Source organism: Theobroma cacao, chromosome 5 (assembly GCF_053813885.1).
Source record: "Theobroma cacao isolate CCN51 chromosome 5, ASM5381388v1, whole genome shotgun sequence".
In the NCBI taxonomy this organism is placed as follows: domain Eukaryota; kingdom Viridiplantae; phylum Streptophyta; class Magnoliopsida; order Malvales; family Malvaceae; genus Theobroma; species Theobroma cacao.
Window position 1 is genome coordinate 37300252 of NC_142643.1, and position 121896 is coordinate 37422147.

The window sequence follows — 121896 nt, forward strand, 5'->3', positions numbered from 1 at the left end:
TTTAAAATTAATTTTTTAATTTTTCTTTTTTTCCTTTTTTTGACCCCTTAAATTTTGTAAAAAATAAAAAAATAGACAAGATTATAAAAAAAGTGCATGTAGCATACAATTAGAGAATCCTACAAGTGGTATTTTTTTGGTACTAATCTCCAAAGAGAAACTTCTGTGAAAATATGGCACATTTTATCTTGATTTGAAAAATAAATAATTTATTTATTTTTAAATTTTATGTAAAATAATACAATGTGACTGATGTTTAATGAATGTATACCTTTATCTTTTAAAAGATTTTTGATACATATAAAATATTATTATATTTTGAATTATACAATAGAATTTTCATTTTATGAAATGTTCATATTATTCATTAACGACGATAATGAGTATCTAGTATAAGATATTTTACATTATTCGATTTAATTAAGTATGATTAAAATATCTTATAATCAGAGGTTGAATAATGAAACTACTAATCACCATAGGTTTGGATAATGATTTTGACGTATCCACTATCTGTATTCAATTATAAATAATAATTTTTAATATTAAATTATAATTATGTATATTAATTTATATTTATAAATTTTTTATAATTAATATAATACTCACTAAAATTCATTAATTGTTGTAATTATAATTCTAAACTTTGATTTTATTTGTATGAATTAAGGTTAACTTATTAATTTATTTTTTATTAATAATATACATAAAAATTAATTTTAAATTTATTGTAATTAAGTATTTAACGAATTTAAGTATTTAAGAAATAGTATTTAGGATATCTAAAAAAAAAAGAATAGTATTTAGGATAGTGAGAGATGAGTTCAGACAATAACTTTAAATTTTAATAAAATATTTATAAAATTTAGATATTCAATCAAATAATAGAATTTGACATAAGATATTTAAAAAATAGCAAGTATCTTACACATTAACATTCATATGTTTCGACCATTTACAAATAAAAGAAACAAAATACTAAATTAATTATATTAACCTCTAAAGTGCTAATTAAAAAAAAAAAAAAAACAATACGTAGTAATAGTACTATCGATGCATTGCGTTTACCTATATATAAAAAAACAAAGGCATTTCGAAGGTTCACATTAAATTTTTAGAAGTCGTAATAATGGCAAAGCCACTGGGGTGATAAGGTAATTGAACCTCAGATCTACGCCAGACGCTCCACTCGCTGCTTCAATTCACGCGCCCTCTCATTTCGTCTTCGTGACAGGAGCAAAGAGAGCCAGAAAGGTAGTGTAGAGAGAAAAACGAAAAAAGAAAATATTTAAAACCCAAAAGAAAATTTCCCAATCCAAACTAGGGTTAGGGTTATCCCTAATCCGTATAACGGTTCTCACGCTTGATTATTCCAACTGGTATATCAAAGATGGGCGCTAATCCCTCACCAACAGACTCAACCACCGATCTCGATGAGCAGATCTCGCAGCTCATGCAGTGTAAGCCGCTTTCGGAGCAGCAGGTACCTGTTCTTTTCTCACGATCTGTTTGTTTTCCAAGAAAGCACGGAAATATTTTAGGAATTAGCTCAGTAGTGTGTGTATATATATATATATTATTTGTGAATGATCGATTAGGCTCTGTTTCGATGCGAAATGAATATCAAAATGATTTTGAATTAAATTTATTTTAATTTTTATTTTTGCAATATTTAGTAATAATTCTGATTCTTTTTAAATTTTTAATTAGAGTTACTACAGTTAATGAATAAATAAAAAGTGCATTTCCTTGTTCATTTCGAAGCCAACAAAAAAAAAAAATCAATTTTTCGATATATTCGATGTAGGTAATTTTGAAAGAACTCGGGATGTTTGCAAAAAAAAAAATGTTGTGTGTTTAAACTGCTCTTACTGCCAGATTTCTTGTTTTATTTGAATTATGTCATTCTCAGTTTGATCAATGGAAGTCCTTTTCTTTTTCCCATCTTGGGCGAATATAATTGTTAGTAACTGTATTAGCTTTCGTGTTGCCTTCTTTAGGTCAGAGCATTATGCGACAAGGCAAAGGAAATATTAATGGAAGAAAGCAATGTCCAGGTTTACCATTTTATTTTTGCTCGCCTTAGTCTCTAATTCCAGTCGAAATCTTTGTTTTCCAGGATCTATATGTCTTTATTTACTGATGTATTTTGGAGATGCTGAGATTTCTCATCCTTGATATGGCAAAATATTGATTTTCTTTTTAATTTTTGTATCACAGCCTGTGAAAAGCCCTGTGACAATTTGTGGTGATATTCATGGGCAGTTTCATGATCTTGCAGAACTTTTTCGAATTGGAGGGAAGGTACTTTTTCTGACTGTGACCTTATTTTGGTATTCAGTTCTTCTGTTTCAGCTGAGGGAATTTGTAAATAATTAGTTGAGACCTCAATGCTTTTGAAGATTGGAGCTCTACGAAGGTTTCTTGATTGAGCGAATGTCAGTGTAATGATGATATCTTTAATTTAGGGTTAATGTCACATTTAGTCCTTGTACTGTAAGAAAATATTTAATGGGATACCTTGTACTAAGTTCAATATGATACTTGAGCTTTAGTTATGTGAATCAATTTACCCTAACATTTAACATTGTTTTCAAAATCTATTTGTGTGACTAATCAACTAAATTGTGACACATGGCAGGAAAAATGTGACGTCACCCAATGAGATCATCTTAAGTTGCATGCGTGGATAACTTTGTGTCCTAATTTTTTTAAATGAAAATTTTTAAAAATAAATTATTATTTTTTTAAAAATAAAAAATTGAAAATCTTTTCAACAAAATTTCTTTTTCTTTTCTTTCCTTCTATCTTCTCACTCTCTCGATTGCCCATCTTAATGGCTGAATCCGGCATCAGTAGGCTGGAATCAGCTTGAAACAGGTTGATCCGCTTTAAACATGTGGTGGATCTGGTCTGTTTTCATGCCTTTTTTGGCCTATTGATGCCAGATTCGGCCTTGGCTGGCCAGATTTGGTCATTTATTGGTTGGATCTGGCTTTTAGGTGGGGGGATTGGGAGAGAGAGGAGGAAGGAGAAGAGAGAGAAGGAAAGAAAAAAAAAAAGAGAAAGATTTTTTTAAACAAATAAATGTTCTTTTTTTTTTATTTTTCAAAAAAATAAGAACGTCTCTTTTTAAATTTTTAAATTTTCAATATTTCAAAAAATAAATTAAGTTGTAGAATTTTGATTTTTTAATTTTTCAAACAATAATTTAAATTTTTGAGAAAAAAGAAAGGAAAATTTTTTGGAAGTTTTGTTTTCATTTTTTTAAAATAAATTTTCTTTTTTCTTTTTTTCTCTTATTATATTTTTCAGAAAATAAAATGTATTTTATAAATTTTCTATTTTTTATTTTTCAAAGTATAAAACTATATTTTTAAATTTTTATTTTTAAAATAAACAATTAAATTTTTTAACAAATGGGAGTATGGCATGTGTCTTTCCTAATTATTGACCTAAAAAGTGAATTGGCATTTTTTGACCAAATGGTGCATTTTGGTTGGTCCACTGACACGTCATCTAATTTTCTTAACGGCTTTAGACGTTGGCACTGTGATAAACGGAATGAAAGTTTGGATACCACATTGAACATTTCTTTATATAGATATCATATTAGACTTTTAGGTAAACTATAGGGGCTAAATATGACATTATCCCTTTAATATATCTTCTTTGGAATGTGTTAACTACGTGTAAGCTTTTTCGCTCTGGCACTTTATGCTTTAGAGTTTTGTTTTGATAACAATTTTCTATTTAATATTTACCTCTTATAACTAGATAGTGTCCTTATAAATGTCATTCTGGTAATCTTAGGATGTGTTACAACTTATATATGCTTGCTTTTCCTCATCTATTATACAGTTTTGCTTTGTTTTTCCTGTGCTTAAGATCAGGCTTTCCCTTGAGCTTATGCCTTACAGTTGTTTTTTTTCTTAACTGACAGTGTCCGGATACAAATTACTTGTTTATGGGAGATTATGTGGATCGTGGGTACTATTCTGTTGAAACTGTTACGGTATGTACATGATAAATCATAAAAAGCCTTTGTCTACCCTTTTTCATGAAATTATGTTTTCAGTTTCTTCTAAAATATGGTCTAGAGGCAGAAACAGCACACATTGTAAAGAAATTTGGGCAAGACTTTTAAGGGTTTTGGCTGTTAGCTGAGTGAAATTTGGCCAGATGCTCCCATCACCACCAGAAGACAAACACCTGACTTGGTTTGATATCAGTGGCCCTTAACACTTTGACTTTGAGATGCCTTGGCCTTTTGGAAGATTTCTTTTGTTGTTGGGCGAATAATACTGGTTAAAGAGATGGTGAGCTCATTAGATTTTCCTTTGGAATGGAGTTTTGGGTTTAGATTTACTGCATTTGCTCTTATCCGTCACTTTTGGTTCCCTATCTAGTGGAAGCACTTTAAATTCAGATGTAATTCAGGAGGGAAATGATGGGAAACTTATTACTAGTGGTTTTTTCACTACTTTCCACTTTAAGGAGAGTATACTCCGTGCTAGATTTATGCTAGATATTTTTAAAACTCTGGAGTCAAATGGTGTTGCCTGCTGTTACTTTTTCTGTTCATAAAGATGCATATTATTATGTTCATAGAAAGTTTTGCATTAGCTAGCATAATCTTTGTAAATTGAGATCAGCAACTTTACAGATCGATAGTAAAACTTAAACCATTTATGCATTCCATTTGGATGATACTGATTTTTTGCTCTTTCAGCTATTGGTGGCTTTAAAAGTCCGTTATCCACAGCGGATTACCATTCTCAGAGGAAATCATGAAAGCCGCCAGGTATGAAGTTTGCATCTTCTTCCTGGCCTTCCCACACATGTGAAAGTTTGACATGATATGATGTTATATTTTGCATATCTGAGTCTTAATTCAGAGTTTGTCCAACTATAATAGTGAATGTCAAGCTAATTCTTGATTCATTCCCTTTCTTTTTGGCAGATCACTCAGGTTTACGGGTTTTATGATGAATGTCTGCGAAAGTGAGTTCTATGCACAATCTTCATTTCAAAGGCTGTAGTATTATGAGCCATAGATGTACTAGCTTTCACATTACTATATGCTATTCTTTATCTTTTCAATGATATTTTTTAAACTACTCTTTATCAAGTTAAGAAAATAAAGATGTATTGCATTTGCTTCGATTGATATGATATATAAAACTAGTAGATTTGAGTTTCTGGAGATATGCCCTTCAGATAAATTGCAGTCATGTGGAGACAATATATTTGCTTCTTCCTCTTGCAAATCCATGATAATATTTTTTTCTGGTGATTTACATACAGGTATGGCAGTGCTAATGTTTGGAAGATCTTTACAGACCTTTTTGACTATTTTCCATTAACTGCTTTGGTGAGTAGAACCAATATATGGTGCATGCTAGGAAAGAAAGAACTAAGGACATATATATCAGCCCTTTTGTTTTTTTGATATTTGACATTTATGTTTTACTGGGCTTGTATTTCATTTGGCTTTGTGTGTCGACATTGTTGTCGTTCTCCTTGCAGTTTAGTGTTGTGGTGCTATTATTATACTATAATATTAGTGTAAAATATTTATTCCTATTTCAGTTTTGGAGTTTGAAGAACTGTCATTTTGGTTGGGCAAGAAAAGTTGGGATTTAGAGCTTGCTATATATATTCTCATTGTTAAAGCATATCAAGATCATTCTAAGCAGAAAGTAGAAGTCTCTTAGTTTCTACTTTAAAAATTGGCATTTATTTTTTTCCAGAATGTCATGGAAGCGATTGGCTGTATCTTGTATTTATGTTTAAGGTAGACTGAATGCGCTGCTAAAAGAACATACAAATATGGTTTTCACTGCAGAAGAAGATAAATTATTTAATAATTATTGCAAAAATCAAAATTACCAACTTTATTACTATGTTGTTTTAGTCCTGCCTAAAAATATACACAGCCCTTGTAATTTTCGCGTGTTAACTTTATACCTGCTAGATTGAAGTGAGAATGATGGTAGTCAAAATGGTTTTGTTGTCTCCATTCACTGATGTATTGATGTTTTCTTCTTTTTAGGTGGAGTCGGAAATATTTTGTCTGCATGGAGGACTGTCCCCTTCGATTGAAACTCTGGATAACATAAGAAATTTTGATCGTGTTCAAGAGGTTCCTCATGAAGGGCCCATGTGTGATTTATTATGGTCTGACCCAGATGATAGATGTGGTTGGGGTATCTCACCGCGTGGTGCTGGATATACTTTTGGCCAGGTAACATATGTCCAAAGTGACCAATTTTTGACACTTTAGTGTTGCCTTGGCTTTTATTTCAGTTTTTTAATAACAAATGTGCATTCTTCTCTTCAGGATATATCTGAACAATTCAATCACACAAACAGCTTAAAATTGATTGCTAGAGCTCATCAACTGGTTATGGATGGATTTAACTGGGCTCATGTAATCATGATTCTCAAAACTTAAATTATTATTATTCTTGCTTGTATGTCCAGTCTAAAGCGCTTCGGGTTTTGAATTCAAAATTATTGTTTTGGAACAGGAACAAAAGGTGGTTACTATATTTAGTGCTCCTAATTATTGTTATCGTTGTGGAAACATGGCTTCTATCTTGGAAGTTGATGATTGCCAGAGTCACACATTCATCCAGGTCTGTCTCTCTCTTCTCCCCCCCTTGTCCTCTTTCTTTCCCACCCTACTCTTTTCCTTTTCCTATCCATGTATGCACATTTGTACACAAGTAATGTAAAAGAGCAATAGCTAAATTTTGAAATCGGATGCTTGGATGCTTTTCTGTGCATTTGTAAAGTTGTTAAGTTCATCTTGCTGCAGTTTGAGCCGGCTCCAAGGAGAGGAGAGCCAGATGTCACTCGTAGAACGCCAGATTACTTCCTCTGAAGCAGCTGTGTCATAACTGATTCAAGTTACTCTACTTTTCTACCTCTCCTCCATCATCTTACATAGTCAGGTAGTTGCCAATCCTTTGCAGAAGTCTGTTGCATCTACTACCTGCGAGTTCTTACATGGCATGTTTTTTTGGTGATGGTGGGCACCAAAAGCATGTATACTAGGCTAGGAAGGTGGCCTTTAATCTATCATACACTTGGATATTCTGTCAGAGAGATTGCATAGCTGATGAAAGACTGACACTATCAGAATGTATTAATTATGTAGTTTTTTGTTTTTTTTTTTGTGTTTGTTTTGTTTTTTGGCTCATTCTATATTTTTAGCGTCTGTACTGGAGACGGAAAAGTTCAAATATTTAGTTGGTGTTTTGACCTTTCCCTTTACCAACCCAAATGAGGCTAGGCTAGTTAATGGCTATTCTGTTCTATTGTCTTATACCTAAGCTGGATTAAATTTTGAATTATGGGTCTGGTATTTTTCTCCTCTTTTGAATTATTGTTGGATGCTGCGCTTTATCTTGTGTCTGTATGTACATCAGAAGACCGTCCCCACAAGGTTTGGAGGTAGTAAATCATTCATATTTATCTCAGAATAGGCAGCGAAGCTACCTGGGTAGAAATGAGTTGGATTTCATCTTCAGATTATTCCATCGCCATGAAGCTATTGTTTTTGGGGTGAAAGATTTCTCTCTAAAATACAAAAATGGCAACGGGCTTTAGTTATAGTGGAGCATCCTATAAGCGAGTTCAAATACCAAAAATATAGCCTGCGTTGAGTTCGGGGCATGAAGTTTCCTACTTGACCAGACCTCATTCATACAAATATTCTATTCACTATAATATACATTGCTTTATGGTGTCAATTTTATCACACTTTGAGGTTGGCTTCTTGTGTCATTTCCAAGCAAGTGACATGTTCAGGGATTGCCCTAGGCAATTTGACAAGAGGAAGCAAAGCCCCAATTGTATATCAATAGGAAGATTTTATTCATTTTTTAAGCCTGCAGAGATGCTTAGGATAATTTAATATTACACATATCCATCCGCTGTCATTCCGATTTGATGAAGGATCACTACATGGTACGTTATATATGTAATTGCAGATGATCTTTCATTTCATTAACATATAAAAAAATGGACAATTCAGTCACTAAACAAAAATGTGAATTACAAACTAGCAGCATGCCCCCCTAAAACGTGCTAATAATGTAGTACCAAGGACAAGCATCACAACCTCAGGTAAGAGAAGAGAGATGGAACAAGATCTACCACGGACCATGCTAGCCCTGCGTATTGAAGGAATCTAATACCTGTGTCGACATCAAATAAATCTTGGCGAGAGAAAAATAACATCTTTTGGACGTAACTTGATTGCTTAATCTCACTGGACTTCTTCTCAATAGCTGAACCATTAAGCATTGGGATGTAGCTGGTTGATTTTATAGGGATACCCAATGTATTTGATACTACAGGAAGGATCCATTTTGCAAGAGCCTTGCTACAGAACTTGACAATAAGGATTGTTGGTATCCCAACAAGCATTCTTCCCAAAAACGCAGGGATTGTGAGTTGCGAAGTAAATATTCGTGGAACTGCTTCATGGTGGAACTGGTGGTACGTCTGCTGGATCCCAGCAACCTGGTTTAACATTTTCACTTTAGGTTATATGGATGAATGTGAAAGCATAATATTTTTTTTCACTTAAGGGGGAAATCTATAGATTTTATTAGGTAATGCGTATGAAAATAACATAAAAATTTTGTTTCTATGTTAAACAAGTCATATTATCTCAACAAATGATGTTCGCTTATCAAGTAACATGCACGTCTTTGCAGTGCTACGAATATTTTGAATTCCTACAAGTACAAGGCTCAAAGCAAAGGCCTAAGGCATGATGCTAGTAGTAAAGCACTTAACCTGTTTCATCTGCTGGATGGGTGCCTCACTGCCTATGCAATGGCAGAACTGAACCCAATACCACTCAGATGAAGCTGATCTCGCTCAGTCACTTGATCTAAAGGTATCGCACTAGGTTGAATAGGAAGCATTTCATTGCATAAACAGATGGTATATCCATAACCACATTCTATACCAATAGTAAGGGCACAAAATTTACCCCCCAGTAAATTTTCAAATCATGAAGTGATTCACTATTATAATGGTATCAAACAATATGCACAATGTTGGGCAAGCACCAACCACGTCACTTTAATAACTTCTTAGATACTTTTCCTCTATTCCAATGCATTTGCTCAATCTTTTCTGTGTTGGTGTATATGTAGAAATCTATATATTCATACTAATAATATTTGTCAAAATGCAGAACCCTAGCTTAGAATTACTCTTGATGCATCTTCTAAATGATCAAACAGCTTCAGAAATTTTCTTTGACACAACCAGCATTTACATGATATCTTACTGCAGTCAGGAGTGCAATAAAATAGTGACGTTCCAATTTGCCATCTAACTAGGCTTTTTGAAGGAAACAAAGGGAAATTCTCTTCTGTGTGTTAAATCATGCAAATCCTAAGTTCCCAAACGAACTTGAGAAGCCAAAAGCTAATCTTTATTGTACTAATAGATAAAGTCTAATATGGTAATCCCATAACCTCTTATATACCTTAAAACTGCCCCTATAACATTAAATATTTACCTCTGAATATCTCTATTCCTAACCATAGATGCCAGGGTATCAGTTGTTTGTCAAGCATGAAGTTCCTATATGCATAACAGTACAGACCACTTTTGACTTTTTCAAGGCACAAGCAACTGTGGCTATCTTACTAAAACAAGATATTATAGTTTTTTCCCAGAGACATGCACATATTTCATATTTTCTTCAATGAAAACAATGCATCTCACAGTTTTATTTTCTTGTTTCAAGAGCCTATGATCTTAACTTTTTGCATTCAATAATGTTAATAGATTTTAAAGACAGTAATTAGTCAAAGATGCATTGCCAACAAGAATTCAGGTTATAACAGAAAATAGCTTAGAATAATTTCAATGCTATATGGTTGATCGATTACTTACAATTCCGAATGCAACACCGTTGAAGGCAGTGTGGTACTCAAAACTTGGAGTTGGAAGCTCGGGAGTGGGATAAGCAAAAAGTAAGAGGAAGCTCAGTGCAGCCCAAAAGGATGTAACTGCAACAGGAAAAGTAAGCATAAAAAATATAGAAAGTATATCTTACATTTCAACATTCAAATATTCAACTAGAACCAGGAATATATATTATGTTTCAAGCATTAGAATACCAATCATACTTTGTGAGATAAAAAGCCACCGCTCATATTAATCAACAGAACCAAGGGCATGGAAACAGAAGACTGACTTAACTATTCCTAAAAGCCCCATCTTTACAGGAATTACAAACACGCCTAAGTTATGGCACACAGCTTGTCTCCTTTATTTACAGAGATTTCAGTCTTCCAAATCGAGTCCTGATGCCTACCAGGCCAAATTCTACAGTTGGTTTGGACCCCTATTCATCTAAGTGGGTAGGTAACAATTCAACCTGCTCAAACAGACTCTTTTTGCATATGAAAGCACTAAATATGCTGACTGTAAGTTTACTTACCGTTTTGTCCTGAGACAATAAAACCATCCACATATTCATGGACTGTTAGCCAAAACGCAAGAATCACCAATCCAACAGCAAGTCCACCAATGATATCAATCAAGCTATGCATGCCAAGATAAATCCTTCCTAGCAACGAAATAAAATTTGGTTGAACATTTGCAGTAAGGAAAAGTTAGAACTCTATCAAGAACTTTCTAATAAAATTAAACTTACCAACTCCAATGAGGCCCACAAGCAAGCCAGCAAAGGCAACTGCAGCAAGTTCCACACAAGCATCTCTACTCTGTGCGGAGGATAGAACATAGTATAAAAGGTATCTGGATGCAAAGGCATAGCAACTCAGTAATGATTTCAATTCTCAACCAAATACAAACTGATGAATTGACAAGTAAATATAGAAGATTTCTTTATTCATTATAAAGGGTTGGCAATCCATCAGATCCAAGGCTTTTCTTTTAGTTTTTCCTTTCTTTTCCTGTCCTATCAACACATGAGAATTGCTTTGAGCTTGATAACAATGTATATACTTTATTCCTGTGATTCTTTAGGCATAGGACTTCCAAGGTTTCTTGACCAATATTGAAGGGTTAATGAGCAAGTCACACTCACACCTTGTTGATATCCTTGAAGCACTTTTGACCACAATTTAATAGTTGTCTCAATAACACTATTTCTCAAAAGAGCCATTTATGAGAACAAAGTACTGATAAAAGGTGAACCGTATCAGCTAGAACAGAAGCACGTAAAAAAGTTAATGTAAATAGGAAACTTCAATACCCTGATAAGCATACTGTGTTGAGAGTATGAGAAGAAGGCAATCCATATTCCAGCGCATTATCTTCTTCATCTTTTGTGGCCGTTATCCTTCTAACAGGTGGGCAACTGGGTCTAGGAGCTGACACCACATCCTAGAAACAATACAGACCACCAAGCAAAAACCAAACAAAGTATCAACTTTATGGATTCATTCAATACATTATACAAAAAAAGAAGATAAAAATATGTAAGGAGGAGAAAAGAAAAACCTTTATGCAGTTGCCCATATAATCACAGAAAGCCATCAACAATGTCATCTGCCTAGCCAATTTTCCATGCCCACTCTAAAAAACATCATCCAAGAAAAATACCCAATATGAACAATTACATATCAGAAGTAAACACAAAGAGAGAGAGAGAGAGAGAGAGAGAGAGAGAGAGAGAGAGAGAGAAACATACCCAGAAAAGCAAAGGAAGGAAAGCAGTGTAAAAAGGCACAGAAACTATAGAGGACAACACAGAAAAGAGACCATCCCAGAGTTTATGCTGATGTTTCTGTCAAAAAAAGAAACCCACAAGACCAAAGACAATTAGAATCACCCAGAAAAGCTTAAAAGCCAACAAAGAAACAAAAAAAAAATGACAATCTGGTATAGTTTCTTTTGGTCCAAACCTGGATCTTGAGGATGATAGAAGTGCCTGTTACAACACGGTGAGCCACCCGAGGTTGTAGCAAAGATCTAATCTTTTTGGTTACATTGAAATATGTAGATATAACAATCCAAGAAAAAATTCCACATAAAGCCACCCCTTGCCACGCTGCTATGCTCTCCATTTAATCTCTCCTCCTCTTTCCTTTCCCTTCCTTTCCCTCCTCCAAATGGGGGATCAGAAGAAGAAACAAAAGAAAACAGAAAACAAAGATTCCTATTTCCACAGTCTGTAACTTTCAAACTACTATTAAAAAGACTTGGACTTGGGGAGGAAACTTAGGAGGCAATTGGCTAAATTTTGTTGTTTTCAATGTCCGTCACACGCTCAAAAAAGAAAATTACTGTAACCAAATTACTATTTGGTGTTCATTTTTTTTTTCTTTTTTAAAAATTGACATATTTTCCTTTTGGGTTCATGGCTTAGTTGGACTCTGACTGGCAGAGAGAAAGGTCAGCAACAACACGGAGTAGAACATTCTAATGAAAAAAATATAAAGAAGGGAAATTGAGACCATACATTGGAGCTTCGCATTAAAGTGGTGCTGCCACCTTTTAGGTTCCCATTTAATGCCGGCACAGCCACTCCCATGTGCTTTGTTTCCAAAGGTAGTCATGTGTTTGCTTGTGTGAGTTAGTAATGATATGTGGATTTTGATTAATACTTTTTTTCACCTCTTTCTTAAGGACTAATGTAATTATAAATGTTTTAATATTGAAGCTTATTATAATAAGAGTCCTAATCTTGCATTTCACATTGGTTTTTTTTTTTAAAGATTTGCATTTCATATTGTTGAGATACTTTTTTTCTTTTTCCTTTGTGAGGGGAAAAAGTAACGGGATGATGCATCACATGGAATTAGTGGGAATTGCCAATTACTCTATTTATTTATGGAATTTTTTAAATTTTATAAATTTAGATCTTAGATGATATTTGGTATAGGAATGTGCATTCATATTTCTTATAATGTGTCTAATTAAATTATATTATAGTATTTGTTTTGAAATAAACCAATGCGGTGTAATATTGTAATGCAATTAATATAATATAAGATTACAATACAATTAACATATTACAATGCGATCATATTACAGTTCATGAATGTAATGAGACTGCATTGAAAAACTAATGTAATCTCATTTTATAACTTATTCTGTAATATTATCAAACTTGATTTGATATTTTTGTCCATATTCAATCAATAAAATTTTACAACTTAATTTTTATCACTTTAAAAAATTTTAAAAAATTAAAAATATTTTTAAATTTTTGAAAAATATCTATAAATTTTCAAAAATATAAAAATAATTTTTTAATTTTTAGGAATTCTAAAAAAATAAAAACTAAAAATATTTTTTAATCATTAAAAAATACTAGAAAGATAAAAAATAGAAATAATTTTTATTTTTAAGAAATATAGAAGATTGAAAGTGCATAAACTAAAATATATTTAGAATTTTTGAAAAAATAGAAGATATTCTTTTTTATGCTCATAAATTTTTTAAATTATAAAAATTATTTCCTCTTTGTAATTTTCAACAAAATTTTAAAAATAAAAAATTATTTCTTTTTTACTTTCAATTTTTTTTTCAAAAAATCTCTTTTTGTTTTTTATTTTTTGATTTTTTCTAAAAAGAAATATTTCTTTGTATAATGTTTTAGAAATATTTCAAAATAATAATAACAATAACAATATATCTCAAAATTTTCAAAATTGCTAACAAATAAAAAATTATTTCATATAAAAATTTACAATAAAAAAATAAAAATATACTAAATTTACATTTTAATATATAAAAGTAATTTTGAAATTAACATTACATTTTCAATAAAGTGTTTGTAACTCAAACATTGTAATGATATCTTTCTAGCATTTTAATTACACTTTCCCTAATATACCAAATGCTACAATATTATCTTCTCAACAATCATATTTCTTACACTATAATTAATATCTTTTTTTTTTTATCTTATACCATGAGTATTTTTAATCTTTGTTTGAGATTAATATCCTCTCCAAACGATTTTAAGATCGTACTCCTCCACATCTATCTAGTATACACAAGATTTTACCCTTGAAGTACTTTTCAAAGATCTCTACAATGACCAAACCCTAAAGAATAGGATCCTATATGTTATTGTTTGATTACATTCTTTATCTTACAAAAATATTTTCAAATTTATTGCAGTTTTATCAAATGTACTATTATGATTATTTATAGCATTTATCACAGTAGCCAACTAGGTTACAGAGTGTCAACAATTTTACTTTCTTTTTAATTATTTCAATAAATTTGTAGGTTGCTTGACTTGCTTCATTAAAGATTAGACTAACTTTGCGCAAAAAGAAAAAGACTAGCCTAAATTGAAATCTAAATTGCAAAGATATTTGGGTTTTTATTATATTTTTTTCAACTCTTTCTTACGGACTAAAATAATTGTAAATGTTTTAATATTGAAGCTTATCATAATAAGAGTCTTAATTTTGCATTTCATATGGTTGAGATACAGTTTTGTTTTTCTTTGTGAGGGGAAAAAAAATAATGAGATGATGCATCACATGGAATTTGTGGGAAGTGCAACTAACTCTGTTTATTTATGGATTTTTTAAAATTTTATTAATTTAGAGCATAATGCAATGCTAGAAACTTGAAACTTATGCATGTCTACATATGTAGTAATCTTGATTTTTCATGTATAGAAAAGAGAAAGAGAAAAAAAAAAAGACTATGATTTTTTTTAATAGGGTCAAAGATATCTTTATATTTTGTGTAGATCTAATTTTTTTTCTTAAACAATTTTAAGAGTGCGTTATTTCATATCGATTTAGTGCATTATAAATTTTATTCTTAAAATCGAATCTTAAATGATATTATATTCTTGTCAGTTTTATCTTAGGTCAGCACTCAGCAGTATCTTTAGTCTCTGTTTGAGACTAATCCTTTCCGGACGATTTTAGGACCGTACTCCTCCACATCTATTTAGTACACTTAGGATTTTACGCTCAGAATACTTTTTACAAGGATCTTTACAGGGACCAAACCCTAAACGATAAGACTATGTTATTGTTTGACCACTTCTTTATCTAACAACAATATTTTCCTATTGACTAAAGTTTGATTATTGCATAAGGTAGGTTATATTAAATGTACTATTTACGATTATTTATAACATTTATCACGGTAGCTAACTATGTTAGAGAGTGTCAACAATTCTGCCTTCTTTTTAATTATTTCAAATAAATTTTTTGGTTGCTGTATTAAAGATTACCCTAATTTTGTACAAAAAGAAAAAGATTAAATTGCCTATCACGACAAAGGTTATTTATAAAGATTAGTGTGGTTGGTAAGCCAAGAGCATTGTCAAGCTGACTTGGTTGTAAGCTTTGGCCTTAGGTGTTTGATGCACATTTGAGGTCATGTTTCTCATTCGACACAATTGGTTTGGTCTAACTCTGTGTATTTTCGATTCTTTTTTCAAGTTATATTGAGCTCTATTAAGGTTAGACCGACTTTTCACCCTCATATTGGTCATGACGCTTCTATCGCTAAAATGAACTTTTGTGTACTTTTTAGTAGAACAATTGTAATAGGTTGGATTTGAACTCTGTAATTTTACTTTTTTTTAAAGATATTTGTAGCAATTTTTCAGATATATAAGAGAAATGAAAGAAAGAATTTGAATTATAAATTTCAACCTTCTTAAAAATGGAAAATGTTATTCGTTTATAAAAAATTAGTAAATTACTCTTCTTGAAACTTAATTTTTGAAATTTTTTTTAATCAATTTTAAAAAGTAACGTATGTAGTGGTTAGGTCAGCGGTGGCTTGTTTTGATAACAAAGGGGGGATATGGTTTCCATATATTTTAGTTTTACATGTAATTATTTTTTGTTTTAATTTTTTTTAATTTGATTTCTCAAAATATTGTGAAACTTATACTTACTAGTTAAGCCTAACATATCAATTCTAATCCAATATACTAAGCCTATCAAATTAAAAAAAAAAAGAGTTTACTAATCCAAATCTATTAAGTCTTAATATAAATATAAATTTATCATAACAAGTTATATCTCAGTAGTTTAGCCCAATAGCCCGATATACTAATTAACAATTGAAGAAGCAAATAGAAAATCAAAAGAAAGCTTCATCAGGAAACTACTTATTTCATGCAGAACACATTAAGTAAAAAGGTATTTTATTTGAGTTTGAAAAATTATTTTCTTTTTCACTCCTATGCATAGAGAGTGTGAGAGAGACTCATTTCATAATTCCGTTCAGTTATATTTATATATGATACCAATGGCGGAGCCAGGATTTCACGTTTGGGGGGTGAAAAAGCGAAGACAATGTTTATAAATTAACAGTCATACTAGAAATTCAATGTTTGATAATAATATAAAACAACTTAGACAAAAAACGTTCATATGAAAATTATACAAATAAATTCTGAAAATTATTCAAAAGAATCAATCGTAATAATTTACTTAAAAAAATTAACTAGTATAATAATAAATAATTTAATAATGACAATAATATCAATTTCGAGATAAACTTAACAACAAATAAAAATTAACAAATATAGTAACAAAAATCTCAATGGGAAGCAATGCCCTACAAAATATTAAGGACTATCAACAAATAATTCAATGGAGAAGCAATTCTCTAAAATTAATCTAAAAAATTAAATACAAAATAAACAATTCAACCAGGAAGTAATCCTCGAATAAAAATCTTAATTGTTCATAGGAATTTAAGCACAGAAAAAAACACAACTAATTTGTAGAAAAACAATCAAGCAATCTCTAAATAAATAAGTAATAACTAACCTTAAGTGTTTAATCATATTGCTTTCAACAAAAACTAGTTAAGACAGTAAATCTTAAATCAAAATCATCAAGTAGAAATTATTAAATAAAAAATAAAAAATAAAAAACATTAAAAAAAAGTAAATAAACTAATCTTACCAATTATCATGATATAAAAATTGAGTTACTGACTAAAAGTTTTCTATGTAGAGAATGCTGACAAGAAAAAAAGTGTAGAAAAATGAATTTTTTTTTTGTTTCTACAACATTTGGTAAAAAAGAAAAGAGAGCAAGTGGTGGTTGTGAGGTTTTAAAGAGGTGGGGTTTGAAAATAATTCAATTGCAATTGTTTTTTTTTTAGAAAATGCAATTGGTTTTATTTTAATCTTATGAAAATTAGTTGTTAACTAATTGTTATGGGATATTTCACTAAATAAAAAATTATTGTAGGTGTAAAATTATAAAATTTTTACAAAGTAAAAATATGTTAGAAAAATTTTAAAATTTTTGCAGAGGGAAAATTATAAAATTTCTAAAAAGCAAAGGCAAGTTATAAAAATTTAAAAATTATTGGAGGGGCAACATTATAAAATTTTTAAAAATAAAAAAATAAAAAATTTAAAAATTGTAGGGGATGGGCCCCCCCACTACCTCCCCTTCCTCTCCATCTCTGTATGATATCATAATTATTGTTAATGTGATTTTTTTTTTGTTTAATGTCTTGTAGATTTTATTTAATTTTTAAAAGAGCGAGAATTAGATGATTTATAAAGTTCTTATTAACTATTAAGTGTCTCTTTCTTATGATTAACCTCCTTAAAAATACTCTAGCTTCACCCTGATTAATTACTAATGTACATAAATGTTACTATTTTAGTTATTTAACCGTTGAAAAATAATGAATCTCCCACTTTGTTACGTGATTATATCCATGTGATAAGAATTTGAACAGAAAATAGAATTTCTTTTACAAAACACTGGTTTGTTATAATTTTTTATTTTCACGAAAACATGATTAGGTAATAGAACAATTGATTTGGATGATGAGGTAGAATGTTAGATGGGAGGTTGTATTATTTTTTAACTATTGAGTAATAAAAATAATAAATATAAAAATTAATTATTAATTGTCTAAAAGTTGAGTAAATAAAACAGAAAATTTTAAATTAAATGATAAAAAATTGATTTACTGTAAAAGAAATTGAAAGTTCTTTTGTGCCAGCCATTCAATATTGACCAGCTGCTCGGGTCTAAACCAGAGGGGAAGGAAAGAAAGCATTGACCATCCAGGCCTGTTGTTTGATGTCATATGCAATGGGCTTCAATGACAACTGCTCGGGTCTCAATCAGAGGGGAAGGAAAGAAAACATTGACCATCCAAGCCTGTTGTTTCATGTCATATGCAGTGGGCTTCAATGACAATTATGGAAGATTTTTCCATCTAAAACTTAGTTTATGTAATCTTGATTTTTGACAATTTGGCTTTTATAAATATTATTTTCAATCAATTCAAAATTTTGGATTCTGATAATCATTGAATAAAAAACTACATTAGAACATTTGATCAAATTTATTTAATTGATAATTGATAATATGTTTGATCCCATAATAAAATTAAAACCGAATGAATATTGATAAAACATTTAGTTGAATCAAATCCACATTAAATCGATTTTAAGTAATTATTTTATTATTTAATCTTTTAAAAATTCTTTACAAGTGGTGAAATTTAAACTTGTAACAACTTATTTATTCATTAACAATCTTATCATCAAATGTTTTTGTTAAGTATTTACTGCATTTAATATCAAAAGCAACTATAAGATCATCTTTGAATTGGATGGGACTGGTTGGTTGAACCAGTCCTGTTCCATTATTAAACACATTGCTGGTAAAGGGTCACATGCTATTATATTTGCATAAAGCCAGATTTTTTTTTTTTGAAAAGCACATGAAGCCAGACTTGTCAATTTATCAGTTTGAATATGATAGAATCTGGCAGTATCTCTATGAGGAGTGCTACGTAAAGAAGAAGGATTAACAATTTCTTATTTTTCTAGAAAAATCCTATTTTTTTAGATTGAAATATTCTAAAGAAAACTAAGTTGCTTCAACCTTTAAAATTGGACCCTCGTATTAGTTACAAATACAATCATTCCGTTTTAATATTTATTGTTTTTTTGGATTTTTTAAAAGCAAAATGTTAAAGTTGAATATGGATATAGAAGTGAATAAATAATAATACTTTTGAAGCATATAAAGTTAAACAAAAAAGTTTTTTTTAAGATTTACTTTTGTATAGAATAATTATGTTAAAATTTATGTTTATTTTTTTTATCATTTGCATATTTTTAATCAATTTTACTACATACCATTTTCTTTCACTATATAATAATATGTTAAATGAAAAGGACCAATAATAAAAAAGCAATTAAGAAAAACAGAGAATGCATAAGTATTTATTTATGTTTCACTAATTAACAATTTATTGAATAAAAGGAAAAAATATCACATCTTGCGACAATGTGCGAGCAGGATTGCTTGTACGTACTAAAAGCAAATGTTTTTTGGGCCTGAGGGGTGATAAAAGAATAATCAGTGTACTGTTTTTTGGTTCAATTTTACTAGCTAATGACGATTAAGCATGCATTGCAATTGTTTGCAGCATCACCATGAGTCAATTCCAAAAAATTAATTATTAAATCAGATTCTAAAGTGGCCCTTGCGCAAGTGGGCAATGAACAGCCGTGAACGTGAAATTATTGGAGCATTTTCAATGAGATCCATTCACTTGTATTGACAATTGGAGTTGTTAGTTTTATTTATATTCTTAGAGAGGTGTCAACTCCCTAGCAGATTCCTAGCCAAATTTGGAGTGGTAACTTGTTTGCTACGGATGCTGCTTCTTTGTGCTTTTTTCCAGCTGTAGGGTGATGGATGAGTCTGGCCATATGCTGAATTTTTCTGGTGTCTCTGTTATGTGCTGCGTAGCTGTTCCTCTTCTTGTTGATCTGTCTTTGGGTGAATATCTTGTAAGGTTAGTGTTTGTTGTTGTATAATGCTGTGTATGGTCATGTTTGGGCTCTGATTTGAACTGAGCTTCAGACGAGTGTGTTTGTAAGGGGATGTCTGATTCGGTGTACGTATGGCGGGTTTAAGGTGTGTAAGCACTTTGACACTAAACCATATTGGCTATAAGTGCTCTACTGCATTTTCTGATCCTGTTGTGATCAGGTTTTTATCCCATAAAATCAGTGATTGAGATAAAAAAAAAAAAGCGAATGTAGCACAGACAAATTGCAATAATAATAATGATAATAACAATAATACCCACGATGATAGCACAGGTATAGGTAATTATTTGATGTTATCTACATCTTTGATAAACCTTTCTCTTTCAGGATATGCCTCCTTAGACCAGGAATATGCACATTTACGATGTAATCCTTCCAATCTACGCTTTTCACATCGCATTCAAATTTCTTCTTCTCCTCTTCCGACATGCTTTTAAACAATCCTTCAAGATTGCTAACATCAAACCTGACAGTTATTATGAATTATATATATTGTTATGATAGAAGCAACAGAACCAACATCGGGATATACAAGTAGAGTACAACAAACACAGCGTAAGAACAAGAACAGAAGCTATTAGAAACAAGATAGCAGCAGCAGATGAGAACAAACCGGTAGCAGAAGCAGCAGAAATGAAAGCTGCTCAGCTGCAACACAACATGGGCATCACTTAAAAAGAACGCTGGACAAACACAAGCATGCATCAGCAGTTAACAGAGCATGAGGAATTAACAGCCAAATAATCGTGTGAACAGTATTTTAGCAGAAACTCAAGCATGGAACGTTGTAATTAACCATAGCCAAGGATTGTGATTTAATTAGATTGATGCACTTTAATCCATAAATTACCGTTAGAAGAAGTTCCTTTCTACAGAGCTTCTTCGTTCAGTGTACAACCTATACACAGCTTGAAGAGTTCTCTCATCACAACCACACAGTGGAAAATATAAACTCATATATTTTCTTCCTTCTCTTCTTGATCTAAGAATATTGTTATATTAATAAATAATATATTTTATTTAAAATTTAAAATATTAATATATATTTTAATAATAAACTTAACTTAAATGGATGAATCAAGCTTGAGTTTTCAAGGATTCAACTTGACTTGGACTGATTTATAAAAGACAATGCCATTATTCTATTTATTGTTTTTTATTTGAGAAAAAACAATTCGAACTCAGTTTTTTTAAGTTGCAGATTATGCATCTACTATTGATACATAGGCTCAGGTGCCATATTTATTGATTTTAATTAAATATGAAATAGGTCAAATTATTGTAAAATTAAGTAAATATGGAACTGCTGGTATTTTGTAACTTTACCAGTAACTATGATAGCTGTACGGCATATAAATGGTCCCCAGATATTCTGCATGTTCCTTAGACTTTATAATTTCTAACAGCTTCGTGTTTGAAACAGTCGTTGCTGAAAATTGATTTAGCAAAGCAACTTCTCTCCAGAGTGGAGAAGAGAAATCTTGTATTGAGTTATAGAACTTCATTTCTGAGACTTGGATCGGTCTGCCATTTGGGTCGATGCATTGAAGTGTTGATAGACTAGTGTTAACAAATCCTCAAAAACTATTGGTTTTGAAATAGAAGAAGCAAGTGGTAGATATTGATGTCTGCTTTCTTGGCCAGTAAAACATGCTTTGTCATTGCTGCCAGGGTTGCATTAACAACTATGTCTGCTGGAACCTGCAATTTCTCAAAGTAAAATGGCAGCAAAGTTGTTTTATCACAATTCAAGTAAATTTCTCTTTGGATAATTGACATTTATTGTTAGTATTTTGATGCTCAGCCAATAATAAAAAATTGATTAACAAGGCACAAGGAGAGACCACAAGCTTTAAGAAAACAGAGCACAAAGAAACAATATAATTTCGACACATTTTAGCAATTTAAGTTAATTTGTATATATCAACACATGAGAGGTTTTATATAATCTTCAAATAGAAAAAAGGATAAAAAAGGAAGAAGAATTAATAGTACTTACTATAGCAACGACACAATTGGGGTTTAGTGGAAAAACAGTTAACTTCCCTTTTCCATAGTACAAAATTACAGGATCAACAAGCCTGAAAATGAGAGATAATATTAATGTGTATTAAAATATCAACATGGTTGAATAGTTTCTTATTAAGTGTTAAATTAACAAGAGATACGTACTTGTTTCCTTCAATCCAACCAGGAAAAGGGTCCTTGTATGTGCTTAAGATTCCACTTGGTCGTAATATGACTACTGGTACTTTTCCTCTCAAGTCGTCAATCAGCATTTCCCCCAAAGCCTTTGTAAACCCATAAGTATTTTACCGTCCATATTCTTTTGCCCTGTTTAATATATTGATTGAAAGGGAAAATCACTAACGTTACTCAATTAGATTGAAAATCCTTGGTTATTCAAGTCAAATCCTCATTTCATTTGAAAGATTTCATAGTTGAGATATATCAGAGAAGAAACTGCAATTCCTTTTTTTTTTTGGTTGAAAAACCTTTTCTTTTTTTGGTTAAATTTTTTTTTATGTGGATGTATATTTATATATATATATATGTGTGTATATAGATACATCTTTGACCTCATCTTCCTAACCAGGGCTAGCAACTAATAAACCAAGCCTAATTAGATTTTTGGAGAAATTGCTTTATGAACACTTACCCCTTTATATGTTCACTTTGCTTTTGATCTCATCTTTGCTCTATGGTGCAATATATATTGCACTTACCCCTTTATATTTCACTCCTTTACATTCCATACAATTATTTGAGAAATTTAATGATGAGCTACTAATTCAAAAGTGAGTCTTTGAATTCCTAGTTAAGCTGTTGGAATTGGACCAATAATTATTGTTAGGTCATGTAGGAAAAATAATTGAGATAAAAGTGTCAGAGACAAAATAATATGTTTTTAGTTAAAATACTAATAAATAAATCTCTAAATTTTTTTTGTTTTATTTAAAATAACCTTCTTTTTTTATTATGTTCAAATAAATTTCATATCTTATGATTTGCACTTAAATAGGTTTGTATATTGATGAAAGATGTCATATGACCTTAACGGTTGTTTGACTCATGGCATCCCTAGCAAATATGGGTGTTGATGTGATTTTCTTTCGACATGGTGAAATTAGCTAAGTGGATTTTTTTTACTTGAGACACATTCCAATAGGCTAATTTCATTATGTCAGAAAAATTACTATATCTATTATAAGTGTAAAAAATGTTAGTTAACAATGAGCCTAATGACCATTAAGGGTGTTGCCATATGATATCTTTTCTCAAGCAGAAAGGTTTATTTAAATAAAAATAATAAAATATGAGCTTATCTGGATATAATAAATGAATGACAGTTTTTCTTAAAAAAAATTGAAAAAATTTAGGAATTTATTTAACATTTTAGCCTAATGTTTTTCATTTTACTACTTCTCAACAAGGACAAAAATGAGATCAAAGATTCGGCTATATATTTTTTTGGGTTTTTTAACAGTAAATTACTTGTTTAATGTTATTGGTTTGGCATCGAAGGTATTCATAGCTTTGGACAGGTCGAGTTGGGTGAAGCCCAATCAACATCTTGAAAAGTCAATGACTTGAACCCAATCAAACCATTTAATTAAGTTAGGTTTATTATTAAAATTGGAATTGTACTCCTGCGATATACACGGATAAAAAAAATATATATCGTAATAGTTCAAATTGGTTATAATTTAATATGAATTTTGTACACATTCAAATATATGATAAAATAATTGATTTAAGAATTTTATGTTAAAAAGTAAAAATTCTAATTTTTTAAATAAAAAAATGAATTTTGTATAAAAATAAAACTTTAGAAATGAAATTATGAATTTGGTCATCCAAATTTCAAACATTGAGAGAAGCACAAACTGATCAGCAGCAACACCTCAAAGAACGGAAAAAAAAATAATGCGAGTTGAAAGACAGGAAAGAAAGATATGAAAGGCAAAAATAGGTTGAAGGAATAGTGTAATATAAAAACAGGAAAGCCATGATGGACAATGATACAGGAGACACCATCTCTCAAGCCAAATAAACAAAAGTCAAAAGCCATTTCAAAGCACAGATTAAATAAGCCGTATAGGGAGATGTGAGCTTATGACAGGTTATTCTTTGAGAGCGGTAAAATTTGTTTATCACTTTTGTATTTTCTTAATCATATTTTTATCTTAATTATTTTCTTTATTTTAATATTTGACCGAATGAATTTAATTAGTCATTTCGAAAAGGCCAAAGACTCACAACAATTCTCTATTCATTATTTTCACAACTCATCACATGGTAGCTTAATAAAATCATAACGTGACTAAATGTGGATCGAGTTTTGGATTTTGTTTATTTGTTATAAATATATTTTAAAATTAATAAAATGATATTACAACATTCTTGGGCCGAACCGAGTTCGGCTTGAACCTAAACAATCATATTCAGGGCCTACGAGTTGGATTAGACTAGTAAGTCTGGCGGGTAGACACCTTTAATTGGCATACTAATAGATTGAATTATTCTTATAATTAAATAAGCAATTTTAAACCCATAGGGAGAAACAGTCATCAACTTTTTATGCCCAACTCTTTAATTTTTTGAGCCACTACATTGTCTTTGAAAATTTTCTTGTAATCCGAAGCCAACTTTATTTCATTCTTCAATAAGGTAGGGAGAAATTCTTTAGAGTTTCCAGACCTGAAAGTTTCCCTTCCCATGATATCCCTTGTGCGTACCTTTTCCTCCATAAATCTTCCCTGTCTTGAATCTCTTTTAACAGAATCTGCAGAAGAAAGGACAAAAAACCTAACTGCCTAAGGAAAAATATAAAACTAATGGCTTTTCTTATTTACTGGTTGACACGGTAATTTGATGTTAGCCACACATCTTATAATATTTAGCATTATTATTTTATATATTGATAATGGAGTCTTAAAACTTTCCAAACAAGATTAAAATGTTTTCACATATTTGTTTAGATATTTTAATTATTTAATTTATTTTTTGAATATAACTTAACAGGGCATGTGACTATCTTTTAACTCCATTTATATAATTTAAAAACTCTTATTGATGGTTTATAAGATGATAATATTTTTTATTTATTAGATTAATATTAGAGTAAATTGCACAAGACATCCATGACTTATGTGCAATATTTTATTTCACTAACGATTTTTAAAAATTAAAAATATTTCATATATATTCATTTATTCTGTCAAACTCCATTAAAAAAAATGAATTTAGAATATTTTTCAAAGTTGCCTTTCAAATTTTTTTTTTTCAGAAGTTGTGATTCAAAATGAAGTATTGCACACAAGTAAGGATGACGGCTGCATTTTGCTCTTAATATATTTTTTTGGTAAACATTTTGCTCTTAATGTTGATAAAACATATTCTATTATTTTATTTGACTTGAAACAGAAGTAAATCTAGATTAAACTATAATCCGGATTTTTTCTTTGAACTTCAAAATTCCCTTATAATTACGCTTATTCCAATCGTGCTTGTTGATATATGCACGAAAAGCTAAAGTTTTTGGCACTTATTAGCAAAATCCATTACGTTGCAAAGTCCTATTGCTTTTATTTCAAGAGCAACATCGTATCTGCAAAACATTTAATTTATCAGAATACGACTCGAGTTGTATCAAATAATTTTTTTTTTTTTTTACTACTGGTTTGGTTGGTGAGACTAAAAAGTTCCTTGGTGAAAGGCACCTTAACCTTTGATCTGCAGAATTAACAATTATTTGGACGTCTTGCTCAATTTCAGTAGCCTAGTCTTCTTACATTCCTAGATTAGAATCGCCAACATTTTCAACCACAGGAACCAACTTATTCCACATGAAAGCTTCGTAATGTTCTCCGTATGCTTCCTTCAGACACTTGAAAAGCTCTATATCCACAATCTGATTAACAAACCAAATTATATGATGATTTCATAAACATAGGAATAACTAATACATTTTTGAACAGTTATTGAAGTGATACTTGAGATTTGAGTAGATGAACGAACATACTTCATTTTTCAACCTTTGTTTTGCAACTTCCTTGTCTTTTGCTCGGATCATGAGATAAATCTTAGCCACACCGGGCATTGTTCTTAAAATCTTCTCTACGAGAACTGCGCATTTGAAACTCATCAATGTCATAGTTGACAATTACCCAAAGAAAGATCATTGAATTCTTTAATCCATATAAATAGGGGAAGTAAGAATGTCCTGAAAAATGTATATGGGATAGTATGTGAATGAAGGAATTAAGTATATACCTTTTCCAAAGAATCCAGTCGCACCAGCGATAAAAAAAAACCTTTCCTTGAAGAAACTTTTCGACTCCAACACCATCATTCTTCACCGCTGGGTCTATGAATATTCCAGCATCAAGAGGTTTTTCCTTAAGTGTAACTTGTTCCAACTCTGACTGGTTTCAAACATACTCCAACTCTGACGTAGAAAGAACAGTGCCTTCGTGAATGGAGTAATAATTGCACATGAATTATTATGCAAAGAATTGCATAATTTGATTCGCCAACTAGCAAGTGTGGAAATAAAAAATTTCGTGTTTGTTAAACTAAAACTACAGCTGGCATAAATTAACTTTATCCTTTATCATTATCAAGGGCGAAACTAGTCAATTTTTATTGAAGAATTAAAGACGAAGAAAAATAAAAATAAAAAATTTTAAAATTAATATATTTAACTTAATTAATAATAAAAAAATTTATAATAAACAATATTTTTATATAACATGTAAATCAAAAGAAATAAGAAAAGAAAGATTTAAAATAGTCTTTTAAAAAAATTGTGCTATATTTCTTGGATTCAAATTTATCAATTATTAACTTTGCACTAAAAAGGTAACAATGTCTTTCTTAATATAAACAATTAAATTATCTATGAAAACCTCATCATCTATTTTGTTCAAGAATCTTGTTTTCATAATTTTTATTATTAAAAAAGCTCTCTCTATAGTTGTTGTAAAAATCGTAAGAGTCAGAATAAGATAAATTAATCAATCAATTTAGATTAATAAAAAATAATACATTGATGAAAGTTTAAGCAACAATCAACAGTGCAATACCACAATTTATATTTGAGAATTACATAACAATTTTTTAATTCTTAAAAACTGAAACCATAAAAAATAAAATTCACATAACAAAAAAAAAAAAAGAACATGAAAAATAGAAGATAGAACCCACATAACAAAAAAAAAAAAAAGAACATGGTTAATGGATTGTAGAAAATTTGAAAAAAAAAATCTATAAAAACTTAGAATATATGAGCAAATAGAATAGAAATGAAAAAGATCAACAAATAGAAATAATAATAATATAAATAGAAAAAATAAGACAATCACATAATGGTAGTAAGTGGTTCCCGTTATTCCTTGTCCAAGCTGATAAGCTCATAAATCTCTCTTTAAGAATGAAGTGTATTTTGGTAGTGAGTTACAGAGAACGGAATAAAGTAAAAATGAAAAAACAAAAGAGAATAAAAAGAGAAAAAAGAAAGAGGGAAAAGAGATATGAAAAAACGTAAAAATTAATGTAAAATTGAGTGAAGCTTGTGAGATCATTTTATTGTTTTTTATTTATATTAATTATTTTAAAAAAACATTAAAAGAAAAAGTATATAATACAAAAAAATTTTAAAACTTTTGGAGGCTATCAATGCTACCATCCATAGATGATCATTATCATGATCATTTTTCAATAGTTACTTTGAAATATCAAGTTTTTGTTATCATATTATATATAGATTTTGTTATGAAATAAATCTTAAAAGAACAAATAAAGATAACTTGAAAGAATAATTAAAGAGAAGAAAGAAAGTGTTTAGGGAGGAGAAAAGAGATCTTATTGAAGTGTATATTTACAAATGAACTGAGGGGGCCTATTTATAGGCAAATAACCCCTTTATATTGATAGAACTTACAAGATGAAGATAACACTTAGAAATTAGATGGATTAAATCCTAATCCAATCTAATTTACATCAAATCTAGATATAGATAGAATAAATGGATATTCACAAAAATATTCATAACACTCCCCCTTGAATATCCATTGTATTAAGAATATATCTCGTTAAAACCTTACAAGGAAAAAATCTCATGGGAAAAAAATCCGAGTGAAGAAAAAAGAGTACATAATTCTTTTCAAGAATGCGCTTATGAAATACTGCCTCATTAAAAACCTTATCAAGAAAAACCCAGTAGGAAAAATCTTGATGAAGGAAAAGAGTACAGTGCATATTTTACTCCCCCTGATGACTGCATTATAGAGATCTTTAAAATGATGCATTCCAACTTTTCAAATATTGCAATAAAAAGGGCTTTAGTAAACAAATTTGCTAGATTGTCACTTGAACGAATTTGTTGAACACTAATATCACCCTTTTCTTGAAGGTCATGAGTGAAAAAGAATTTTGGCGAACTATGTGTTTTGTTCGATCGCCTTTAATATATCCTTCCTTTAGCTGTGCTATGCAAGCAATATTATCCTCATATAACATTGTTGGAATTTTCTTCTTGGTTGACATGCCACACGTTTCTCAAATATGTTAAGTTATAGGTCTTAACCAGACACATTCATAACTTGTTCATTAGTTGCTAAAATTTCTGCATGGCTGGAAGAAGTAGCAACTATAGTTTGCTTTATAAAATGTCATGAAATAGCCTTACCTTCATATGTGAATAAGTAACCTGTTTAGGATCCAACTTTATGTGAATATGATAAATATTCTGCATCTGCATAACTAATTAAATTTTATTTTGATGCATTTGAATAATATAAGCCCATATCCATTGTTCCTCGGAGATGTCGAAGTATATGTTTAATTCTATTCCAATGTCATCGAGTTGGAGAAGAACTATATCTTGCTAATAAATTCCAGCAAATGAAATATCAGGTCGTGTATTACTAGCAAGATACATTAATGCTCCAATTGCACTAAGATATGGTACTTCAGGACCAAGAAGTTCTTCATTATCCTCACAAGGTCGGAAAGAGTTTTTTTTCACATCTAATGATCTTACAACCATTGGTGAACTCAATGAATATGTTTTTTCCATATAAAATCATTTTAGCACTTTCACTATATAATTAGATTGATGGACAAAAATGCCATTTGTCAAGTGTTCAATCTGAAGACCTAAACAAAACTTTATTTTTCTAAGGTCTTTCATCTCAAATTCATTCTTTAAATAATCCACGACTTTTGATAACTTTTCAGGAGTTCCAATAATGTTTAGATCATCAACATAAACAACAATTATCACAAATTCAGATCCGAATCTTTTTATAAAAACACATGGGCATATAAGATCATTTTTATAGTCTTATTTCGACAAATATTCACTAAGGCGATTATACCACATGCGTCCAGATTGTTTTAATCTGTATAAAGATTTATTTAATTTGATCGAATAAATTTTTCGAGATTTCAAATTTTGTGCTTTAGGCAACTTAAATCCTTAAAGGATTTTCATATAGATATCATTATCAAGTGAGCCATATAAATAGGCTGTAACTACATCCATCAAACGCATTTCAAGCTTTTCACGTATTGCCAGACTAATTAAATATCGAAATGTAATTGCATCCACCATAGGAGAATATGTCTCTTCATAATCAATACCAGGCTTTTGGGTAAAACCTTGTGCGACAAGCCATGCTTTATATCTCACAATATCATTTTTCTCATTTCATTTTTGCACAAATACCCATTTATATCCCATTAGTTTTACACTATTTGGCATGTGGACTATAGGTCCAAAAACTTTACATTTTGCAATTGAATTCAATTCCACTTTGATTGCGTCTTTCCACATTGACCAATTATTTATATGTCTACATTCTTCAATAAATATAAATTCAAGATCCTCGTTTTTCTTTCATAATAATGAGCTCTATATTATATACAAAATATATTCGATGTTTATTTACCGGTTCCATCTTTTCCCATCATGACATAATTGATTGAGATCTCTTTATTTTCAATGATTTCAGGTACCTGAATTTCTTTTGAAATTTTTTTTTTCAATTATGTCAGAGGTCTCTTCTAAAGTTTCTACTTCCTCTTTCTGACCATCTTAAATATCTGCTCCTTTTTCATTTTGAGGATTTTATCTTTGGAACCAATTGATTTCCACGCTTCTGGCGTGCCTTGTCTTACAGGGACATCAATGCTAATAGGAGCATTTGCAGTTGGTATATTAGATTTAGTTATTTCCTTTAGGTCAGTAAATATGTCTGGCAACTGATTTGCTATATTTTGTAAAATAATTATCTTTTGAACTTCATGTTCATATTGCTTTATGCGAGGATCAAAACTAAATAATGATAATTCACTCTAAGAAATTTCCTCTTTTAGCTGCTTATTTTCTCCCTCTAATGTTGGAAAAATTGTTTCATCAAAATAATAATTGACAAACTTTGTCATAAATAAATCTCCTATCGATAGTTCTAAATATTTAATTACAAATGGAGATTTGTATCCAATATATATTCCTAACCTTCTTGAAAGAAACATCTTTGTGCATTGTGGTGGAGCAATTGAAACATATACCGCACATCTAAAAAAATTATTAGATGGGAAATATTTGGTTCCTGACCATAAACCAATTGTATAGAGAGAATTTATAATAACTCGTTTGGCCTGATGCATACAAATGCTGCTGCATCCAAAATAGCATGCCCCCAAGTCAACATTGGGAGTTTGAATTTCATAAGCTTGCAATCAGTTGGAAGTGTTTAATAAATAATTCTGTTAGACCATTTTGTATATAAACATAAGCAACAAGCTGTTCAATAGTTATTCCAACTAATATGCAATATTATATGCTTGAGATGTAAATTCACTAGCATTATCAAGACAAATAATCTTGATTACATAACTAGGAAAATATGCTTGCAAATGAATGATTGTGAATGCCAAATTGCAAGCTGATAATAAGCACACATGTGACCATCTAGTCGATGCATCGATTAAAACCGTAAAATATCTAAATGGTTCACATGGTGGATATATGAATCCACATATAATCTTGAATATTATTAAAAAATGTAGAGAATTCAGTCCCAACTTTAGTTGGTGGTAGCCTTAAAATTTATTTACCTTTAGAGCAAGTAGCACATAAAATTCATTAGATTGAAAAATCTTTTGATTTTTCAATGAATGATCATATAAATTTTTAGTCATTTTTTGCATCATTATTGATCTGGGATGGTCCAACTAGTCATGCCAAACATTAAATAATTAGTAAACTTCTGGTTTACTATGAGTTTCAATTATTCTAATATTTGTATAGTTTAATTCTAAGAACAGAGCGAGTAATTTTTTTTCAACACACACTTTGTACTTGAGATAATAGATGTAATATAGAGGTATTAAATGTCTCTTTCATTCGTTGTCTTAATATGACATCTATTCAGACAAATATTTTTTAAACTTAATAAACGTCTTTGAGACTTAATAGAAAATAATACATCCTTAAGGTAGTAAAATATTAGCTCTTCTGGAGCTTTCAATTAATCTTGTACTACCAAGTATTGAATTGACATTGATTTTTTTTTCGTTGTCAAGTAGGAAAAATATTTCTTGTTTTTAAATATAGTGTGTGTTATAGCAATGTCTACTAGACATATATTTACATCATAGATCTTAGATCCAATAATATGAATATCTATAAATATATACAATAAGAAACTTACAAGTTAACATAAAAGAATATTAAACATAGAATTAAAACATATAATAAGAACATATCATTTAAACATAGTAAAGCGTCTTTATAATATAGTTATACTAAAACATACCAATTAGTATTAAGTTCATTCTCGAATATTCCCATTACTAATTAAATGATCAATTCCTTCTATAAGACAAGAAAATCAACCATGAATATTTTCGTTACCAATCATATAATCAATTCCTCTTTCAGGATGGATAAATATCTTAATGTGCTATATCAACTTGGCCATGATTGAAATCATCACAAGATGTTTTAGTTTTCAGTGATGCTTGATACAATTCAAAATGTACAATAACTACGTAACCAATGGTCTTTCATGCCACATCAATGACAATATGTTTTCTATATTCCTCTTTTTATTTTTATTTTTGTATTTTCATTATTCATCCACTTCTGATGGGTTGAAAGTATTCATCCACTTTTTGATGCGTTATTCATTTTTGGTGAGTAGTGGGTTACGGTATTCATCCACTTCTGGTGGTAAAATTATCCATCTACTTTTGGTGGCAAAATCATCCATCCACTTCTGGTGGCAAAATTATCCTTAGATACTAATAGTAAAATTATCCATCCACTTTTGATGTTAAAATTATTCTTAAATTATGATGGTAAAATTATTATCCACTTCTGGTGGTAAAATTAGAATTAAAATAGTAATAGTGTAAATTATTATAACCACTTCTTTCATATCTATGATCATAATTATTAAATAATGTCTCATTCACTTCAGAGAATAGATAGATTCATGACCATGACCATGATGTCGCATTCACTTCAGGGAATGGATAAATTTATAATTTTTTTTATTAGTAGCTCATTTGTCACATTCACTTCAGGGAATGAATATTATGATTTTTCATTAATAGCTATAAAATAGCAAATTCACTTTTCAATCAAGGGACAGAATAAAATATATACTATATGATAGTAAAATTCATATTAAAGTTGATTTTTAGATAATGAAAATATTAAAGAGATATCAAGTCACTTGATTTATTACAACCAAAACAATTAAAGATCAACCATTGTAATTCTTTTAAAGCTTGAAGATGATGAAAATAAAATAATAGCAACGCTTACCTGATTTGCTAAAACTATAAATCAAAACCGAATCGTTGAAATCCTTTTGAAGTTTGAAGATGATGAAAACAAAATAATTCCAAAACTTGAGAGAGCAGAGAGGATTGTGCTGATAACGTGTTGTGAAATAAATCTTAAAAGAACAAATAAATATAACTTGAAAGAATAATTAAAGAGAAGAAAGAAAGTGTTTAATGGGGAGAAAAAAGATCTTATTGAAGTGTATATTTACAAATGAACTGAGGGGGCTTATTTATAGGCAAATAACCCCTTTATCATGATAGAACTTACAAGATAAAGATAACATTTAGCAATTAGATGGATTAAATCCTAATCTTATCTAATTTACATCAAATCTAGATATAGATAGAATAAATGAATATTCACAAAAATATTCATAACAGATTTGATATTTTTTTTGGAGTGTGTAAATTGAATTAAGAATTATATCCGTATTAGTTAAGCTTTCGACTTACAATTATAGTGCCAGCTTGGTCAGAGTCTCAAATTAAATATCTAATACTGGAAATATCTATGTGATATGCAGTGATCTGAAACTCAATAGAGAATAAATAGTCTTAAGCTCTTGCGGTAGTACCTGAACATAACGTATTACATTGTTTAAAGATCCCAAAATTTATAATCTTGTTGCAATAATGATTAATTAATAAATGAGAGATATATAAAGCCTGTTAAAAAAAATATAATCACTAAAAAATGATTTTTTTTTGGAACTTTTATTGTGATTGTTTCTACGAGCTTGAGTGAAAGGGATTGCCATACTATATTTCTCTATCTCTCTTTTATACACACACAAATACAAACACATACACATACATACACATATATAAAAATGTGGTTATAGAAAGTTATATGAAAGTAGCTCTTCTAATTATAGCCTATTTATACCAATAAAATCACAATTTATCCGACTTTCAAAAAAAAATTTCATAATTTATCTAAATCAACGAAATTAATCTGTCTTACAAACAATAAATAAATAAAATGGATAAATAGATGGTTAACATTGACATGCCCTTCAACAAGTGAAACAGAACTTAGAACCCCAACAAGAGATATTGGTAAATTAAGGATCGGAATCATGAAAAGATAGTCTCTTTCCACTAAGATTTTCTTTTGATCAATCTTTCGACTAAGATTTTGTATCTTCACAGCTTATTTGTTTCATATTTTTAATCGTTGCTTACTTGTTTCAAGTAAGTTACAACAGATGGTAGAGTATCTAAAAGATTTTATGAAACTAAGACAAAGTGAAGTGAAGTTGAAGTAAATTCGGATACGTGCGATCATATTTATGGTCGTGTTTTGGATGAAAAATTTAGAAATGAAATTATTTTAAAATACATGGATTTAAAATAAAAATATTTATATTTGCATTGTTTGGATAATTATTTGTTAAAATGATATTTTGAGTAATGAAATTTAATGAGATAAAGAAAATAACTATAAAAGAAGGATAATAATATTAAAGATAAAAAAAAGAAAAATATGAAGGAAATATGTAATTCTAATGTCATTCAATTTGTGAAAATGTGTAAAGTTTATTAGTGATATTAAAAGATAACAATTATGTTTAAAAATGAGTTTTTGTAATTAAAATAAAAGAACATAAAAGTTACATAAGAAAAGAAAGAGTATAAAAGTTAATATTGTAATGACCCCAAATTCTACATTATTAAATTTGTGCGAATCTACTATGATATATATAATAAAGATTTAATCTTAAACTTAACGAGGTGATTTTTATAAATAAAATTGTGAGATAATTCAAATTAAAATAGGTATACCTCGGTAGTTGGTGCAAGTGTCCATAATACCTCACAGAAAGTCTAAAAGATTATAAAATTAATCTTGCCTAGTTAATCTCGAATTTGTAAAATTTTTTTCCCAAAGTTTTAGCTTCTCTTTTCTCTTATAGAGTTTCTTTATTTTTCTCTGAGTTTTCTTTTATCTGAAAAAAAAAACTAAAAGCGTACAATAGGTTTCAATTCTAAGTGGATGCTTTTGGGTTTGAATCCAAGTATCCAATTTTTTTTTTTGGACTTTTCTATGATCCGGTGATATAGATATCTTATTAAAAAACTAAGGAATTTTAAAATTGACACCTGAAGCAAGAGGCATGATTTAAATTAGAATTTTATATAGTTTCTAAATTATGTAAGATAATTTAAACAAGTCCTTTTTTTTTATTATGTTCAATTAAACCTTGTACTTTCACTTTGGGTCAAATAAGCCTTTATGATTAATGATTGACTAATTTTCATTAGTCGAAATGTCACTTATCATTTTATATCCTGTGACATTGATGCGTGTGCTGATATGCAGGGTAAAAAATGCAACATGAACATGTCACTATGCCACATCAACATTATGTGATATAAAATGACAAGTGGTACTTTGACTAAGTCAATTGTCACAACTCAATCCCGTACCATGACCAGCGCGAAGACCAAGAACACAAGTCCCTTTAACCCAAGCAAGCCTCACACTCGACAAGTACACATATACATGGTACAATCATAAGTACACTCGAATGTTTGTAAACTTCAACTACAATTGCATAGATGTACTCTCATTCATCAATAAAGCATCGAGCTCATATTAGCTCTTACATATATATCAAGTTATGATGTCATACATTTTTCACAACTTGTGTGCTCATGTGGGCCCTCGAGCCATTGCACTAAACCATATGCCATACATATACATATGCATGGCTACAAGGTAAGAGTGTAAACTAACACTCGTAGTTACATAACCAAAATAAACCCGTTAGCGAAGCGTAACTGACATAAGTAGGCTTCATAATCGACTGTTAAGCATACCTATCAAACGAGACTTGACAATCCTTCCTGAGATGGCAATCCAAGCTAAGTCAAGTATTTAAAAACTAGAAGCATGAGATTTAAAAATGTGAGTATAACTCAGTGAGTGAATAATGTAAGGGAACAAGTTAAGCATGATTTGTTAATAATACATTGCCTTTATTTGCAAACATTGCAAATTTGTTTTCAAAGATAAATCCCATTCAAATCAAGCATGAACAATGTGTTGTGCATTAATTAGGCGAACTTATACATGTATGAAAACTCCTTTAGAAGTTGGGAGAAAGGTACTAACCAATGGCCTTTGAAAAACACTCAAAAGGAAAACATAACTTAATTTTGGTATAAAGGGATCGACCTTTCTTACCTTGGGGGTTGATCACTAGCACATGGAAACATTTTTGGAGGTTCTAGCTTTCGAGGATCGATCTTTTCTAACTTTAAGGGTTGATCCCTTATGGCTAGAAAGCCTTTACACAGTTATTGGATGCTAGGGATCAAATATTTCTATTTCGAGGTTGATCCTTCATGGCCAAAAGCACTCAATAACTTTTGGATGACAACGATTGACCTTCTGAGTTTCAAGGGTAGATCCTTGTTGACCATAATGCAACTTTTGAGTTCTTTTTAACTTTAAATTTGGTCTAACAAAAGGGAATCCACATTCCACCATCATACATTTATCTCAAAAGCTCATTCCATCAAATATCCAATCTTGTTACATCTCAAAAGAAGGATCGCAATCCAAACCCATAAATAGCTTAACCAAGCACCTTTTCAAGAATCAATCCAAGTGTTGCCTAAGTGGACCTTTGAATTAAAAACCAAGTTTAAGCCAAAGGTCTTTCGACCAGTGGAGTAGTGTCATAACTTTAAATTCTTAGGGCATTAAGCATGTGTCTTACTCTCCACACATGTCTAGCATAAAGCCTTACTAGATAGGCATCAAGCATGTGTTTTATCCCCAAAACACATGTTTGGCACCAAACCTTATTAGCTAAGCTCAAGCACGTGTCTTGCTTCAGCATACATGTGCAGCACGATACCTCTTGCTAGATAGGGATAACAAACATGTGTTTCATTGAGCACACATGTCTAGCACCAAACCTTCATAGATAGGTTAAAGCATGTGTTTTACTCAAGCACAAATGTCCACCATTATAGCCCTTGCTAGATAGGGATAACAAGCAAGTGTCTCATCGAGCACACATGTCTAACACCATGGCTTCTGCTAAATAGGAATAATAAGTATTGTGCACAATGACTAATATCCATTGTTGCTAGCTATAGTTTTAACAAAAGAAGCTCTATTATACTTATAACACAACTATTTGAGTGAAAGCATTCACCTTCACAATATAAGCATTATTAATTCACCTTTACCCCATATCATCAATAAGGGTTTATTGTCATCAATAGCAAACCTTACTCTAAGGTTGCACACATAGATAGTGAGCATTGCTCTTACATTTGTTCTTGATCAAAAACATGTCAAGTATAGCCACTGAGTGGCACACATTCTATTCCTACAAACATCATTTTGAAGAAGAAATCCTTAAAAAGGCTTGTTCTGTATGCATTTTCAAATACCATAATAGTATGCGTGTGTATACACACACACATATACAATAATACCAAAACACATTTAATGGACAATTTCATCACAAATTCAATTTGGAACTCAACATTGAAACATGGAATCTAGTGAGCATGCAAAACATAGTTTATGCATATTTACATAACAAAGTAGTTTAAATGCAATTTACTCACCTTTAATGCCTCCTTGCTACACTCACAAAATAGCTCAACACACCTTGCTCCAAATTAATCCTTGGAGTCTCAATGGACCCTAAATTGACCACATTTCATATAAATTCCTCTTAAATTTCTTAATTTGAAACTAGCTGATTAAAATCTTGACTAGTTCCTACAACTTCATTCAATTCATTTTCACTAACCATCTAATCTTCAAAGTTACAAATTAAGGGAGTCCTTATCTTGGTGAGCTTATGAGAGAGAATTTCCACCACAAACCCTTAGGTTGGAGACAAAAACAAAACTAACTAAATTGAAAGTTGGAAAGTCTTAATCTCACCTTAGATTCAACTTTTAGAGCTTCAATTTAGCCTAATTTGAGAGGGAATTGAAGGGGTGAAGGAATTGGAAGAGTTGAAGGTGAAAGGAAGAAAGAAGAATGAAAAAGCTTAAACAAAAATGAAAGGGTAGATAGGCCAATGGAGGGTTGATCTCTACTAAAAGGGGGTCGATCCCTCTAGGACAAATTACAGAATTGGCTTTCCTTTGCTAAGTTTCTTGTTTCCTTGTCCTTCAGATGCCTTTTTTCACTTGTATTAATAAGTTTAAAGGTAAATTCTAAGAATATTTGGGTTGGTAAAAAGTGTTTCCATGAGCTCACCAAGTGAATTCCCTATTTTGCCCTTGTATGCTAAATTAGAGCTCTACATTCTCTCCTCTTTAAGGAAATTCATCCTCGAATTTATAGAAAGATTACTCACCTAAATTGAGCCTTATCATGGGTGATCAATACAGACTAGAGACCATGGGATAAATACCAAATCTTTAATGAGATTGATGCTTTGTGGCAATCACTTGGTGTGATTTTCTTTATGCATATTCTAAAGGAAGGCAACTCCTTTGTAGATTCCCTCATTAAATTTGGAGTTGACAAGCATATTGATGTTGTGGTGTAATAGTTGGGGCATAGCGTGGGTCACTCCTAAAAAGGCCACAGGTACACTTGTTACATGGAATGATACAAGTATTAAAATGGAAAATCTAAGCATGTGGAAAATGGCCTTTTTCGTGATTGTTTGGTTGATATGGTTGCACCACAATGACATGATTTTTAATGGAAAAGTTTGGGATAGCGAGCAAGTTTTTGATATTGTAAACGCCCCTGTGTGGTGGTTGCTAGTTACAACTAGTGATTGATTACCCTACCAATGTAGGTGAAATCAATTGTAGTTCCCTTCCTACATTGGTAGGGGAAATCAATTGGTAGTTTCAACTAGCAACTACAATTCTATGTCATTCATTTCTACTAAGAAACTATTGGTAAGAAGAAAACTAATTGCATTGTGTTGATAATGTTGTTGCCTTATTTTTGCCATAGAAAACTGCACAACATATAAAAAAAAAAAAATCAAAGTCATCAGCTACTGATTTGCTAGATGTTGTATTGTTAGAAAAGTCTGATGATGTTGTGTGGTTGATATTTTGGTTGATTTGCCATATTGGTTGTTGTTGTTGTTATTTTGACTATTGCACTAATTATTTTTTGTAACTAAATGGATATTAGAATTCTTTTTGTGTTTAAAGTTTGTATTTTTGCAAGTAAACTTGAACTTTTTGTAACTAAAGTTGATATTTTTGTAATTGGTTTGTAACTTTAACCAAATTGTTGCATTTTCTTGGTTTCCAGAACAAATTGGAAATTCATACTATGATGTCATTTCATGGTATATTTTATCTTAGATTGCATAAATGGATCAACAAAACAAAAGATAGCAGGGTTTCATATTACAAGTAGAAATTGCATTTAACTAACGGGGCATTTTAAATAACCTTTAAAGATAAGATGTTTTTAAAAAATAACCATTTTTATAATTTTAACTATTTTTAACTAAGTTGAACAAAATTACCTTTAATGAAATTACACGCTATGATGTTACACGCCATGTACAAAAATATATTACACGTCATGATTATATTGTTACACTTCATGTGCAAAAACATGTGACACTCATGGTTAGGTTGTTACACACCATGTATAAAAACATGTGACACACCATGTACAGAAACATGTGACACGCCATGTACAAAAATATGTGACATGTCATGGTTAGGTTGTTAAACACCATGTACAGAAACATATGACACGTCATATACAAAAACATGTAACACGCCATGTACAAAAACATGTAACACGCCATGGTTAGGTTGTTACACGCCATGTACAAAAATATGTTACATGTCATGATTAGGTTGTTAGACGCCATGTGCAAAAACATATGACATGTCATGGTTAGGTTGTTACACACAATGTACAGAAACATATGACACGCAATGTACAAAAACATGTGATACGCCATGGTTAGGTTGTTGCACACCATGTACAGAAACATGTGACACGTCATGCACAAAAACATGTGGCATGCCATGATTAGATTGTTACACGCCATATTGAAAAAAATACTATTGTTACACGCCATGTACAAAAATATGTTACACGCCATGGTTAAAAAAAGTTGTTACACGCCATGTTGAAAAAAAATACTGTTGTTACACGCCATGTTGAAAAAAATATTATTGTTACATATCATATTCAAAAACATTTTGTTACACTTTAATGTTTAAAATGTTGTTGTTACTTATGAACCAAAACTTCAAATTCTCTCAACTTTCTTCATTTTTTTTTTGTTTTTTTGACAATTTGACACCGATTAAAGTGTTTCTAACATATTTTCATAAATCAAAATATAAAATTTCTTATCTAAAACACCTATTTCAACTAAAAATAAATTTTTTGTTTTTGAAAACCTAGGTTTATAAATTTTAATTTTTTGAATTTATTGGTGTCTAGGTCCCAAATTGATTCAATTAAAATTTGTTTCAAACATTTGTGATCATTTCTACTGTTTTAGTTTTACTCAAAATACTTAAAAATCAATATTTTCAAATAATCACCCACCCAAGCACATCAAAACTATTGCTTGGTATCTTAAAAACGTAAGAAAGAGAAGTTTGAAAATGCGAGAGAGAGAAATCGAAAGCATAACAGACGAATGCCGAAGAGAGAAATCAATAAAATTTTAGAGACTGGGATGGTGAGAGAGAGGAATCAGAAACACAAATGAGGAGAAATTGTGATGAATGGTTTAATTTATTTAAAATAGTTTTAAGGGTATTTTTGTCAAGTTATGACTAAATATAGCTAAAAACAGTTAAACTTATTTTGATGGTTATTTTTAAAATATCCTTATAAACAAAGATTATTCCTCGTAATTTCCTCCAATGTTAAATATCAAGTAATCTTGTTATACATTTATTTTTTTATTAAATTATTGAGTTGAAATTCGTGCTTTCAATTTCAAAGCTTATAAATACAAGCCGCAACTTTGATCATCTAAAACGAAAATTGCAACTGTTGCATCAAAGAATATACTTATTAATTTATTTCGGAGAAGATCACGATGGATGTTCGAATTACTTCAAGGGAAACTGTTCAACCATCTTCGCAGGAAGTTCATCTTCTCAAGCCATTCAAGCTCTCATTTTTGGACCAACTCATTCCAGCATTCTATGTTCCACTCATCTTCTTCTACACCCAATCCAGTAATTCCCATTTCGACAGCGCCCAAATCTTAGCCCGATTGAAAGAATCACTCTCAAAAACCTTGAACCAATTTTACCCTTTATCTGGCCGGACAATAGATAACTTTTGTATTGATTATTATAGGGAGGGAGTGCCATACATCGAAGCTCGAGTTAATGGCTGCTTATCTGATTACCTTCAATCCACAGAATTAGAAAAATTGAACCACTTGATTCCCTGCGAACCCTTTTGCTACTTTTCAGACCCAGCAGTAATTCCCCAACTAGCCGTTCAAGTGAACATCTTCGATTGTGGGGGAATAGCACTAGCTATGTGTTGTTCTCACAAGATCATTGATGCATCTACTATATCTGCTTTTCTTAGAAGTTGGGCAGCTTTTTCTCGAGGTTCTAATGGTGAAATACCCCATCCTGATTTGTTAGAGGCATCTTCACGACTTTTTCCTCCTATGGATTCGATACCACCAAATTTTTTATCTTCCACAAGAACCCTTTGGTTCAAAGAAGAAAGGTACAAGACAAGGAGATTTGTGTTCGATGCCAATGCAATAGCCACTCTAATGTTTAAAGCGAAAAGCAAAAGTCTGGAGCATCCTTCTCGAGTGGAAGCACTGACAGCATTCATATGGAAATATGCCATGTTGGCTTGTGCATCAGCATCAGGAATTCTAAAGCCTTCTGTCTTATGCCAAGCAGTGAACTTACGACATAAAATGAAGCCACGGTTACCGGATTATTCAGTCGGCAACCTGATTAGGTTCGCAGCTTCCGCATATAAGCCCGCTGACAAAGACATAGAGTTACATCACTTGGCCTATCTATTGAGAGAAGCAATGGAGAATTACAACACTGATTACTTGCAATCTCTGCAAGGTGATGAAGGTTTTAAGGTTATAAGTGAGAAAGCAAATCAGGTAGCAGAATTTGCCGCAAAAGGAAACGCACAAGTCTATGGTTTCTCTAGTTGGTTGAATTCTGGGATGCATCAAGTTGATTTTGGATGGGGAAAGCCAAGTTGGATTGGTATCCCAGGGGTAGTATCTCCTGCTTTTACTAGTCTTACTTTTCTCAAAGAGATTGGACAGGAGAAGGCAGTAGAAGCATGGGTTACTTTAGATGAAAAAAAAATGACTATATTCGAACATGACCACGAGTTCCTTGCATTTGCCTCTCCTAATCCTCACTATGACAAGGTCAAGATTTAACAACATCCAAAAAGACATTCTTAAACAGTGAAACCATTCATGTTGTTAAGACTACGTTAGTTTCTTTCATATGAATGGTTTGAGTTGGGTCTAAAGCGCCAGATATCTGGCAATGAATTGAATCTTGTATGAGACAGAAAGCTGCAGTTCTGTTATAATTATGTTGCTGAATTGAGTGTGTTTGGTGGTCATGTGTGGTGCATAAACACATAAAATGGCCAGAACACATACGTTAATAAGTATGTATAATGAAGTGTTTTTATATGATGATTCAATGAATTCGAATAAAACATATGTTAAGCTTTGGTGTGTGTTTTAATCCAATAATTATCCACACGTTGATCTTCGCTTCATGATTTTAGAAAAAAAGGTAGGTGATTTGACTGCTAATAAAATGGGACCTTGTCAAATAAATAAAGCATATTTTTTGGGGGTTTGATTCAAAACTTTTTTTTTCTCAGTCAATAATGCGATTTCATTAATGATAAGATAAGCGTTATAAGCTTCACATCTCATTTACTAAGATGGGCAATCCAGAGCTATTAACATTTCATCTGAGTACATAATCACCTTCACAAAGACATAAAGTACATACACATCAATATGACTATTACATACCCTGAAGTCAGTATAGAGATTACAACAATTAAAGCTCATACCATCAAGCATAGAACAACTCCAAACCATCAACACCCAACTTTGCTAAAGAGTCCGCAAAATAATTTGCTTCCTTGGAAATATGAGTAATAATCACCCTCCAAATTATTTCTGTAACCTGTCAATCTCAGAGAAAATCTTCTACTATCCCCAAGGCCTCAAGGATTCTTTCCTTACCCATGATACTACAGCAAGAGAGTCAAACTCTATCACTAGAGGTGGTTTTATAAAGTGCTGGTGGTATTCTATTGGTGATCAGCATTGTGCTGTGGCTGACATCTTATTTCTGGCAGTATGCTATGGGGTTGCCCATTCTGCATTCTGGCTTCTCATCTTCTCGGGTACCTGGTGTTCTTTTCTATTTTACTCAAACTCTGAACTGTTGTGTTTTGAAAGAAGTCGAGATATGGCTGCATGATTCAGCTTCTGTTACAGGTAAGAAAAATAAGGATGAACAAAGTATGCTAAGCAAAGAACTAATACTTGGTTGTTAAAGGCATTTAATTACAACAGGTTCGTATGTGGATAATAGTCTACAATACTTTGTTACATGCAAAAGACAAGGGTTAAAATGCTGTAACAACTAAGCATGTATAACAACACGTATATACATTAGCTAAGAGGAGTAATGGCCGGTAGGGACTTAAGTTGAGCTTGCACACGTGTTAAACTGCTATTGCAAGCCGCATGCAAGTGTTAGCTTCAATACTCCTCCTTTAATATCAACTCATTCCTCATAAGCTGGAGCTTTGGTTTTGGTTATAGCCATGAACAAATGCTCTTTCGTTGCATCAACCTTCTCTTCTGTCTGAGTTGGCTTTTCTTGTGTCTCAGGTTTATTTTGTAAACCTTCTCCACATGTCCAAACTCATTGCATGTTCTTTTTTGTTCAAAGGTTTTTCAGATTGCAAAGCACCCTTGTCTTTGAACTTGGCTGTCAAAGCATTTTCTATGTTGTTGTCCATGCGGATTGCTTTCCTATGTTGTGTAGCTTGTAATGGAAACGGCATAAGATCAGAACATATGCAGTGGAAATTTAAAGTTTTGAAACGACAATGTAAACTTGTGCAGCCAATCCATGGATCACCTTGAACGTATTAATACAAAATTATTGATCAAGAAATTAGTCTGAAAATTACCTAGCCAAGTCATGTAGTAATCACGATGGCAAAACCACTTTCAAAATGAAGCACACCACAAGGACGCGGAAGAACTCAAGCCACCCATATGTTTGGCCTCCAATGATATCCACATGGTTGCATTTGAACCTTCACAAGGTGGGAGGCTTTTAACTACAGTTTTGTGTTAGCAAAATGAGCAACTTTTTGCTCTTTTCTTTTTTCTCACACTCCTAGCCAAATCTAAATATTGAAGAACTTTTCTCCAAGTTTCACCACCACTAAAGGGATGACTACAGTGTTTTTTTTTTTTTGGTTGAAAGAGTTATTTTGACAACTTTTTGTCAAAACCCTTCAAAGAGTAGTTTGAAAAGTGATATTTATATCTAGGTTAATTGGCTTCCTTTATTTGCAAATGAGCCTATAATATTATAACCTTTTATAATAGTGGCCAAACACTTAATTAAACCATTTTATTAAGTCCTTTGAGGCTAAAAATCTAGTGTATGATTTAAGTCCAACTTAAATCATCACACTCCCAATTTAATTTATAATATAACCTTTGTGAGTGACCATTATGTTCCTAATATGTTAGTAATGGAACTGAATTGTAATTTTATTAATTAATATAAATGCATCATAGTCATTTTAAATTGATTAATTAAATTTCATAGAACAAGATTGGCATTTAGTAATATATCATGACCCTCAATTGTTAGGAGAGTCAAAAGGTTCTTTGACAACCTTTAAGTGTACAGTTTATTAGTGTAATTCGTTCCCTTATCATATATCCTAGAGATGATAAGAGCATGATGCAATGTCTACTCTTATTGATCTCCATATTTGTTCTTGTAATTAGATTATTAGTTTTATAGAGATTTATGAAACTCATTGCCATAATTTCCAAATCACCTTGGTCAAGGATTTGATTAAGCTAATATCAACCAAGAACCATTAGAATATGCCCATTTGAATCATTTCGAGTGATGATTCCTATCTCGACCACTAATTTGCCTTCACGTGCTTCATACTATATCCAAAAACATTCTAATTTAGCCTTTTTGGTAGGACTTATAGGGATGAAATCAAAGTATAACACTCCACATACAAGACAATTTGGTGTCTCACGTCTAAGGAGTATTTACAACACTAACACATAAGAAGTATTGTAGAGACACTAGAACGAGATACCAAATACACTTCTCATGTCGGGTCATATTCAGTGAACTTGCTTTCCAAAGGCAAACACCCATATGCTAGTTTCAAGTATCTCTATACTTCAATCGATGAAGTTAGTTGCTTACTTCACAAGTAAGGAACATAGCACGTTCCGATCTTTGAGTATTATCAATGCCTTATCTCGATAATACAATGATCATAAACTTTTAAGAACAATGCTTTGATGCATAAAGATCTCATAATTGTATCTCTATACAATTTCTTTGCAAGGCATATATAGTTCTATGGGCTTCATCTACATAAGCATAAATAGTAATTAAACTATAACTTATGAATAAAGAACCATTTCTATGTTATTATAAATAACAAAATGTCATACATGAATATCTCAAATTGTAACTTTCATACAACTATAGATTGGCTTGTAATGCTCACACTAATAGCTTGGAGAGTAGTCATGACTTCAATAAGTGTCAATTTGGAGAGGTCTTTTGACTCTTCCAATGAAGAGATTTTAGCTTTGAATCTCTCGGGTATGGACACATTAGATAGATTTTCTCCAAAAAATCTCACTTGATTTGATATTCACATGAGTTTACCTTTACAGTCTTTCACAGCTTCTTTGTTCTTCATTTTCAAGACCTCAAACTCCTTTGATGGATTCAAGGGTTGCATTTGTCTTGTTCTATTTCCTACTTCAAACACATTCCAAAGGTCGTAAACCCTCATGTAGGCTTTCATTTTCACAAACCAAATGAAGTAGTGGGCTCCCTTAAAGGTTGGTAGTGTTTGATAACAGAAGATATTGCTATTTGCCATGCTTAAAAGATGGGTTGTTGTTTGGAAGGTTTTGTGATTCTTTAAGAACTTAAATTGGGCTTCAATACCATGTTGTGTTTTGGGAGAAGTTGAGATATGGCTGCATTAATCAGTTTCTGTTACAAGCAAAGAAAATATGGATGAACAAAGTATGCTAAGCAAATAACTAAAGCTCATTCATTTCATTATTGGTTGCTAAAGGCATTTAATTAGAACAGGTTCATACATGGATAACAGCCTACAACACTTGGTTACATGCATAAGACAAGTGTTAAAATGCATTAAGTACTAAGCATGTATAACAACACGTAAATACATTAGTTGAGAAGAATAATCATTGGTAAGAACTTAATTTGAGCTTGCACACGTGTTAAACTACTATTGCAAGCCACATGCAAGTATTAGCTTCAACATGAATGAGCTTGCTTAATTGTGTGATAAGCTATCTTTCTAGCAAGAGCCTTCACCTTAGAATTGAAAGTTGTTGTATGATTATTGCATTGCTGTATTCTTCCTAGGTGGCATTTTTATGATGTTATATACACTCTCTGCATTGAGGGTGAAGAAATACCACCAAGGATGTTACAACTAGCATTGAACTGCAGTGGGTTGCATTTTTTTTGATGTCAAACAAGAAAGGCTAAGTGCAAGGTCATGTGAAAGGCAAGGACGGATGTCGAGGCAACCAAGTTTTTGTTAAACTAAAACAAGGGTCGACTTTCTCAGGGCAATGGGGTCTGGATTCTTATCATGACCATTGGTTGATTGTCAAAGAGAGTACGATCAGGGTCTTGTCTCCATAGGGATTGAGCTTTATTGTGTTAAGGGCACTTCCAGTGCCGAAGTTATTAATATGTAAATCTGAATGTCTCTAAATAGGGGTTTTAATCAAGGATATGTAATGACTCTATGTATAGTCATATGACTGTCATAAGTCTCCTGCCTAGCCAAGGGCTAAAGACATGCAACAAGTTATGTACTTACTTCCATTGCATTTATATATCGTTATTCGCTTCTTTTTTTTGTTAAAGAAAATGCATTCTCTGCTGATGTTTACCATTATGTATTTATGTCACTATTTTCAGACAACCATGTACTCGGCGATGCCTTCTCTATCATTGATCCTTTCCTGATTAGTTTGTATCAAACTTTTGATACTCAATGAAATTCCATTATAGACTGAGAAAAAAAAAAACTTCGTGAGCAATGTTAAAATACGATAGAATCATACTACCTTATATGTACTAAAAGTTGATGCACTAAATGACCATAAAAATTTAATACCAAAGAAAAAGCATTAGGTAATTTTATGGGAAATTAATATTGCATGGTAACATTTAGCTACCATCTTTGATAGGCCTTCCTCTTTCAAGATATGCCTCCTTAGATCAGGAATATGCACAGTTACAAATGTAATCCTCCCACTCTATGCTTTTCACTTCACATCTAAATTTCTTCTTCTCTATGCCTTTAATCAATCCTTGCATATTACTATCATCAAACTTGGCAGTTTTTTTTGCTTAGTCAAAACCAAAATTTTATTAAAAGAGAAAGAATTTACAACAAGAGAGCTCCTTAAAGAAGAGGATAAAGGACAAGATCAACAAACTTGACCGAAGCAAAAGAAAATAAAAGTAGAGCAACTAGAAAGATATAAACACATCAGGGCCAAAAAACAGGGGCAACAACCCAGTAGAAAATGATAGAGACACTATTGCAAAAATCAAAATAGAAGTTGTAAAGAGAAAGAGATAGGTCAGATCACTACCAAGCAAAAAACATATCATTTCGGTCAACACCCAATTTTGCCAAAGTGTCAACAAAGGAATTTCCTTCACGAAGCACATGGGGGAAGCTAAGGTTGCCTAAAGATATGATGAAGGAATCGATCTTATTAAAAATAGGCCAATGATTCCAATGTCTAATAGAGACATCATTCACCCAAGCAAGAGCAGTAGTTGAATCAGATTCAATTATTAATTGGAATTTCTATAGGGTGAAGATGGGAAAAAATGAAGTGCATGAAGAATTCTCATGAGTTCCACAAAATTAAAATCTTGAACCTTAAGTGGTCCAAAGAAAATACCAACAACAGAACCATTTGAGTTCCTTCGAACTCCCCTACAATTAATAGGTCTAGGTTTACCTCTTGTAGAGCCATCAACATTGAATTTGAGTTCACACATACTTGGAGTACAAGCAAGTTGTCATGCTGTAAAAAGAAAATGGGAAAATATTCTCCTCAAAATATTTTTCAAAATTAATAATTATAGCTTATGCTGACACTCCCCCTTAAGTTGGAGCATAGATAGCAATGATGCCCAACTTGTCAATTATACCATAGAACACTTTCCCTGAAACTAATTTCGTGAGAATACCAGCTAATTGACCTTCAGACTGGACAAATGGGAATTGTATAATTTTTTGATCGAGGTTCTCCTTAATGAAATGTTGGTCAATTTCAACATGCTTGGTGCGATCATGTTGTATAAGATTTTGTGCAATGTCAATGGCTACCTTATTATCACAATAAAGATTCATAGGTTTTGCATATTTAATTCCTAACTCTTTGAGAATACTCCTAATCCACAATAATTCGCATACACCATGAGCCATACCTCGAAATTTAGCTTCTACACTTGATCTTGCCACAACCTTCTGCTTATTGCTTTCCAAGTGACAAGATTACCTTCCATGAAAGTAAAATAACCAGATGTGGATCTTCTAGTTGTTTGATTACCTGCCCAATCAGAATTTGTAAATCCTTCAATATTAAAGACACCATTTTTTGAGAACAACAAATCTTTGCCCGAAGCACTCTTCAAGTATCTTAAGATTCAATATACTGGATTCATATGTTCTTCACTTGGTGCACGCATAAACTGACTTATGACACTTATAGCATAAGCTATATCTAGTCTTGTGTGTGACAAACAAATTAATCTTCCAACCAACCACTGATAATGACCCTTATCTGTTGAAACTTGATTTGAAAAAATTCCAAGCTTATGATTCATCTTTATAGGCATGTCTGCTGGTTTGGAAGCAAGCATTCCAATTTTGGTTAAAAGATTTAGCACATATTTTAATTGCAAAAGAGAAATCCCCTATTTTGATCTTGCAACCTTAATCCCTAAGAAACATTTAAGTTGCCCTAAATCTTTCATTTCAAATTTAGCAGCCAAATATTCCTGTAATGCTTTCATTTCATATGGGTCATCTTTTGTTAAGACTATATCATCGACATACATGATTAAAGCTGTTACCTTCCCCTCTTTGTGTTTTATAAACAAAGTATGGTCTGAGTTACTTTGCTTATAACCAAATGCTTTCATTATAGAAGAAAACCTCACAAACCAAGCTCTAGGTGATTGTTTTAGCCCACATAATGACTTCTTCAGTTTACAAACTTTCCTTCTACACAAAGAACTGTGTTTAATTCCTGGTGGTAACTTTATGTGGACTTCTTCCTTTAAGTCTCCATTGAGGAAAGCACTTTTAACATCAAATTGTTGTAAATGCCAATCTCGATTTGCTGCTATAGATATGAGAATGCAAATTGTATTGATCTTGGCTACTGGTGCAAAAGTCTCCTGATAATCCACCCCATACCTCTGCGTATACCCATTTTCAACTAACCATGCTTTATATCTATCAATGTTGCCATCTACTTTGAGTTTCACTGTAAATACCCATCTACATCCAATCATTTTCTTTCCTTCGAGTAAGGGAACTAGTTCCCAAGTAGCATTCTTTTACAAAGCCTCCATTTCTTCGTTCATCACCTTGATCCATTTCAGATCTTTTAATGCATCCTGCAAACTACTAGGATATAGATATAGTGGATAATTGGTTAATAGTGAGTGCATACGATTTAGACAATCTATAAAAGGACACATAGTTGATAATTGGGTATTTGACTTTAGCTTTAGGATCAGGTTCATATTGTTTCTTTAGGACTCCCTTATTCAATCTTTGTGAATATTTAGGAACATGTGTTTCATAAGACTCATCTGATATAGGATTCAGGATTTCATAGGATTCATCAAAAATGGGATTTGAGATTACCTCATCAGATATGGGCATTAGGATTACATGAGGGAGAACATTCTGGGTTGATTCTTCAATTAATGGTGTAGGCGTAGACATGGGCAATTCTAAGGACTTTGTAATGGAAGCATCTGATTCACTTGCAGGAAGAACTAACTCACTCTCTATTTCATGAATACTATCACAACATTATTGAACACTTTTCCCAAAACATTCAGTCACTTCTTCTAACACCATAAACTCTTCTCCTCTACCATTTTGCTGTAACACATTCTCTTTATTAGAGCTTTCTTCCTGAGGAGAAGGTCTAGAGACTCCTCCTAAATAATAAGGCTCTAATTCAAGAAAAGAAACATCCAAGGTTATGTGCAATTTACAGGTTTGAGGGTCATAACACCTATACCCTTTTTAAAAATCAGAATAGCCAACAACACATCGTTTTGCACATGGATCAAGTTCATTTCGCAAGTTTTTGGGAATGTGAACATATGCATTGCAACCAAAAACTCATGGTTCAAGATTAAAGAGATGGGGAACTGAAAGTAAAGATCGTATTTTTTGTTGAGGGGGTTTGAAAGTCTATTACTAGAGAAGGAATTCAGTTAGTAAGGTAGGTAGCGAATTTTATAGCTTTTCCGTAATAAAATTGAGGCATGTTCATGCCAAAGAGAGGCACGAACCACTTCCAATATCTATCTATTTTTCCTCTTTGCCAATCCATTTTGCTGCGGATTATAGGTACAAGAAGTTTGATGACGAATCCCATGATGCTCAAAAAATCGTTAAGAGATCCATCATACTCAGTACCATTGTTTGTTGTAAAGCACGAATTTACTTTTGGTACTGAGTGCCCACCATAGTATAAAATTTCTAAAATGCTATGCATACATCACTTTTATTTTGAGCAGAGATATCCAAGTCATCCTAGTGCATTTATCAATAAATGTAACAAAGTAACGAGCTTTAGAGATAGAAGGAATTTTTGTAGGACCCCAAACATCAGAGTGAATAACGCAAAAAGTTTTAAGCTTTTATTCAAACTTAGTGGATAAGAAATACGATGGCTCTTAACTAGTTCGCAAATATCACAATGAAAATCCAAGTTATTCAAACTTGAAAATAGATGTGGTTATAACTTCCTAAGATAACCAAAAGAAAGATTTCCCAATCTTCAACGCCATAACCATATAGTCACTCGAGCTTTGTCTTTATTTCTAGTTATATTCGCCTTGCTGAATTTTGGTCTCCCACTTTCTGTTAACTGCAAATAATAGAGTTTGCCCCACTTAACACCATAACCAATAACCTTCCGAGTCAGAATGTATTGAAAAATGAAAAATGAGGGCCAAAAGGTTGTAGTGCAATCAAGAGTAGAGGTAGTTTGGCTAACAAACAAAAGATTACATTCAAGGGATGGAACAACAAGAACTATTTCCAATGTAAGAATATTGGATAATATGACAGATCCCTTTCCAATAACATGACATGTACTACCATTAGCTGCAGAGATAACAGATTGAGAAGAAGGGAGGATTGATTGTAACTGACTAAAGTCCTTAGTCATATGGTCAGATGTACCTGTATCAATAATCCAAGTATTATTCTTAGAAGTTGTAGAGAATACCGATGCTTTACCACCTATACTTGAGTAGGCAATGTTTGCCGTAGGCTTTGATTGTTTTTCTTTTATGGATGTCACCATGGCTTTCCCTGTAATCTTCTTTCTAGGTTTCTTTGTGAAGTCCCACCACTCAGGATAGCCATTGATTTCATAACATCATTGTTTCGAATGACTTGTTTCACCACAATGAGTACATACCAGAATGTCAGATTTTTTGGTTGATTGATTACTTCAATTCTTAAAGGAGCTAGATGATGGTCCTTGTTGAGTTCGGTTGGCTAGCATAGTTGTGCTCTTAAGATTCAAATGAGAGCCTCCCATTATTTGTCTTTGTTGATATTCTTTCTTGACATAAGCATATGTGCTTTCCAAATAAAGTTTTGGATCTTTTCGTAAGATTTCTCCACAAACCTGATCAAATTCAGAGTCAAGTCCACTTAGAAAAATATGGACTCGAAGTCTAGCCATCGCGGAGTGCAATTGAACTACACCTTCAACTGTTCCTTCTTGCGACATAGTCCTGTGACCAATTTCCTAAAAAATAGCCACAAGTTCATTATAATATATTGATAATGGTCGACCATTTTGTTTGGTAGAGAAACATATTTAATTCAATTAAAAAAATACAAGTCTCGTTCAATCCATAATAAAATGTTTTTGATACAGCTTCCCATATTTCCTTGGCTGTGGGAAGACGAATAAATTATTGCATCAGTGATGGACTCATTAAATCAATAAGCCAGCTTTTTACTTTGTTATCTTCAATAATCCATGTTCCAAGATTTAAATATCTGGGTGTAGGCTTTTTTGCTTTTCCGGTGAGATATCTAACTTCGCTGCGAGCACCAATACGTATCTTCATGAATTGAGACCGCAATGAGTAATTTGTCTCATCCAGTATAATACCGATAAGAAACACAAAATTGTCCTTGTGAACAATAATTGGTGGTGTTGGGTTGCCAGGTATGGTTGGAACCATCGAATTGCTTGGTTTGGTTGAAACAATGGAATTGGTTTTTGCCATGCAGTTTCAGATGAATAGAAGAAAGAAAAAAATGTGATGGTGATTTTTGAGTACAAGATTCACATTAGAGACTTCCTTTCATATTAGAAATGCTTTGATACCATGTAGAAAATATTCAAGATCTAAGCAAAGAATTAAACTGCTTGATCAAAAAATAAAGAATTACATATGGGGCTATTTATAATAGCTAACTAAACCTAAACTTACTTGGTGTGCAAGTAAAGTACTTATAATAGCCAATTCAACCTAAACCTACTTGGTGTGCAAGTAAAGAAAATAGTAAATAAGGAAGTATTTTAACCCTAGACTTCCTTGAAGTACAAGCAAAGTAAAAAGAAACTAGGGAAATATTCTCCCTAAAATATTCCTAAAACCATCACTTTAGATAGGGGCAACAAGTTTCTTGGCCATTTTTGGAGGACTTTGTGGAAGATGTTTGATTTATCATTGAATTACAATAGCACAGCTCATCCACAAACTGATGGCCAAACTGAATTAGTAAATAGAACCCTTGGTAATTTGATTCGTAGTATTTGTGGAGATAGACTGAAGCAGTGGGACTTTGTATTGGCATAAGTAGAGTTTGCTTATAATAGTGCTGTTTGTAGTGCCATAGGAAAATCTCCATTTTCTATTGTGTACATAAAGTCGCCACAACATGCTCTTGACTTGATCAAGTTGCCTAAAGTTCCTCGATTTAGTGTAGTTGCTAAAAATATGGCTAATCAATGGCAAGATGCTCAAGCAAAGGTGAAAGAGAAATTAGAGCAAGCTAATGCCAAGTACAAGAAAGCTGCAGACCAACATTACAGAAATTTGATTTTTGAAGTAAAAGATTCGGTGATGGTGTTTTTATGAAAAGAAAGGTTTCCAGTAAGAACTTATAGTAAAGTGCAGGCTAAGAAGTATGGACCATACCAGATTTTGAAGAAGATTAATGACAATGTATATGTTGTAGATCTGCTAGACACAATGGGAATTTTCAAGACACTTAAGGTGGCGGATATTTACCAATTTCATTCATCAGATGAACCTTTATATTTAGAAATACCGGTAAACTCGAGGTCGAGTTTTTCTCAAGTGGAGGGGAATGACATAGATAGTCTAATGGTCTAACAAGTAATTTTAATATTTAATATTTTTCTTATTTAGTATTTAGGATTTTATTTTTATTTTATTTTACTTGGATGACAAGTAAATATGGGTTTAAGAATTTACTTTTCTTGTACTCCAAGGAAGTCTAGGGTAGCATACTTCCTTATTTTAATTTATTTTATTTGTACTCCAACTTTAGATTAAGTAGGATTAGACTATTATAAATAGCACTCTTAAACTTAGTTATTAGACAACTTAACTTATTTTCTTTGAATTATTGAATAATATTCTATTTTCTCTCAAATTTTGAGTGTAAGTTTCTGTGTTTGAAACTTGGTTATCAATCTTAAAAGATTTGTCAAGTGCAAGCTTTTGTTTTCACACTAACTCGCTGTGTCACATGAAATTCCCCTCCAATTAAGAACAAGACACCAAACTTTCCAGCTAAAAGAACATGTGATAAGAGTATGGCTGCAAGTTTCCAACTCCGAACCACACCAAACACAAGAAATTTGATCATCATTAAGAGAAACATCAGGGGAGGCAAGGAATTGCTTAGTAGGAATAGAATTATTTATCCAAATTTGTATAGTTGTCAAAAAAATCAAAACATAAGCCACCGCATCAATAAAAAAGTGATCAACTTTCGCATTTTGGCAAAGTTGCAAGAATATATACTACACCAATAACTGTAAAAATTGTATGACGCGTAAACAGTCGCCATGTATTTTGCTTGACTGGTAAACTTTATATGTTCAGACAAGTTTAGTGTTTGAAGAGGTTGTAGCCAGTTAAGCGACTTCTCTCCAAATATGAGCAACAAAAACTTCCATTGAGGTGAAGGTCTTCATTTTTGAAACATGGATTGGCCTGCCGTTTTTGTCTGTGAAGGGCCAAGATTAAAGTTTTGGTACATTATAGTATCCAAATCCTGCAAAACTAATGGGTTTGAAATGGAACTCACAACATGGTAGATGTTGATGTCTCCTTTCTTTGTTATACCAATGTGCTTTGCCATTGCTACCAAGGTAGCATTAACCAATATGTCAGCTAGGACCTGAAGGTGTAACTTCCCACTTGGTAATGTCTATTTCGAGAGGGAAGGAACAGGCTAAAAATATTAATGGATAAAAATGTGCTTCATTAATTTTAAAAATTATCATGTTATATAAGATGCAATTTATTCATTTTTCACAAATTTTTCCTCTCACGACTCATTTGCCTTTCTCTTTCTCTTAGGTGACGGTGGCAGCATCAGATCAACGCTTTCCACGACCAAATCCGACTGTGAAAAGCCTTGAATTCAACATCCTTCGTTGTATCTGGTCGAGGAAGTGCCAGATTTGACACTTCCTGGCCATATTCCAGCTATCAAATGTGGCACTTCACTACTTAACATACCCTAAAAGTATTGTGGGAAGTTCGCAATATCTGACTTTCACATGACCTAACAGCTCCTTTAGTGTGAATAATGTTTGCCAATTCATGCATAATACTAACAATCATCATTTTCAACTGGTCAAGCATATACTCAACAGTCTACAACAGCATTTTGCACGTTCCTCGGTAGTAATCCTATTTCCTGAAGTGTCAAGAAACAACCAACTATTCCTCACTCCAGTGCCGTGGTCGAGTATCGTGCTCTTTCTTCTACTACAGTGGAAATCACTTGGTTGTCTTTTTCTATGCAATATTACCATTCACATGTCCACTTTGCATCTCTCCATCAACCCAGCATTTCATGAAAGAACTAATCACATTGAAATCGATTATCACTTTGTTCGCGTAAAAATGGTCCTTGAATCTCTTGTTACACAATCCTCAAAACATCAAGCGCGTGATGTTCTTCATAAGCCTTATATATCTTAGGTGTCCATCCATTGTCAAACTAGGTCTTTGACTCCCCAACCCTGTTTGAGGGGGAGCGTAAAGAGACTTGACGAATGCCAAGCACAAGTTAAGAATTAAGGCTGTAATGCAGACTGACTTGATCTACTACTGAATTGCATATTCTTTGCAGATTCTTTGGAGTATCTTAACATATATTTGATTTACTACTATATTTATAATTGTAATTATATTGTTATCATTTATATCTTCATATATTTGTATATATATCCCTAGTCAGTACAATATCAAACTCATTGAAAAAAAAAATTAATGATTTACGATCTCTATATTCTATCTTATAAAACTTCTTACTCCTCTCCCCTGGCTTCTGTCTTCTCCCCACGTCTCTTTCTCATTCACTCCCAAACCTTTTAAAAAATGTCATAGAATACCTGTTGAAACTCAGAAATCCCATTCATATTCTTTTGAACCCGTGTCGCCAACATACGAGCCTGCTTCTAAATTTCATATTGTGATATAGATCCGTTTCCATATATTAAATACACAATGCAGGGATTGTACGTGTACGATTGCAGCATCGACACTTTCATTTATTAAGTTGTCTTGTACTGCACCTCGATTGATTTAAGCTCACTGAATTTTTTTTTATATAAAGCCAACCACTACTTTGTTGACATCCTCAATTGTTTTTGGGTATCTGACTAGCTGTTACATTGTGGATCATCAATTTTTTTTTGTTTTGTTTTTAGAAATAGTTAAGATGTATTATACACCAAAAAGAGATAAGGATGAGACAAAAAGAGCCCACGGCTACATTAAAAAACTGCCTGTGGGATCATCAAGTTTTAAATGACTGAAAAATATTTGACTATTTGATATACGGTGTGGACCATGTCATGCTTTTAAATGATTTGACTTTTCAGAACAGAGTCTTTTTATATGATTGAATATTTTTATGAACTTTTGCCTTTCGCTTTTTATATTTATTCTTTTTTATATAAAAAATAAATAAAAATATCAATCAAACAAAATTTTAAATTTATAAACTATAGTTTTAGACAAATTCTATGTCTGATACTTCAACTAGCATTAAGGAGTTTTCACAAAAAAATAAATTCTTTTTTAGTTTGATTTCTAAAATTAAAATATAATCAAACAATTGACTTAATAATAGGTGAATACATTATAAAGTTAAATTCAACCTCTTTTTGTCTCCAAATAAACAAAAAAAAAATCCACCACCGAAGTAATTTTCGGTGTCTACATCTTCAGATTAGGCTTCTATCGGTTCATAAATCGCTATCTTTTACTCGAAATTATAAGAAAAACCAAGTAATTGCACCTGCAATTGGTTTGCTGGGAGTAATGAGAAAAGCAAATTGATTGTACTTGCAATTGGCAACTAACAACTAAAGTTGATATAGAAAGAAAGTGCAAAGAGACTGTATTTGTTTTATGTTGGAATTTATGAGTTTGGGCTCCAGCTGAAGGTTCGAACTTGAAATCTCTAGATTGAAAATTCAAGCTTTAATTTACTATTGGATTGTCCCTCTTTGAGGTTAGAAAGATTGTATTTATGACATTAATGATGATATATATATATATATATATATATATATACACACACACAATATTATCATATTAAATCTCTCTTTCTTAGATTTTTTATTTATCATTTGTTTGGTTGAGATATTTTTTCTTTTCATTTTTTGTTCTTTGTTAGTGTTTTTTTATATAATTTTTTTATTTTTTGCAAAAAAAATAAAAATATCAACTTAATGTAGCTTTACTTTTCTATATGCAAAAATCCATTCTTTTAATTGCAAATACATGTACAAAAGTTTTCAATGAAAATTCACGAGTTCCTTTTTTTTTTTTTTGGTGTTTCAACTATAAGTCACCGCACTTTTCTTTTCTCACGATAACATCTTTACTTCAATGATGCTGCTTTTTTTTTTTTTTTGGGAAATAATATTTTACAATCTAATCATTTGAGGAAAATAAACTTCTATCACATCATTCATCATCAAGTCCCAAGCTCCAGTTGGACTGTCAAAAAAAGCAAATCCTTTATTTGTAGAAAAACCTTTGTTTGCCATAAAGTCAACTAGCACATTTCCTTGAAAACATGATGGAAATGGACTTCCCATTGATGATGAAGTAGACTATGAATTGCTTGAATTACGTTCGAATTGAAAGATGGATGAATCAATGAGTAAGTAATGGTTTGTGTCCAAGTTTACTGTCAACTTGAAGATCAATCTTTCAATGGCCTAAGTCCCAAGCTAGGCTCAATACCTAGTATACTCCCCAAAGTTCTACCTCGCTTAAGTACGCGATAGTCCGTATGACGCTTAAGTGGATGTTTCCCACAAACCAACTAATAACTTATGTATATCTGAACAAACATCAATAATAGTCACAAATTAGTGTAAGGCAATGTAACATCGAAATCATAAGGTATAACGAATTCCATATGTGCAATCACTAAAGCCACATAAAGAAAATATTTTATTAATATCAAGATAAATACAAAGAGACCAAGACTCTCCATCGTCGGGCCATAAGGGTAGCCTTAGATGGTTCACTATGGACATGCCTTTACTAGTGAGGCAGCCAAACAATTCGTCGACTGCTAAACTCCTATAAAGAGTTTATGAGGTTTTACAAGTATTTCATCAAAAGCCATTACAACAAGTGAGATGGGGACATTCTTTTTCTAAAGGAATTTTGCCCTAAAGATCTAATAAGAATTTATAGAGATGTTACCAAGTGCCATTACAATGTTTAACAAGGGACATCTCCCTTGAGGGTACAAAAGACTTAATCTCCTAGGTAGTTCTACCTTGTCATAGCTCTATATAAGGTTAGGTCATGATATCCTCCCCCACTCAATCTGTTGACATCTTCATTGGCTAGTTGACTTGGAACTCTTCAATCTTCTACTTAAAGGCATAGAGATCGGTTTCCTTCTCCTAGGTGATTTCATCTGGTCCCAAACATTCCTATTTCACCAAAAACTCTTATGTTGATCGTCGATTGATTATGGTTGTCCTCTCTGCCAAAATCACCTCTACTTGGCGTGGTGATGGTGGGTTGGTGGTGATGGTAACTGTAATGTCAGATGGTTTTATTAGGTTGGAGAATGGACAAACAAATATGTACAGAGAGGAATTGGAGAGAAGAAGAGAGAAAGAGAGACTACTAAAATTAGTTGATCATTTTTAATGAAACCCCATATTGTACACGTTGTAAAGACCTCGAGGGTCCATGTTCCAAGTTGAAAATGGTTTTTGTGACATTTGACTTTTGAGGCATTACTTGCTGCAATTTGATTTTAGAGGCACTTTATGGTTTGTGAGCATTTTGTTTATATAATAAAACTTATTGAATATTAGAAGGTTTTGGTGTCTCTATCGTATAGCTTTTAGCTGCACATTTTATATGCTGTCATATGATTTAAGATTGCAGTCATATAGTATACAGCTGCACTTTAATTTTGCTGTTGAATCCCATAAACAAGTGCAGCCATACTTTTCCATACATTGGCTAAGGCTGCACCTAGAAAATGTGCAGCCTTAACCTAAGGCTGCACATTTTTCACCTATAGCTGCAATTTTTTTTGCAGCCAAAGGTGAAAAATGTTGTAGTAACGTTTCTTGACATATTTCTCCCATAATATATAGTTTTTCCATAACTAAAATAAGAAAAAAAGCCAAGAATTAAAGAAATTAAAGAAATGCTAAGTTCAAAGAATTTTCATCAAAAAATTTTTTTTTAATGAAGTTATATATAAATAATACTATATAAACGTTATTCTATTATGAAAATTTGACCCATCGAATATCAATCCTAGATTCATCCCTGCCCCTTCTCCCTCCCAAATGTACGCTTCTATCAAAAGAATTGGGTTTGAGTTCCTCAATTTTCAAATTAAAAAGGAAAGAAAAACCTATAGTTGCTCTTTGATTGTCCATTTGCTTCACGTTTATGTTATTCTAAACACTTTCATCATACTTTTAGATCAAAAATTGGAAAAAAAAAATTGATCAGACAATTTGATTAGTTATTTTCAATTTATTTGGCCAGGCATACATTTCAACTTCATATATACCAATAATTAGATATATATTACACCAAATAACTGCCAGGTTCAGTACCAACAATACACAAAAATTACTGGAAAGCATGTCTGAAGTGGAGAAGGAGAAGTTTGGGTTTGACGTGAAAAGCATAGATTGGAAGCATTACATTGTAAATGTGCATATTCCTGGTTTAAGAAGGTATGTCATGAAGGAGAAAGGCGTATCTAAGCTGTAGGTTGTGGCTGCTAATTGTGCAAAAATGTTGCGAAGCCTAGTCGTGCATATATACATTGGATATGCGAGCAACATAGTTACAAATAAATATTGTCAGTCCATACATATATTTGGCAAGTGCTTTCTTGATGTTTGTCACGCATGAACTACTTAATATCTTCTTCATTCGAATGACACTATATATAAAAGGAAGGCTTAAATAAGTATAAATTATACATGTAATTTTACATTTTGTTTGTTTATACATGTAAGCACAAAATAAAAATTATGTTATGGAGTCATTGTATTTAGAAGGAGCTGCTTATTTTGTTTCTTTTTAGGTGTTTGATGTTTTGTCATGGTTGGTCGTTTTGGCTTTCTGCTAAGCCCCATTTTTTGATTTAAAGTTTTTAAAACGTATGCTACAACTATTATTTAAAAGATAAAAAGAAAGTTAAAGATGAAAAAATTGAATAACAATCCAGGGTAATATTACTATCATCCAATTATGAATGCTAAGGAGAGTCGGAAGTTTGGTTAATAATATTATTCTTTCCGTCTCATATATAATGTTTGATTTTAGTTTTACACAAAAGTTTAAAAAATTTTAAATTGAATTTTGATTTTCATTGTTTATAAATTTTATTTACAAATTTGTCCTTGAAAAACTAAAATAAAAAATAGTAGATAGTTATATTTAAGGGTAATAAGGAAAAGTGATGAAAATGATTTTTTTTTTTTTTTACTTTTTGTAAAAAAATTAATTTGGGACAACTAAAATTATGCAAATAAGATAATATTATAGGACCAAAGGAGTAGCTTTATATGATATCATCGTCAAAGTGATCCAATTTTACGAGATAATACTAAATTTTCCGATATCAGTTGTTTATGATAAGATGCGATACCAGATAATGAAACAAAGATTGCGATCAAGAATAAGAAATCAAATTTGATTATCAATCTTGTCTGGAGGAGCTACCATTCTTTTTTCTTCGGTTTGCTCCAGCTTTCTTTCTACGATGTTGTTCAGCCGGATCTTTTTACCAGGAGCTGTTTCTGCCGGATGCTGCCAACTTCTCATTGAGCAGCTTCGATTTATTGTAAATATTTTGTTTTGACTCTATTAAGCTAGCTTCTATGCCAAAAGGAGTCCCTTACCACTAAAGTAGAAGACTCTCCGTGGCATCCTTACTGCTTATTCAATAAAATACCAAATTACAAAAAAAAAAAAAGAAAGAAAACTTACAAGCTAGATTTATGAGCCAAGAGTGATTCATCATGCATAAAATTCAATATCCTAGCTCGACTCATATTTACCATGCATGTTGCATAATAAGCTATCAAAGGCAATCAGATGGGATTATTATACTGGGGTTTGGGGAAGCATATTGAAGGAAATCAGGATCATTTTCCAGTATTTCCATTTCTTTTTCACGCAGGGTTATCCAAGTTTCTATTCCTCCAGCGTTCCAATCAGCTTTTTGGAATACGATGGAGCTCCTGACCATTGCACCAATTTCCCCTACAAGCCCAACCCAAACAGGTTTTCCCCATCCAAAATCGGCTTCACCAAAACCAAAATTTAACCAACTTGAAAAGCAAAAATCTTCTGGGTTTTCCTTGGAGGTCTCTTCCAAGGATTTGAGGTACTCAGAAATGCCTTGAAGCCTTCTATCACCTCGGTGAACATTCAGGAAACTCTCAGTTTTTGCATATGCTTCTCTTAATAAGATTACATGTTCATGTAACTCTGCATCAATATTAGCGAAGTCGCAGACTGCATATGCCCACAAGAAGCCGTTCCCAATAAAATTACTAGATAAAGGTGGCATCATTTTTTCCCTAATGTTAACTGCTTGGACAAACATGGAGGGTTTATAGGCACCGACAGATGCTTTCTTGGAAGCAGCCAGGATAGATTTCCATATGAAACCAGTCATTGCATCAATCCGAGTTGGATTTACAACATTTTCGCTTTTTGCTTTACCCTTTAAGGTGGCAATGGCCCTAGCATCAAACACAAATCTCATCATCTTATACTTACCTTGGTTAAACCAAGAGCTTTCTGCAAAAGATATATACTTCTTTAGCAATGATTCGTCTGGAGGGAAACGTAATGCTCCCTCAAACATACGGGGATGTACTACGTTGTCATGACAACCCCGTGACGCAGCCACCCAACTTTTAAGGAAAAGACTCAGGGTGCTTCCATCAAAGATCTTGTGCGAAGCCACCATACCGAGTGCTACGCTCCCACAATCAAAAACGTTTAGCTGTATTGCTAGCAGAGCAATGGATTCAGCGTTTGATTCCTGGGGTTGGAATGGAACAAATTGGTTAAGCAACTCCAGCTTCGGATGCTGAAGGAAATCAGACATACGACTTCCCACATGAGCTTCAATATATGGAACACCTTGCTCAAAATCATCGATAAAAAGGTTGTTTTTTACTCTGCCAGAGACCGGGTATAAGGAATTTAGAGTATCAGAGAGTGATTTTTTGAGTTTAGCTGAGATGTGTAAGTTATTAAAATGGGCATTATCTTTGATACGGTAAAAGAGAATGAGTGGAACAAAGGCTGCATTGGGAATGAGTTGGTCCAAAAAGGAAAGTTGGAATGGTTTCAGAAGATGGAGTCCTGGTGAAGAAGGTTTGATGATTTCTCTTGAAACTATACCAAATTCCATACTAATCACACTAATCCTTTGGAAATATTCTGCCACCCAACTTTTGACTATAAAGAAGATTTAGAGGGGGTTGGGTTATGATGTCCGCTTGATGTTGAATATATATATATGGATGCTTACCCTTGCTGTTATCTATATTAACGAGTAAATGTCAAGAAAACTTACTAGATATTTGGATTTAGCGTTGACATTACTACCATTATCCAGAATATGTAAATGGTAAAGTTAGGGAGCCATGACTTATGACTAGAGTCACTTAAGGACCAAGCTACCCGTCTGAGCTTATAAGCTCAGGCTATTTCGCATGTCTTTGGATTGAATTTCTTAGTCAAGTCTACCATTAGGTAGTTTAAAATAGAGATGAGTAAAATCAATTCAGACCAATTACTTACCCAAACTTAATGTGATTTGGGTAAAACGATTCGGTCTAATTGATCAAAAATATTTGGTCCAACTAATTTTTTGATCGATTCTTGATTTTAAAATTTTTGGACTAATCCACCCAAAAAACCAAACTAATTATATATATATATATATTAATATATACAAATTTTTTATATATATTAACAAGAATTAATAGTAAACTTAATTAATAATATACTTAATATATATTAGGGCATTATATGTACATATACAAATCATAATCATAGCAATTTAATATTAGTTATATATATTTATTTATAAATTTGTATTAATATGAAATTACAAGTTATATATTTTAAATGATATAACTTATATGTTAATATTATAATATATGATAATAAATATTCTACACATTAATATGTTATAATTATTACACTTTACTAATGTTTCGTAACATAAAATGTTATGAATATATATAATTATATATATTTAATTTATACATAAATATTACTATAATTTATAATAAACTTTATTTATATGATTACACTTAATAAGTTTATTAGTTATCACCTTAAATTTTATAATATATTGTTTATAATTAGTTATTATTTATACAAACTTTGATATAAAACATTATATCATATAAGTTATGTCATTAATTTCATATTTATTTATATAATTACACTTAATAAGTTTATTATAAATTATAATAATGTTTATATATAAATTAAATATATATAATATATTTATACAATTATATATGTATTCATAATATTTTATATTATGAAACATTATTAAAATGTAATAACTATAACATATTAATATGTAGGATATTTACTATAATATATTATAATATTAACATATAAGTTATATCATTTAAAACATATAACTTGTAATTTTATATTAATACAGATTTATAAATAAATATATATAACTAATATTAAATTGCTATGATTATGATTTGTATATGTATATGTAATACCCTAATATATTTTAAGTATATTATTAATTAAGTTTATTATCAATTCTTCTTAATATATATAAAAAACTAGTTTGATTTTTTGGGTGGATTGGTCAAAAAATTTTAAAATCGAAAATCGAACAAAAAATCAATTGAACCAAACATTTTGGACCAATTAATCCAGTGAATCAATTAGACCGAATCATTTTACTCAAATCACGTTTAATTTGAATGAATAATTGGTTTAGATTGATTTTTCTCACCCCTAACAATAGCCATGGAAACCTCTAAATTAACACCTTTAAATAGAATGCAAAAATAATGTGCAGCCTAACAGGAGTTGATAAATCCCTTGTCGACCCGTCTAGGCCTGTAAGCTCGGACCACTTTAAGTCTAACCTGAACTTAGATTTTTAGTTCAAGTCCACCTAACACCACATAATTCAAGGTTATTAGTTACTAAATAATTAATTTATATTTAATTTCAGCTTTTTTCACCTAATATCTTGTGGTATGTTTTGTTTTTTCAATTAACATACTTAAAAGGGTTTAATTGTTAATTTTGTCTAATAAAATTACCAAAAATACTCTTAATTCAAACTTAACTTATTTTTTCACACTTACAAAATTAATAGTTTAACTCATTGTGAGAACAAATGTTATCTATAAGGTGCTAATTATGGGAAAAAAAAGGTATCCACACTAATGAATTGAGAAAAAAGAAATCACAAATGTATCGTATGAATGAAAAAAGTTGAAATTACATTTGTTCATTAAATTGGAGTTCATAAAAAAAATGTGCGTTGACAATCAATTTTTCTTTTTCTTAATAATTGAGCAACATCAAATTAATGGAGAAAGTGTCAGATTTAAAGCCTTGATCCTTCCAACAAAGAAGTCATAACCATTAATTGATCACATTAACAATTGTCATAACGTGCAGGTCGGGAAATTCGATCGCTTAACATGAAATAAAGTTGCTACCAAACTTTTAATTTAAGGGTAATTGGTTACCTATATGAATCTATTTTTTTAAAAATGACATCCTAAACTTAACCTAACCTAAGTTCTAATCTACAAAACAATTTTAGAATTTAGGAGTATAGTTACACGCGGGAAGGTACTAGCACCCACGACACCCATTCAAAAATCTGTATCAATTAATTATTCTATCTTAACCTTAATTAATAATTCTTGACTTCATATTTGTTAATATCCTCCTATTTATTCACTCCAAAAAAAATTCTCTTATTTATATATTTATTTATTCATTGTCTTTTTCTTCCATTTGTCACATTTTCCAATGGCAATCAACCTCCCCCTCTTTTGTAATTTTCATTTTGTTATTATTATTTTATTTAAAAATATTAAAAAATTATCTCTTAACCTATTTAGATTAGGTTTGAGAATTTATAACCATTAATTAGATTATCTTAACCTAGCTACCAGTTAATAAGTGACTTATGTATCCCTCTCCCCATATTAGCTATTAACTTGAAGTTTAGTGGGGCATTAACTACTCGATCCCCTTTTCTCCCACCCCCTTTAATCCTTTTCTTTAGTTCCCTTCCAAAAGGATGACAGAAATTAGGGAATTTTTAACAACTTTTTGCAAAAAATAGCATATATTGTTAAAATTTTCTATTATATGAGCTACTATTAATTGGTAATTTCAGTTTAATAAAACAAATTAATAATTTAGTCCTATTGTAAGACAAAGTATGAGAACCCAATTACTATTAAAGTGATTTATTGATGATGGACTTTGCACGTCTTATTGGGTCAGTATAGTTTAGTGATTGTGTAGGCCTTAGCCTAATAAGCCTTTAATGGGAGGCTTCTAGGGTTATTATTTTTATATTTGGCTAGGTCCTCTCTTCACTTCTAATGAATGGTTTCTGCCTATTGTGAGCCACCAAAAAGATAAGAGCGAAGAGGAAGACTTAGCCTTTACCAATAATTTTTGTCATAATGTGCAGGTTCGGGAACTCAACCGCTAGACGTGAAATGGAGTCGACACTAATCTTTTTTATTGAGGTGCAATTGGCCATCTATTTGAGTTTATTTCTTTAAAATGTTACCTTAAGTTTTACCTAAATTCATTTTAATGAAATAAGCTCCGGTCGACAGAACAATGTTTGGGTTCAAAAGTACTATTACATGTGGGGAAAGTATTAGCACCCTTACGACACCTATTCAAAAAACAATACCAATTAATCATATGTTATCCTTACTTTCCCTTAATTCTTGATTTTTATCCTACTTCCCTTAATCATTATTCGTTACATTATTTTTGGTTTATTCACGACCTGAAGTGCATTATTCAGTTTATTTGTGTGATGTACATGTGATGCAATTATGGAATGCATGATATAAATCTCAATAACTATCAAATGACAACCTTTTATTGAGAATATTTCTCGAATTCACCCATTATAATGGTAAGATCTAAGAATACTCTTTCTCCTAGGGAATTACTCGGGAAAACTTGCCTTCACAATCTTATCAAGTATATCCCATCGTCAGGGTAATCATTTGAGGGTAAAAACAATAATTTCAAGAATGCAAATCCTAGTACGAGTAAAGGTCTTTTATTAAGAACATTCTTCGAGCTCTTCTATCATACTGGTAGGACTCAAGAATATTCTTTCACTTAGGAAATTTTTCAAGTGAACTCGCTTTTGCAAGCCTCTTGAAAAGTCCCATCATTGGGGCCTGACTTGTGTACAGAATATATCGAAATGATATGACATTTAAATAGTGTAATGATGGTGCGTGGCAAGCTATAAATTAAAGTATTAATTGTTATTTATACCATATGTTCATTATTAATTATCATTTTATTTTTTTATTTTATTTCTATTTTATGCTGTTTTTATTTTATTAATATCCTTTTGATCAATATTTTTAAAAAAATATATATTTGGATTAAAATATTGGGATTTAAAATTAAAACCCTTCCATTTTGTTGGTGGAGTTTAAATTAAATCCCTTACTTAAGAAAATTAACTAGAGATTGGGACTTCTCGCATCCCAAGTAAAAATTCCATCTTTAGTATAATCAAAATAATATGTTTCATACCATTATGTGTTTTATTTTAAAAGCATGCATATTCTATATATATATATATATATATTTTAAGCCTGAATATCTTTATTTTTTTATTTCTACCCAACAACATTCCATTTTTTTATTAATTAATTTTAAATATTATTTGAATTAAGAAATATTGAGACTTAAAACTAAAACCCTAATAGAATTTTAGTCTCTCACCTAAGAAAATTAATCCAAGATTACGACTTTTCACGTCTCGAATAAAAATTCCATCATCGGTTTAACTCAAATAACACATTTTATTTTTAAATTTTTTATTTTATCATATTTCTTTTATATGTCTGCCTTTTTAAAATTTTTTCTTTTCTTAACACATTAATCTAATAATATTATGCATATTTTTTCAATACGTATTAACACAACTAACAAAAACTAAATAACTAACATGAAAATGTACAAACAGTAAACGCAAGCCCAAATTCACAAAACAAGAAAGAATAACTCAACTGAAATTCATACCAAACAAACCCAAGGTCCAAAATCAAATAGGCCACATAGGCTTGGCGCAGCGATGCCTCCTTAGGCCTTTCTTCCTTTTTCTTGACGCTGGCTTAAGCTTGGTTCTCCTTTTTCTTCAACAACGAAAAGCACTTGCTGGGCTTCAAACCCTAGACGTCCCAAAAAGCCACCTCAAGCCTTGACCACCACACCTCACTCTTTCTCCCCATGCTCTTTATTTTCCTTTGGTTTTTTTGCTTTTTTCTTCTTCTTTTTTTTCTCCCTTAAACTACATGTGCTTCACATGCTAACATAGGTATATAAACTGAAAATAAAATCCTAGACCATTTTTTTGTCTTCCTTTTCCCTCTCAAGTAGTGTCAAAGATCTTTCGTTCTTCACTTAAACCCAAAGATCTCTCCTTTAGCCAAAGAAAGACCCCAAAGAACCTTAACCTTGGAGCCAAAATCTTTCATAGTCAAGGTAGCTTGGTCGTGACCCTTTCAACCTTTTTTTTTTTTTTCTTTTTTGGTTGATTTTAGTTTGCTAGTCTTTTTCTCTTTTGCTTGGATTGTGGTTTTTATGTTTTTTTTTTTTTTTGAAGTTATCAGGTTTTGCTTATTGTGGCTTTATGTGGAATGGTTGGTGGATTTTTTTGCTGTAGGGTTCACTCTCTAGTGATTTAAGGTTTCTTGTTTCCTCTCCCCTTTTTTCTTCCTTAAAAAATCCCTATTTTTTCCCTTTTCAATATCTTCTCTTTTATAAGCATGGAAAAGGGTTTTGAAAATCCTTTTCCTGTGCTTGCTGCCATTGGCAGTGCCTTGGTGGTTGCTGCCAATGGCAACATTCTTAAGTTTGGCAGATTGCTGCCTAACCCTTGATTTCAAAATTATTTTTATTGTTTCTCACAAATTAAAGAAGGGGAAAAGGGTGAATCTTAAAGATAAAGGGTTTTACCTAAAAATGGTGTTCTTTGAGAGAAAGAGGCATTGATTTGCCTTGGGGAGAAAGAAGCTTCACTGCCATGGCAATTACCTCGGTTGTCATGCATAGTATCATGAGCCAACATTGTACCAGACTATGATATGTAGAGTTGTCATGAGATTGAGTCTTTTGTACTTGTAAGGAAAATGTCTCTTTCAAACAACGTAATGGCTCGTGGTGGCACCTCCAAAAATACTTACTAAGTCTTTAGGGGGAAAGACCCTTTAGGAAAGAGATGTCTTCATTTCAAGCGTTGTAATGGCTATTGGTAGAATATTTGTAAAATCTTGTAAACTCTTTATAGGGGGTGAGCAGTCAGTGGATTGTTGGGTTGCTTCACTAGTAAAGGTATGTTTGTAGCGAATCATCTAGGGCTCCCCTTATGACCCAACGATGGTGTGTCTTGGTCCCTTTGTAATTAATTTCATATTAATAAAATAGTTTTCCTTCCTTTTTATAACTTAGTGGTTGTATATATGGCATTCAGTATGCCTTTTGATTTTGATGAGGGTTTTCTTAGTCTAATTTATTGTTATTATTATTGTTGGATCAGATATAACCGAACATTGGCTAACTTGTGTGGAAGCATCCACTCAAATGCTACACAGACTATCGCATACTTAAACAAAAGAGCGTAGTTCATGAAACACAGCATGGAAGTAGGAATTATATATATATATATATATATATATATATTATTTTGATTAAGTTAAGGGTCCTTAAGCTTTAAAGAATTAAAAGGTCATTAAAAAGCAATTTAAGCTTCCTCTGAAAGCCAAAAGGAGCCTAAAAGAAAATTAGACCAAATAACAATCTAATGAAAGGAAAAATAAGTAAAAACATAAATATAAGGAGAACATTTAAATACAAATAAAAGTTCTGGACACAAATGGTGCCTACAACTATCCCTCTTTTCATATTGCTGAAGATCAGGAATTGAGCAACGGCGTAGGCACTTTGCTTTGATCAAATTGAAAATGCTCCTCATTTTTTAACAAGGCTATGCAACTTTAAAAAACTATTAAAAATGATTAAATGGAAGTTTTGACGATGGTTATCCGAAGGTTTTTGAGATGTACCCAGATGTTTTAAAATTGTTATGCATAGGTTTTGAAGATGTACCTAGAAGTTTTGCAAAATATACTTGGAGGTTTTAAAAATGATTACCCAAAGGTTTTGGAGAATATACTTGGAGGTTTTTAGAATGATTACTCAAAGTATTTAAAGAATGTATCCGGAGGTTTTAAAGAGTGTTCTTGGAGGTTTTGTAAGAAAAGATAAAGTTCCTCATCTTTAAATGAGGCTACGTAACTTAAAGAATCTTCAAGATTACCTAGAAGGTTTAAAGATAGTTACCTAGAAGATTAAATGATGGTTACTTTGATGTTTTAGTGAACATACCTAAAGGTTTTGAAAATGATATTCGAAGGTTTTGGAGAATGTACCTAGAGGTTTTGAAAAAGTACTCAGAGTTTTTAAGGATTCTACCAAGAAGTTTTAGAGATTGTATTTGAAGGTTTTGAAAATTATACACGGAGGTTTTGAAAACACACTTGGAGGGTTTAGAGGGAAGATCATGCTCTTCATCCTTAAATGAGACTACCCAACTTAAAAGAAATATTAATGATGATTACCCGAAAGTTTTCAAAATGATTACCTAGAGGTTTTAAAGAATGTACTCAAAAGTTTTGAAGATATACTTAGAGCTTTTAGAAAATGTAATTATAAATTTTGAGAATTCTACCTTGAGGATTTGAAAGAGGTCACTTGGAGGTTTTGAAGATAGTTTCTTTGATAAAAATGTATTTCAACTTAATCAAAACTTGATATATTCACAAAATTCTATAATAGATGGCCTCTTATTCTCTTATAAGTCCAAAAACAATGTGCTAATTTTGACTTTTTACATGAAAATTTTCAATGTCAGCGTTGCATGGTCATGTACATGATCATTTATGTATGTATGATTACATGATGGAAAAGGAAGATACTCATAAGCATATTTTCATTTTCAACTTATTCCTCTATTGGAAAACCATTATTCTTGTCCTTGGGAATTTTTTGGTGATGTTTTTGTGCAATTGCCAAATTTCTCATAACAACCAATCTAGTCATATTGATTTGGATTCTTGAAATCATTTTCTGACAATAAATATCAACAGGAAATTATGTATCAATTCAAACTTGATTTCAATGGCTTCTTGTTTCTTGATCATAACAACACTATTTTGCAAAACATTCTCTCACTTTTCCTAGGAAAATGATTTTATCCTTTTCACAAGATGCTTGTCTTGTCATATAAAACTTTGATTTCATGTAATGATAACAAAAGTTTCCTTATAATGACTAAGAAATCTCTCCTCTTCTTTTTTTTTTTTTAAACAAAATTTTCTTTACTTGCAAAAACATCTTGAATTTTGATAAAATGACAACAAAATTGCCCAACACCATTATTTTCATTATCAAAGATGGTTAAATTTTGGAACAAAAAATGCATCAATTCTACACCTTTCTTTGTTGAAGGGGTAAAGCATCCAAGTTGGGAAAAACATGTGATATTTGAATCCCTAGAGAATTGGTGATTGCTATTTGAAATGACTTTCGATTAGTCAAATAACTATTTAGTCTTTGAAATGGATTGGTTCGTACATCAAGGTCTTGCTAAACAAGAAAGGCTTCACCACTTGATGGAGAAAGGAAAAGTTGACATTTCTTCATTGAAGCTCACAAATGAAACTTGATTTCGTAAAACTTATATTCTTTGAGAATCAATTTTTTTTTTTTTACAAAAGGATTCTTTTCAAATCACAATCAATTTTGACACTCTTAATCTCATTATGTGTGGCATTTGATAAGTGTCAAGACCAGCTTTAGAGAGTTAAGATTTACGAGGTTGTTTTGGAAAAGAAAGGTTCAAAGTTTAGCATTAATTTTCTATTAGATCTTAAATCTTATATTTTTAAGTAAAAGGTTACAAGATGGTTTTTAAATTACTTTATACAATCACTTACCCAAAAAGGGTTATTATGTGGGGCAGTTTATAGTGGGACAGGAAGCATCATGGTTGAGGGTATACTGATCTAGAAGGTTTGTCTACCCAAAAAGGATAGGCTTTTCGAAAACTAAGATATTCGCATATTAGCTTTATGTGGAGAGTGTCTATTAGCATGTCATATTGTCTACCCAAAAGGGAGCTTATGATGATGCACTCTGACTCTTCGATTATTTTAACACATTATGAACTGTTGCTAATTATTTTTCCCATTGACTAATAGTTGAATTTCTTGTCTTGAACAATGATCTTTAATATGAATAACAATCTAGCTACTATTAAGATTCTTAATGGGTCTAACTATAGGAGGTGGAATGAAGATTTGTCTTTTGTCTTGGTCATGAATGAAAGAGATATATGCTTGTATGTTGATATGCCTATTACCCATACTAATGAAAGCACCATTGAGCAAAAAGAATTCTTGACTAAGTGGGATAAAGCGAATCTCATTTGTCTACAGGCCATCAAAAGAACTATCTTTGAGTATCTGTTGAGTGGGTTGTAGACGACTAAAATTGTTAAGGAACTTTATGAAGATGCAGATGAAAAATACCAAAAATCTAGTAAGTTTGAGGTCGAAAATCTTATGAGTGAGCTTACGAGTGTGAAGTATGACAGTGTTTGAGAAGCCACTATCTTCGTCTACAAGACTCCTTACGTTCTTAGAGATTATCATTTGTGTTGGACAAGTGTTGCATATGTGATCGAGTTGTCTACAAGGTGAACATGCTTTTCGTCATCATCATCTTAGACGAGTCGACTGACTGGAAAATAGTGCCAGATCTATGGATGGAACTGCAAACAGCGTTGGCAATTTTGTTTACTATGACCACATCTCAAGAATTGTGAACATCTCTGTGGTCGACTACCTTCTTCAATAGATGGAATCTTTCTTCTCCTAGGTCTTCCCACTTGACCTCGCTAAGGTGGTGGTAAAATGACAATTACTTTCACATCAGAAGGGATGGCCCAATCAGTGTGATGCCCAACTAGTTAAATAGTCCTAACATAACCCTCCACCTAAAAGGTAGTCTTGTAGTAGTTTGAGCAGAATTCAATAGCTAAACGTATGCACTTATTGCAAAGACAATGAATTCACAGTGGAAGCAAATAAAAAACATGGATTTTGTTTTACCTTGTTGTCGCAATGGCATGGTTGCAAGGTAGTAGATTGGTCTAGAACTCTCAACATGAACATGCCTTCATGGACAAGTTTACTATTGAGTTTTTCCTCCCATCTTTAACTTAGAATTGCACTCTATCAATAGATCCAATTGCAAAGTGATGTTCTTCATTGAACTATGTTTGTAGCTACCTAGTAGCCCAAGGGCTGAGGTCTATGTTCACATTGACGGCCTGCTCATGTCGATCATGGAACCAATGCTGGAACATGTCTCTAATGAACTCTATAAAAACGATGATTGGAATTTGTCTTGCATGCTTCAGACACGAGTTAACACATTCCGTAATGTTAGATGTCATGAGCTGATATTGCCTTATTAATGATCATGCATGTGCCCATCTCTTAGGGTCTATTTTCATAAGGGCATCATGGGCATCTGTGTGAATTTGGTTCAGTTGGTTTATATGTTTGTTGAAATCAGATACCTTTGTAACAATCTTGAGCAAGGGTGAAAATTATTGCAACATCATCGCGCTTGAACTTGTTTTTTAAGTTTTTTTGCGAATGATAATCACATAGCCCATGGTGCACATTTGGGTACGTATTTTTAACTACCTTCTTAATCCTTAAATACTAATAAAAAATGAACATTGTGTGTTCAGGACAACCAACACCACGATGTAGTTCGGTAAGAAACCACGTCCATAATATGGCCAACGCCAAATGCAACCAAATATATAGACTCAATCATGTCTTTGCATATAGCAACAAATAGAACACCTTTAAACCTATTTTTCATATGTGTGGCATCGATAGCTACTACAAGTAGTATTACAGCCTTGAACCCTAGATACAAGCCCCATAAGTCTAGAAATAATATTTGAATTGTTGTGCCTGATTAATAGCCACTGCAATGACTATATCGGGATTTTCACATTCCAACATATGGAAATAAGAGAGTAAAAGTTGGAATGACTCCTCCGAGGGACCGGAAGCAAGTTTCTCTATCTACTCCTTCTCTTGCCAAGCCTTACCATACAAGCATTACAATCCCCATTGAACCATCATCTTAGTCATTATGTTTTTAGGTCTCTATGTTACTCCATTAGCTTGAAGTTTGGAAGACATAAGTTCACCAATTAAATTCATACTTGTTGTTTAGAACCGACCTTGCAAACCATTGATAGTACACAATGTTTAACTTATATAACGTGTGAACTTGCCAATAATCTTCCTCAAGTAACTTCATTACATGCATAGTGAGCTTGCATGCCTTGTCTTTATAAGCAACCTCAAAATAAGTGTGACATGAGCTTTTACCTTTTATCTCGAACTACACTTTTAATGCCAACATGCTCAAAGCTTGTTTTAATTCGATCTTGGATGAAATAATTTTTCCTCAGTATAAGCAGCCATTGGTTAATGTGGACTCTTATGTGGTAATTGTTTACAAAGAGAACATATCTGCACCTAAAATAAGCCATGGACGATATACCCCTGCATTTACACTTTCTTGAACACTATCATTGAGTAATGTCTCAAGCGAACAAATTCCGTTGTCACCAACGATGGGGCTATTGTAAATAAGGCCATCGCACTGAACATCTCCTAAATCTATCGCTCTAGCATGGTCTTTACCGCCTTCAGCATGATTACAATTCAAAATGTCACTATTGTCACCCCAATCATCCTCTAAACAGTGATTATCCTTGTCATCAAAATCGTCATCAAAGTAATCTTCACTGATAGGAAACCAATCATCTTCACCTTGATCAGATGCAGCGTTATCGATGAACATCGTAGTGTCACTTGAAAATGGCATTGGACCCTTTGCAATATCACCCGACGGTTGCATTGGTTGGATAGAAGCAAGTAATTGGTTCGATGCACATGCTGATTAGAATTGTGTAGCCAATTATTGTACAAATGTTATGAGTGTACCGAACTGCACAAACTCATGTGCATGCTTTGTTGGTGATTGCATTTTTGTGGGTTAAGAATTGAATGGTGTGGTCTATGTGAAGTAGTATAAATCTAAATTTGATTGAGGTGATTACTATGTTGGATAGCTGCACGCCATTTTCAAAAAATAATTTCTACACGCCATGTTTAAAATTTTGCTACACGTCATGTTTACAATGTTCCTACTCGCCATGTACAGACAAATTTTACTACATGCCATATTCAAAAAAATGTTGATACACGTCATGTACAAAAATATGTTGTTACACACCATGCCATATTCAATAGATTTGTTACATGCCAAGTGTATTATAGTTGTTATATGCAGGCATGACATGTAACAACTTTGGGCAATGTTTTAATTTATAGATTTCACTTGAAACTTCAACACACCAACTTTGGGGTTTTGTGAATGTAAACCAATAAACTTAAGAATATACCTTGATGTCATCTCCCTCTTTGGTCTATAAATTGACGATGAGAGATAGATCAACGATGATATGACGGGATCGCAAGAGATAGGTCAATGACGATATGATGAGATGACGAAAGATGGATAGAGAAAGGTGGTGAAGGTTGTAAAATTAGAAAGAGTCGGATGGTGAGAGAGAGTTGAGAGAGTTAAGATAGCTAGATGGGTAGTGTTCTGGATGGCGAGAGAGAAATCGAGAGCATCTAATGTTTTTGAAAGGATTTTAAGGGCATTTTTATCAACTCATGGCAAAAATTGGATCAAAACAATTAATTTTATATTTAAGGTTACTTTTGTAATGGGCTTATAAGGTTAGCTATTTCTCACAATTTGCTCAAAAATAAAACCTATGTTATTTTTATAATCAGCATCACCTTTCATATCTAAGGAACCTGTATCATGAAACTTATATCACTCTATATGTTGAGCAGTAGCCCACTTTAATACCAATTGTTGGACCTCAGACAAAAACCAAATCACAATAACACAACACCCACAGAAGGTAGATAGTACAACTATTTAAAAATTGGCGTCGACTAAGAAAAAGGAAGCATTTTGGCGCTCCACTAAGGAAGATGAGAGAAATAGGCTATTTAACAATTGGGTTTTCACTTTGGGTGTTTCTTGGAGTATTTTGATCAAAGAAAATCATTGTACTCTATCAAATCTTGTGAGATTTAGTGTTCTAATCCTTGAGGAGGTGATCTCACTATATTGTTCCAATTGTTATATATCTTAAGTTTTAGGTGAAAGGCTTGAAATATTCATAAAGTATTATAACTTACTTATTTCTCATAAAGAACTTAATATTGTGTGGTTTTTTCGTTTATATTAAAGGGATTTGATGTATTTCCAATGTTATTTTTTTTTCATTAATATTTTTTATACTTATTAATTTATGTTTTCATTTGGTTGATTAGTTTGGATTAATCATATCGTTATATTATTGGTTCAAAATGTTCTGTTTGCACTTCCAGTGACTGTTGTGGTTTTGTGATTTTATTTTTGTCAGGAGTCCAACACAAGAGACTTCTGCATAATTCTTGGTTGAATTTTTCAAATTTTTTTTCTTAAATATACAAAATCAGATATGTACACACACATATATATATATTTAATAATTTAATAGAAAATTTATGAATATATACCCTTTCTCTAATCAAAATTTACACTGTGCTATAGCTTATGGTAATGTAACAAGACCAGGAAGAATTTATGCATGACAAATAGTATGGGAAGGGAAAGTCTCTTCTCTAAATCCCCTGGACGATTTCTTCCCGCACTAGTACTGGAGAATGAAAAGAAGCTGGCTGCGAAATGCAAGAAAACTTGTGCAAATAATTAATGCAGTTGCCAAAAAGTCGAAGGAATTGGGTTTACAAAGGTGATGGTTTCGCCCCCTTACTGAATCTCAAATTATAATTTCCCTAGAAAACATATTGATATTAAAATTATAACTTCTTAAAGTAAATATATGCAAAAATTTTGGTAAAACATATCAAAATAATTTTTTAGAAAAGTAAGATAATGACGATTTGTTTTCCTAGCCTTTATGCCTGAGTGAGAAATTGAAAATTAAAAAAAAAAAAAAGGGAACAATCAACTATTGAATATTAAGTAATTAATAAAAATTTTAATCATTGAGTTTTCTTTGGTATGCTACTAAAAATTTAAATTAACAATAATGTATTATTGAATTTCTTAGAAGAAAAATACAATGCTTTTTATAAGCATTTTAAGAAAGAAATTCTAATTAAATCATAAGGGTTAATAGAGTGAAATACAAAACTATTAAACAAATTTTCATTAGCAAAAGTTCAATTTAGTAACCTTTAAATTGAATAGCCAACTGAAATGAAAGAAAAAAAAATGTGGAAAGCTTTCCAATAATTTATTAAATATCACTTGAATTTAGAGGTGGTTACCAGGCCTCACTCTTAAAAGCCAACCTTGACCCTTGATATGTCTCTTCACATCCAAACCCAAAAAACTTAAGAGCGAAAGCATCAAACTTGCAGACACAAACAAAAACTTTAAAAGTATGCAATCAAAAAACAAACTAAAAATAAATCGGAGAACAACAAAACAACTTGACAAAAACAAAAGAAAAGAAAAGATTAAATCAAAGCAAAATAATAGAAAGACCAAACTAAAGCAGAAAAATCCATGAACCAATTTACATTACATTAACAAAACCTAAGAAAACAAAACTGAAATAAAATTAAACATTACAGAAAAGAACAACAAAACCAATAAGCAAATAACCAATCTATATGACAATAAGAAAAAAATTCGCAAACCCATCCCAAACCCGACTCAAATTGGGAGATGAAGACGATGAAACATGAACAATCAATTAAAAAAAAAAAAAAACCTAGACAATGAATACAATCATAGCACAATCAAAGCAGAAAAAACCAAGAAACCCAATACCAAACTCGAAGAGCAATACAATAAAAGGAACGAGGAGAACAACTTACAAAAAAAAAAAAACAACAGAAATCCGTAAAAGAAAGAAAATAATCCTTTAAAAAAAAGAAAGAAATGAACAAATATGAACAATAACTTAAAAAAAAAAAAGAATAACAGAAGAACAATCAAAGAAGAAGAAACAAAGCAACAAAAGACATCAAGAAAAGAGAGATTGAAGAGACTAAAGTGAAAGAAAGAAAGAAGAAATTTGACAAAATATCTAAAAAGATCTTTATATTATTTTTAAAAAATTAAATAAGTTTTTATACTTTTATTGCATTCAATCAAGTTTTTATATTTTTCATTTTAAATCAAATAAGTCCTATAATTGACTTAGTTAAAATGTTATTTGTCATTTTATATCATATGACGTTGACATTATATGTTAACATATCATAATTGATGATAATATGATATGCTAATATATCATAATTAATGATGACGTAACATGTTAATTTAACATGATAATATGACCATGTGGTAGTTTTTACTCTTTACATTAAAGTCATGTCAATATCATGTAGATATAAAATGACAAGTGACATTTTAATTAATAGCAATTAGTTAATCATTAGTTATAAAAGCTTATTTAATTCAAAATAAAAGTATAATAAAACCTCGATAAATTACTACTCTTAGAACTAAGAAAATTTATTAATTAATTGAGATATTATTTAATAGATAAATTAATAATTTATTAATTTATACATTAATTAATAAAAATTAATTTATTAAGGTATTCATTATTTATTTTTGTCAAAATATTGAACTTAGTACATTTATTGTGTATTTTGATTATACAAATATTACCTAATTACCAATTATGAATTATCATTATTCTATGTATTTATTTAACCAAAACAAGTTCATGAATGTAATTAGTTTTATTAAATAGAAGTCATGAATTTATCTATTTTTACAACAAACTAAAATTACATTCAATGTACACTTAATTAATATACTTATGAACATTAAGTCAAGCAAAAAGATATATAAAAAGAACATATGGTATCACAAACAGTAAAAATAAACACTATAGCTTTTCATTTCAAAGGTGTAAAGAAATCAACAATGAGGGTGAAATGTGTAAAACATTATATGAATATATCATAGAAAATTCAAATTGCATCTAAAAACAATTGCAACAGTGGATGTCAAAAAACTTTAACTTGCAAGTGAGCTAACCAACAGTATCAAATACGATAAAGAGGTCATTAGAGCATTTATAAAACCAATATCAATTTTCTTTTACAATACGAGAATATTACACCAGAGCTTCTTAATGTATGAAGAAAAGTTAGTATGAGGTTTAAGGAGACATCAATTTCAAGAAGAAATAAATAACATTGAAGTCATAATTTCGAAGATATCCTAATTGACTTAAGTATATATATAATTTTGATCTATAAGAAGATTATTAGTTTATATATCAAGTGAGATATATGTGTTTTACTAAGGGCATGTGTCACGACCCGGAACTCCCATTGAGCTCGTGACAATCGCTGTGACATCCCGATAGGCACTCATTACCCCGAATGCCGATTGAAACCCCGCAAGACTTAGCATCAGTTTTCGCATCTCCCCAATGAGCGACAGTTATTAAATCTCACATTTCAAAAAAATCATAAGTCATTTCCAAATCAAAACAATAAAATATTACTTTCTGACTCACAAGGGTATTTTCGTCATTTTTCTTCGAAAATACCGAAACTCGCCAAAAACATGGTGTAAAAGCTAAATATATTCATGCATACTTTAAATCAAATAACTGAATAATAAAATTACTTTTACAGTGACACATGGGCTCCCAACTGACTAAGAAGATGTAGGGCTACGAACCTTACTTTCTAGGATGCAACTCCGAGATTAATTCTCGTCTTAATCAACTATCAACAAATTGTCCTGAGCCTAAAAATTGGATAGGAAGAGGGGTGCGATTATGATTACATAATTCCAGTGAGTAAACAATTACCATCAAAAGCATATAAAACCGAGTAGATGGAGACAATATAAAACGTTATATCTCAATAAAGTTCATAACACAAAATTCGTTTCAATCTATACCAAACAATTTCTTTTCATCAAAATTTCTCGGCTTATGAATTTCTTAAACTTGGCCCCTGCTAGAATCATTCTCGCGGGTACCTTCGTCAAGGTATCCCACTGAGATCTCCAAGGCTGTTCAATGACCCATACCCATAAACATGTTTTCACATCTAACACACAGCCGTTCCTTGGCGTTGGCTGAGTCTCACTCTCACGTGGTGGCCCGAACGTGAAGTGCACTCAAATCATACCTCAGGAGATACTTCACCCAACATCTCCCCCCGGAGGTAAGTATATAATTGAGTTACCGTGCCCCTCTCATAGGCAGTCTACGGAAACCCCCACCACTGCAGTGACCGTTTAATATACCACCAAAGTCATAAAAATTTCAATAGCATAATATGGTGAATAAAATGTAATCCAGTTTACCGAGACCAATACAAAACTGTTCATATATTTCATGCCAACCCCAAAAATTTAGCCATCATGCTACCATAATGTCATAAGCCCCAATTTCAATAACATATAAAATCATAAATTTCAACACAGTCTCCATATACTCAATTTTTCCAAAACAATATTTGATTTCAAAACCAGTATAAATCTCATTTTTATAAAAAAAAGAACATTTTAATTGGAAAACATAATATTTTATAATTTAAACTCACCATTCAATAAAAGCATCAAACAAGTATAAGTACTCTAGATATTTAAGACGATAAATTGTCCACTCACAGTTCTAGGAGTCGATATACTCCTAACCCCAGTCTTCAAGCAAAATCTTTGTACTTTTACTAGTGTAATTTGCTCACCACCTCTCCACAATGTACAATACATAATTCACCACATTAATGCTTGACCATTATAAAATCAATTCAGGCTCGGTGTATATGCATGAAATGACATGCAACTTATCCGACTACCGCTTAAATGCGGTGCTGACCTAATTCGGCCTATTACCCGATTAAGTTACTAACGCGTCCAATTTAATCCCAAATTAATTTTTTTCAGTTTCTATACCTCAATTGCACCCAAATTGACTTAATGTTCCTCAGTGTGGTGCAAATTATTAGTCTCGGTAGCAAATTATGAAAATACCCCTAGTGGGTAAAAATTCGTATTTTTGCTCTGAAAATTTTCATTATTTTTCTAGGCTCATAATTCATCATTATTCATCATAATTTCTCAAATAAACATCAAGATCAGCAGCCAATATTCCCTTATAAAATTCAGCCAATAATGGTAATGGAGGAAAATGAATTCTTTTCTTGTTGTTTTGTTTCTAAATATGCTAAACTAACTTAAAACACTAACATAACTTAAAATCAAATTAATCTAACTTCATTCTCTCTCCATACCCATTTGGGCAGCCATGAATTCACCATGAAAACATGAAATCTAACCATGAAAAATAAGGAGAAAAGCATGGGAAAGGTAGATCACAAGTCAAAATCAAAAAATTTTACCTTTTGTCACTTGTTTCCTTGAATTTTCACCAATTTTCCCTTGAATTTCTCCACCTAGGTTTTTTGTTTTTCTTTCCCCCTTTGTTTTCTTGCTATGGCCGGCCAAAATGAAGAGAAAATGCTGGTGTGGGCTGATTTTTATAGTTAAATAATATAATAATCTAAACTTGCCACATGTCACTACATTATTGGTCTATTTTTTTAAATTCTTATCTTTTAAGTTTTAAATCTCCACCACACATTATTCCTTCAAATATCCATAACTTAGATAAAATTCTCAGACTTATCTAAAGTCTTGGTGAAGTAATTTTTGAAATTTACACTTTTACCCCCGTAAAAGTCAAAAATTACATTTTTACCCCAAAAACTTGAAAATTACCCATAGACATATTTTTCATCCCTTATACTCATACCATTCTCCAATTTGTCAAATGTGATCTAAATTCTTTCAAAATCTCAAATTTTGTCCGCAGATGGATACACTCCAGAAATCACCAGAATTAAACTTTTTCACATCTAAACCTCAAATCATACTCCAATAAGTCAAATGGACCAAAAAAATCTTTTCTAAAAATTTCCATTTTGTCCCCAAGTGGTAAATGACCATTTTGCCCTTAGATAGTGAAAATTTTGATTTGACTCCAAATTGATCCTCGAACCCCAAATCACCATTTTAAGTCGTCCCTGGACCATGAAACTCTTAATTTTACCTTAAAATTTTTATTTGAACTAGTTCGAGACTTAATCGACTTAATGATACCATTATGGGCAATATCGTCTTTTAACGATTTTCTCAAACTTCCTAAATATGTAACCATTCTATTGAGCATGTAAATAATGTCGTAATTTTTTTATAAAACAGGGTTTGACAGCATGCTTGGTTGGGGGGAATAGAATAGCCATTCCTCCCCTATTCTCATTCTTGAGATAAAGCTACATTTGGTTCAATGGAATGACTATTCTTCAGAATAACAATTCCAAGAGAACCCTGAATAGCCATTACGAAGGCCCTCCTTGGTAATAGCTATTCCAAATTGTTGGGAATAAGAAAAAAAGTTGATTAGACAAATATACCCTTTTACAATTTAAAAAATTACCTTATAAAAAATACTAAACCTATTTTTTTCTCTCTCTTCCTCACTCCTCTCTCTAAAGCACAAAAGACACAAAAGTTTTTACTTCATTTTCAAAAAAAGGAAAATGAAAATATTTAAATATTATTTAATATATTAATATTATTTCACTATAATAAATATTATAAAGCATATTACTTAATATTATTATTTGAATATAATAAATGTAACAAAGAATATTATTTAGTATTATTTAAATTTAACGAAGAATATATTTTATCTTTTAATATTAAATATTATTTAATTATAATAAAAGGTTTAATTATCTTCTAATACAAAATATTATTAAATTATAATAAAAATATGTTTGTATTTTGGTGAAAATATTATTTAATTATAGTAAAAGTTATTTTGATTTTATTGCTCAGAATATTTTTATATTTTAACCAAATAAATTCTTTAATTTTAATAAAGAGTATTTATTTCTCATCATAGTTTTTTTGTTTATTAATTAAAAAATCTTTAAATTTTAATAAAGGATATTTTTATCATTTACCCATTGTTCCTTAACCATTTTTAAAATTATTCCTACCAACCAAATAATGAAATAAGTAATAATAGCAATTTCTATCCTATTCCATTCTCATGAACCAATCTACATAATAGCTATTATTCTTCTATTCTATTCCCTTAGAATGACTATTCTATTCCTATTCTATTTTTTTCAGTGAACTAAGCATGCCATAAATGTATTATCTTATAAATTTAACGAATTATTAATTTACCACGTTGGTATCAAGTTGGGATCAGTAAAAATATTATTTAATTAAAGTTATTAGTTTATCAAGGTTTTACTGTATAAGAGATTGATTGAACATAATAAAAAAATTATTTAAAATTTTTTAAATAATTTAGGGGTTTATGTAAGTATTACGTCAAAAATTTTCTAAAAGGATGGCAAGATTGCAAAGATGGATATAATCATAGAAATATAATAGAAACCTGAAAATACCCTCAAGAGGAAGACAAACATTAATATCAACAGTCAAAAATACCCTCAAGCATTTACAAAATACCCAAAAAACCATTAAAAATCTCTAAATTCTAAACAACATAAAAGGATAAAAATGCCCTCATAGGAAGTTAAAATTGTCCTCAACACAAAGTAGGAAGTTAAAGATTAACGGTTGAAAATTCCCTCATTAATCGAAAATAGACAAATGTCATGACAGCAGCCATGCCTAAAGAGTTCATTCCAAAAGTGGCTAGAACTTCTTCTAAAACACCAGCAGTGTCCCAAAAATTAAACCGAATGATGCAGCCACGTGTCAAGCAATTAGAGCGGCCACATATCAAGCAATTGCCTCATTTAAGGAATCAATAGTTACAAATGTGAAAATAATAATTTTAATTAATATTTTAAAATTAAAATTAAATAAAAATATATGCTTTATTGATAAAAATATAATCGTGTGTGTTGAGCTTGGGCCTAAAAACTACAACCTGATTTCGTTGGTCGTCCCTAAGAACACTCAGAAATTGAAGATCTCGACCTCAGTGGATGAATTTAATGCTCACCGTTTGAGAGAGAGTTTATGGAACTAGCAAAGTACCTGACAAAAGTTTACGAGCCATTTACCTTTTATCATTACAGGTAAGATATGGATTACTTAGGGTGTCTCCCCCTGTATCTCCGATGGAATTCTAAAAACTAATTAATATTGTTGCTAAATAATGCTAAAATCTTATAAAGTCTTACTTTTGTCCCTACTCCTTAGTACACTAAAGTATAAGTTGACGTGATAAAAGCTGTCTGAACCCAAAAAGCTACCCAAATTAGCTTGAAACAAAACCCAGTTCAACCCTAAGTGACTAAAATAAGGTTTAACCCCAAACCCAAAATAATTGATCTTGAGATGATTTAAATCCAAGACAATCTGAACCAAATTTGAAATAGCTCAAAATTGAAGCGACTAGAATATGTAACGGCTCCAACATGATTAATTCGAAATTTGTGAAAAATCTAAATTTATCACTCAAAAAGACTCAATCAGTAATTATATGATTTTATGTTAAATAAGTAAATGAACAAGTGATAAATTTTTTTTCTTGAATGAAAACCTTAATTTTTTTTTAAAAAAGATAATATTATTTATAATTATTATACTATGTATAAATATTGAATTTTCAACCTTTTCAATATTGAATATTTGAATTGACTTATGAAGCTAATTTAAGGCATTTTAAATGTAAATATCAAATTATTTTTGGTGCTGCCTTTATTATCTAAAACGATTCACTACAAAAATGATATTGTTAATTTGATATTTGATTTTATCCTAAAAATAATCATATACAAAAATACTACTGTAAATACTTCACATTTAAATTTTAATATAATACTAACTCAAATTTAAAAAATAAAATCATATGGGCCTTTTCTATCTCAAATATGCTTGTTGGCTCTAAATCAAAATGGAATTTTTGTGGGGTGCAATAGTCCATGTGATGCACTGATTGGTAGGAAATGGGAAATCTAAAATGGAGGGGGCACAAGTCGGTGGGAAATGGAATTGTGAAAATCTCAAACAATGAGTTAATAGATAAAACTATAATATCATTTATCCAACATAATCCAAATCCAAAATAGTCTAAACTTAGACTAACTTAAACCTAAATCAATTGAAACTCGAAACAGCTCATATCCAATATAATCCAAGTCCAAGATGGGCCAAATCCAAGACAATTGGAAGTCAAAATGATCCAAACCTATATAACAAACCCACCCAATTGTCATCTCTAAGTACAAGGCATACCATATATTAGAGAGTTGTTTGAATATATTAATTGAGAGTAAACAAGAAAAGGTATGTGCATAGTTGTGGGCAATGGTCATAATGTTCTTTTTTAAAAGACAAATTTCCTCGGATGTTTGCTCTTACTTCCAACAAAATTGGAACTGTTAATGACTTTGGTTCTTGGGTCAATGACGATTGGAGATGAGAAATTAAATTTAAAGACCTATTTTTGATTGGGAAAGAATTCAATGGAGCTGATTGATGCAGATGATTGCAGGTACCATTCTTAATTGAAAATCTAGATGATAAAATTGTTTGGAAAAATTCTATAGATGGTTTTTAATTGACTAAGTCTTTCTATAAGATTATTATTGGATCTAGTGATGCAAACAAGACCTTATGGAAGGCTGTTTGGGCTGGTCTTGCTACACCAAAGATGAAAACATTTTGCTGGTAGGTCATCAAAGGGAGAATTGCAGTTAAAACTGAACTGGCCAAGAGAGGAATTATCCATAACAATGCATCTTGCTGTGTTTTATGCCTTAGAGAACCAGAATCAGTTGACCATCTTTTCTTCAAATGTTATGAAACATGGAAAATATGGACTGTTTGGTGCAAATTGTGGGATATCTCATGGGTTAGTCCTTCTGATCCCTCTACTTTTCTTTTAGCATGGAACTTTGTGTATTTTGTTAAGCAGAGTGGTAAGATCTGGAAAATGAGCTTTTTTGCAATTATTTGGTCTATATGGTTAGTAAGGAATGAGGTTATCTTTAATGGTATTAATTGGGATAGTGTGAAAACGTTTGAAATTTCCAGAATAAGAATCGCTTGGTGGGCTAAGTCTAAATGGAAAGATGGCTGTCATAATTTTGATAATTTATATGGATGTCCTCAACTGTCTAATGTTGCCGTTAGAAAGAATCAGAAAAGAAATTGTGAGGTTTGGAATAAACCACTGACTGGATTTTTAAAATTTAACGTCGATGGTGCAAGGGGTAATCTGGGATGAATGCAGAATTATGGGAGTTCTTAGGGATGATTAAGGAAGAATCCTAATTAAGTTTTCTAAGAATGTGGGGTTTGGGGTTGCTAACCAAGCTGAATTTTTAGCCATTAAAGAGGCTTTTCTTATTTTCGCTACTTCAAGATGAGTTTCTACACATGGTTTGATTATTGAAAGTGATTCAAACACTGAAATTAAATGGACTAAAGATCCCTCTTCGGCTCCATGGAAGCTAAGAAATCAGGTTTTTCATTTACTTTCTTTGGCTAGCAAAGTTAAACAATCGGATATTCAACACACTCAGAGATCTGGAAACTCCATTGCTGATTCCCTTGCCAAAGCTGGAGTTGAAAGAGCTCATGAATTGTTGATTGTTCACTCTGTCGAGAATAATTTTGATCAGTCTGCCTCCTTCTAATTTAGATTGATTCGTTTCTTGATTTATGCGAACGGTTGCTGATTTTTGATGTCTTGAGTTTTGTTTTTGCTGCTGGCTCTTCTGTGCTGATTGAAGTTGTTGGTGCTGTTGTTCATCTGTCCACTCAGATGCTTCTTGTTGATTCCTTTGCTGAGTTGTGTATTTCCTCATCAGCTTTTTCTTTGGCTGCTCTGTTTTTCTGATCTTGTTTTGAGATTGGTTTTTGTACAGATTCAAGGTTGCATTTTTTTGTACAGAGTATCTTTGTTGTTGGACTTGTTTTTCATGTAGGATCATGTCTTTCTATCTTTGGAAGAATGGCCTGCATGTTTTTTCACTCATAAAAGGATGATTCTCTTCATGTCTTTCAAAAAAAAAAAAAAGTCTTTTCACACCTAAAATGAGAAAAAAAACCCAAAAAAAAAATTAAAGAAATGCTAAGTTCAATGAATTTTCATCAATTTTTTTTATTTTAATGAAGTTATAGATAAATAATACTATATAAACGTTATTATATTATGAAAATTTGACATATCAATCCTAGATTCAAAATCATTTTGTTGTTCCGGCAAATGGATGACCAATCTCCCAACCACTGGTTCATGATGCTGTATGTCAAATTCAAAAAGCCTTCAACAGGTTTTATATGTGGATAAATATCTACAGTCCAAATACATCTTAATTTCATCAAAAACATTTCTTATATTCTGCTTTTCTGCATTACTATTCATACTATTACTCACAATTACAGCTCTAGCTCTGTTTGGTCCCTTGTTATTGTACTTGAATAAATATTTGATAACTCTTGATCGACTGCAAAGTTCCACATTAACATGAGCCTTATATTTCATAACTAAATCAATATTATGAGCTACAACAAATCTATTGTCTAATTCAATGCCATTCTTAAAAGCAAGACAATTTGTTCGTTACTTGTCTTCTGTAAATAGCAAACCCATCTTCATTAACTATTGTTTCCAATTGATATTGAGTCAGGACAAATTTAGAACATTTACCTTTAACCATGCATAGAGAAGAAGGATTGACAGAACCACATGATCCATGTATCATAAACTTCATGACGGCTTCATATTCCACTTAATCTTCCTCTTTATTTGGTATCTCAGTTGATATTATCTTATGGACATCGTTGGTATTCAAACATCTTGCAACAGGATCTAACCAAAGCAGTATATGAACATGTGAAAGGCCACATTTCTAGAATTCAATAGTATACGTAACTGTAACACATCATAACAAAAAAAGAATATAATTGTTTGTAACATATAATAATAATTAAAAAATAAAATTAACAATTAATTCTACAATTATAACTTGAACAGATTCAAAAAATTTACCTGCAAATGAAGTTCCAAAATGTTTCTTGGCAAAATGAAATTGTTAGTAACATATAATAAAAACTAAAAATTAAAGTTAACAATTAAATGTATATTCAATAACTTGAACAAATTCAAAAACTTTACCTGCAAACACTAATCCAAAGTGTTTCCTTTTAATCAAGTCTTTCATGAAATAGCAAAGCTTTAATCTAAACACTCTTTAAACTATATCATGTCTATCCTGTGGTCGCTGACTAGGCAGTATAGATAAAGATTCGTTAATTTCTTACCATTTTACATTACACGTAAATGTGATGAACAAAACTAGACAACCATAATATCGACAAATTGCCATTGCATCCTAATAATTCTGAAATAGATAGCGAGCATTTCTAGTAAATGTTGTAGGTAATATTATTTGTTTCCTAACTACGCTGCCTTGTACATCACCTCTTGACACAAAAGCTCTCAAACCTTTATAAACCTTAAACCTTAAGCTCTTTTGATTATCTTTTATAAATTGCAATCTCATATCTTCAACTGCAGAGAATGCATCAACAATAAATTGTTAAAATAGCCTGTCACACCTTAGCAATGTACTCTATGCAGGATTACGTTGTTGAATGATATAAGCATAGTATTCTCTCATAGTTATGTGCTTTCTTTTCTATCTCTATTTGAAAGGAGAATAAGTGAAACTGATATCTAACATGTAACCATCTGCCCCATAAGGAAATATTAGGGGATACTTCATTGTCATGAAAGAAGGATGTTCCTCACTTATTCGCTTGAGTTCATCAGTTCTATGTTCAAAAATGATGTCACGATAACTATCATTTACTCATATATCCCCAACCATTAATCCAAAAACCTCTGATCTAGTAGAGGTTACATAAATTCTCTCTCAGTTATTTCGTGCTCCAAGTAATTGAAGTCGAACTAAAACATTAGCTAATTCTCTAAACTTGTCTTTTGCTGTTCTAAATACTTTGACTATTTCATTAGTTTCATCAAGCATTTTCATTAAAGCTTCTACTACAAATCTATCTATCATATTACTAGTATTTTGATCTCTAAAAATAGACATTCTATTCGAAACTTCATTTTTAGTATCATACATGCAAAGCTATGCAAACTTAGGTTTATGTCCTATTCTAGGAAGTAAAAAACTAATTCGATAATGGTTTTGACCATTTATTCTAAAGATATATGGACCTGAATTACTATTTATAGTATTATTTATTTTTCTTCCAATTGATGTAAATTGAAACAAAATTGTAAATGCTAGTGTTCTGTCTAAATTTATTACTCTTATAACCTCCTTGATAATCTAATAAACAATGTTGAAATCTAGTGTAGGCCTAAATGAAGGTAATCGAACCATACCTTGTTGATAGCACAATGCAACAAAAACAGGTAGACTGAGTTGCTTAAACTCTCTTCGTACCACATTATAGCATCACCAAAAAAACAAATGTGATTTGGACCTCCAAAGCTAAATACTGAGTTGTATCTCCCTATTATATAAGTAGAAAATAATAAACCATTGATCATGAAAATCTTACAACTAATTGCTCTAACAAATATTTGTTTCAATTTAAATATTACTTGTATGTTAACTATACTTTAATTGGTTTGAGCTTTCAATATTTCGCTCATCTTGTTAAACCCCAAAACATGCAATTCTATCATTACCTTTATGTTTTGCAAAGAAATAAAAAAAATTCATGGATATCATTATCATTGCAAATTACTTAAACAATTATGGTACAAAAAGGCATTTTAAGTAAAGGTTTTATAGAATTGTACATTTAATTTCAACACCATTTCTTCATTTCCTATTCTTGGTTGAAGGAACAGATTGTGTAAACCAACGATCTATAATAGGCAATTCATATATGCTTTCAAAATCAAAATTATGTCCTAACAGTTTTGGACTAAGTAATGATCCATAATTGGTACATTATATAGATTTTCAAAATCAAAATCATATGCTCCAGCAGTGAACTCATAACAGAGTAAACTTTAACTGTTCAAATCATCATGAACAATTGCACTACTAAGAGTTTCAATGACATTACTATTTGTTACTATAGGACGTTGATCCATATTAAATAAGAAAAGTTGATGATCAATAAAAGGGACATCATAAACCTCATCACAAAAACCACGACTATAGTTTAAAGACTGAGTAATTTGTTCATATCTTATTCTTTTTCTCATACCTTTATTTGACATTGTATATGTATAATATACAGTACATGTGAATTAGAAGCAATAGAATTATATACTTCAATCTATTAACAATGTAAAACAGCATTCATACAAAATGAATTCGTATAAAACTAATCCTGTCATTTGAAAAAAATATTAATAATATTTCTTACTATTCAATGTTCAATTAACAATATTAGACCATCTATTTTTTTTCTCTAATCTAACCTATCATGTGTGCTTATGTAGATAAGCAAAATTATAATTGAAACAAACAATCAAGTAAAATCTTCCAAACAAATCTGTATACAGATAACAAAGCAATAAAAAAAAACTCATTCAAATAAAACAATACATCTAAAAAATAGAACAACGCCCAATAAACACTTTAAAGTTACACCTCACAAGCTATACTTAACTGCAAACGGTTCAATAATCAATGAACACAACTCAATTACCGTTAATAGTAACTCGAACAAATTGCAAAAATAAAAGAGGACATTAAAATTGTCTAACTCAAATTTGAAAACCTTTACAACAACTCTAACAACACAACAGAATATGGAAGTAAAAAAACTAACATAAATTAAACATCGAAATACTCAAGTATAAAACACACCAACCCAAATATTATATCATACAAATCTTAAACCTAAAGCACTAAACCAAGAAATATGAATATAAGCCTGCTATTCAACATCTAGAAACAAAAAAGCAAAATCCAATCAAGAAATATATGAACATGAACAAATTATATCATACAAATCATAAACCTAAAACGCTAAACCAAGAAATATGAACATGAACCTAATACCCAACATATAGAAACACAAAAGCAATATCCAACCAAAAAATATATGAACATGAAGAAATTATATCATACAAATTATAAATCAAAACCCCCAAGCCAACAAATATCAAAATAAGCCTAATATTTAACATCCAGAAGCATAAAAACAAAACAAATAAAAGTAAGGAAACAAAACATTCCATTACCATCTCAATAACTGTAAAAATATAACAGAGTACTAAAATTAAAAAAAAATTAAAAGAAGCCAATGAGTATAACCTGTCAAGTTTAGAAGATCATCAACCAAGCAATAAGAAAATAATAGCCAATATTGAACCACAATAAGACAAAATCAATAGAATATAAAACAAAAATCAACAATCATAAAAAAATTACAACCTGCTAAATTGATGAACAAAAAAAATGAATAGGAAAAAAGAGAAAGAAGCACAATATAGCAAAGAGAATTTTAGACACAAAGAATGAGCAAATACGCATATACACAAATAACTACACAATAGAAACATTTTGTTCCCTTGGTGGGAAAACACCAAAAGTTACTAGACATATGCCAAAGAAGGCAAATAATTGAACAATAAGGCCTCTTACATCAGAATACCCATAAAAAACGAACCAAAAAGTAACAAATTCATCTAGAAGGAACCCACACGTCCTTTTTTTTCTCATGTTTTTCTATGTCAAAACAATGTAGTTTTCTCCATTTCAAAACCATTTATTCCGCACTTTGCTTCTCTCAACAACACTACCAACCAACCCTTCTCACTCACACATCCACTCCTCCATCCCTTCCTTCTATTCCCTCAAGTGGAGATTTCCCTTCTTCTTACCTAGAAACAACTGCTCTTCCCATTTACCCTCAAAAAATCAAAACCTCTCTCAACAATCTCTCTACTATCTCTCCAAAAATTAAACACTCATATCCCTCATTGTTCCATCGAGAGTACTTTTCTTCTTCCCTACAAATCAACCATTCAATCTAGAGAACCTGAGAAAAAAAAATAACGAGGAAACCAAAACAGTAGAACCAAAACGGCTGCTTTGCCACAAATCCACAAAATCATAGAAAAGACAAAAACATACAAACCAAGGGAGATTAAACTCCAGAAACAAAAATGGCATAGTTCTCCCTCAAGCAGGGAAAACCCTAAACCTTAAACGGCATCATTTTGGAGGATGTGACAATATATATATATATATATATAAACAAAGCAATTAGAATGATATTTTTTATAGAATGAAGGAAAAAAATTCCGACAAACCCTCTAATTGAATGACAATAGTCATTCAATGATTGGGTAATTAAAGCCAATAACCAAAGCAATCAAAATGACATCATTTTTATAGACTAAAAGGAAAAAAATTTCGACAGACTTTTTAATTGAATGACAATTGTCATTCAATGATTGACCAATTGAAACCAAAAACCAAAGCAATCAAAATGACATCATTTTTATAGAGTAAAGAAAATTTTTTTTGGCAAACCCTCCAATTGAATGACAATTGTATTCAATGATTGGCCAATTGAAGTCAATTGAAACAGTAGCAATAGGAGCTTTTTATATATATAGTTATAGAATTTCGGTAACAATATAGAAGCTAATCCCTCACAAAAAGGTAAAAAAGCGTTAACTAGAAACGTAATTAATGAAATGAATAAATGATGGAGTGAAGGCTTTATAGGAGGTGGACTCAGAAAGGGATGTATAGGAGTGGTTGAAGAATAAAAGCTACATTGGCTTGAAAGTAGTGTGGTGAATTTGTGCTGAAGTTTTACAAAACCTGGTTGTCTTTAAGCAAATGAGAAGGGAAGGAATTTTAGGAATTTCAAGTAAATTTTACTTAATTTCATTCCAAGACAAAGAACCATTTGAAGGAGTAAAGAAAGAGAACTGGGTATGGTTACAACAATAGTTTGAAGATATTGAAGTATCGTCAGAAAATTGTATTCCACATAGCAATAGAACCTAAACTACATGTTGTCAAGAAATTGACAGAAGATGATAATGGCTACAGGAGAACATGATTTGTTGTAAAGAAAAAGAAAACAAAGTAGATGAGTCGATGTAAACTAAGTTCATGTATTCATTAGTAAACATACTGCATTTATACAAACTACAGATGATTAACACCTGTTTACATAGAGGACAAGTGTATTAAACAAAACATGCATTAAGACACATCATAAACATAGGTATATCACCATTAATAACCAATACAATGAAGCAAATACAAAATAAGTCAATATATTAAAGTCAATGCAAGCTTTAACTCCAACACTCCCCCTTAAAGCCTACATCAACAACACACAACTTCATTCTCAAAACTTCAAATCTAGACATAAGTAGAGTCTTGGTCATAATGTTTGCCAATTAATTCATAAAAAGGCAATGCTAAAGGATAATCTCACCACTTCTTTCACCTTTCCTGATAGCATGAAACTTTACCTTTATGTGCTTAGTCTTGCCATGGAACACAAGATTTTTTGTAATGGCAATTACAGACTTATTGTCAATAAAGATACTTGTTAGAGACTTTTGCATAAAGGTTAAGTCATTTAAGACTTTTATCAGCCATATAGCATAATTTGTTGCAACATTAACTGCTATATACTTTGCCTCAATAGATGATTGAGAAACAATAAACTACTTATGTGAATTCCAAGAGAATATTCCATTACCTAGAGAGAAAGTGTATCCAAAAGTACTTTTAGAGTCCTCAACACTCCCTGGCCAGTCACTGTTTGAATATCCAACTAAGCTAATCTCTTTCATTCTTCCAAACTATAAACTGTGATGGATGTTACCCTTTAAATATCTGAAAATGTGTTTGGCAATTGCAAAGTCAATATCAGAAGGCTATCTCATAAATCTGGACAGCAAACTCATGAAGTATATTAACTCAGGTCGAGTAGAGCATATGTCTAGTAAGCTTCCAATGAGACTTCTATAACTAATGGCATCTTCAGCTTGTAGACATCATTTGTAGTTAGATTTTGATTCACAACAAGTGAAGTGGACATAGAGTTGCAGCTACTCATGTGAAACTTATTCAAGATATCTTTGATGTAATTTCCTTAATACACAAAAATATCTTTACTTGTTTGGCATATTTGCATCCCAAGAAAATAATTCATCAAGCTTAAGTCTAACATACTGAAGTTCTTCTCCATATCAAATTTGAAATTATTGATTACTTCAGTGTCACAGCCAGTTATCAACAAGTCATCAACATATAATGAGATAATTACCTAATCTTGACCATTTTGCTTAAGAATATACATAGTAACTTCATTGGAACTCTTCTTAAATCCCATATTCATTAAGTATGAATCAATCTTGCTGTTCCAAGTGTGGGGAGCTTGTTTCAGGTCATACAAGGCCTTATGTAACCTGTATATTTTATCAAATTTTGATTCAAACCTTGAATCTTTCTGGTTGCTCAACATAAACCTCCCCTTGCAGTATGCCATTCAAAAAAGCTGATTTCATATCAAAGTAGTACACTTTCTAAGCAAATGCAGCTGAAAGAGCTAATAGCAGTTGAATGGTTTCATAACGAGCCACTGGAGCAAAGGTATGTAGAAAATCAACACCTGGTAGTTATGAGTACCCTTTGGCAACAAGTCTTGCCTTGCATTTGTTCAAGGTACCATTAGTGTTAAGTTTTTTCCTAAAAATCCATTTAACTCCAATTACATGTTGTTTCTCAAGTCTGTCAACAAGTGTTCAAGTGTTATTTTTATTAATCACATTAATTTTTTCCTACATTGCAGCTTTCCACTCCTCATATTCTACTGCAGTCTTATATGTATCAGGTTTAGTTACAGCCATCAAGCTTCTATGATAAATGTCAATAAGACTTCGAGTACATCTTACCGCAAAGTGTTCATCATCATCATCAGCTTCTATAGTCTGATCTGCAACATCTGCTTCTGTTTCAACAAATTCATGCAATTCAATTCTGAATAGAGACTTTATCTTTTCTGATTCACTTGCAATCCAATTCCATTTTGAATCTTCATCAAAGAAAACATTTATGGACATAACGACCTTGTTTGACCTCACGAGGTAAATTTTGTATCTTTTTGCCTACTCACTATAACCAATGAAAACTCCTATTTCTGATATGTGATCAAGTTTATCTCTATAATTCTCAAGAGTTTGACGATAGTAAAGACTTCCAAATACCTAAGATGATCAACTAAAAGCTTACTGTTTACCAAGCTTCATAAGAAGTTATAAAGGAGTCGATGTAAACTAAGTTCATGTATCATTGGTTTAGGGTTCATGTATCAAACTCGAGCATTTATCTCATTGGTTGGTGAATAATCTCCCTGCCTAAAAGAGCAAGGTTTGAATCCTCCCTCCCCCAATTATAAAAAAAAAAAAAAACTAAGTTCATGTATTCATCAATAAACATACTATATTTTTACAAACTACACGTGATTAATACCTCTCTACATAGAGAACAAGTGTATTAAATATAAAATATATTAAGACACATCATAAACATATGTATATCACCCTTAATAACCAATACAATGAAGCAAATATAAAATACATCAACATATTAAAGTCAATGCAGGCTTTAACTCCAACACATGTTACAGGTTCTAGATCATGTATGGAATATTTATGCCTTCACAATATTGTCATAACGTGTAGGTCTGGGAACCCGACCGTCAGACGCTAGTGAAAACTCTAAAACTAGGAGTCGCCACCAATCTTTTTTACTAGGTGTGATTGACCACCTATTGACTCGATTCTAATCGATGAAGTCTTAATTAAATTTAAGTCCGTCGAAAGAATCTTAAACTGGTCTACATTTTTTGAGATTTAGGTTCGGGAGTACGGTTACACCTAGGGAAGGATTAACACCCTAGGGATGCCCGTTCCATGAACGGTACCATTTTTAAACTATCCTATTGGGCTTTAATCTTTAAGTTCATTGTATTTCCTTAGCTATTATTCACTTATTTTATATCCTATTTATCAAATTATTTTATTTGGTTCTAAAATGAAGTGTAAATGTGAAGTAAGATGAAATGCATGGCATGAAATAAAAATATCAAACGAATAACCTTTTTATCGAGGATATTTTCCCAGATCCGCCCATCATACTGGTGGGACTCAGGATATTCTCTCACCTAGGAAATTATTCGAGAAACTCGCCTTCGCAAATTCAACGAATAATTCTCATCAACGTGGTTATCGTACGTTTTTCTTTAAAAAATAATATTTTCGTGAATAATGAACCTAATATGAGCAAAAGCCTTTTATTAAAGATGTTTCTCGAGCCCTCCCATCATACTGGTGGGATCCAGGGACATCTTTTCACCTAGAAAACTTTTCGAGAAATACTCGCCTTCGTAAGATCCTCGAAAAATCCCATCATCGGGACTTATATTTGTGAACAAAAATATCATAATACCATGATGTGCATGATGGATGGAAACATATGATATGCTTTTTTTGAAGTTTATTCTTATTTTATTATTTTTTATTATTATTGTATTTTTTTATTTTTTTCATTATATCTATTTATTATTATTATTTTTTTTTTATTTTTGACTAAATTTTTTATGTAGTAAAATTTTTTTTATTTGAAATAAAAATCTCGGAATCTCAAAATCGAGACCCTCCCATCGTACTGGTGGAGCCTTAATTTGGATTCCAAACCTAGGAAAAATTAGCTCGGGATTGCGACTCCTCTCGTCCCGACCAATCATCCCATCATTGGTTTATTATGCTTGTGGTTAATATTATAGTATATTTTCCAAAGTTAATTTTCTAAGATTGATTCTCATACTTATTTTATTGTAATTATTTTAAAACTTGATATAATAATTTCCAATTCCTTAATTCAATCTATATAAATCTTTAACTTACCATTTATCTCATTAACTTATAAATTATTATTATTATTATTTTATTTTATTTTATTTATATATTTGTTTTCCAAATCTATCTCTGTAAACATATTTTATTTAGCAACGTACTCTTGTTTTGCATATATGCTTCGTTTACTTAAGTTTCAATATATATTTTTTTCTCAAACATTTTTACTTACTACGTGTACATATACATATATATATTGTTATATTTTTCATTGATACTTTATTTTAATACTTATATAGTTTAGAACATCAAGTTAAAACTATTAAATCTAGATCATACCTATTTAAAACATTAATCCTAAGACCCAATATAATAAATCAACCTAAATCACCCAACAAATTTGAGAAAAATAAAAAGGTTTACCTTTGTGGGTCAAGTGGACCCAAGTTGTCAGCCCAACCTGCGGCCCGTTCCCAAAGCTCCGTCCGGCCCCTTTTGGTTCCAACACTCCACCAACAAAACGGCGCCGTCTAGGGAGATTAGAAAGGATTTTTTTGTGAGTTTCAAAACAACGTAGTTTTGAGCTCTGCAACCCTAGCTATAAAACCTTTTTTTTTCTCCTTCCTATTTCATTTCCCTTCACCATTTTCTTTCTCTACTGACCAAACTCTCTCCCTTCTCTCTACACTCATTTCCCTTCTTCTCTCCTTTCTCTCTCACAAGTCGTCGGCCTTTCTTCCCCTTTTTGACTTCGCAGCCGCCGGCCACCCTAAAGAAATCGATCTCCCTCTTTCACTCACTCTTCTCTTACCGACGACCCTTCTTCCCCTTTTTGACTTTGCAACCGCCGGCCACCCCAAAGAAACCGATCTCCCTCTTTCACTCACTATTCTCTTACCGGCGACACAAAAAACCTTTTTTACCTACGATTTTTGGTTTTTCTTTTTGGGTTTGATTGTGAATTTTTTGGCTGTTAGGAAGCTTGCTAGAGATTTTTTTTGATTGCTTGTTCTTGTGGCTAGGGATTTTTGGCTACTAGAGATTAGGGATCCTTTTTTATTATTTTCAGGTGGCTCCTCTTTTTCGGATGTTGTTTGTTGCTAGGATTTTCTAAGAATTTTTTTTATTTTTTATTTTGGCTCCCTCTTTTGGTGAATCTGCCTTCATTTTAAAAGATCTGGATTGTCCAAAATTTTGGACAATCTCAAGAGTGCAATCATATGATTTAGCAAGGCTCCTAGCACAAGCAAGCCCGGGACAGGTAGCTGAAGTTGACTGGAGAGGGAAGCTGAACAAACGTTCACTCTTTTCCATCTCTGTTCCCTTCTGTTTTTTTTTTAATTTTTATTTTTATTGTATTATTTGATTATTTTATTTATTTTTGATTAATTTTTATCTAGGAAATAGGTGTCTACAAATATTACAGAATTATTGGGTGAATTCATATGCATGAACGGTTGGTGAAGCCTTCCAAAAATAAATCTTTTAGTAGAGGATTGAATAAAATTGAAGAATCGACTAACAAAATTTGTCTCTCTGTTTTAATGTTACTTTAAAAGAAAAAACTTAATCAAGGTGCAAGGGGAGCAAAATGAAGGTTATATGTCAGACACCTATGAAGCTCCATTCTCTAGACAAGAACTTTCGTGGTAGCAGAAAGAAGCAAGAGAAGAACGCTGAAGAGGAACAGTCCTATGACATTATGGCAGCTGGAGGAAACAAGTTTAGTATTGGTGAAAATGATCCTCGAGGGAATGAAGCATGTAGAATGCATGTCTTGCCTGTTGACACTTGGGATCCTAGTGGTCTTATTTTATATTATAGATTTTAAAAGATATATATATAAGACCAGAGAAAATATTCCTTTCAATCATAATAATATCAATCCAATCGCCATAATCCTTTGGTTTTCATTGATGATATGAGGCTTTCAATTTTCTGATCTGAAAGAAAGAAGAAATCTTGGAAAATTAAGCAGAGAGACGTGCTTAAAGGGGAAGAAAGTAAGATTTGAATCATGAGATTGATATTTGGGCTATAAAACTTTAATTTTGTTAAATAAATAAATAAGTTATCACAAAATATTATTTAATATATAGAAAAATCTGATTGCAAGAACACCAACCACTATGCAAATGGTAAAGAAACTTCAGCATTTAACAAAGCATAGTCTTTAGTTTGCAAATTACAAATAAATCCTGCTTCATAACTTATGCTCCATGGTTTCAACAAATGAATTTGATTTCAGTATTTTTGCTTGATGGTGAATCTAGTAGTGCTGAATGATCAGATTAGTTTTATTGAAATAAAGTCTCTTAGACCTGCATTTACTAATAAATCTAGTGGATTTTCTTTTATAAAAAATCACCGACATTGCTTTAAATAAGATAAAACTTTACTGATAGATCCCTTATAAGGGTTAAATTACATCACAAATAAGAAGGTAAGACTTCTCTGCATTTTTTGGTTTTTGCAACATAATGAAAAGGAATTCATTTATTACACACATAATTTTTGTCAGATCTAGCTACTATATCTATGACTTGACTTAAGTACACATCCCTCTGCCCTTCAAAACATGCCTCTTTAAACCAGGAATGTGGACTTTTTTTATATAATCTTTCCAATCTATGCTTTCCACATCAAATCCAAAGTTCCTCTTCTCTTCTTCAGACATGATCTCCATTAGTCTCTCAGTGTTGCTGTTGTCAAACCTGACATTTGTTGATTTGAAATTTATCTTTATCAGTTTCTATTTTTCAACAATGAAACAAATCCAAACAAGTAAACAAATAAAATAATTGACTTAACAAGATTTAAGTCAACATGACTGTTCAGGCAATTTCTGATCTTAATTAATTAATCAATCTTTTAAAATTCTGATGAATTTTTCCAGGAGTTTTGCAGAATTCTGCTGTCTTTCAATGGTAAATTTGTTGTTCCCCACAATCCATGGCTCATATATCAAAACTGACCAAGATTTGAAGATTACGAGCATAGTAAAATCCACGGCCTAACAGAGAATGTAACCTACCTTCCACCATAGAATGTGTATGCCTCATATTTATTAGCCAAGTACTTTGCTTGCTCCACTGACTTCCTGCATATCGTTTCAAGCTTCTGAGACAGCTTTCCACCCCAAGATGCCACAGCTGTCAATCCAGCTTTCTGAGTAGCATCTCTCCAGAGGTGAGCGGAGAAATCCTCCATGGAGTTGAACAGCTTTACTGATGGAACATGGATCGGGCTTCCCTTTGAGTCAAGAAATGGTGAGGAGCTGTAGTGCTCATAGAGTAGTCTGGCTAAATCCTGGAAAACCAATGGATTTACAACTGATGATGCAATGTGATAGATGCTAATATCTGGTTTTGGGGTCATTCCATGTCTTGCTATGGCTGCCAAGGTTGCATTGACAACCATGTCTGCTGGAACCTGTAATCCGTCCCGGCAAGAAAACAACAAGCCTTCATGAGATTGAAATTAAACGAGGAATGGATGTACTTTCCAATGTTAATTCATCAAACACTAGCACCAATACTGATGTATGAATTAGACAATGATTACTCACAACATCAAGTACTCCATTGGGATCAGCCAGGAAACCTGTTAGCTGCCCTTTCCCATAGCATAATACTAGTGGATCCATCATCCTGAGAGAGAAAGAAAAGGGCATCTCAAATTTTGTCAAAAATAATTGCATCATATAAAAAGTTAAACAAGAGATACCTATTTCCCTCCATCCATCCAGGGAATGGTTCCTTGCAAGTGCTCTCAATAACACTAGGTCGAATTATCACTACCGGTATTTCTCCTCTCATATTATTGATCATCATTTCTCCCATAGCCTTCGTGAAGGCATACGCGTCTTGCCATCCATATTTTCTAGCTCTGATCATGTGTTGATCATCATGTCAGTACTTTGATTAAAACCTCCTTTTTGTGTCGTGCAGAAAATTACATTAATTTTTTTTTTGAACGAAGAAAAATTACATTAATCACAGAGGAAATGTAGAAAAGAAATTATTTGTATTACTCTTTCTGTAAAGTGTGTATAAATTTGAGAGTATTATGATTCTAAATGTTTATAATCTATTCTCCTCCTTCTCAAGCTTAAACCACATGAATACCTGAGGATGGAAAGAAGATAATGAGAATTGTCACCTTTCCAAACCCAATTCTTTCATCTTCTGAGCCACTTCAGTGTCATCAAAACCTTTCTTGGAATTTAAAGCCAACAGTAACTCATCTTCAACATCTAACTCAGGTATGGATGTGGGTGTGGTTTCAGAAATTAAATTTTCCCTTGCAATGCAATCTCCTATGTCGAATGGCTTTTCCATAATTCTTCCTTGTCTCTGGCCATTAACATATGCTGCACGTTAAAAAGAACAGATCTGCTTAATCGCAAAACACTAGAAGTCCTTGAGTTTATATACAAGTTGCTTCTAGAATCAAAAAAAGCAAAAGTAAACCTAAAAATTGTACAAGAATTATATAGATGCCAGATAAGCTAGGAATCAGTTATTCTTGAAAAAATTTCCCCGAATCTCATGAGCGTTCATATTTTGCTTTTGATACTTGCCCGTTGATACTTGCAAAAAGAGTTCAAGTTTCTGGCACTTCTTGGCAAAACCCATGAGGTGGCGTGCTCCTTTTGTATTTACATCTATGGCAACATCATACCTGCAACTCCATAATGACAGTGATTAAATAAATTTGCTATGATACGTACTGATCTTATTCTCAACAGTTCAACATGAAGAAACTTTAAAACAAAGGAGAGGGGAGAAAGAAGTTGAGAGAGATATTAGACAAGAGAGGAAGAGAAAAACAAACGTATCAGTTTTTGTATTTTTTCTGCTAGCTTGAGCTCTTAGTTGGTTCTCCTCTCTTTAGATAGCTTACAAACCATGTTATACAAAGAAACTTTGTCCAACAATAGGGAGAGATTATAGGGTCAATAATTGTGTATCAATCTTCCAAAATTGGTGCAACGTCTCTTTACAGAAAATATTGTAACACATGCTGCTAATCTTGCTGCTGATCTATTGCTCATTTGCTTCTGGTTTGTGAGTGATTTGGTGCTGTTTTGTGAGAGATTTTGTGATTGATTTACTGCTGGTTTGTGGGAGATGATAGTGTTCTACACAACAATCTTAGAGATAAGTTAAAGGCCATAACCTTTCATCGAAAGTTGTTTTAGCTGCAGAATTCACAATTATGTCGACTTCTTTTGCAATCATATCAGCTAAATCACCATCCAGGCCAAGATCAGATTCACAGACATTTCCTACCACAGGGACCAGTTTGCTCAACATGAAATTTTTGTAACTATTTCCATATGTTTGCTGTAGACACTTGAAAAGTTCTGCATTTATGATCTAAAACAAAACAAAAACTAAAATTTGATTCAATACCAGGAAAAGGGGTTGGAAGATATAAGAATCAATCAGGATAAGCAACAAACGGTACAATTATACATAACATACTTCACTCTTCAATCTTTCCATTGCAGCTTCTCTGTTTTTGGCCTTAATCAAGAGAAATATCTTCCCAACATCAGGCACAGTTCGTAAAATCTTCTCAATAAGAACTGCATATTATTAATAAAATAAGAAGATTTGAATGAATAAAAATGATTTATTGGCACCTGAGCATAGCTCATTCGTTGCTGCATTATCCTCTGCCTAATGAGTAGAGTTCGAATCCCCCTTCTCTCAATTATAAAAAAAAAATACTTTATTGAAAAGAATAAAAGATACTCATTTTTCGTACAAACTGTCTACTAAGCATGTCAACTTAATTATCGAATTAAAACGCAAGTGATGAATAGAAAGAAGAAAATACCTTTGGCAAGAAATCCAGTTGAACCGGTAATGAAGAAATCCTTCCCTCTAAGAAACTTAACAATGCCAATGCCCTCTTGCAGCTCCACTAAAGAAGTAGTTGAACCTCCACAAGGCACCAACTCTTTAACTGCAATATCTGCCTGGCTATTCCCATTTAATGACATCACCAAGCTCCCTGCATCCATAACAGTTGCACCACGATCAGCATTAACCATTTCCGATATTTCTCTTAAAACTGAAGAAATGCCACTAGTATTTATGGCATTTCCACTTCCTTGGCAATGCACAAAATGGTTCTTCTTCCCCCATGAGTTACAATTATTGCAAACTGTTGCAAATTTGCTTGGTGCAACAGAGAAAGAACTGAGGCACCAGAGTCCCATCAGGTTCCAAGAAAAACACAAAAAGTTGAGTAGAAAGAAAAGTATGATCAACAAACTAAAACATTTTTGGTAGTTAAAGGAAAATGGTTTCGCTAACAACAAGGCCCCCGTCAAGTTCTATACATAGAACTTAAGCTACCTATGCAGGGACAGATTTACAAAATTTTTTTAAGTGATGCCATAATTAAAATAATAGTAATAATTAAAAAATATATAAATATATTAAAATTCATAAACTTGAAATTTTAATATTAAATTAAAAAAATTAATTCAATACATCTATTTAATACTTCAAAATAAAATATTTAAAACAACTATTAATTTTTCAAGACAATTTTTCATATTTTGACAACAATATATGATAGTATGAAGAGAAACACTATCAAATGCATATTCTTTAATATATGTCACAAAACAATCATTCATCCACTCGTTAAAATTTCTGAGTCTTGTGAGACAATTTTTTTAAAAAAAATATCTTTCTTTAACTTATTTATCTAAAATTATAAAAACTTGTTAAAAATTACTTCTCATTAGCATAAACTAAGATATTAAAATTAAATAAATATAATCTTATATAGCAAATTATCAAGTTCAACAACTGACAATATGACAATTTTCTATTCATTGATCAAAACTAAATACAAGCATCCACAAATCACATAAAGTTAAATACAAAAATCAAATACTCAAATAATATATCTACAAAATAAATTAAAAAAAGACTCAAAATTTCAAGATATTATTTGACATGCAATACTATTTTAATTAGCTTGATTATAATTATAAACTCAAACTATCAAATTAATCAAAAATATTTAAACATGTAGTATTTAAAAACTTAATTTGAGTTAAAAATTACTTACAATTAAAATCTAAATGAGTTGTTTTGAGAAAGTGAAAAACACAGGATCGAGAAGAAGAACTTGAATTTTTAGACAAAGAGAATAGTTTAGATTTTGACTTTTTTAAGAAAATCTTAAATTATAGAAGAAAAATTTTTTTGTTAATATTTAAATATTTTTTAATAAATTATTTTTTAATAAATTATTTTTTGATAAATCACGTTTACTTGGAGTTTTTTACCTCACTCTCTATACAATTGAAAAAAAATTAATTCATCCATTAATATATTAACTACATATTGGCTACACAAAACCCTAAATTAATAGTATAATAAATAAAACTTTTTAGAAGTGAGTGGTGTCATGTGACATTACTTCCTTCAATGTGGGTTTGCCCATGACCATATGGCCAAGGTGGTAAGAAGCTATGAACCTGTTATTCCTATTTCCAATTTATTCTTGCATTAGATTCATGAAATGACCACATTTGAAGAGGGGCCAGAATAGGAACTACTGAATCCCCCTTGGTAATGGTTATTCCAGATTGGTGGAAATAAGAACATAACTTAATTAAACAAAAATACCTTTCTACAATTTCAAAAATAGTTCTATGTAATATTAAATTTATTTAGTTTTCACATTTTCTTTGTCTCTACCCATCTTTTGCCTCTCTTTATCTCTCTAAATTCCCTTCACCATCATAGCCTTGAATCCCACTCCATCCCCCGGCCTGGCCGTAATAAGGTAGCTTAGGTTCTAAAATTAGCTTGAGATTTGGTAACAGAAGAACCATGAGTTTTGCACTATCTTCAGTAATTTAATTAATTTTGTATTGTAAAACAATGCTAATTAATTCTCAACAACATTTTGTAATGTTGACGAAAATTTTTTTAAGACAATAAAATAAAACATATAGCATGGAATCTCCAAATCAAATATTAATTACTGAAAAATAAATATTTATAAATTCGAGATTAAAGAAAGACACAATGACCAGCGAGTATAAATAATTAAAGGAAGCTTTGATATAGACTAATCTGTCAACCCATCTTATTAGTGTGTTATTTGATGAACCACCCAAGTCTATTTATAGCTATTTAAAGAACACTTAATAACTCTTATTAAAATAATACCGATAACCATTTGTCAAATAATATTAAAATCTATTAATTTTGATAATTTTAATTTGTCGAGATAAACAAGAAAAACATTAGTTTAATTTCTATCTAGATTGGATGACCATTATGGTTGTTATCTCAAAAGTTCAACACCTCCCACTCACATATGACCGGAAGCAATCTTATCACCCTCTTAAACCGTCCCATTCCCAAGTTCACGCGGATTATATATTGGGCTATATATGTGGCCATAGAGTACCTTTAAAGTTTGGAACCTCTATACTACGAATTCATTAGAGCTCGCGTTAAGACATCAACCCTTAAAAATATATATTATTTGGTCAATTCAAGTTCAATAAGATCAAACGGAATTTTTTGAATTCGGATTAACTTTACCAGCTCAACCCATAATTGAATTTTATTTTGAGTTTTTTTTTTATAATTATATAAAATAAGTGAGAATTTAACTACCTCACTTTTTTTAGAATTTTCAATTTGTGGGATTAAAAGCTAAAAATAGTAGTGAATTACTTAATTGCCAAAGCAGCTATAATAGGCCATAACACGTTTATGTGCCCCAAAAATAAACTAAATGATAGTAGTGAATTTGGTTGCTTTCAGTCACCGCTAACCAAATGCAAATAGTAAACAAAATTTATCATTTAATTAAATCTCATTTAATTCTTTGAGTAATCACAATTATAAATGGGCAAGAATTAAGCGAAATTTTTTTAGTCAAATTCATAAAATTACTCATAAAAAACATGCAAAAAATAAAATAAAATATCTAAACCATAGATTAAAAAACATTATTTCATAAATGAAGCATACAAATTACAAAATAATTTGAATTAATTTTTGAAAAGTTAATTCAATAGACGTTTTGATTGTAATAATGTACAGTAAAGTTTTCATCAATCAATAAATATCGATTAAATTTTGTACATAGATACTGTTTCTTATAGATTATATACATATTATTGAATAATTTTATTTCTCTATCAATTTTAATTTTGATCTCAATCATTTTAATAAAAAAATCTTAGATATAGGAGATAACATGCAATATCATAAGCAAAGGAATCTGGCATTTCAAAAAAAAAAAACAGAGGAATCTGTTTTGAAATATGATGAAAAGCATGGAAGTTGGTATAATATCAAGAGAAACAATCAAACCTTCTTTCCCAGCTATCCATCTTCTGAAACCATGCAAACTATCCCTTTTGGACCAAGTTACTCCCTCAAACTACAATCCACTAATCCTCTTTTACCCTGCCAATGCTCGTTTGTATACCTCACAAATATCGGCTCAACTAAAAAAAATCACTATCCGAAACTCTAAATCACTTTCACTTTCTCTTTGGCAGGGTGAAGAATGTTATAATTGATTCACAACAGAAGCATCAGGCATGCAGAGAAGAAAGTAGAAGCAATAGAGAAAACAGAGAAGCTTAGTTAATATCGATAGTCATTAACTGAAGAAAGATACATAAATATATACACGAGTTGTTTGACTAACACTTACAAAAATATCCAAGTGTTTAACATAACATTAAGGTAAGCATGCAATCCTTACACGTTCTAAGGACATATATCAGCAGCAAGCAATCTAACTTATCAAACCAGTACAACAAAGCAAAGTGGACACTTGTCCTATACATAGTTAAACAAAATAATACTCAAGCTAGTTTTTATCTCTACAAAGAACAACCTCTTCAATCTTCATCACCTCCGGCACCGGTACAACCATCCTCACCACCTCCATAATGAGCTCATCACTCATGGGAGACATGTTGATTATGTCCATTGTTTTGTGCATACTCGTGTTGGCTGGCTGGCAATCATCCCATTTGCATCACCTTTTGATCATGTCATGTGTACTTGAATATTATTTCTATGTTTCTTGGATATTGGTACTTACTTTTACTTGGATATTTCTTTTGGACATCACTTGCTTATTTTCTCCTTGGAAGTTAACTATGGTCATTTGGATATTTTTGGGTACATATATATGTTTATGTTTATGTTTATCTCAATTCTAATCTCTTTCAAGTGTTTCATTGTTCTCTTATTTGTGATTATATATCTTATCATTTTGCACTTGAACAAATGAGACATGGTTTTGAAATGAATATCTTTTTGATATTATAAAAAGGGAAGAAGTATGTTGAGAAAATTTGCTTAAGTTTTAACTGCAAAAGTCTTGACTTTGAACTTGAACTTAAATGAATTTTAGAACCAAAATTTAATTTCCGAACTTAGCAAAAAGTGAGGAGGAGTTTTTCAAAATCAAATTTTAAAAAATCAACAAAATTTTGATTCAAAAATTCAGGATGAGTTTTTTAAATGAGTTTTTGACAAATTTTGCTCATTGATTTTATCATATCAAAAAAGAAAGATTGTTAGTTTTAACAATTGACTTTAAGTTTTGAAAGGATTTTAACAAATTATTAAAATTGCAAAAACATGTTCTTCAAACACATTCTACGTCCCCATAAACTTTGAAGTAAAATGGCTAAGCATTTAGACAAGTTTTAATGCTAAAATGACTTAAAATCAACACTTTTTAAGTTAATAGTGTCGATACCTCACAAAGTAATATCAATATTTTCAAGACAGAAACCATTTTATATTGAAAATATCGATACATTTTAAACAGAGAGCATTCTATTTAAAAAGTTTTGATACTTTGTAAGAAAGTATCGATACATTTTGAATAGAAATCATTTTGTGCAAAAAGTATTGATACCTCATTCATATTATGTGTACACACCTTATTTTGTTTGAATCAATTTAAAGTATTTTTTATTTTATTTTATTTATTGATCTCCATTTAACATTGGATCACATTGGATATGAGTTTAATTGGATAAAGTCTTTTTAAGATTGAAGTTCAAAGACACTTTTAAGTCTAATTCCAGGTTGGTTCTTTGGGCTTTTAAAGTCCAAAGCCTACTAGGCCCACCAGATTTCAAAAACAAACCAAAAAAAATCTTAGTCTACCCTTCAACAACATAATAAAAAAAAAAAACCAAAGAAAGGAGTGTACTGTTATTTTTGAAACCTCTCTTTTTTGGTTCGGGTTTTTGTAGATCTAGGAAAATGGATAGAGTTTTAGGGAGAAGCGCTTCTATCAAAGAAAAATGGGTAAAGAGAAAAATATTTATCAAATTTTGCAGAATTTTCTGTTCGGGACCTGTGGCCCAATAAGCCAGAGGGGAGCCTTGAATCAACCAGACCTAACCTAACTTGGACTACACATGGGCTTGTTGTTTCATCCAAAATTGCTTGGGCCAAACCTGCCCAAGCAAGGTATGGGCCCTTTGACTCCTCATGTTTAAAATTTTATATTCTGTTTGTTGTGTTTGTAATTCAAGGAAAATATGTATACAATAAAAATAAATAAAGGATAAAACATTTTGAATATCAAAATTTCTACAACTCTACCAAGAGTATTGGAGAGTTTAGGAACTTCAGAAAAAAAATAAAACTAAAAAGATGATAATCAATTGAAAAGCAAAATTGTTGAAAATTTTCTTTAAATTCTACCAAAAGTGTTGGAGAATTTAGAAAATTTCAATGTTAAAAGATTTTCATTCATCTTATGAGAAAATCAAAAAACTATAATAATAAGAAAATACAAAGGATTGTACAAAGAAAGAGAAAAGAATGAGAAGAAAAAAAAAACAAAAAATTTAATTTAAGAAATAATCCAATGATGAAACCTCTTCAAGAGAATACGTGATTCTCTTGAATGTTCTTAAGGTGAGAAAATTTGTCTTAATTTCATCAAAAGTATTGGGAAAATTTAAGAGAAATTTACAATATTTATTAATGGAATAAGATAATGAATAAATAAATAAATAAGGGAAAATATGAAGTCTAGATTTACTAATTAAAGCTACGTAAAGATAACACATGATTAATTGATACTGTTCTTTAAGCAAGCATTGTGTGGTGCTAACACTTTCCTTGCACATAATTGTACTCTTAAACCCCAATACTATTTTATAGACTGGAGCCTATTTTTTTAAATGAACTTAGGTTAAACTTAAGGTAACATTTTAAAAAAAAAAAGCTTAAGGTAACATTTTAAAAAACTAGATTCATATACAAAGCCAATCGCATCTCGACAAAAAAGATTGGCAACGACTCTATTCCACATCAAGCGGTTGGATTCTCGAACTTGCAGGTTATGATAGCTTGACGACTTTACTAAGGACTTCAAGAGTCAAGTCAGTAATTAATTATGTGTTATCTTAAGACTTAATTAATTGATTCTAATTCGATATTGGATCTTATTTCTTTTAATTTTTAAAAAAATTAAAAAAAATAACATTGCTTTTATTCACTTTATTTTTTTATAATTAGAGGAAGCGAAATTCGAACAAGGGGATCATACACCAACTAATGAGCCAAATGCTCAAATGGTATTCACTTTATTTGTTTATTTCTTTGATTATTTTATTTTATTGAATTTAATGATTGTGGCGTATTTAGGATAAGGGACATGAGATGAATGGTCAAAGGTTGATATGTTCCTTCACACACATGACATGTTTGCATTAATGCATAAACTCTCTACTTGAGCTCTGTCCTTATTAATTAAGAGGGAGTTAAGTAGATACGCTTTCATAAGATGATAACCTTTGTGTGGGCTAACAAAACACTCCCACTCAAATTGAACCTAATTCATTTGAAGGTAGTAACGAGTGAGGATTAGGATGCCTTACTAGCTCAAGTGAGACGATAATGAGGAGCAATTTGGAACCTTTAGCTTCAAGTGAAATAATTGAACTCAGAATGTAGAAAAACCTTAAGATGCCAACATTTAAGTAAAGCCATGCCAACCCTTTTCATAGAAACACCTTGAATCAAGACACATGAGAGAACAATTTTGTCTTAACACCTTACTTGTTGATAAAACAAAAATAACCATGTCTATTTTTCTAGAGTTGACCTTTTAAAAAAAAAATGCAAAAATTATTTCTTTTGTTCTTTGTTATTATTATAAAAAAAAAAAAGAGGAACAAGATTTTGGATATTCATTATTTCTAATTTTAGAAGATTTTTCTCTTTACTTTTTCTTTTAAAATTTCAAAAGAATATATTTTTCTCTTCTCTCCTAAAAAGCAAAATGGGGGGGGGGGGGGGGAGGATTTTTTTTTTCTTTGATAAAAAAAGTATAAATACAGAAAAAAAAAAGAGCTTTTTTCTTTAAGTTATGTCTTTTTAAAAAAAAGGGGGGGGGGGGAGAAGAATAAAGAAAAAGAAGCAAGGAAAAAGCAAATTTTTTTGTTTAGTTCTTTTTGCCTATAAAGAATTGAGGGGGAGAAGAGACAAGAGAGAGTTTCTCCCTTGTAAAAAATGAATGAAAAAGATAAAAGGAAAATGATATTTCTTCAATTTTTTTTTCTCACAAAAAAAAGACAAAAAAGGAATTCCATTTAGGAAGCAAGAAGGGAGAAGTAAAGGGGATTTTTCGTTTCTTTCATTTTCTTCAAAAATTAAAAAAAAAAGAGAGAAAGGATTTTAATTTCGAATAAATATCTACTTCTCATTTTATATGATGAACTCGGATTACGTGTATAAATTTTCTTAAACTTTAGGAGTAGTTATTTCACATCACTTCATTCATTGATCAAGGAGACGTTACATTTCATGCATCCATGTACATATCATGTCAATCTTATGTTTATTTTTGTTCATATTTTTTTCCAATAAAAAAGAATCAAAGGGTTTTGTTTGCTTTGAAGAAAATAAAATGAATCCATTTTTAGAGAAACATTTAGAAAATTTTTAGTGAAGTTTCAACTTTCTTTTCCTAACTTATTCTGGTTTAGGTTAAAAAGTTTAAGAAACATGGGGCATCATTTGGAAGTACGTATAAGTGCATTGGAACATAATCAGGAGGAGATTGGACATGACATTCGAGAATTGAGAGGGCAAGTTGCCAAATTGACAAAGACAGTTGAAAGTCTCAACAAAATCAGGAGAATTCATCCTCAAGAATCTTTATCACTCCAAACCAAACCATGCCTTTGGCCATCATTGAATGAAAGCCAATTGATTTTTGAAGGGTCCAACACTTGTTAAGGTCTAAGTAATGTACCTAGTGACCCAAGCAATGATCAAAGTTTGGAAAAAGCCATGAAACAGATAGAGGAGTCGAACGCACAAATGATTAAAGTGAAAGAGCTTCATGTCTAAGTTGAGACCTCTAGGTCGGACACAACCTTCTAATAGTGGTTTGCAACCAAACACATACCTCCACCTTATTATTTCTCGACCACCCTTTTAGCCTATAAACATTAGTGTGCATCCAAATTCATACTCTTGAACCAAAAAACTGTTTTGTAAACTAAAGCCTATTTTTTAAAATGAACTTAGATTAAGTTTAAAGTAACATTTTAAAAAATAGACTCAAGTAGGTGGCTAATCGCACCTCGACAAAAAAGATTGGTGGAGACTCTACTTCACATCAAGCGGTCGGGTTCCGGACCCGCACGTTATGACATCATGTATAAAATAGCAATACCAACCCTCAGGTCTTGATACCTTGTTGCTTGAGTAGTCAACTTTAAAAGTATCGATACCTAAAAGAAATGTATCGGTACATTTCACAGAGAAAGCATTCTAATTTAAAATTATCGATACCCAGGAAGCCCAGGAGACAAAGCATCGATATCTAACTAAAAAGAATGGATACCTCAAGATTGTTAAGCATAAAAAAGACACAAATAATGGCTTTTTTTGTACAAATTAAGTTGAACGGCTCCCAAAGACTTCCAAAGCATAAATACAAGTTTTCAACTTGATTTGAAAGATGAGAAAGCACTGCAAAACATTCCTTTGAGTAGAGAACTAGAATCATCCTCAAAATCATCAAATTTTCTCTCTAACTTTTATATCTTCTCGTTGTATCGATTATTGAGCTTTGACTTTCTTTATTCCTTTGTGATATTCTTTGTATACCTTTTGTACTCACTGAAGCTATCAATGTTCTAGAGGCATTAGAGCTTTCATTTCTTCATTCTTGTATTCAATTGAAAAGTTTCTACCTTAACCTCTGAAAGTTATTATTGTTGAGTGGTTATACCTTAACCATAAAAAGGTAGAGGAGTTGAGTCTTAGCCTTTGAAAAGACTAATGTAAAGTTTATACTTTATCCTTAAAAGGCATTTGATATAGTGGAATACAAACTCCTTAGTGATGAAAGGGAAATGACATAGGCAAAAAGGCCAAAGCTCTATAAAACAATTGTGTCTAGCTTTTCTTCCTTCTATTTATATTTGTTTTTCATATAGCAAACTTTCTTGAAAATATTTTCTTAGTTGTGAGAGTTTAAAAAAAAAAAGATTTTTCTTCAAAGAAAAGATTTTTAAGTCTTGAACTTAGAAAAATTTTTTAAATATTCAATTTACCCCCTTTTGAATATTATTTTATTGAGCTTACAAATCTAACCAAAAAATACCATTTTTTTTTGTTAATACGATTAAAGATATCTTTATGTTTTATCTGGATCTAGTTTTCTGCTCAAACACTGTTAAGAGTGTGTTATTTCATATCAATCTAGCACATTCAGAATTTTATTCTCAAAGTACTCTTTACAAAGATCGAACCCTAAATGATACCATATTGTAGTCTGATCGTATTTTTTTATCTTACGTCAATAATATCTTTAGTCTTTGTTTGAGATTAATCTCATCTCTAAACGATTTTAAGATCGTACTCCTCCACATCTATCTAGTATACTCAGAGTTTTACTCTTGAAATACTTTTTACAAAGATCTCGATAATGACCAGACCCTAAAGGATAAGATTCTATGTTATTGTTTGATTGCAATATTCTTTATCTTACAACAATATTTACAATTTATTAAAGTTTGATTATTGCATAAGGTAGGTTACATTAAATGTACTATTTATGATTATTTATAATATTTATCACAGTAGCTAACCAAGTTAGAGAGTGTCAATAATTTCTATCTTCTTTTTAATTATTTCAAATAAATTTTTAGGTTGTTGTATTAAAGATTAGCCTAATTTTGTACTAAAAAAAAGATTAAATTGCAATCATGACAAAGATTTGTGTGTTTGGTAAGCCAAGAGTATTGTAAAGCTCACTTGGTTGTAAGCTTTGGCTTTAGGTGTTTGATGCACATTTGAGATGTTACGAAAATTGTTCAAGAAACAATAAAAATAAAATTCAGAGAAATCAAGCAAATAAAAAAAATATAAAAATTTACGTGATTCAGCCTTTTGCTTACATTCATGGAATGAAATTGTTCTTCTATTATTGAGAAATTAAAGTGTAATTAATTGATCTCTATGGTTTCCCAAACTAACCTAAAATTCGTTGCATACCTTTTTTCAGTAACCTCCAAGGAACACTCACTCAAACCTAGTTCCACCTAGAGCGAAAGATAGAGTTACAAGGTATTACCTTTCTAGAACTCACGAAGCACTACACACTATTCTAAAGCCTAGAGATCCACTTTTATAATATAAAAATTCAAAATATAATGTGATTAGAACTTGATGCAGAACAAGAAGTTTGAAACCATACAACTACTCAATGTTGTACACAAACAAAAATCCTACTCAAATAAAATCTAAAATTCTAGTCAACTTAAAACTCAATATAAGGTCATGTTTCTCATTCGAGATAGTTGGTTTGGCCTAACTAGCTAACCTTAACCTTTATTGCTAGTTGATAGTTTATTGAGAGTTGTTCTTATCGTATCAGAAACATTTGTTTTTTATTTTTTATATATAACCCAAAATTTCACCCTAAGATTAGCCTATCTTGGTCATTTAAATGTTATTGGTCAAGTCATTTAAACGTTAAAAATAATGAACCTCTCCCTTGACCTTCTACATAATTGTCTACATTAACTGCTTTGTTAGGTGAAAATCCAAAAAGCCTCTTCAAAACACTTCAAAGACACTTTGATCCTTATTTCAAAATGATGTTTTTGATGTCTTAATTGTTAACACCGTTAGTCCATAGTTAAAAAATTAAACCTGATACTACATAAATATTTTAAGATATAAATACTTTTTGTATTATCTTTTTAATTTAAGCATATTTTTTAGAAAAATCTGCTCATTATTCACTCTAAACTCTTAAAAAAAAAACCTAAAAAATTTTGATTTGAAGTCCTGGAAATTTGAAGCTGTATCTGTCTTGAAAATCATAAAATAAAATCTAGTTTCATCAATCTCTTTATTTCTCCAACAATTTGAGATTTTTTTTTCATTGAAAATAATATAGTAAACAGTAAATCTTTTGTACAATGATAGATATTTAAATTTGATGGTGTCGAGTCAAGAGATTAATTTCTTACTCCTTATTACTAATTTTGTTGAAATTTTTTTGAAAATGGGTTTATGATGATGTAAAAATATTTTAACTTGATTATTTTATGACAAAAATATCAAAATAAGACAAATTACCGTATTCACAAATCTTGTTCTAGAATTTCATTAAGTTTTGACTTTGTTTCTTCTTTGTCAAATATTAAATTTTATTAAATATCAAAGTGAATTTTATTAAGCTTTGCAATGGAACATAAGCAGATTTTTATAAAGAATGCATTTATATCCTAAAATATTTATGTAGTATTAGGTATCATTTTTTTAAACTATTGACTATCGGTGTTAATAATAAAGGGATCAAAAACATCATTTTAAAATAAAAGGGACCAAAGTGTCCTTTTAACATATTTTGAGGAGGTTTTTTGAATTTTATCAGGTTATAACATTTTTATGTGTCCCAAATAATAAACAAATGATAGTAGTGAATTTAGGTGCTTTCAGTCACGGCTAACCAAATGGAAATATTAAACAAAATTTATCATTTAATCAAGCCTCGTCTCTTGTTTAGAGAATTTCAAATCAATCATAAAATTTTTTCAGTAGTCACAATTATAAATGGCCAAGATTTAAGTAAAATTTTTTAAGTCAAATTCATGAAATTGCTCATAGAAAACGATACAAAAACTAAAATAAAATATCGAAACCATAGATTAAAAGACATTATTTCATAAATGAAGCATACAAATTATGAAATAATTTGAATAAGTTTTTGAAAGTTTAAGTCAATAGACCTTTTGATTAAAAAATGTACAATAATGTTTTCATTGATCAATAAATATCGATTTAATTTTGTACATAGATGTACTATTTTTTATAGATTATTTACATATTATTGAATAAATCTATTTATCTATCAATTTTTAATTTTAATTTTATTTTCAATGATATTAATAAAAAATCTTATAAATAGGAGATAACATGCAATAGGATAAGCAAAGGAATCTGGGTTTTCAACAAAAGAAAAAGAAAACAAAGGGTCTGTTCTGAAATATGATGAAAAGCATGGAAGTTGGTATAATGTCAAGAGAAACAATCAAACCTTCTTTCCCAGCTCTTCATCTTCTGAAACCATGCACACTATCCCTTTTGGACCAACTTACTCCCACAACCTACAATCCACTAATCCTCTTTTACCCTGCCAATGCTCGTTTCAATACCTCACAAACATGAGCGTGCTACAAGGTGATCAAAGTGGCTTAGAGGGCATCATCGAGTACCTAAACTTCGTAGAGATTTGTTTGAAGCAAAACACTGTTCTTATGGGCTTTACGAATTGGTTGGATTTTGGTTTTGATAAAGTTGATTTTGGATGGGGGAAACCTGTTTGGAATGGTATTTCGGGCACCGCTGGTTCATGTACTAGGGACTTTACTATATTACAAAAGGCTAGTTGGAGCAATGGAGGAATAGAGGCTTGGATAACATTGAGTGAAAATGAAATGGAAATCTTGGAAAATGATCCTGAGTTCCTCGCATTTGCTTCTCCAAATCCCAGTATATCAACGCCATGACACCGCGCTGCATAGTAGACGTAGCATGGTTTTCTTTAATGAATATGATTTCAATATTTCGCTTGATGCTGAATCTAGTATTAGCGAATATTTAAATAAGGCTTTTTTTTTAAATTAAGACAAAAATTATTAAAATTTTATTTTTTTTAACTTTTTGAGATGTAAAATTTCTAATTAAACTTTTATAATCAAGTTTTTCTAATATTTTTTTTCAATTAATAATATAGTCAATCCATTTAATCTTTTTTAATATATTGTTAATTTTAAATAAGATTTTATTAATTTTAATTTTGAAAAACTTATTTCTCCAGAAACAACATTTACTCGAAGTATTAACATTATTCTAAAAGCAATATATGCATTTGAAACAAAATCGAGTCTTCTTATATAATTAAATAGGTTGATTTTACTATTATCTTTCATTGTATAATATCTTTTAAAATTTTAGCTTTGAAAATAAATTTAAACCATCAATATCAGAATAGTTGTTATATTTTAAGGAATATTCAAAATTAAAACAATATTCTTTCAAACTAATATCGTCTAATGACTTCACCTTATTACCACTAAATAGAAAATCAAAAATATTTGCATATATCTTAAATTGTTCAAATCTATTTTGGAGAGAAAAAAATTGCTTAATCTAATATATATAACAAGCAATCAATTGTAAATAATTCTTCAAGAGATCTTGTTATTTCATTATCAACATCTCATATTATTGTTAATTGATTAGAAATATGAGCAATAGTTGAGAATTAATAGCATTGTAGAAATTGAAATTGATAAAAAAATTGAGATTTATTAGATACATAATTAGAAAAGTGAAAAAATATATTATTTTATTAATTATCTTTGACTTTTATATATTTTTAATAGGAAATCAGATAAATAGTTAAGAATTAATAGGGATGTGAAAGTGAGAGGAAATAGTTATTCATTAAGCATAAGAAAATGGGACAATATTTTATTAATTATCTTAATTTTTATATATTTATAATATAATTAATTATATTATAATTATCATAAAATTATGGAACCTCCCTAAATTTGAGGCTAAAGCCCTTGCTTGGGTGGCTTCACTCAAAGGCCGACCATTAACATAAGCAAAAAGGTATTAAAGGACTTATTATCAATGTACATTCAAAACGAGAAAAAGTGGTGTTTAATATAATTAGAATACAGACCTATAAATGATTGTTTATATATATGAACATCAAATAAATATTATAGTGTTTTATAAGACCATTCATCAACAACTTATGGTTAAAATGGAACTACAAAAAGATGCTCCTTATAGTTTGGCATATATGTATTTTGCTGGTAAGATCAGACTGCTCAAGGGATGAGAACAAAATGCCAATAAGTACTACTGTACAAAATGCTATCACCGTCCCATTGTCTATTCATTTTTACAATAGAGAATATAATACAATGGAATTAAAAAAAACATGTTCCAACAATAATAAAAATTACCTGGTCCTTTTTGAAAAAAGCTTCCTTTTTGTCTTTGTTGTTGTCACATTTCCCTTGGATCTATTGTTGACATAGAATGATGGAATATGTTTAGTTTATTGATAGTCTTTGTATTGCAGTTGTAATGAAAACTATGTTCATTAATATAATTTACCTACTCGGTTTTGTTTTCTTTCTCGACGACTCTTCTGGAAATAGTTCTTTGGAAATTTCTGTAATGGTTAGAGATGGTTGCACTTCCATTTAAGGTTGTCCCATGGCCAATGATGGTGAGTCAAAGATTGTTGGGTCTTGGCTTGTTGAACTTGTGGCAACTTCAAGTTTGGAGGTTTCAAGCAAGGTTTGTATGAAAGTGTTGCAGTAAAAGATCTTGAACATTGTCATACCTTGGTCAATGACTTTTCCTGTCAGTCCTACCCTTAATGGTTTTTTTGTGTTGATCAATGCTTTGACAATAGCTGAAAAAATCATCTTGTCTATGGATTTGATTGTAGCTAGCTCAGTAATGGTAACACCAATCAATTTTTCTGCTTGTTGACCAAATGTAAGCATTTGAATTCTACCAATTGCATTTTCCATTATGAGTTCCAATATCATTGTATTATTTTACAATAATGTAGTTTTAGTCAATTTGATAATGTGTAAATTTGAGTTTACTTACATTAGAACTAGTGTTTTTTCATCATGCATTGGCACCAAAATTTGCCAGTGCAGAATCACAAACTTGCTGCACATTGGTTGCAAGCATTATAGTACCATCCTATTAGTGCTTTCACATTCACAATGGTTGCTGTGACCTCAAACTTAGTGTTCTGTGAGGGATAAATATGAAGTAGTTTACATGCCAATAGGAATTTTATTCTTTATTGATCAAAACTATGTGAGTAATATTTGTTATGATTGTTATAGAGGAATAAAGAGAAGGTTTTACCATTATTTTTTTTAGTTCCATTGCTAGCAACTCTACCATTGTGACCATTAAGGTTGTGGTTGGTTAACTAAGCTAGAACTGGCTTTAACTTTCTAATGGCTAGAGCTATGGTTGCACTGGTTCCTCTTGGTACCTGATAGTTTTTATGGCAAATAGTTGCATAGCTTTAGAGGGAGTTGCTAATTGTAAACTAAAATAGCACAGTTTGTTTTGTCATTACCTTGCCTTTCAGTTTATTAACCTCTGGAATATTAGGATCAATGTAGATTCTTGTTGCTAAACAAAATGAGGCATATATTGATCCTACAGAAAGTACGTAGTTAAATGTTAATGTATTTCGCATGTGCAGTATTTATTCTGATAAGTAAAAAGGTTTTATGTATTGTACTTACGCATGTAAGTTTTGATCATCACTCCAACGAAGATAAGCACAACGTTTGTGCTTTGCTATAGCAATTGGTCTTCTTGCATGTTCAATGCCAACTCCCCATACAATACTACCTTCAAAGCTTCATAGCTCTTTGAAGATATTAAGAAGTTGAATAGGTCATGTATGTTAATAAACAAAATAATGAAAAAGCGGAGTCTTTGTTTATTTTTTACATTTATCTTGAATTTTGAATGTATATGTCTCGTTTTTGGACAAGTACATCCCTATTATTAAACTGGACTTTCGTTATAGGACTTATTGTTTTAAGCAGTCCAATAACATTTACAACATTTTAATGGAAACAACAAAGCATGAATGTTAAAGCATTAGTTATAATGTGCAGTACTATTATGAAGAGTTTTATTTATAATACCTGTCAAAACTTTCTTTTGGTATATCTTGTCATGAAGAAAACTATATTATATAAAGTTAAAATGATAAGAAGGATATCCACTAACATGTTCATAAACCTCTATGAGTGTTGTTAGTCTTGAGAAGATGATCTTTAAATCTCTCAAAAAAACATTAAAGTTGTTCTTAGGTTTCATTACCTGAAATTTTTCAATCAAATAAACAAACCTTTCTTTTAGTATAGAGGCAAACTGTAGTGCATCTGAACCTCTCATCATCGCTTGCATTATATTTTTTTGCAACTAGAAAAAATAATGAATTGTTACTTTAATATTACTATAAATTTATATGAAAATTTACAATAAAATAAAAGTGAAATTATTGTACAAATTACCTTCACATCCACAAGTAAAAGATCAAGGCTGAGAAGATTTTGGGGATTATCATGCGTTGTTGATTGCCAAATCCTTAGCACTTTGACTTGTATTGTATTTGCTGGTTGAACAATTACAAATAGTCAAATATTGTTGAGTCATTTGTACCTAATGAGAGACATTTAAGAACATTAATTTTATCATATTTTAAAAACTCTTAAAAAATCAAACTTCTTATACTTATCGCTCTTTATATTTGAAGACATGATGATATTAAATTGTGGAACATTAGTAGCTGTATGCAAAAAGAACATTTAGTGCCATTATTTGTAAGCGGAAACATAAACACTCCAAATTAAGTACATTTAAATAATACAAACAAAAAGCGCAATTACCTTCAAACAATATACTTTAAAGAAAAAAATTAAAAAATGATAAAAAATGCCAAATAGTGTAAATACAATACAAAATCAATCTGTAATAGCTAAAGTACTATTAAACAAACAAATAGTTATTAACTATGTACAATTCTATTAAGCAGAGAAAGAAATTACTATAACATGCTTGTAGGTTTTCAAATATTTCTTTGTAGACCATAATTTTGGTTTCATTACACCGTTGTTTTTCTTCATTCAAAATTAAAATGTTTAATCCTTATCAAGATGTCATTCTTGATAAAGCTACATACAATTGACTATGTGTAAAAATAGGTTTTGGTAACTACAAACTGACAATATCAAGAGTTTGTCCTTGACTTTTTTTTATTGTCATATTATAATATAATCTAATTGGAAATTATTTTTTTTTTAGAAAACAAAAGGTCTTTTTTGTTGTTTGACTATCATGACCATTCTTGGAATAAATACTATACTACTTACAAAAGCTATTGATATAATTTTCCCTTTTATGACATTAGGAGCTAGTTAAGTAACCAAAACCTTGATTCCGTTGCATGATCCAGAGCTTTGGTTTATGTTCCTCAAGTGCATAATAATTGTACTACCTTTAAATCGAGTCGATGATTAGGAATATCACGAAAATTGAGTGAGTTTAAGAATTCTACCCAATATAACAGTTCTTGTTCCATAAAATGATCTAAACCTTTTGATATTTGATAAATGCTATAATAGGACTTCAATGTACTTGGAATAAGATCAAGTAGATATGAGTTTATTGAATAGTTTGTATTGGATAATCTCTACAAAATTGTCTTGAAGATTATCATACACAACTGACACAATAGTTTGTATTGGATATTTAGTGAATGGAACCAACAAATCTTCCGATATCTGAATTCAACATGGTTCTTCTTTAGGATCATAGCTATAAGCTTTAATTTTTTCATCTCCTATATCTAATAACCACTAAGAAAAAGTTGAAATTTCAAACACGGTCTGCTCATTGAGATGAGATTTTAAAAGCCTTATGCTCATTGTCAATTGATAGATGTGAAAATATTTCCATTGAAATGACTCATTTATAGATGCATTGAGAATTTCTAATTTTGTTCCAACCTTTATAATAGGTAAAATTTGCTTAAAATCTCTTCTTAACAATATCGTTTTCCCACCAAAAGGCCTTTTCATACTTTCTCAATGATAATCAGTAAGTATATCTCATAAGCTTTTATACAGAGCTTCAAAATAATGTTTGTGCATCATAAAAGCTTCATCTTAAACAATAAGATTGGTATTTTGAATCAAAGCAGCAAACTGTGCACCTCGTTTTATTTCACATGTCAAGCATTCATTAATGTTTAAAGGAATTTTGAATCTAAAATGTGCCATTGTCCCTCCCGAAACAATAATGATGCAATTCTAAATGAAGCAACAACAAGAACAAATTTTCCTGTTGATCTAATTCTTGAGATTATTGTATTCCATAAATACGTCTTACATGTATCATCGTGTCCATAGGCAAACAACATTCGACCTTTATTGTTCTCAACAAATTGTTTGACAACTTGATAAACTTGTAATTATTCTAGGTTTAGGTTCACCAAACACTATAAATGTTGCTGCTATAGTTCCTGTAAATTACAGTTGATTTCTTTATGAATAAGTTTGTTCTACATTGTGTACATTGAATCCTTTGTGGTTATTGGCAAATTGAATTCTAAAAATGAACTATAATTTTTATTGAAAAGTTGCTCTAAAGCAACCAAAGTATAGTTCTTGAGGTCACTATCTAGAATTTCATAATGAGTAGCCCCAACAACTTGCCTTAATCTATAGTCAATGTTTTCATTAACAACTTTCCAAGTGTTTTCCCACAAAGACATTAGATTAGCAACTTCACAAAATATAACAATCATGACAAATAGTTGTTGTAATTGTTCATTTATTGCCATTTTGAAGCCTGTACAATTGCATCTGTCCATTTTCAATCATCTCCAAGCAAACCTAGTGCTTCACATGCTACTTGGAATGTATTATACACTACACCTTCAACTATTTTTATTTCTTCAAAAGTTCTTAGACCTCTCACAATATGAAACAACAACCTCATAAAATAAAGTTCTTCTACTACAAGATGAATATATGTAATCCTTCCAATTGACTTATCTCTTTTTCGTTTTGTCCAAATTGATTCAGACTTTGACCAAAACCATTTCATCGGGAAGTCACATAGATCAATTTTTTTTCCTCTGCATATAGCTGGTTTATGTACATCCATTCTGTGAACATTGTTTTTCTCACATTAGGTCTCTGGATCACTCTAGACAAATCATCATTATCACTAAAAGATACATTCTGTTGTTCTGAAAAACGGATGACCAATCTCTCAACTACTGGTTTATGATGGTGTATATC

The 121896-nt window shown here is 31.2% G+C and overlaps 6 protein-coding genes, 2 long non-coding RNA genes and 2 pseudogenes across 8 annotated transcripts; 4 read left to right on the forward strand and 6 right to left on the reverse strand.

The window, feature by feature from the left end:
* Window positions 1–1128: 1128 nt before the first annotated feature.
* On the forward strand, window positions 1129–7361 carry PP2A-4 (protein phosphatase 2A-4). The gene is made up of 11 exons (XM_007029028.3): window positions 1129–1483; window positions 2001–2057; window positions 2221–2304; window positions 3944–4015; window positions 4733–4804; window positions 4964–5004; window positions 5308–5374; window positions 6056–6247; window positions 6344–6433; window positions 6534–6641; window positions 6824–7361. Exons 1-11 carry the CDS (start codon window positions 1391–1393, stop codon window positions 6887–6889), a joined length of 942 nt encoding a protein of 313 aa, XP_007029090.1. The 5' UTR covers window positions 1129–1390; the 3' UTR covers window positions 6890–7361.
* Window positions 7362–7982: 621 nt separating this feature from the next.
* Window positions 7983–12213, reverse strand: SPP1 (Phosphatidic acid phosphatase (PAP2) family protein). Its single transcript, XM_018121573.2, has 8 exons — window positions 11913–12213; window positions 11699–11794; window positions 11509–11583; window positions 11261–11391; window positions 10697–10800; window positions 10481–10609; window positions 9931–10046; window positions 7983–8535 (listed from the first exon to the last, which is right to left on the reverse strand). The coding sequence occupies exons 1-8, from the start codon at window positions 12072–12074 to the stop codon at window positions 8125–8127; spliced, it is 1224 nt and encodes a 407-aa protein (XP_017977062.1). The 5' UTR covers window positions 12075–12213; the 3' UTR covers window positions 7983–8124.
* A 7816-nt stretch (window positions 12214–20029) lies between these two features.
* LOC148762837 (uncharacterized) lies at window positions 20030–20499 on the reverse strand. The gene is made up of 2 exons (XR_016026447.1): window positions 20445–20499; window positions 20030–20297 (listed from the first exon to the last, which is right to left on the reverse strand). It is a non-coding gene; the product is annotated as an uncharacterized LOC148762837 (long non-coding RNA).
* Window positions 20500–25363: 4864 nt separating this feature from the next.
* Window positions 25364–25988, reverse strand: LOC148762838 (fatty acyl-CoA reductase 2, chloroplastic pseudogene; annotated as a pseudogene).
* Window positions 25989–40734: 14746 nt separating this feature from the next.
* Window positions 40735–43830, forward strand: LOC18599181 (akuammiline synthase 2-like). The gene is made up of 3 exons (XM_088806645.1): window positions 40735–42069; window positions 43032–43173; window positions 43643–43830. Exons 1-3 carry the CDS (start codon window positions 40735–40737, stop codon window positions 43828–43830), a joined length of 1665 nt encoding a protein of 554 aa, XP_088662771.1.
* A 7245-nt stretch (window positions 43831–51075) lies between these two features.
* LOC148762839 (uncharacterized) lies at window positions 51076–52569 on the reverse strand (annotated as a pseudogene).
* Window positions 52570–60767: 8198 nt separating this feature from the next.
* On the reverse strand, window positions 60768–62535 carry LOC18599184 (akuammiline synthase 2-like). The gene has a single exon (XM_018121247.2). The coding sequence runs from the start codon at window positions 62481–62483 to the stop codon at window positions 61137–61139; it is 1347 nt and encodes a 448-aa protein (XP_017976736.2). The 5' UTR covers window positions 62484–62535; the 3' UTR covers window positions 60768–61136.
* A 35064-nt stretch (window positions 62536–97599) lies between these two features.
* Window positions 97600–98282, forward strand: LOC108662100 (uncharacterized). Its single transcript, XR_001927880.2, has 3 exons — window positions 97600–97695; window positions 97835–97890; window positions 97994–98282. It is a non-coding gene; the product is annotated as an uncharacterized LOC108662100 (long non-coding RNA).
* Window positions 98283–98945: 663 nt separating this feature from the next.
* Window positions 98946–102483, reverse strand: MS2 (Jojoba acyl CoA reductase-related male sterility protein). Its single transcript, XM_088806771.1, has 9 exons — window positions 102282–102483; window positions 101924–102027; window positions 101616–101815; window positions 101017–101117; window positions 100596–100806; window positions 100161–100322; window positions 100003–100084; window positions 99469–99866; window positions 98946–99148 (listed from the first exon to the last, which is right to left on the reverse strand). Exons 1-9 carry the CDS (start codon window positions 102466–102468, stop codon window positions 98983–98985), a joined length of 1611 nt encoding a protein of 536 aa, XP_088662897.1. The 5' UTR covers window positions 102469–102483; the 3' UTR covers window positions 98946–98982.
* A 12693-nt stretch (window positions 102484–115176) lies between these two features.
* On the forward strand, window positions 115177–115521 carry LOC148762840 (pelargonidin 3-O-(6-caffeoylglucoside) 5-O-(6-O-malonylglucoside) 4'''-malonyltransferase-like). Its single transcript, XM_088806646.1, has one exon. It carries the CDS (start codon window positions 115177–115179, stop codon window positions 115519–115521), a length of 345 nt encoding a protein of 114 aa, XP_088662772.1.
* Window positions 115522–121896: the final 6375 nt, after the last annotated feature.

What these genes read in the sequence shown, in the direction of transcription:
- PP2A-4 (XM_007029028.3), top strand. Translation starts at nt 1,391, where the DNA reads ATGGGCGCTAATCCCTCACCAACAGACTCAACCACCGATCTCGATGAG. An exon ending in ATTCTGTTGAAACTGTTACG is followed by an intron (nt 4,016 to 4,732) that starts GTATGTACATGA and finishes TTGCTCTTTCAG; the next exon opens with CTATTGGTGGCTTTAAAAGT. An exon ending in ATTTTCCATTAACTGCTTTG is followed by an intron (nt 5,375 to 6,055) that starts GTGAGTAGAACC and finishes TCTTCTTTTTAG; the next exon opens with GTGGAGTCGGAAATATTTTG.
- SPP1 (XM_018121573.2), bottom strand. Translation starts at nt 12,074, where the DNA reads ATGGAGAGCATAGCAGCGTGGCAAGGGGTGGCTTTATGTGGAATTTTT. An exon ending in AACACAGTATGCTTATCAGG is followed by an intron (nt 10,801 to 11,260) that starts GTATTGAAGTTT and finishes CTTTGCATCCAG; the next exon opens with ATACCTTTTATACTATGTTC. An exon ending in TATTGTCTCAGGACAAAACG is followed by an intron (nt 10,047 to 10,480) that starts GTAAGTAAACTT and finishes TTCCTGTTGCAG; the next exon opens with TTACATCCTTTTGGGCTGCA.
- LOC18599181 (XM_088806645.1), top strand. Translation starts at nt 40,735, where the DNA reads ATGGATGTTCGAATTACTTCAAGGGAAACTGTTCAACCATCTTCGCAG. An exon ending in CTAATCCTCACTATGACAAG is followed by an intron (nt 42,070 to 43,031) that starts GTCAAGATTTAA and finishes TATTTCTGGCAG; the next exon opens with TATGCTATGGGGTTGCCCAT. An exon ending in TGATTCAGCTTCTGTTACAG is followed by an intron (nt 43,174 to 43,642) that starts GTAAGAAAAATA and finishes AAGGTTTTTCAG; the next exon opens with ATTGCAAAGCACCCTTGTCT.
- LOC18599184 (XM_018121247.2), bottom strand. Translation starts at nt 62,483, where the DNA reads ATGGAATTTGGTATAGTTTCAAGAGAAATCATCAAACCTTCTTCACCA.
- MS2 (XM_088806771.1), bottom strand. Translation starts at nt 102,468, where the DNA reads ATGGATGCAGGGAGCTTGGTGATGTCATTAAATGGGAATAGCCAGGCA. An exon ending in TGGAAAGATTGAAGAGTGAA is followed by an intron (nt 101,816 to 101,923) that starts GTATGTTATGTA and finishes GTTTTGTTTTAG; the next exon opens with ATCATAAATGCAGAACTTTT. An exon ending in CTTTTTGCAAGTATCAACGG is followed by an intron (nt 100,807 to 101,016) that starts GCAAGTATCAAA and finishes TTTAACGTGCAG; the next exon opens with CATATGTTAATGGCCAGAGA.
- LOC148762840 (XM_088806646.1), top strand. Translation starts at nt 115,177, where the DNA reads ATGAGCGTGCTACAAGGTGATCAAAGTGGCTTAGAGGGCATCATCGAG.